The sequence below is a fragment of the Peromyscus eremicus genome, chromosome 8a (assembly GCF_949786415.1).
Source record: "Peromyscus eremicus chromosome 8a, PerEre_H2_v1, whole genome shotgun sequence".
Taxonomy (NCBI): Eukaryota; Metazoa; Chordata; class Mammalia; order Rodentia; family Cricetidae; genus Peromyscus; species Peromyscus eremicus.
The window spans coordinates 41,187,171-41,310,525 of NC_081423.1; the positions used below are offsets into that span (position 1 = coordinate 41,187,171).

The 123,355-nt window shown below is 46.7% G+C and overlaps 5 protein-coding genes and 1 pseudogene across 10 annotated transcripts; 4 read left to right on the top strand and 2 right to left on the bottom strand.

Moving 5' to 3' along the window:
* Positions 1-2,074: 2,074 nt before the first annotated feature.
* Gemin5 (gem nuclear organelle associated protein 5) lies at positions 2,075-51,544 on the bottom strand. Of its 4 annotated transcripts, none has more exons than XM_059270616.1 (28): positions 51,161-51,544; positions 50,343-50,503; positions 48,488-48,669; positions 46,152-46,303; positions 45,833-45,949; positions 42,923-43,055; positions 39,972-40,137; positions 38,687-38,899; positions 37,729-37,814; positions 34,230-34,312; positions 33,256-33,392; positions 31,383-31,456; positions 30,743-30,924; positions 28,704-28,843; positions 27,695-27,866; positions 24,029-24,250; positions 21,610-21,723; positions 21,132-21,254; positions 19,604-19,699; positions 18,504-18,641; positions 16,525-16,672; positions 12,278-12,397; positions 11,659-11,869; positions 9,953-10,207; positions 8,064-8,226; positions 6,476-6,968; positions 3,989-4,082; positions 2,075-3,403 (listed from the first exon to the last, which is right to left on the bottom strand). In XM_059270616.1, exons 1-28 carry the CDS (start codon positions 51,324-51,326, stop codon positions 3,236-3,238), a joined length of 4,509 nt encoding a protein of 1,502 aa, XP_059126599.1. In that variant the 5' UTR covers positions 51,327-51,544; the 3' UTR covers positions 2,075-3,235. The 4 variants fall into 4 exon arrangements, with proteins under 4 accessions (XP_059126599.1, XP_059126600.1, XP_059126598.1 ...); XM_059270617.1 differs by having other exon boundaries at positions 3,989-4,085; positions 51,161-51,543; XM_059270615.1 differs by having other exon boundaries at positions 45,833-45,952; positions 51,161-51,543.
* A 2,490-nt stretch (positions 51,545-54,034) lies between these two features.
* Positions 54,035-68,184, top strand: Mrpl22 (mitochondrial ribosomal protein L22). Of its 3 annotated transcripts, XM_059270619.1 has the most exons (7): positions 54,464-54,838; positions 58,554-58,671; positions 60,788-60,853; positions 61,557-61,634; positions 62,661-62,730; positions 63,134-63,204; positions 67,890-67,974. In XM_059270619.1, exons 1-7 carry the CDS (start codon positions 54,834-54,836, stop codon positions 67,920-67,922), a joined length of 441 nt encoding a protein of 146 aa, XP_059126602.1. In that variant the 5' UTR covers positions 54,464-54,833; the 3' UTR covers positions 67,923-67,974. The 3 variants fall into 3 exon arrangements, with proteins under 3 accessions (XP_059126603.1, XP_059126602.1, XP_059126601.1); XM_059270620.1 differs by lacking the exons at positions 54,464-54,838; positions 63,134-63,204 and adding an exon at positions 54,035-54,157 and having other exon boundaries at positions 67,890-68,184; XM_059270618.1 differs by lacking the exon at positions 63,134-63,204 and having other exon boundaries at positions 54,479-54,838; positions 67,890-68,184.
* Positions 68,185-76,262: 8,078 nt separating this feature from the next.
* LOC131916042 (interferon-gamma-inducible GTPase 10-like) lies at positions 76,263-81,861 on the top strand. Its single transcript, XM_059269345.1, has 2 exons — positions 76,263-76,385; positions 80,574-81,861. Exon 2 carries the CDS (start codon positions 80,595-80,597, stop codon positions 81,846-81,848), a length of 1,254 nt encoding a protein of 417 aa, XP_059125328.1. The 5' UTR covers positions 76,263-76,385; positions 80,574-80,594; the 3' UTR covers positions 81,849-81,861.
* Positions 81,862-99,317: 17,456 nt separating this feature from the next.
* Positions 99,318-99,697, bottom strand: LOC131916044 (small ribosomal subunit protein uS8-like; annotated as a pseudogene).
* A 421-nt stretch (positions 99,698-100,118) lies between these two features.
* Positions 100,119-104,426, top strand: LOC131916043 (immunity-related GTPase family M protein 3-like). Its single transcript, XM_059269346.1, has 2 exons — positions 100,119-100,210; positions 102,992-104,426. The coding sequence occupies exons 1-2, from the start codon at positions 100,130-100,132 to the stop codon at positions 104,198-104,200; spliced, it is 1,290 nt and encodes a 429-aa protein (XP_059125329.1). The 5' UTR covers positions 100,119-100,129; the 3' UTR covers positions 104,201-104,426.
* Positions 104,427-109,849: 5,423 nt separating this feature from the next.
* Positions 109,850-117,368, top strand: LOC131916045 (immunity-related GTPase family M protein 2-like). The gene is made up of 3 exons (XM_059269348.1): positions 109,850-110,022; positions 111,663-111,702; positions 115,802-117,368. The coding sequence occupies exons 2-3, from the start codon at positions 111,682-111,684 to the stop codon at positions 117,020-117,022; spliced, it is 1,242 nt and encodes a 413-aa protein (XP_059125331.1). The 5' UTR covers positions 109,850-110,022; positions 111,663-111,681; the 3' UTR covers positions 117,023-117,368.
* The last annotated feature ends 5,987 nt before the right edge of the window (positions 117,369-123,355 follow it).

Below are 123,355 nucleotides of genomic sequence, written 5' to 3' on the forward strand. Positions count from 1 at the left end.
AAGGGAGCACAGTGGCTCTCAGGAAGGTGCCCTGGAACATTTAAAGAATTGAGCTTTTCTCAGAGGACAGGCCAAAAGTGCCGAGATGAGAACTGGGACTGTCCACGCATTACATAGAGGAAGGGCACAGTCTGTGAGAGCTGACAAGCGCGGTCACGTGAGCACACAGGGCTGTGCAAAGGGTGGGTGTCCTCTGATGGGAATGGTGCTAGGGAGGGATGAAGAGAACAGCTTTTGGTGACCAGAGTTCAGCCCTATGTGCTGCTGACCTTGGATTCCACTGTTCCGTTTGCAAGGTTGAGCAACCTTAAGCCTCTTGTCAGCCAATGCTGGCATGTGAGTCCTGTGTTTCCAAATTACCAATGAGTATCTTAGTTTACTAGTTTATTCAGCCAATGAGCTTTCATTAAGTACCCTTATCCACTCACTCTAGTAGATGTTGGGGTGAACAATAGAGGACACTGTCCCCCTCACTACAGGTAGAGAAGCCTACCTGTTACCAGACAGTAAATGATTTACACAAATACAACCTCAACTGTATAAGGTCAGGTTATACAGTTTAGGGAAAGGGAATTTTAGGAAATTTTTTTTTAAAGCTGAGGTTAAGGGGTGAGTAACTCAGGCAAGATGGCAGCAGCTGGGCCAGATTTGATGCAGGGTGAGATGCTGAGAGGTAGGAGGTGAAGGTGCAGAAAGGGAGGGGATGGGCATAGGGAACAGTGAAAGCAGATCCAGAGCACGAGGGAGCCAGTAAGAGGTGGAAGAGGGCCCAGTGGTGGCAGACACATTTAGGGTGGGAGGCACGTAGGAGGCAGAGGCAGGCGGACCTCAGAGTATGAGACCAGCCTGATCTACAGAGTAAGTTCCAGGACAAACCAGGGCTACACAGAGAACCCTGTCTTGAAATAACAAAATCCAACCTCCACCCCCTTAAAAGAAAAAAAGTGGGAGAAGGTGCTGAGGAATATTATTTGAAGATGTGTTACATCTGTTTATGCTGTGGAACATTTGTTTGAATGATACAAAGATGTGTTATATTCTTTTATGTTGGATTTGTTTCATTCTGTGAAGCTGTTACTTTGCTTGTCTAAAACACCTGATTGGTCTGATAAAGAGCTGAATGGCCAATAGCTAGGCAGGAGAAAGGACAGACAAGGCTGGCAGGAAGAGAGAATAAACAGGAGAAATCTGGGGAGATGGAGGCACAAGAAAGAGAGGAAGACTCCAGGGGCCAGCCATGCAGCTATATAGACAGACATGGAATAAGAATGGAAGAAAAGATATACAGGATAATTTAAGAGAAGCTGGCAAGAAATAAGCCAAGCTAAGGCCGGGCATTTATAAGAAAGAATAAGCCTCTGTGTGTGATTATTTGGGAGCTGGGTGGCGGGCCCCCAAAGAGCCAAAAGAGAAAAGGAGTTAAAAAAAAAAAAACAAAAAAAAAACCCAACAACTACAGAAGGTAACTGGATGAGTCTAGACCAAATTACTTTAGATAAACACTGCCCCCCCCCCAAAAAAAAGGTTGCTTAGTAATACATGTTTTCTGCTAGAACCTTGAGTGAACACCTTTGCTTCTCTGGCTCTGTGGTTCTCATAACTAGGGATACAGAAATAATATTCAAGTGATAGCAAGTTGACAACATCATACATTATTTAAAAGAGCAGTTTAAGAGGAAAACAGCTGTTTTTAAATTTTCTATTGGGTAGTTCTATTTTAGGTTTCTTTTTGAGTGTGTACATCTATGTACTATGTGTATGCCTGGTGACTGTGGAGGCCAGAAGAGTGTTGGATCCCCTGGAATGAAAGTTATAGATGTTTGTAAGCCACCATTTGGGGCTGAAATTGAACCCAGGTCCTGTGGAAAAGCAGCCAGTGCTCTTAAGCCATCGCTCTAGCCCACTGGATTATCATTACTATTTTTGAGACAAGGTCTTGCTTCATAGCCCAGGCTAGCCTTGAATTCAAATTCCTCCTGCCTCTGGTCTTTCCCAGTAGTAAGTGGCATGCACAGTGTGCAGGGTTGCTCCCAACAAGCACTGATTTCAGCGAATCACAAAGGTGAGACTGTAATTTACCAGCTACTCTTTATTCAAGTGGAGGGAACCAACTTTTCCCATTCTGTAGATGAAGTCCTCTATGTAGTCAAGCCCACTCACATTTGTCAAGACTCTTGTCTTTAAGACCAATGCATCTTCCTAGAGTTCACACAATGGTACAGTAGTTCCCTTTTTTGGGTTTAGCATTTAGATTCCAAAGCTAAGCACACATAAATACCTCAAGATGCACGTCCCATGGAGTTCCACTGGGGAATATTTCTTGCTGCCCACAGATGAAGCTTTCACATTGGACCTCAAGAGAAGCAAGAAGGAGGTCTGCTTGGCCCACCCAACCTGAGCATGTCTGCTTTTTCTGTTCTAGAAACCAGTGGCTGTGGAGGCATCATCAGTCTCTGAGCTGCCTGGCTGTGTGGTAACTAGCAGCAGGCCCAGAGCTGGGGAATAAATAGTACTGTGGGTTCCAGCGTGTCAGTGAAGCCTAATGACCCGAGAGGCACATGTAAAATGAGGAAATACGACGCATTGTTCTCCAGGCTGGGTTTTAGTCGCTCCTCTGACCCCAAAGGGTTAAAGACCCACTAGGAGTGATTTTCCCTGAGCTGTCACGTTACACAGCCTGGAGGACACCATCAGCTCTGTTCTCAGATAGCCTTAGCCACCTGTCCACGGAGGCAACTCCACACAAATAAAATCACCGTTGACCCGATGTTCCGAGTCACACGGTGGGCGAGGCTAACTCCTTTACTCTTTGAGAGGCGGGAAAGCCCAGCTAACAAACCAATTAAGAAGCCCCGACCCAACAGTGATAAGCGTGTCAAGTGCCCCTCCCACAGAAGGAGACACTTCCGATGGTGGGGATTTATAAAGGCAGCTGCACCTAGGACAGACAGACTTGGGGTGAATAAAAGGCTTCTCTTTGGGGAAACCACGTAAGGCTTGAGACAACAGTCTTGGTGAGGGCTAGTTCTGAGGGACCCTGCTGGCTTTTGGCTCCATTACAGGAAACCACTTGGGAGGCACCAGGCAGGCTCCATTGTGAGTGGATCAAGCTTCACCCTCAGCTGTCGGTTGGACCACAGCATCTTCCAGTGGAGATGGGGTGGAGGCCTGGTGAGCTGTGACTGAGAAGAAAGTTGTCACAGCCGTGTGACACAGCTTTATGGCCTCTGGAAGTTCATGTGCGCAGGCTCTGGCAGTGTCTTCTGTAAGTTCTAGTGTGGCCATACTTCTGAAGGAGCTTCTGGGCCTGTTGCTGCATCTCAGGGTTCACGGCGCCAGGACACTGGGACCCGATGTGAAGCAAGACAAGGCAGCATTCCAGCACATCTGGAAAGGGCCAGGCCTAAAACAACAAAAAGACAAGGCAGTGTCTGCAAGGGCGTGTAGGACAGACGGATGAAACTGGTACGTCTGCTGGCATGTCCTCGTGGGTGAGTCTCCTAGTGTCCCCAAATCAACTCACACAGCTGCTCCTAGTACCAGTCACAGCCCAACACACTGCTCCTTCATGAGTGCTGGCACCTGCTACCATCTCCCATCTGACTTGAATGGTTTCCCTCTCAACCATACCTAACTCTTGTTTGGTTTTCCCTAAGACCGAGCGGGAAACCTATGGTGTGGTCAGTCCTGCCACTGTCACAAATTACTACAGCTAGGCAGAGACAACTGCATCCCAAGTGCTTTCTTCTTCCTTTTTTTTTTTTTTTTTTTTTTTGGTCTCTGTATACCACTAGCTGTCCTGGAACTCGCTCTATGGACCAGGCAGCCCTAAAACTCAGAGATCCACCCGCTTCTGCCTCCCACGTGCTGGGATTAAAGGCATGCGCCACCACCTAACTCTTGTATCCTGAAACTTTAAGCACACACAATGACAGTGGATGCAGATGACCTTCAGGGGTTGGTGTGAAGCATCTTCAAACACTCTTACCTTTATACTCTCCGGAAACTCAGCTATTCTCTCATTGGCCTCCGTGAGTCTTCGGGTTAATTCAGGGAGAGAGACTGGTGCATTCCCTTCTTCTCTGCTAGAAAGAGTAACAATACACTGAAGTCACATATGGCCACCTAACTTCTACCCCAAATGTTTCAGTTAAAGAAAACCTTTTGTCTATTGTACATAGATGTGTGCAATCATGGCTGCACTTGCATCCACAGTGTGTACACGTGGAGGTCAGAAGACGTTTGGGAGTTGATTCCCTCCTTCCATATGTAGGTTTCAGGAATGAAACCCATATCATCAGGCTTGGTGGCAAGTGCCTTTACCCACTAAGCAACCTGCCAACCCCCACTGTTTTCATTGTGGTAAAATAATAGTTAAAACCATTTCAACCACCTACAAACATACTTCCGCTCATCATGCTGTGCAATCATCACTACCATCCAGGACCACAGCTCTCTTTTTTTTGAGACAGTGTCTCACTGTGTGACCCTGGCTGGCCTGGAACACTTGCTTTGTAAACCAGGCTAGTCTCTTGGTTCTGGAATTAAAGGCATTCACTCCCACACCCGCTCAGGACCAGAGCTCTTGTGAAACGGGAACTTACCTTGCCTATCTCTGCTGGTTGGCAGCCCACACTTCCTGTCTCATGGCACCATTATGCCATCTACCTTGTAGTAAATGTAGTACAGGCCACAGTTTCCTTTGTTTTCAACATGGAAACACTGAGTAGTATTTCACTGAATGAATATACCATTTCTGCTAATCTACCCACCTGTCCTTGGATATTGGGCTGCTTCCCATTTTCAATGCTATCATGCACAGTGCTGCAGATGCTTACACAAACAGCAGGATTTCAATTATTTAATCATCCCTGCATTAATTTATTTAGATTTTGCTGTGTAGCCCAGACTGGCTAACTTGGGGTGCTACGTGCTGGGATTAGAGGCATGCAAAACCATGCCAGGCTGCCCTGCTTTCAGTCCTCTTAGCTGAGGAGTAGAACACCTGGATCTCAGAGTGAAGCTCATTTTCTAATTCCTGAGGAACTTCCATAGTGTTCTCACCTAGGACAAAGATTCAAGCTGTGCTGCACCAATCTTGGCAGCAGCCACAGCACATTGGGTATGAAATAGTATTTCACTGTAGATTCATTTTATTTTTAAAGGCAGGGTCTCACATAGGCTGGCCTTGAACTAGACAATGTAATTGAGGATGACCTTGAACTCTTGATCCTCCTGCATCTACCCGACCAGTGCTGGGATTATAGGCATGCACTACCATGCCCATGATGGTGGTGGAATCCAGGGTTTCCTCTTGTTGGGGACAGACTCTCTTTACTCAGTCCTATACCTAGCCCTTCACTGTGTCATGGTTTGCGTGTCTCCAGGGATGAGTGACTGGTCATTTATCACATCCTTCGTACTTTCTTGAAGCCAGCCACTTGTTATGCCTAAGTAACTTCAACTCAGAGATTGAGAAGGCAACAAAATGGGATGAGACGCACACCTATGAAGATGTGGTGGTCACTTTTCTAATACCTGAGACAGGAGATAGGGGCTATAGAGGAAAGACTGCAGACAAGTGTAACAGCCTGGGGTCTCCAAGGAGTGGAGAGGCAGCCAGGATCAGTGTCTTAAGGTCCTCACAGGAATCTTGTGAGCCAAAGTAAAGAGCTGATCTGAGGGCTTTACAGCATTTTTTTTCTAAAAGCAAACCTGGCTGGGCACATCTATAATCCCAGCATTTGGAAGGCTCAGGTAGAAGGGTTGCCACAGGGAAAGATCATGTCTTACACAAATAAAAAACAAACCTGAACTGCCTACAGCAGTGGCTGGGATTTCTTCTAATTCCTTTGGTGACAGTCCCACATTTCCTAGGTAGCCATACATTCAATGTGACCTTGAACTACCTCTGAGCCTCCTGCTTCCAGCTCTGGAGTGTTAGGATTACAGGCATATAGTTTTTAATTTTTTCAGATTACTTATGTGTATGAATGTGTTTATATGAGTGGGTATGCACTTGAGTGCAGGCACCCATGAAAGTCAAAAGAGGGTGTTGGATCTTCTAGATCTAAGGTTAGAGGTAGTTGTGAGCCCCTGGGTAGGTGTTGGGAAAGGAACTTAGATCTTCAAAAAAAGCAGGTGCCTTTAATTATAATCTGTCTCTCCAGCCCCATAATTTTTTAAAGTTAATACAACCTCTATAGATTTCTGAGCTAACTGGTATTTCTTAGATTCTAGCCTGGGGAATGTAATCAAGATGAGAGGTCCTAGAAGCATAGGTAGTAGCACACACCTGTAATCTCAGTCTGAGCACTATTGTAGGTGTATATGGAGCACTGAGTGGCTTCAGAAGGAATTAGCTGTCTGACCTAGGTCTGCTGCTTCCCAGCGGCCTAGTCAATGGTATCACATACCTATACTGGACACAGTTATAGGACAACAAGGCCATCCATGGTTCCAGACCTGAACTTACCTTGGGCTCTGAGGTTGCGAAGGGGCCTGCTCTGCTTCCTGGCCAGGGTCATCTCTGTTGGGGCCGTTGGCCGTGGCCTTGCAGAGCTGACTCTTTTGGTGCTGGCGGATCATTTCTGCCAGTGTCTCTTGGACTTCAGCAACAGTCCTCTGGGAGGTCTGGAGGCTGGCGTGCCTTTCTGAGAAGAGCTCTCTGCAGGCACTAAGTAAACGCTCACTCTCTCCACTGAGCCTGAGGCCTGGGCCTGGAGGCTGACTTGACTGTGGCTGAGCAGTAGCCCCAGGCTCTGTGTCTTTATCACTGGCACTGTCATCTGGCTCCCTCTGCTCCGCAGAGACTGTGCTTTTCACCCAGATGCTGGACTCAGGGCCAGGCCCACAGAGTGACCACCAGACTTCATATAGTTGCCCGTAAATAAAAAAGGCCTCTAAGCTTTTGAAAGCTGCAGTGGCAAGAGAGAGGTCTCCCAGTTTGTCTCGTAGGTGGTCACAGCCTAGAAGAAAAGGATCCTGGGATGTGTTATACATTTCTCTATCTGTGAGAAACCTGGCTTCTCACCCATGTGTGGTCACCCCAGGAGAAGGGACAGCAATGTAACTCTTGGGATTATATCCTCTGCCCAAAGCCAACGGAACCCATCATTTCCTTTCCCGCCTTGGGACAATGCAATCATTGCCACAGGTGACATCATTCACAGCATGACAGAAGACTACTGTTTCATTAAGAGCTCCAGGGCCACACTAATGTGGTGGGGGTAGGGTATGAAGCACATTGTGCTCTGAAAACTGAGATGACTTGTAGAGACTAATCACATAGTCAATGCCTAGCCGGGTATGGTGGCGCAGGCCTTTAATCCCAGCACTCAGGAGGCAGAGGCAGGAGGATTCTGTGAGTTCGAGGCCAGCCTGGTCTACAGAGAGAGATCCAGGACAGCCAGAGCTATTTCACAGAGATAAAAGAAATGCCTAGCTTTCCTCATCTTTCCAGCTTGGAAACCCACATTTATTTATTTATTCACTCATTATTTATTTATTTATTTTCAGTTTTTTGAGGCAGTGTTTCTGTGTGGTCTTAGCTGTCTTGGAACTTGCTCTGTAGACCAGGCTGGGCTTAAATTCACAGAGATCCACCTGCCTCTGCCTCCTGAGTGCTGGGATGAAAGGCGTGCACCACCACTCTGCTGGAAAGTCACCCCCCCCCCTTTTGTGGGTGATGGTTCGACAGGGTCTGTGTAGCCCAGGCTGGCCATAAACTCACCACATAGCCAAGATTACCCTGAACTGCTGCTCTGACCACCCCTCCCCCATGTTGGGATGGCAGGTGCATGCACCCCACACCAGCTCTTTTTCTTTCCCTCTCCAACTGTGCTTTAAGGCGAGAGCAGGCAGGTAAAGACACCGGTGCAGGAGCTTTGGTTTGGTCTGGCTCTCTCTGTAACCTATGCAGCTCAGAGTTTGTGGTGATCCTCCTGCCACAGCCCCATCCCCTTTTAATGACGCTGCCACTCCCAGTACAGTACCATCGGAGGTGGTTATACTGTGCTGTAACGGGAGGACCCAGGCAGCGATGTGTGTGCGGGGTCACTTACCGCCTGGGAGAAAGGCTGAGTAGATTTCCTGCATGAGGGTGAAGTTCCCTGAGGTGTAGCTCCGAAGCACGGCCTGCAGCAGAGCTGGCACGGCCTCCTCCCAGGAGGCAGCCTGTTGGCTCAGCATTGCCAGGGTCAGGTCATGGCAGACATGAAGCAGCAGCTAGAAAGAGGCCAGAGTCTCACTCACCTGCTAACACCCTCCTGTGGCAGAGACTTGACAAGCCTGGTCCCATAGCTAGGAACTGTACCGGAAACCAGTCACACAGAACAGCTACTCTGGAAAGTCTTTACCTCCCACCCATCAATCACCCTCTGTCTGATGGTAAAGTCTGAGCTTTCTGAGGAGATGCACTGACCACTGCGCTAACAGTGAAGGCAGCTGGCATGCCCAGGGAGCTAAGGAAGGAGGGTCATGAGATCAAAGGCAGACTGGGTTATACAACATCCTGTCTTTAGATTGCAAACAAAAACAAGTAAGTTAAGTTTCTGGATCTAAAAAGCCATAATTAGAAAATCAAAATGGGGGGTGGGTGTTATGCTTAATTGGCTGAGTGCCTGCTTAGCACGCACAAGGCCTTGGGTTCAGTCCTCAGCATCACATAAACTTGGTGTGGTAATACACACCTGTAATCTTAGCACTGGAGAAGTAGAGGCAGGAGACCAGGACTTCAGGGTCATCCTCAGCTATCTAAGAAGTTTGGGGCCAGCCTGGGCTATATGAGACCAATCTCAAAACAAAACAAAAAGAAGGAAATCAACGGAAATAACGGGAATAGTTTGTACCAATCCATTTTAGCGTGTGGAGGTCTGAGGTACAATGTCAGTTGTCTTTCCCCATCATTCTCCATTTTATCTTTTTTTCTTCTTGAGACAAGGTTTCACTATGTAGCCCCGACTGTCCTGGATCCCGCTCTGTAGACCAGGCTGGCCTCAAACTCCAGACCTTCCCAGCCACCCCCCTCACGTCACACTCTCAGAGCTCCTTGTTATGCTGCATGGTTTTTTCTAGAATCCATGTAAATGGAGTCACAGTTTCAGTGTTCGGGGTCTTGGGACTGTCAGCCTGTTGCTGGGGCTCACTGATCTGTGCAGAGGTCTATTCTCCCCTTGTGTGGCTGTTTGTTTGGGGCTCTTGTGGGCTAAATGTCTCCAAATACTTGTATGCAGGTCTTTGAGTGGCCTCCTGATTTCATTTCTTGTTGTGAACCACCCAGTCACTTGGCTGGCTGGGCAGGAGCATGCTATCTTTGTAAGAAACTGCAAACCTGCTTTCCATTTTGTATACCATTTGAGGAAGTCTCCTTACTCAAAAGTCAAATCTTTTCATTTAAAAATTTAAAAAGCAGACCAACTGAGGCATGTTCCCAAGATGAACACAGTAGTTACCGTATGTCAGCCTGGCCCCTCGGCATCAGCATGGGTAACCTGGAGGCAGGGACTCTCTCAGGTGAGTGGGGTGGGGGAAATAGCAGCGGGGGAGGACAGGAGGACCTCAGCTTTGCTGTATGTAGTATTTTGCCTACATGTATGTCTGTGCATGATGTGTATGCCTGGTGCCCATGAAGGCCAGAAGAGGGTGCTGGACCCCTGGAACTGGAGTTAAGATGTGTGTGGGTGCTGGTAACCCACACTGAACCTTCTCCAAGATCAGCCGGTGCTCTTAGCCATGAGCCATCACTCCAGCCTCAAACTTTCTTGTATTTTAAAATTAAACAAATGAGAGTCTTGAATGAATACACAGCTCAAGGCTTTCATCTGAGGGGTCTTCCCAAGACTGCCTGGACTTCCCAAGACTTCCCTGGACTGCCTTGTCTTTTTCAGATACAAACTGTTTTACTTATTTTCCGAGCGATGAAGAACACGGTTAGGGCTGGGCCATGGCGCACCTGTCTGAAGGGGGTGTTACTTGTTGCAGACGGGTACTTGACATCCTGCAGCTTCTGCAAGGCGGCCCGACACTGCTCCGGGGTGTCCACACTGAAGGCACTGCGCCACACACTGGTCACTCTCTGCACCAAGGTTCCTTCAGAGCCCGTGGCCCACGGGTGGTAAACGGAAGAGGGGCTTCTGACCTCTGGGGGCTGCTTTTCCTCCAAGTGCCGGCACAGAAGCTCAAGGAGGGAGAAGACCAGTCTCTGGCCCTGGGTTCCAACAACACAGAGGTATGACACAGGGGAACGAAGATGACATGCACACCCATTTGAGCCTGCTGCCCCACTGGAGTCACATGAAGGGGAATGTGCAGCAGCTATGAGGGGCCTCTGTAGTCCAGGAAACGGTTGTAACAAGGATCCTGACTGACATCCAATCTCTATCCGGGAGCCACACCTAGGTCCACCCTTCAGCCCTATAGCATCAGGCCCTCTCCTGCCGACAGCGCAGTGGTGTTGGAACAGACAAGCTTGGCACTCAGGAGCTGGGCAGGCAGAGGCCGTGTCTAAGCAGGTCTGACAGGGAATCCACCAACAACAAAAGTATCAAAAAAGCTCTAGAAAAATCTTTATTTGTTGGATTTCTCATTGCTACAAGACACCTGGCACACCCTGGGAAGTCCTCAGTTAAGCCTAGAGGGCATCTGCACACCCAGTCAAAATGACCCTCACCAGAGTGTGGACAGACCAAAAGGCTACAGCGCTATTGTATTTTTTGCTTTGTTGAGGATGTTGCACCAGGGAGAAAATGAAGTGCTCAAGAACTACTTTTCTTAGCTGTAGATAATGACTCTGCCCAGACTTGGTCATTTTATAACTAACACACCCTGTGGCTCCATCTTCCAGTTCTCAGGAAGCTAACCACCTATGTATCTTCCTTGGGCTCTGAACACTCAGCTGGGCACTGTTTTTCGGCCTTATTCCTGTGCTAGGGAAAGAGGAGCTTACACAGTCCAGAAATGTCAGAACCGGCAAGGCGGCTCACACCCGGAATGCCAACTCCAGGGAGACTGAGACAGTAGGATTTTGAGTTTGAGGCCAGCCTGGGCTGCATAGTACATTTATTAAGCGTGGACTACAGAGTGCACCTCAGTTCTCATGTGTCAGAAAAACAGTGATGGCAGTGGGAGTCTGAGTATGGCACAGCACTTAACACGCAAACACGAACATGTCAGTGAAATTTGCTGTTTGCACAACTTGTATGGTTTGTTCCTCTTTAACTGCCGTCATCACCACCTGAAGTGCTGGGAATGGAACCTGGGACCTGCCAGGGAAATGAGCTACCACTGAGCAAAGCTTTCCAGAAACCAGACATGCCTGTTACTTACACTATCTTTCTGTCAGAGGCTAACCATCTCCCCGGAGGGAGACAGTGCTGATGTAGGAACCCTGGGCACCGCCCAGGCGCTGGCATACCGGCGGCTGTTCAGATGGTTCGCACAAACTTGTAAGCAGTAGAAATCACCGAACAGTGGTGTATCTCTTACCCCAAACATAGCAAGGAGCAAGCTGTAGTATTTCAGTGAGATAGGGTAGCCACCACGGCTTTTGGATCCTTCCAAAGGACACTGACTGAACTGGAAATTTGTCTACTGGGGGTTAGTTTGACCAGAGAGGGACCCCACCCTCCGCCCCCCCAGCCTCAGGCTCCCGAGACTAACCTGCAAGCTTTCATGCAGCCCCAAGGCTTCCTGGGCGCCCACCCAGTTCTTCACCAGAAGCAGCTCTTGGGCACATCTGAGAGCCAGGGAAGCAGCCAGCTCACTTTCTCCTGCTATGGAAGCCAGCTCTGCAGCGGTCCTGAGCGAGGCTGCGTCTCCTTTTCTGGCCAGAACTTTGGCTGCATCATAGGCGGAAGTGGCTCCTAAGTAGCTGTGGCAAGAATGAAACCCGGTCACCAGCCGTGCGGCCCTCACACCCCTCTCCTGTCTCTGTGACTGCACGTGCGTCCTGGTGGCCCTGCTCTGGCTGTCTCTGTGGAGGCCGAGGTCGGGATGGCCACATGCTGTTGAGTTGTACACCGTGCTGAACCTCCACACGTGCTGACTGACCCACACAGAGGACCCCCTCCCACATTCTGCTTATCTCATCAATGGAGACAGGTGTAACCTTCAAGTCTGCCCGAGATCGACTGCCTGTGCCAGTTCAGGTAACTGGGGAGCGTGCGGCTGGGCTGCATCTCCCCTTCGTTTTCCATTTCCGGCCGCTGTACCCACTTCTACACGGAGCTCTTCCTCCCGTCATGCTCCAAGCACACACTAAATTGGCCTCTCTGCTTACCACTTGGCTGCGATCGCGTAGTGGCCATCTCTCTCCAGGACGGACCCCCAGCTGAGGTACAGGTCTTTCAGGACAGGGTCTTCAGGGCGTAGCCGAGCCTTGGCAACTGCAATAGCTTCTCTAAAGGCAAAAGCAGGTACTTCAGTCAATCTGCAAAGGTTCCTCCATGGGAGGCTACCAATGAAAACAGTGAGTGCCCTGGGGAGGCAGCCAAATGATTAATTTCCCTAATTCCTTCCACCAGCATTTTCAACCTTCACCATCACAAAATGGCAAGAATGCTTTGTTTCTGACATTATTCCAAACCATGTCAGTCATCTCTGGGGAAATATGCATGAGTACACTACAGGCTGACTAGCTGCCTTTACTTTCAATATTTGTGTATGTGTGTTGCATGTGAGTGTCTGTGCCTGTGTACACTGTACACACACTTCTTTAAAAAAATATTTATTTGGGCTGGAGAGATGGCTCAGAGGTTAAGAGCACTGGCTGCTCTTCCAGAGGTCCTGAGTTCAATTCCCAGCAACCACATGGTGGCTCACAACCATCTGTAATGAGATCTAGTGCCCTCTTCTGGTCATACATGCTGTATACAAAATAAATAAATAAATCTTAAAAAATAAAAAAATATTTATTTATTATGTATGCATACAGTGTTCTGCCTGCATGTATGCCTGCATGCCAGAAGAGGGCACCAGATCTCATTATAGACAGTTGTAACCCACCATGTGGGTGCTGGGAGTTGAACCCAGATCCTCTGGAAGAGCAGCCAGTGCTCTTAACCTCTGAGCCATCTCTCCAGCCCCACACACTTTTTAATCACGCTTCACTTTCCCTTTTAGACTCTGTGTGGCTGTGCGCGCGCGCGCGTGCGCACTTTGGGTCCATGGGCTGGGCAGTAAGAGGCCTTAACTGCTGAGCTACCCCATTTCTTTCAAGATAGGTTAGGCTGGTTGGTCAATGAGCTCCTGGGATCCTTCTACTCCCACCTGCTGACACTGGGGTCCCAGGCATAGGCAGCCATGCCCAGCTTTTCACTGCATCTCCTGCTTGCAGGGCAAACACTCTTACTCACCGTGCCCACACAGTCATTTCTCCAGCCCCAGCTAGCTGCTCTCTTCAAGAAAACTCACTTATTTCTTACAAAGCACCGGCAGGCTCAGCACCCACATGGTGGATTACAACTGTCTATAATGAGATCTGGTGCCCTCTTCTGGCGTGCAGGCATACATGCAGGCAGAACACTGTATGCATACATAATAAATATTCCCAGCACACAGAAGAAGCAGCGGCCAGATCTCTGTGAATTTGAGGTTAGCCTGGCCTACACAGTGAGTTCCAGAAGAGCTCGAGCTAAAGTGAGACCCTGTCTCAAGACACAAATAAAACTAACAGATAAGCTATTTAGCTTTGAGTATTTTACAGATATTTTCTCAAAAATGGACAAAGTAAAGCATGTCACTTTATGTTTCCAATGATAAAGTTTACACTTTCCTGAAAAATGGGATTTTCAGAAAAGTGTACCTGCCACTGGGGACTCAGAGCTTGAAAACCCGAAGTTGAAACCGTTCCAGTGAAGGTGACCCGAGACTAAAGAGTGTGACTCTTGTGGGACTTCTAACAAAGCGACTCAGTATGTGTCACTTGGCAAATATCTTCCAAGTGCAGCTCAGCATGAGCTGCAGCCACTGTACAGCTGTAGGAGGATGAAAATGATCGAAAGAGCAATGCCTTTAATTCCAGCACAGGGAGGCAGAGGCAGGCAGATCTCTGTGAATTCGAGGCCAGCCTGGTCTGAGAAACGAGTTCCAGGACAGCCTGGACTGCACAGGAAACCCTATCTCGAAAGAAAATAAATAAATCAAAGAAAAAAGAAATACTTGGGGCTTTTACTTCTAGGCATAGTCCTTTAAAGCAAAGGAGGAGAAAGCAGTTCACACACAGAGAGGTGGCCAGGGTGAATCCTGCTGGGTCTCTGGCCATGCTGGAAACTCTGAGAGGCTGAACAAAGAACAATCAGGGAGCTTGGAGCTGAATGATGCTCAGAGCTTGTTGTGACTTGCTCACTAAGCAAAGCCTGCAGCAGGGATATCAGAAGGTAGGAGGCCCTCACCAGTCCACAGTGTGGACTTCTCTGAATCTGCCCTCCTGAAGTAAGGAGAAGGCTTACAATCCCAGCATTCCAGAGGCTGACAACACGGCCACAGATATGAGGCTAGCACCATTAGACTTTGTTCCGTTTCCACAAAGATCAAGGTGAGCCACAACGAAGCTTAGCACCCTTGAAGGAGGACAACAAAACCCAGACATGGTAAACAAAAGGCCAACCTCACCACAGTACATCATCACATCACTGAAAATCAGTGATAGTGGAAGGCGGCCTGGACAGAGAGAACTCCACTGTTCTCAGGCAGCACACATGAAAATACAACCAGTGTGGGGAGCACACCTGTAACTGAAGTCCCGGAAAACTAAACGTGGAGAGCACACCTGTAACTGAAGTCCCAGAAAACTAAGTGTGGAGAGCACACCTGTAACTGAAGTCCTGGAAAACTAAGTGTGGAGAGCACACCTGTAACTGAAGTCCTGGAAAACTAAGTGTGGAGAGCACACCTGTAACTGAAGTCCTGGAAAACTAAGTGTGGAGAGCACACCTGTAACTGAAGTCCCGGAAAACTAAACGTGGAGAGCACACCTGTAACTGAAGTCCCGGAAAACTAAGTGTGGAGAGCACACCTGTAACTGAAGTCCCGGAAAACTAAGTGTGGAGAGCACACCTGTAACTGAAGTCCCGGAAAACTAAGGCAGGAGTCTCAAGGCCAGCCTGGGCTACATAACCAAAAAGTATCGACATCAACCAAGATAGAAAGAAAAGATCTTTTCAGATGAGGGTGAAATTATAGGCTTTCACACACAAAACAAGTTTTGGGAATTATCACCAGTAGAACATACTATTAAACAAACAAAACAAAAACAGTCAGCAGCTGAGAGATGGCTCAGTGATTAAGAGCACTGGCTGTTTTTTTCCCCAGAGGATCTGGGTTCAATTCCCTGCATCCACACAGTGGCTCACAAACCATCTGTAACTCCAGCTCCAGGGGACACAATGTCCTCTTCTGGCCTCTTTAAGCACAAGGCACACACACTGTGCACAGACAAACATGTGGACAAAACATCCGTACACATTAAAATGAATAAACAAATAAATTTAAGAGGATATAGCTAGAAAGTCAGTAATGGAACCTGACAAAAATAGTCAATCCAAAATAAAACAAAAAAGATGTACTTGACAAACAAGAAAGAAACACCAAGGTGTGCAGATACAAGCCAAGGACAACAAATGAGTATTAAATGTCACTGATTCAAACATCCCACTAATGGCAGACATGGTGAGACAAGGAACCAAAGGTCTAGCGCATGCCGCCTAGAATGGTCTTCCTCCACTGTGGCTGACATACAGGGTTACACTGGAAAGAGACCTCACCAGTCACCCCAAACAGAACAGAGGACGGCCCTTCATCTACACTGAGAACTGTGTTGGCTGGTTTTTACCAACTTGACACAAACCTAGACAAATCGGGGAAGAGAGGGTCTTAATCGAGAAAATGCCTCCAGAAGACTGGCCTGAAGTAGGTCTGTGGGGTACTGTCTTGATTAATGACTGACATAGGATAGCCTAGCCCACTGCGCGTGGTGCCACCCTGGGCAGCTGGTCCTGGGCTATGTAAGAAAACAACATGGTTTCTGCTCCAGTTCCTCCCTCCCAGTTCCTGCCTTGAGTTCTGGCCCTGACTTCCCTCAGCAGTTACGACTACAGCTGGAAGCTGAAATCAACCCTTTCTTCCCCAAGTTGCTTTCGCCAATGGTGTTCACTATAGCAACAGAAACCCTAAGACAGGAATGTTGGGATTTTTCCTAAAAAAAAAAAAAAAAAAGTGGTGGTGGTGGGGGAGCCCCAGAGAAACCGCTCAGCAGTTAAGAGCACTCACTGCTCTCCTGTAGAAGACCCAAGTTTGGTGCCAGCATGTTGGGTAGCTCAAAACCTCCTGTAATTTCAGCTCTAGGGGGGGATCCACTGTTCCTGGCCCCCATGGACAACTGTGATCATGTGCACATACCCACAACACACACACAAGGACAATCTTTAGGGGAGTCATCAAGCCCCCAACTATTTTCTCTGTTCCCGCTGTGTCATCAACAAGTTTAGATCACAGTACGTGATGCTGGTTAAGGCCCACTGCACAGACCTGTAGAAATGGTTTGACTTGAGGAGTTCCACAGCTTCATACACTTTGTGGATGGACAGCAGGCAGGAGGCAGCCTTGACATACTGATCCTGGAAACACAGCTGCTTGGCAAAGGCTTCCACGGCCCACAGCCACACACTATAGCCAGCTTAAAAAAAAAAAAGGGAGGAGGAGGGTGCGTAAATGGAGGTACATTTGAGCTAAAATGCCGTTTTCATCCCTCCAGTAGGCAGAACCATCAGGCACTACTTCAGATGCGACCGTAGCCCTTCTGCTCCACTTCCCTCCCCACACCCATACCCTGAAACAGGATTTGTTCCTTTGACTTGCTCTATCACACAAAAGACGAAGTTCAGGGAACACTTCTGGGTAGGAATGGACAGTGACAGCGAGACTGTGTGGCCATGCGTGCCTTCCGCTGAGGGTGTGGTCCAAAGAGAGCTTCTGGCTGGGTTGATGAGACCCGCCACACGTTCTGATCTATGTGACCCACTTACATGTTCACCACAGCATCAAGGGCTCCACTTTGCAGCCAAAGAGATGTGTCAATCATGGCGCCCCTACTCTAAGCTATTCATTCATAAGAAGATTTTAATACATGGCTGCCTTTTTGCTGTCACTTCTCAGCAGCTATTTCTTCTGAGACAGGGTCTGACTACACAGCCCTGGCTGGCCTGGAACTCACAGAGATCCACCTGCCTCTGCCTCCCCAGAGCTGGGATTAGTGTGCACCATGTCCAGCTGGCACCATCTGTTTTGCGACATCTCCAATAGAGATGGCCATGTTTGTGGGGGAGGAATGGTGGTCTTTTAAGGACATTTATGGGGACTTTTTCTTCTTGCTTCTTCATTTCCTAATCACGGTGTACTTTATCTACCTTTACCATTTCAACAAACTTCAATTTCTCCTGGCCTAGCTTTGTCTTTCACCTCTCGTAGCACTTAGAAAATTCTGCAAACTGACTAGGATGTCTAGATTTTCCTTATGTACTTTTCTGCACATCTGCATAAGGAAGGCACAGACAGACATCTTGCCATCTGGTTTCTTAGGGTCACCTAGCCATCCGGACTGTATTGTTCACAGTACAGCACAAGGCACAGCCCGGACCAGTGTGCCCAGGCTTCTGTCAGCTGCCTCCATTGAGAGTCACCTTGACTCTTCTCCTATATTCGGGGCTCGCTCATGTTAAGAGTGTACAAGGCTGCCTCGGTCTCTGGGTATTTGTAAGGGTTTCCACTCTGTGTACATGACTTCACAGGTCTCTTACTTATAGACATGTAGGTAGGTCCTTACAGTCTTTTGTTATGTCCACGAATATGAGTGTAGTTTAATTTCTATCATTAGAACTGCTGGGCCAAAGGCTTTAAGCATTTCAAGTCACATAGTCCAACTGGCCTTCCAGATGTGCTTTGTCCATCAGTGGCTTACGTGCTAGAGGCATGGCCGAGCTGGGCCAGCGGTCCTGGACAGACTGACTACTGCTGACCTATGGAGTCGACTAATTCCCAGGAGCTGTTAGAAAAAGAGCAAGCTTGGCTCGGTCTGCCTTACCCACGAAGCCAGCCTGTCCTGTCTTCCCTACATTCTGACCTCTGTGCTGCCCCTGCCACCACTGAGCAATGCTGGCTCTGGCTCCCAAGCTCCAGAACTGTGAGCAGAATGAACCTGCTCCTTACAGAGCACAGGGCTGCAGCTACTCTGCCCTGACAAGACACAATGGTGATGTGTCCCCAGCCTTTGCCACTGCTGCAGCGCCAGCTTCTGTAAAACCGTCTACTTGTAAGTGACTTTAAGCCCAAGGCAAGTACTGCCACGTCATCTTTTCTCCTTTGTGCCCTGAACTAGTGAGTCCTCTGCCCTGCCTCCCGGCTGCTGGCTCTGCACCACCACACCAGTGCCCCAGCCACCACCACACCAGTGCTGGGCATCTTTAATGGCACATTCTGGAAGGCCACACACTTTTTCAGGAAGCACATACCTACTGGTGCCACAGCCACGAGGCTGTCTGTAAGCTCTCCTCTCTCGGCTGCCACCTGGAGAACACCTTTCAGATCTCCTTTCCAGAGCATGAGCTGGTGAAAAAGCTCAGGGTGGCCACTTTCCAAGTGACCTTTTCCTGTTTAGAAGAGACAGTGTAGGAAAGCTGTTTTGACCTTTACAAAACAAGAGTCAAAGTAGAAGAGAATATATAGGCACCTACTAAAATGATTTTAAGATTTTTTTTTTTTTGAGCTGAGGGTCGAACCCAGGGCCTAGCAAGCGCTCTACCACTCAGCTAAATCCCCAACGCTAAGATTTTTTTTTTTTAATTAAAAAAAATTTTATTTTATGTTCATTGGTGTTTTGCCTGCATGTATGTCTGTGTCAGATCCCCTGGAACTGGAGTTACAGACAGTTGTCAGCTGCCATGTGGGTGCTGGGAATTGAACCCGGGTCCTCTGGAAGAGCAGTCAGTGCTCTTAATTGCTGAGCCACCTCCCTGGGCCCAATTTTAAAATTTGAAATATTTCCTTTCACTCTACTTCAGAGACAAGGTTTCTGTCTGTGCACTATGACACCTGCTCCAGCTCATCCTCTTGTCTGTTTCCATTTTGTAGCTGGGTTAGGACTGCAGTGTGAGCTGTGTGTTCTGAGGATTGAACTCAGGTCAGGACTGCACTTCCACCTGCTGAGCCAGCCCTCTGCTCCCTGGCGTTTTTTTAAAAGACTAAGTTTCCTCATAGCTCAGGCTGCCCTAGAACTCGCTGGATGGACATACAGGATGGCCTCAATCTTGTGATACTCCTGCTTCAGCCTCTAGAGTGCTGCGATTGTAGATGTGAACCACAGACCAAACCCAACATGTATGAATGGGTCTGGAGCCCAGCTGACCACTGCCACCAGAGGCCTTCAAGTGCATTCCACCAGTTAGTGGCTGCTGTTTGGAGTCTGACAACCACATAAAGGACATGTGGCAGTAGCCAAGATGGCAACACATCTGTAAGCAGAAAAGCTGCACGGAATGGCAATGTACAGGCTGGCAGCCACCCAGAGTGAGGAGAGACAGGGCTATGTAGATGACGACGGAGCAGGCCTCACCTTCTGTTTCCATCATCCTGTACAGAGTAGCCCTGTCTGTGAAAAGGCCCAAGTGGAACCGTTCCTCAAGGTCGGCAGACACATCTTCATTTAGCTCTGTGAATTGAAAAGGTCAACAGGGAAATGACAGCTATTGCTTTCTGTCCAGTCATTTCGGGATACATGCCCCAACACCTACTCCAGAGACAAAAAAACACTCCAGGTCCTCACTGACTCTACCTCCTGTTAGTTACAGACACAGTTGGAATCTTTAAAACTCAGCTTGGAGCCGGGCGGTGGTGGCGCACGCCTTTAATCCCAGCACTCGGGAGGCAGAGCCAGGTGGATCTCTGTGAGTTCGAGGCCAGCCTGGTCTCCAAAGCGAGTTCCAGGAAAGGCGCAAAGCTACACAGAGAAACCCTGTCTCGAAAAACCAAAAAAAAAAAAACAAAAAAAAAAAAACTCAGCTTGGGCAAAATCCAACGAGACAATACCGTTTTGTACTTTGTGCTGACAAAGGCTTGACGGAAAAATATTATAAGAGGATTCCAAATTCAACATGTCTTTTAAATTTACTGCTAAAAAATTAACCAAAATTAACCAGAATGGCCTAAGAATTCCCTAGGAGCAGGCATGGAGCTGAACACCTTTAATTCCAGCACTCAGGAGGCAGAGGCAGGAGGATCTCTGTGAGTTCGAGGCCAGCCTGGTCTACACAAAGGGTTCCAGGACAGCCAGGACTGTTACAGAGAAACCCTATCTCGAAAAACCAATCAACCAACCAAACCAAATCAAAACAAAAACAAACAAAACTAAAACAGTCAATGGTGTTTGTGTACGGCTCAATGGTAGAGGACTTGCCTAGCACGCGCAAGGCTCTGGGTTCCATCCAGAGTACACACCCCACCTGAGAATGTAAAAAATCCCAATTTCCAGTAAGTTTAACTGTTGTTAACCAAGGAGGCTCTAGGCCATCTCAAAATTCCAAAAACAAGCCATACCTATAAAAAGAACAGGAGAAAACAGTGGTAGCCAGTAGAGCGGGCAGGGGATTCACTCTCTTAGATTCTTTGAACTGTGCTTTACTGTGCTATTCTTTTTAACACATCAAATTCATAATTAAAAACAACAAGTTGCTCAAATACCAAAATACTGGGCTGTGACAAACAAAACCAAAATCATTTAAAAAATAAAACCTCCATCAAATACATCAAAATAACTGCCACACGTTATAGGGCATCTCTAGTGAGGATTTTTTGTTTTAACCTAAAGACACTGGTAGGGAAGAGTGGAAAGCAGATTTACACGGAGATGTGTAGAAGCCCTGCCTGATGTGGCACAAAGATGGCTGGCTGGGTAGCAGAGTGACAGATTGGATCCTGGGAGCAGGGACTGCAGGACAGGGGCATGGCAGTGGGGCAGGGGGCCAAGGATGAGGGAAGCTGGGAGAAAAGCACAGGCAGTAGTAATCTGAACGTTTGCTCATTCACTTAACACACAGCACCATTATCAACTGCAAACGCACGGTGCAAGGCGCAGCGCTCGGTACCTTTGGCGTGAGTTGCAGTTGCCAGTACCAAACAGTCTCGATGGAGCTCCTCTTTGGACCTGTGGTCCAAGCTTGTGCTCAGGGGAAGCATGGAGCGAGCCTTCCTCTTCTTGAGCAAGGCTTCTGAAATGCAACAACAGCAGCACATGGTTTCAGAAAAACAGATCAGAGAGGGAGCCGAAGGAATGCCAATGTGGGCAGTGTGGGTGTGGCCCGCAGGAGGGCAGCACTGAGCAAGCCACTCTCAGACGGCGGCAGCTCTCACGCCACGTTGGTCCACGCTCTTGCTGACACTCACAAGTGGTATCAACAACTATAAGACATTGCATGTGCTGAGCAATACGTGAGAACAAAACAAAAACCCAAACAAACCTCAAACAGCCTAATCAGATCATCCCACACCCGGGCAAAAGGCTCTCTCTTGGGCACAGAGGGTCTCAGGAATATTTGGTAAAACGTGCTCATGGAAGATACTGACCTGGCTTCTCTTTGGGTGGCTCCTTTTTCAGTGAGGTGGTTTTGCTACTAACTGTGACTTTTGACTTTTCAAAACCTAAGGAAACGGCAGTGCAGGAAACAGCTTCACCAGAAACTACATCAAGGAAAAAAAACAGACAAGGTTTGAGACAAGAACTATATAGAAAGGCAGTAAGTAGGCAAGGGAACTCAGGCCTGTAACCTCAGCATTCTGGATACTGAGGCAGGATCACTACAGGTTGAGGCCAGCCTGAGCTACACTGTGAGTCCCAGGACAACCAGCTGTGGTTACAGAGTGAGACCCTGTTTCAAAACCACTGTAGAGTCTAGCTGCTGTTTTAAGAGCATCAACAGGCCCAGCAATGCAGTTCTAGCAACCGTGCCCTGGAGGAGCCGAACAGGTGCTCTGACCCCACCCCCTTCACAGACTGGGCTTCTCATCCAGCTTATCCTCCAGCTTATCATCCAGAACTCAAGACATTTGATTTGGAAACTCTGCTCACATGGCAAGTCACTTGTCAGATAACTTACACTTCACTGTACAAAGAAGAAAGGGCTTCACTAACAAAAAACAACAGGTACACAGGACAGTCACAATGCTAGGTGCACAAACTTTTTTCTGACCTACAGAGGCAAAGGATATTTTGTGTAGCCCTTATTGATACAAAGGCATTTACAATTATTATCATTACTGCATGTGTTCTGTCGTGTTATGTGGAGGTCAGGACAATTCTCTAGAGTCAGAGTTCTTCTTCCACCTTTCCATGGGTTCCAGAATCGAACCCAGGTGTAGACGAATTTCTAAACAGTCTTATTAAATAAGAACCACAGAGCCAAGGACACAGGAAAACTTCAGCTACATTCAGGACTCTGTGGCAAGCGCTTGACCCACTCAGCCATCTCATCATCCCCCAAGATAAGAGCATTTTGATAAACCTAAAGAATAAGCCGGGGGGGGGGGGTGGGGGGTGGGGTGGTGGTGGTGGTGGTGGTGCACGCCTTTAATCCCAGCACTGGGAGGCAGAGCCAGATGGATCTCTGTGAGTTCAAGGCCAGCCTGGTCTACCAAGTAAGTTCCAGGAAAGGCGCAAAGCTACACAGAGAAACCCTGTCTTGAAAAACCAAAAAAAAAAAAAATAAATAAATAAAAAATAAAATAAAATAAAAGAATAAACATGGTAAGCTTTTACTAATTTATCTACCCAAATCAATCATGGGTCCACCGGACAGTCTAGGATGGAGGGTCAAGGGTACCTCTGCTTTGGCTATTTCAGTCACGCCACATCGAAATCCCGGAGTTCAGCATAAATCAGTTTCTCCCCTCACTTTAACAGGTATAAATACAAGATACTTAAGGTATAAGAGAATAAAAGTGCTATTCTGATCTATAAACAACCAATTCTCTTCAAATATGCACAAGACTATAACATGAGAGCTAGTGACACACGCAGTCCATGAGAATCTGAGATAGGATATAGCAGAACTGAGAGAAAGAACTGACCCTTTGTGGTGTTGTGAATAAGAATGGCCCCCACAGGCTCATATAAGTGTGGCTTTGTTGGAGGAAGTGTGTTACTGGGGGGCTTTGAGGTTTCAAAAGCCCATGCCAGGCCCAGTCTCCCTTTCTCTCAGCCTTTGGATCAGGGTGAAGCTCTCAGCCATTGCTCCAGAACCATGAGTGCTGCCATGACGACAATGGACTAAGCCTCTGAACCTGTAAGCAAGCTCCCAATTACATGTTTTGTTTTGTTTTGTTTTTAATAAGACTTGCTTTGGTCACGGTGTCCCTTCACAGCAACACAACAGTGATGAAGACACCAGGCTGGACAGGGGAAACTTGCTTGTTCCCATGTAAGTCGGGGCAGTTAAGGCCAGCTGTTCAAGGGACGTGCTTTCCTTCCCAGATGTGTCTTCCTCTCCACCCCTGCCTCTGCTCACACACTGCCCTGCTGTCTCACTGTGCCCCATGGTCCTACCCTGAACAGCTGAATCTTTCCTGTGTATTACTGACTCCACTCCAATCACGCACTACATCTCTTCTAACACTTCAAAGTGGCATTTAGACCTTCTAAAGATGGAGAGACAGATGACCCAAAGGTTGAGAGCACTGGCTCTTCTTGTAAAGGACCTCGGTTCAGTTCCCAACACCCATATGGCAGCTCACAACTGTGTCTAATGCCAGTTTTAGGGGACCCAGTGCTCTCTTCTGGCCTCCATGGGCACTGTACTCTTTGTGGTACATAGTTGCAGGCAAAATACTCATCCACATGAAACAAAAATAAATATTAGAAATGGCACCAAACAAACCCCTTTCAACGATGGTAACACGGTCTGCAGTCTCGATGGACACAGAAGTTACACACGGAGGAAGGACCTGCGACATCAAGACACCAGAGAGACGGGGTTTTCGAAGCACCTACCCACTGGGGACGGTGGCAGCTCCGGCTCCTGGGCTTCCTCCTCAGCATCCTGGTCCGACACACCATTCTCAACAGGTCCCGAGTTCTCCCTCACACTCTCCTCTTCGTTGCCAATGGAGGAATCTTGCTTTGCAGGCAGTCGCAAGGTGGGCTTTTTCTTCTTTTTAAGCTTTGCCTTCGGTTGAGAGAGCCGTTTTTTCTCTAGTTCAATACATTTTTTCCCTACAAAGACCACAAGAAAAACAAGAATAGACTAAAGTACACTCTGTGGGTCAGAAGCGCCCTGGTGAAATCCTCCCAAATCACACACTACTCTTCTGACAGTCTTTACACACCCTCCTGCCTTCTCCACGGTCCACAGCTACACCTCCATCAGCAGTCAACCCCCTGGAATTTCACTAACTCCACTCACGTCTGCCCACACTTTTCAAGGGATGCAACTGGTCAGACACTGCTCCTCCGGGGTACCTGGGAGATGTGATCAGAGGGTGTCCTGACAGTGTCTGCTGCTGTCCATTACCACACTTTTGGACTCCCTAGTTCCAGCACCAGACTCCTGACCGGAACAGTCACTATGCCACCAAGTGGGCACTTGTGACTTCCCTGGCTGGAATGCACTGCTGGATAGAACTGGTTCTCAGAAGAGGCCCATGTGATTCTGGCACCTCAAGAGTACACTTCCCATGCACCTGGCACTTACTAGTTTGCAGCATCTAGCACTACCCTCTTCCTTTCTTAAAGCGTTTATCCTTTGCTTACAGTCATTTTTATTGTCTTCACACTTGAACTGCTTTTGACAGAGTCACAGTACTGGAACCCAGACACTCGCAGCACAGGTCAGATGTGAAGCGTCTTCTTGACCTGAGACCCCCACCTTGTAGATGCCCTGGATCTGTGGCTCCAAGTCCCCTGGGCCTGGCTGCATCTGCTCAGTGTGACCTGTCAGAAACGCACCCATTTTGCTGCATTCATAATAGCTGCTCTTTGTTTCTGTTCTGGGGGCTGAAGCAGTTCTGTATACATGGGCAGCCTACAACTTCCTTCTGATGCCTATGAACATTTCCTCTGTAAGGATACACTCAGGTCCATTAGCATTTGAGCAGTTTCTGACCACAGACAAAGCTAATTTGAGCATTCCTTTACAATACGGTAGGAGGATGGGGAATGTCATAGGTGGGGATATATTTCTTTATCTCCTGTTTCTAGTTGTTTATGGTAGGGAGACACAATGCTAGGCACCAGTTAATCTTTGGTAGCTGCAAATACAATTCCCTTGATTTTCTTTAAATAAAAAATATTTAAGATGGGTGGTGATGGCACACGCCTTTAATCCCAGCACTAGGGAGGCAGAGACAGGCAGATCTTTGTGAGTTCGAGGCCAGCCTGGTCTACAGAGCGAGATCCAGGAAAGGCACAAAGCTACACAGAGAAACCCTGTCTTTAAAAAAAAAAAAATTAAATTTATAAAATTTACATTTATTTTTATAAATTTATGAAATTCACATGTAAATGATAAAAATTATTTATATGAATGTGTGTCTGAGGGAGAGATAGGTAGATAGATAAATAGATAGATGGGGGAAGGAGGAGAGAGATTAGAGGATAGCTTGTAAGAGTTGGTTTTCTCCTTCCATTACGTGAATCTTAGTGATCAAATTCAGGTTGTCAGGCTTACCAGCAAGCACTTTATACCTAATGTTGTATAGCAGTTTCCTCTAAGATTGATACATTCCATTCTGCAGGGAAGCTCTTTAAACAGGAAGGTAAAGAACTCAAAAAAGCTTTAGGAAGTCCCTGAAACCTGCAGGATTCACTAGGTTCCTCCCTGTCAGAGTAAACAATAAAGCTGAGAGTCCCCCTCAGAGCAGGAGAAGCTGTATTGCCAAGACTCTGGGATTAGCCCAGCTGCCTGGAACAAGCAGAAACTAGCCAAGCTGCCGGAAAGAGGTTCAGAAGAGTCACCTGGGAAAGACACCCTTCAACCTGTTGAGCTGCCTGCAGCCATACAGTGTGCTGCAGGTTCCAGCTTCTGTGAGCCATCACCCATGCTGGGGTGGACCTTGGTGATGCAGCTGTTGTTGGGTCATTTCTGCTCCTGTTAGTAACCCCTCACCCATATTCCTGTAAGTAACCCCAGTAAAACTCATGGTTCACCAAGTTGGATTTTGGTGGTATCCATACATTAGTCTGTTGTGGGCTCTATATACATATTACTAATTAGTGTGTACGCACATATATTACTATTATTATTGTTGTTATTATTATTATTTGTTTGTTTTTTTCAAGACAAAGTTTCTGTCTAGTTTTGGTACCTGCCCTGGATCTCGCTCTGGATCTCACTCTGTAGAGCGTAAAGGCATAAGCCACCACTGCCTGGTGCACATATATATTATTAATTACTGTGAGTTTGAGAACTCATGACCTCCACACATGCTGTCAAAGGACAGCTCTGAAGTCAGTCCCCCCTTCCCACTTGGATGTGGGTTCCAGAAACTGACCTCAGGTTGACCCAGTACTACCCAGACTACACTTGTTGGCAAGTCCCTTTACCCCTGTGACAACCAATCTTTTTTTCCCCCCCCTTTTTTTTTTGAAACAGGGTTTCTCTGGGTAGTTTTGGTACCTGCCCTGGATCTTGCTCTGTAGACCAGGCTGGCCTTGAACTCAGGGATCCACAGGCTCTGCGCCACCACAGCTTGGCTGTGACAACCAATCTTGATTGCTAATTTGACCAGTCCATGAAGTGGAGGCACACCTGTGAGCAATGTTCTCTTTCTATTTTCTTTTAATTTGTCTGAGACAGTCTCTCTATATAGTCCTGACTGTCCTGGAGCTTGCTATGTAGATCAGGCTGCCTCTGAAGTCACAAAGATCCTCATGCCTCTGCTTCCCAAGTGCTGAGATTAAAGGCTTACACCTCCTCTAGGCTTTTTAAAGGGATTTTCTTGACTGGATCTGAGGTCAGAAGATCTATTAAAATCCAGGCCACACTTTCTAGTGGCACCCTATATAAAAGGACATGGAAAAAGGAGGCCTTTGCCTTTTGCCTGCCTGCCCTCACTCTTGTCAGTATTAGAACCTACTTCTTCAGGATTCCAACACAGACCGAAGACCAGCAATTCTCTAGGAATCTTTCCAGACTCCAGCACCAGATTTGGAACTGCTGAGACATCCAGTCTCGTGGACTGAGTAACTACTGGATTTTTGTCCTTTCCATCTGGAGACAACCATTGCTGGACTACTCAGACCACGGCTTGTAAGCCACTCTAGTAAGGCCTGTGTGTGTGTGTGTGTGTGTGTGTGTGTGTTCCATTCTGTCAGTTCTGTTCCTTTAGAGAATCCTGACTAATCCCCCCATCTTAGACATCTTGCTGAGCCCTCCTGTCAACAGCCCCCCTTTTGTTTGGCAGGGGCCCTTCAAGCTGCTCTTTGTACTTGGATTTGAGCACACCTTTCTTTCTGGCCTAAGATGTTGCAGGTGCCTTCATTCCCAATGTCCTCCTAGTGAGTCATGAGGTCTAACAGCCCTGATAAGAGCACAGCCACGCTTGCTACAATTTGGAAGTGATGGGTGATGCTGGGTGGAGTCAGAGCAACAATTACTAAGGCAGAGAGAAAGGGATTCAGAAAAAACAGTGTGGGTTTCATAACCTCAACCTGACCAACCTTGAGGAGGCCGGGAATGGTCCTGCATGGAGGTCAGCCATCTGTATACACAGAAGTCATCTGCACCCGAGTAGATGCATTCTGGGTCCACTGGGGACCACGCCACACATAACAGCCGGCCTCGATGTCCTCGGAAATTGAACAAAGGCTCTTCCCGGAGGGCGTCCCACACCTAGAACCAACAATAGTATGACAGAACAACTGATATATTGTTCTGCAGCCTAAGTTGCTCAATTAAAAATAAACTCATGACAGGCTTTTAATTTTCACATGATTTGCATTTATCTAAAGCAGTCATGTGACAACACTATCTCACGTGGCCCACACCTACAGTTCCAGCATGGAAGGGTGAAGCAAGAGGATTAAAGCTTTGAGGACAGGACGACAGTGAGATGGCTCAGCGGTTTTAAAAGGCACTTGCTGCCAAGTCTGATGACCTGAGTTCAATCCCTAGGACCTACATGATGGGAGGAGAGCAACAACTCCTGTAAGTTTTCCTGGAGACAGACACACAGACACACACACACAGACACAGACACACAGACACACACGGACACACACACACTGTTAACTTAAAAAAACAAACCAAATCAAAATACAAAGAGTTTGAGGACAGCCTGCCTTGCATAGCAAGACCCTGCAGCAAAAGCCCAAACAAGAAGAAAAAGAATGCCTACAATTAGCTAAAATCTTTGTGTTCATTTGGTAGAAAGATATTTTTGGGGCCACTTGGGTCCACCACACTGAGAGTAATCAGAATTCCCCAAACTGACAATAAGTCACAAGTGACCTGCTAAGGGCTATGAGGAAACTACAGTGTCTTCTAGCTCAGACAGCCCTTCTGTAGATGACAGAAGAGGAATGAGACAACCCAAAACAGAGGGAAGAGGAGAAAGTGTAGGTTACAGTAAGTTGTTCCAGGACAGCTACAGCTGTTACAGAGAAACCCTGTCTAGAAGCCCTCCCCCACAAAATAAGTCAAGACCTCAGGCTCAAGGACATACAGTACCTGAGCTGTGCCATCATAGCAAGCAGACACCAGCCTTCCATCATGATGAGGGCTCCACGCCAGACTGGTAACCTTGGCTGTGTGCCCGGAGAGGGTCCGGAAGGGCTCTGTGATGGTCACTGGGGACTCAGGATTGCTCTCTAAAAGGCAAGGGGAAGAAGTCACAAATAGCCACAGAAAGAATGCACAGATGACAGGACATCCCAAGAAGCAAGGAAGGCTCTGTGAGATCTCAGTGATTAAGAATGTAGTTTAGCCCGGGGCTCAGAGGTTAAGAGCACTGGCTGCTCTTCCAGAGGTCCTGAGTTCAGTTCTCTGCAACCACATGGTGGCTCACAACCATCTGTAATGAAATCTAGTGCCCTCTTCTGGCCTGCAGGCATACTGCAGGCATAATACTGTATACATAATAAATAAACAAATCTTAAAAAAAAAAAAAAAAAAAAAAAAAGAATGTAGTTTAGCCGGACAGTGACAGTGGTGGTGCATGCCTTTAATCCCAGCAGAGGCAGGCAGATCTCTGAGTTCAAGGCCAGCTTGGTCTACAGAGTGAGTTCCAGGACAGCCAGGGCTACACAGAGAAACCCTATCTCAAAACAAAATCAAAAACAAACAAAAAACCAAACAAAGAAATGTAGCTTACAGCTGGGCAGTGGTGGCGCATGCCTTTAGTCCTAGAACTCCGCAGGTAGAGGCAAGCAGATCTCTGAGAGTTCGAGGCCAGCTTGATCTACAAAGAGAGTTCCAGGATGCCAGAGCTGTTAAACAAAGAAACCCTGTTTTGAAAAACAAAACAAACAAACAAAAAAGGGTGGGGTGGGGTGGAGAGATGGCTTAGTGGATAAGAGCATTGACTGAGTCTTCCAGAGGACCTAGGTTCAATTCCTAGTACCCACATGGCAGCTCAAGCTGTCTGTAACTCCAGTTCCAGGGAATTTGATTCCTTCATGCACATAAAATAAAGTTAAATAAATGACTAAATAAGTAAATAAATAAATACTTTGGGGGGGAGAAGAAAAGAAAAGAATGTAGCTTACTAGATTATAAGAGCCAGAGGATTGGGGAATCTGCTGTGAGGTTGGGTCTCCTTGAAAAGACCATAAAGTCTCATCAATATGGCTACCTAAACATGACTGAACAAATACGACACCAATAACTAAAGGAGAAAGGAGAAAACTTATGAGGCCTCAACACTAAACAACCACAGGCAACTAAGAACTACTGAGAAAGGGAGAAACAGTCTTCCCCAGGGAAGAATCCATTGATTGGTTATCTAACACTAAGTCGTCAGTTCTAAAAACACAGGCACATAAATAACATTAAACGGACTGGGAAGAGTGAAATTATGTATTTAGGAATGTATATATAACAGTAAAGAAAGACAAGTCTATGAATCTGAAAGAGTGAGGGGGTACACGGAAGGGTTTGGAGGGAGAAAACAGGAGAAAATGATATAAGCTGAGAACAAAAGACTTCAAACAACAACAACAGGAATGTAGCTCACTAACAGGGCAGGAGGTGTGTCACTAAAGGCCAACACGAGAGCACCTCCTTCTGGACATGCCTGCACTCACACAGTAGTAACAGTAGGTAGGGAACAGATCTGAAGCTACTCATGAGAAAATACCAGATAAAACCAAACTGCAGAACAGTGACCCAACAACTGTTCTGTGTTTGAATCTCTACAGCTCAATGACAGTGTCCGACTACACTGTGCTGGCTGCTGGAGTCTCGCTGGGTTTGTCCATTGTTCACTGCAGTCACAGCCCTTTTTCTTCAGACATTAGTTCATCATTCTATCAATTCCTTTACCTGAAGAAATCCAACATAAATTCCCTCCTCTTTAAAAAAAAAAAATCTATTTGTGACGTCTATAATTCACCTTCACTTTAAAGGATCTCCCCCTAGGCACAGAATCCAGATTACTGTTGGACAAGGAACGCAAGGCTGCAACCCTGTGCTCAGCAGGCACAGGCAGGAGGGCAGGAGGGCAGGCTCATCTCCAAGCCTGCAGCACCCCGGCCGGAAGTCAGTGTTACCTAGGACAGTTCTCAGGTTGTGCACGTAGATGACTGCGTTGTTGGAGCCCGAAGCTAGGAGGTAGCTCAGCTCTGGACGGCTGCCATGCTCATGGTGCCAGACTATGGCGTTCACCAGCTTGTGGTGCTGCTGGATGGTGCAGAGCAGCTTCAAGTTGGGAACCTGGAATATTTCTATTGACCTGGAACAAGACGCAGCAGGGTGAGAACGATGGCTAATCAAGTCACAAGCCACACTGTCCCCCACCCCCTTCTCAGTCCAGGGAAGGAGACAGAAAGCATGGCACTCTACCCCTGGCAGAGGCCCTTCTCTCACAGCACCAGGAACCAGCTGAGGCTGGAGGAGGGGGGGTGAGAATGATGAACTAATGTCTGAAGAAAAAGGGCTGTGACTGCAGTGAACAATGGACAAAACCCAGCGAGACTCCAGCAGCCAGCACAGTGTAGTCGGACACTGTCATTGAGCTGTAGAGATTCAAATAATTCTGTCTTCACAAAGACGGAGAGTCCAGATCAGCTGAAGCTATCCACAGTGAATCCTAACACAGAACACAATGGGACTGCCACTGGACACTGCAGAAAGCCTTGGCCAGCCAGGGAATGCTACAACAGTAGAACTTTTTGTAAAGGACACACTCACCCATCTTCATTGCCAAGAGCCATGACTTTGCCATCTCCTTTCCAGCTGATCTCTGTGTGCACAGGCAGCTTGTACTAGAAAGCAAAACAAGCCAGGCACGGGTATAAACATTTTCTTTCCACTCTTCATCTTATAAGTCGATGACATCATGAGGGGAAAAAAATCCCTGGGGTTAAAACATGTTCTAATTCTGAAGGGCAGTTTTCTAGACTAACACCACATTCAGCCAAAGAGTTACTGAGAACAAGTACTCTGACTAGAGTTTCTCCTTCTACCCTGACAGTCCCCTTAGCAAAAGGCATACTCCCCAGCATTTCCCCACAAGTCTACTGCTCAAAATCAGATCAGCTGTTCCTCTGGGGCCTGTCAGGACCTTGTGCACATGCTTCTTTTTCTTAAAAAAAAAAATATATATATATATTTGTGTGTGTGTGTGTGTGTGTGTGTGTGTGTGTGTGTGTGTGGTTCACGAGCACAGGGGTGTGTACGTAGAAGTCTAAAGACAACTTTAGGATTAGAGTCTCTCCTTCCACTTTTATGTAGGTTTCTGCACAAAACTCAGGTTTGGTGGCAACCACTTTCATCTGTTGAGCCATTTCATTGGCCCCATGACCCTGTTTTTCTTACTTGTTTCTTATGTCTACTGCATATATGCCCACAGCTTTTTCAAAGTCATCTATGTGAAGGGATTTCAAATTTCTATTTCCTGTGCAGAATCCTCTGAACTCTAATACAGAAACTCAGCTGTCACTCAACTAAAATCTTGTCAGGACAGGAATTTTGTTCATTACTACATGTTAACACACAAACAACATTGAAGAAAATGAAAAAATACAATCAAATATGATTTACGATTATGTTACCTTGTGGTAAGCATACAAAAATGAGAAGCAACAATTAAAACTGCTTATTTGCAAGGGTAAAGAAACCTCAACCTTCCTGATTTGACTTAAGGACAATCGGGGAAGCCAGGCATTGTGGTGCACACCTGTAACCCTAGCACCTGGGGGGTGGAGGCAGGAACCAAGCTTGAGGCCAGCCTGGGTTATGTTTGATCCTGTCTCAAAAATGAAAGAAAGAAAAATAGCTGAGTCATACAAATACAGTGACACAAAGTTAAAGCAAATGTGATTAAATGTGAGATCCAGGCAAAGGACCCGAGAGACATTTTGTATTGTTGTGCATGTGTGACTCTGCGTGCGTAATCCAGCACTTGGGAGGCTGAGGGAGGAAGGTCAGGAAGTTAGCCTGGACTAACAGGAAGTCATCCTATCAAAAGAGAAGACCAAATGAGGCCTGAGCACAACCACAGGAAGTCATTGTCAACAGGGTTAGCTTCCAAAAGATGCACACCTTTACTCCCAGCACTTGGGAAGCAAAGGCAGGTGGCTCTCTGTAACTCTGAGGACAGCTTGGTCTACACACGGAGTTCCAGGCCAGTCAGGACTACATACAGTTCACCCTGTCTCAAAACAAAAACCCCCAAACAAAAAAGGATGCTTTACAGAGAAGATATGGAAGATTTATTTTTTATTTTTTATTTTTTTTTGGTTTTTCGAGACAGGGTCTCTCTGTAGCTTTGGAGCCTGTCCTGGACTAGCTCTGTAGACCAGGCTGGCCTCAAACTCACAGAGATCCACCTGCCTCTAGATTTTTTTATCATTACCACTGCATTTAAGTCCCCGCATCCTCCACACAGTTCTTTGCTTTACTCAATGATAAGTATCTCCAAGGTATAACAGGCAAGCCACAAATTCACTAATAGCTTTATCAACTATCTGAGAAGTCTGGCTAAGCATGATGGCATCTTTACAGATGGCCTGAATAAGGAGAAAAACCAAAGGAAGTGGAATGGACTCCAACTGGAACTTACTCTGATGGAGTTGGTGTCCCTCACGAGCTTGTTGATGTCGAAGGCCTCTCCACTGAGCTTCCAGGGGTTATGCTGCAGCACAATGCCTTCCCCTCCACAGCTGTACAGGGTCAGGGAAGGCCTGTCTCCTTCCCCTCCTGGGAAAGAAAAACTCTTGAGTGTCTCACTTCACCAGGGTAGCTGCTTCCATAGCAACATCATTAGCACACACACCATACTGTTAACATCCGTCTTCATGTCCCACCCAAAGGTGGGAAATGACCTAACATGTTGAGAAAAAGCCACTCACCCTCCTACCAACCTGGAAACTGTGGGCAGAAAAAGGTATTGTTAACTTCTGAGATACTGTGTTCACTGCAAAGGCTCTTCTGACATTCAAGAGCAGTGACATGTGATCAGAGAAAATGTTAAGGTCTCCAAAAAAAGCATGTGGTTTTTCTTCCAGAAACGAGAATCTTACTGTTGGTGCAAACACAGAGTTCAGGACCCCCTGACCAAGGAGGGTCCCAGGGCACAGCAATTGCTGTAAAGCTAGCCTCCTATCTGTCACACAACGCTCTACTCTGGACACAAGGCTAGTGCTAGGGAATCCACACACAACGAGTGTGGAAAACTTGTGACTCATTTGAAAAGACAGTAAGAAAGACACATTACTTTAGGGAAAGCAGCAGCAGCCAGGGTAGGAAAGTGAGGAGAGGCAGGGCTACAGGAGACACAGACCTTAGCAACCCAAGGCCAGCACCCAGTCTGCGGTTACTCTGTGCAATGGAAAATGAGCAATATTTCAGAGCTGGGGGAGGCGAGAGTCAAGGTTTTCCTTTATCCGTCATGATCACCCACCTCTGCTGCTCTCACAGACTCCTGGAGGCATGGTGCACACATGCACACAAACAGACATACACCAGCTTTCAGACTCTAATTAGAATTAAAGGGGAAGAATATACTCATGTGTGTTAAGAATGACTCACACTTACCAAGTGACATTGGGGGGACTGGTGGCCCCCAAGCCAACCTATACACAGTCTTCTTATGATATGTGCTTGAAATCTGTGGAGGTCTGTGGATGGGGAAAACAGGATGACTTGAATAAAGAGGCCCATTAGAAAACAGACCATCTTTCTCTGAAAAGTGTTTCCTGTACATGTGGTTGTTGGTATTAGAGAAAAACAATTTAACTTTGCCTCAAATAGTTGGTTGTTAAAAAGCAAACACTTAACTTACTATGTAATAATGTCCACCACCAAAACAAGTCCTGAGTGCACTGCCCACCCACCTGGCCAACTAGAATCATTTTTCTCTTCTGTTTCTCTAAAGAGCCCATAGTAAAGCAACGCCTAGCATTTGGCATTTCTGAAGCTACGAAGGAGTACAAAGGCTGTGATAACCATAATCACTCAACCTGAGGGATGACAGGCCACCCTGCTTCCCCCCTCTACCATTAGCCACCCCTCCCCCCTGTCCCCCCATAAGACAGGGCCTCACTACACGGCTCTGGCTGCCCAAGAACTTAGAGAGATCCATCTGCCTCTATCTCCTGAATGCTGGGATTAGAGGTATGCAACACCAAGCCAATTCCAGCCAGCACCACATTCTTAAACTGCAATAAAACCTGAAAGAAGACATATCCCTAAAGCTTTTTACTGTATTCCAGGGGGCTCTTGCTCTTAGGGGCATCCAGGCTTGACTTCTTGGGAAAAAACATCACTATTAGGACTTTTAGAGTCAATCATAGTCTAGGTATGGATTTAGAACTCCAGAACCTGCGTGGAAAGAGGTATGGTACTGAAGTATCAGACACACTTACAGCACCCACAGTACAAATCCCTTTGGCTCAAAGCAACAAAATAAACCATCCTGACGCCTATCAGTGACACCTTCAGTCTTCCCTCACAGCTTAACTTCTGGTAGGCTGACCACTCAGCTTATGGGATCATCGTTTTGTTTGGTTGTATACTCCTTTGAAACAGTATTTCAGCAAAAATGCAGAACTAGTCAAGCAGACACAGGTTCTATATAAATACTTAAAGCGTTGCACATAGACTGGGGAATTGACTTGGATGATTTGGCATTCATGAGGCCTATGGTGGTCTGGATGAGAGTGGTCCCAATGGGTTCCTATGTTTGAATTCTTGGTCCTGTTTGGGAAGGTGTGTCCCTGATGAAGGTGTGTCTCTGGAGATGGGCTTTGAGGTTTCAAAAGCCAGCACCATTCCCAGGTTAGTTCTCCCTGCCTCAGCTACTGCTCCAGCGCCATGCCTGCCTGCTGCCATGCTGGTCATGAACTCACCCCCTGGAACTGTGAACCCCAAATTAAACTCTTTCTTTTGTAAGTGACCTTGGTCATGGTGTCTTATCACAGCAGTAGAAAAGTAACTAGGACAGATCCCTAGCACAGCAAAGAAAAGAAAGAGACAGAGAGGTAAGGCAGAGGGAGGAAGGACACGCAGAGAGGGTAGCCCTGTAGTAGAAATGGCTCTTGTATCCTTTCCCATAGAGACACTGGCAGGTCAGGCGTGGCAGCCATGTGGGTGCTGCAGTGTGGAAGCAGTCAGCAGGATGTAATCAGTGAACACGGATGAGTTCCTGCAGAATTTTATTTACACACATTGAGACCACCATCCAGCTTTTTCCTATGCCATGGAACACTGACTCTATCCCATTCCCACATTTAGAAAGGAACACCCTGGGCCATATGCTACTCTTGTGATTTGAAATGCGGCCAGTGTAAATGAAGATTACAGCTGGGCAGTGGTGGCACAGGCCCGTAATCCCAGCACTCAGGAGTTTGAGGTCAGCCTGATCTACAAATCCGGTTCCAGGACAGCTGTGGCTATTAAACAGAGAAACCCTGTCTCCAAAAACCAAAAAGTTACTCATAAGCTACTTTATATTCTTTTTTTAAAAGTTATTTTTGACTTTAAGAACATGGGCATTTTGTATCCATTTGTGTACCAAATATGTGCCTGGTTGCCCATGGAGGTCAGAAGAGAGCATCAAATCCCCTGGAACTGGAGTTACAGACAGCTGTGAGCCACCATATGGGTGCAGGGAACAGAACCTGGGTCCTCTGGAAGAGCAGCCAGTGCTCTCAACCCCTAAGCCCTTTCTCCAGCCCTATTTTACACTCCTTAGAAATGCTAAGACCATATATGACACATGCAGCCCTATCACACTTGGACTCATGGCTCTTCCAGAATCCGGACACCATGCTAAGGATTACTCAGAAAAACTGGCATCAGGAGATGAATTCCAGCCAAAAAGAAACAGCCAGACAAGTACAAGATGAAGAGGTTAGAAAATGCGCTAAGATTTGGAAATGCACCCATACTATGGAAAGAAGTGGGTATTCCAGAGAAAAGGACAGCTAAGAGACAACCAAAACCCAACAGAAATGATCTCAGAAAACAGAAAATATCCAGAATATGTCTAATTCCAGATGTCAGCGTATCACAAAAGTCTGAAACTTTCTTAGTCATAACAGGACTTTACAACTATACAGAATACCACCTTCACACTGTGTTTGCTTTTGGTTGTTTTTGTTTTGAGAAAAGTGTCTCCTTATACATACCAGGCTGGCCTCCAACTCAAGAGTTATATACACCTGCCTCAGCCTCCCAAGTGCTGGGATTAAAGGCGGGCACCACCATGCCCAGCCTCATCTTTGTTTTGTATTTTTTGGTGCTGGGCAGATGCTCTACAAGTCAACTATATCCCTATCTCTGAGACTGATCACAGGAGACATCAAGAACCACAGATAAAACAGAAAAGGCACATGTCCACTAGTCTTGCAGCTTTGTATGTATCTGGAAACTTTTGTACAAAAAGCCACTGGTTTATCTTGGTGTCTTTTTAAAAAAAATTATTTAATGGTTTTTGTTTACTTATTTTACTGGTGTTTTGCTTGCACATATGTCTGTGTGAGTATCGGATCACCTGGAAGTGGAGTTACAGACAGGTATGAGCTGCCATGTGGGTGCTGGGAACTGAACCCAGGTCCTCTGAAGAGCAGCCAGTGCTCTTACCCGCTGAGCCATCTCTCCAGCCCATGTTGATAGTTCTTAAATACCAGTCAGGCTACACTGTCATCACCTGGAAAGCTAATTTCTTCTCATTCTTTTTCTTCCTTTTTGAGACGGGGTTTCTTGTGTATATCACGCTGGTTTGTAACCCTTGATCTTTCTGCCTTTACCTCCCAAATGCTGGAAGTAATGATGTGCACCCCATCTCTCAGTTTATGAGTCTTAGATATTAAATCCAGGACACTGTGCATGCTAGTCAAGGTCTCTCCCACTAAGCTACATCCTCAGCCTCTCAAAAAAGTTTTTAAAGAAAATTCCGAGTTCTGAACCTCAGTATCAGAGCCAAAAGATTCTACTCTATAACAGCTTTATTGGGTGCCAGGTTTCTGGACTCCAAGTTCAATCTGACATCACAGGTGCCCTGCTCATTGAGCTGAGGGAGAGTCAAACTTACTTGTTGGAACAGGTGTCATACAATCCCACTTTCCCGTCATCAGTGCCGAACGCCAAGCAGCCCTCCTTGTTTGGGTGCCAGCATAGCTACAAGAGAAGTTTCCAGATGAGAGAGGAGTACCCGGAAAGGAGTCAGTCTGCAGTCCTGACCAGTGCATGGAAAACTTTCTTGCTCTTCATTTAATTCTCATTGTTTAGTAAGAAAAAGGATTAAAACAAGAAGGGCCAATAAGGACTCAGCAGGTAAAAGCACTTGCCTCCAAGCTTCACCACCTGAGTTCAACCTCCTAAGACCCACATGAAGAAGGAAGAACTGACCCCCAAAACACAAACTGTGGGAGCCCACAGAGGCTTCCTAGTGATTCTCAGGGTCAGAGAATCTGAGCTTGCTTTACCCAGCAGGGTTATATAATGGATGATTTGGCCACGGGCGTGGTTACCAGGTGTTTGGAAGGGTCTACACTTGGCTGTGTGGTGTGCTTGCAAGGGGGAGGAGGTCTTTTGCCTCTCCCCTGGGCATATTATAAAAAGCCCTTTTCAATAAAGGACGAGGCTGGTGGGTATTGATCCAGGCCCTCCCGAAGCTATCCTTTGTTTCTGTCTTTCCCCACATCAGCTAGGTCTCCCTTTCTATCATTTCCTAATTCCTTTCTTCTCTACCTAAGAACTCTTCAAAAGGTGGGAGCTAGACTCCCACAACAAACAAACAAATGCAGTAAGAAAAACAGCAACAGTTAAAATCACTGCATTCTGACTGTTCAACACAACCCAGGGCCAATCCCACACACCTCAAACATTTAAGCCATCTCACGGCACTCTGAGCTGACGAAAGAGTCTAGACCATTCAGAGCTTAGACAGTGAGAAGTTCTTGCTTCATGACAGATACCTTTAAACATCCTTTCATTTCCAGCAGTATCTAAAAAGAATCTGAAAAAAAATCTCCAAGAAGTCTCCTTACCGCTGTAACCTTGGACTTGACTCCTTGCCAGAAGTTTTTCACATCGTAGTTGTTCTTTATGGAGAGTGTATTCCACACCCGGATCATGCCGTCCCCAACACCTATGGCCAGGCAGCCCATGTCCACAGGAGAAAAGGCCAGGCTGTAGGCGAAACCTCCAAGAGAAGGCAATGTCCAGCAGCACTCCAGGGTGGCCATGTCCCAACATTTTACCTAAAAAAGAGTAAACGTTCAAAAAAGCAAAGAAATGGGGGTTAAGAATTAAATATTTCGGGCTGGAGAGATGGGTCAGTGTTTAAGAGCACTGGCTGCTCTTCCAGAGGATCTGAGTTCAATTCCCAGCAACCACATGGTGGCTCACAGCCATCTGTAATGAGATCTGGTGCCCTCTTCTGGCCCACAGGGACACATGCAGGCAGAACACTGTATATATAATAAATAAATAAATCTTTAAAAAAAAAAAAGAATTAAATATTTCAAATGGGATTTAATTCTTCCAGAGGGAACTGGAAGAAGCTTCTCTTATGAGCAAACAAATCTGCAATTTATCACAAAGCTCAAATCTCTCTAGGAGTACATCCACTCCCAGGCATGCTCAGTGAATCGGCACCCTGCAGCCCAGTCAGTAATGGAGAACCCAGGCTTGCCATCTCCCCAGGTCATGGCACTGATAACCCCCTCTCTCACGACTCTGGAAGAACGTGCATGGCCTCCATCAAGAGCTGCTGTCTGACAAGTCATACACTTCACACCTGGGGGCGTGCAGGAGAAAAATGATGCCTAAATCCAGGGCTAGAGCCGCAGCTCAGCTGGTAGAGCATCTGCTTACCATGAAGCGGTGGCTCCAATCCCCAGTACAACCAGGTGTGGTTACAGCACTTGGAAGGTGGAGGCCAAAGGATCAGAGGTTCAAATTAATGGGGAATTCAAAGCCAGACTAGGCTAGAGACCTGTCTCCAAAAAGCGTCTCTAGCTGGGTGGTGGTGGCGCATGCCTTTAATCCCAGCACTGAGGCAGAGCCAGGCAGATCTCAAGAGTTCAAGGCCAGCCTACAGAGCAAGTTCTAGGACAGGCACCAAAGCTACATACACAGAGAAACCCTGTCTCAAAAAACCACACCAGTGCCTCTGGCCGCTCTTCACAGCCTCTGCTGTTGCCATATGCAGTGCACTTGATAGTAGGGGCTCTGAACTGGAAGGCGGAGATGTGGATGAGGACAGACACCTTCCAACCCCGGCCCTGTGACACACCACTTCTCTGAACAAAGGCAGAAACGACTTCTTACATCTCTGTCCATGGACGTGGACAGTAGCAGCTGCTTGCCATCCTCAGTCTTCAGAGGACACAAATTGAACACGATTCTGGAGTGATTCTGCCCTTCTGCTGAGGTGCTGAAGAGCGTGTACTTCCGTCTCCATGACTGGGTGAGGTCCCACAGCAGCAGCTCGCCTCTGAAAGAACAAGAGCACACCTCTCACCAGCTGTCACACTGTGGTTGTCTAGCCAGCTCTGGAACCTCAGTGGTAGAAGAATGTGATAAGTGCTCCCTTGGTCGCTTGAGAGTCCAAAAGGTTGGTATGGTCGAGGAGAGAGACTAAGTCCTTTTCTCAGCTCGAGAGGCTCCCTGACAGGAAGCTCTCACAAGGAGAATGGAGTCTGCCACAGGGAATACTCTTCCAGAATCTACAAATGGGCTGAGGAGTTTCTGACAGAGCTTACAACCAGCTTAAATTGTTGGACCAACTGCTGGGCCTGCTGCATTACCCCCTCCCTTGGTGGCCACACTTGCTGTTTTACAAATTCAGTGTGTGCCCAAACAGATCTGTGGTGGCAGTGGTGCATGCCTTGAATCTCAGCACTCAGGAGACGGACGTGGAGCCTTGTGAGTTCCTGGTCTACAGAGCAAGTTCCACGACAGCCACAGCTACACAGAACTTGCCTATCCCCACCCCTGAAAAACAAAACCACCAAACCAAAACCAAACTTTTTTGTGTTAGGTATGGTGGTGTGCACCTTTTTGAACTCAGTTATTGGGACAGCTGAGGCAGGAGGATCACAAGTTCAAGGACAGCTCTACTACAAGATGAGAACCTTCAAACATTAAACAAGGGCCAGGTGTGGTGGTGCACACTCTTGATGCCAGCACTTGGGAGGCAGAGGCGGCAGAGCCCTGAGTTTGAGACCCTCCTGATCTATAGAGAGTTCCAGGCTAGCCACAACTACATAGTGATACCCTCTCCCAACAAACAAGTATCAACAACAATATAAACAAAGGGCTGGTGATGTGGTTCCATGGGTAAAGCACTTTCCAAGTCTGACCTGAGTCCTATCTCTGGAATCCACATGATGGAAAGAACGAACCAAGTCCTCAAAGTTGTCCCCTCAACTCCACACACATGCCACGGCATACATGTGCAAACACACACAATAAATAAGGAATTCTTTGAAATATTTAAACCGAAGCAGAGATACTGCAACACGCACTCTTTTTTTTTTTTTTGGTTTTTCGAGACAGGGTTTCTCTGTGTAGCTTTGCGCCTTTCCTGGAACTCACTCTGTAGTCCAGGCTGGCCTCGAACTCACAGAGATCCGCCTGCCTCTGCCTCTCAAGTGCTGGGATTAAAGGCGTGCGCCACCACCGCCCGGCTAGCACGCACTCTTTACTCTTCTCTACAGGAGGGAAAAAGAAGCCTCTGGAAGGTAGTGGAGGGAAGGACACACGTGCTTTTACTCTTGAAATTTCAATGTATAGGACTACTTTTTTGAAAAATTTTTTGAGGGGCTAGAGAGATGGCTCAGTGGTTAAGAGCACTGGCTGCTCTTCCAGAGGACCCAGGTTCAATTCCCAGCACCCACATGGCAGCTTACAACTGTCTGTAACTCCAGTTCCAGGGAACCTGGCACCCTCACACAGACATACAGGCAATGCAGACAAAATACCAATCACATAAAAATAAATCTTTTTTTTTTGAGAGAGAGTCTTGCTATATATCTTAGGTTAGCCTGAAGATGGTTCTGCCTCAGCCTCCGGAGGACTGATTATTTTAGGCATGGGCTACCATGTCCATGTACTATCTTTTAAAGACATTTCTCGTCATATTTAGCTTTAATTTACAAAAGTCAACCAAAACTTGCAAACTTCAAGATTTATCATTTTTGAGGTGGTAGATGTAAGGAGGGGATGTGGCTAACATTCTGGGTAGTTTGCAAGTTTTTCTATATGTCTTATTTAAAACAAAAGAATTAGCCTGTGGAATTCTCTCAGTGTCTTTGGCACTGTGAAATACATAGTTAGTCTTTGCTCTTTTCTGGCCTGCATCTCTGAAGCAGTATCTTTTGCACATGAAGCTGATAGCTGCAGCCTCAATGTGGCTAAAAGATGTAGGCTGGTCACTCAGCAAACCCAGGCAGGATAAAGGAGTGACTTGCAGTCCCAGCCCAAGGTTAAGAAAGGGGAGGGATCAAGATAAGCTGGTCACTAATGGCTTCATCAATTACGTGTGTGTAACAATGATTCCATAAAAGTCAAAGAAGGACTGGAGAGGCCTCTTCTCTCCCACATACTGCCCTGCGAATCTCAACTGTATCCTCTTGAATATCCATATAAATAGGTGAGTTTTATCAGTGGCTTACGGCAATGAACTGAACCAGGGAACCCTGGTTTACAGAGCAGCTCAAGTCAAAGCACCTAGGGTTTTCAACTAGCATGTACGTGGGAGGGGGGAGGGGAGGGCGGGCGGTGGGCAAGGCAAAGAGATGGCTCAGCCTGTAAAGACACCCCAGGGAGCCATGATTCTGTTAGTAAACAGCACAGGCCTCACAAATTTTCCCATCTATTATTTCATTTATTATGCCAAGATGGCTGGGCAAAGTGAGGCACTTGAGAAGCTGAGGCAGGAGGATCCTGAGTTCTAGGACAATCTGTGCCATAAGTGAGACCCTGTCTTTAAAAAAAAGATAAATTATAATGATAACATAAACCCTGGTTATTTCTCCATTTTCTTTTCTTTTTTCCAAGACAGAGTCTCTCTGTGTAACCCTGGCTGTCCTGGAACGCACTCTGTAGACCAGGCTGGCCTCGAACTTGAGATCTGCTTGCCTCTGCCTCCCCAAGCACTGGGATTAAAGGTGTGGGCCACCTATTTCTCCATTTTCTGAATATACAATAAGCCTGGGGAATTTCCAAATCTGAACAGGAAAATAGTATTTACTAGAAAGCACAACCCCAAGACTTACCCAAAACAACTGGATACCAGCTGTGTTGGCTGGTTCTTAGGCCAATGAAGTGTCAACCAAAGACGTTCTTTAACTGTTGGGTCCACACCCCCTCCTCTTCTCTTCAGAAAGGGCAATTTCAAAACCATTATACCTGTAGATTAGAAGAGAGTCAATGCTCTCTCCAAACAGTGAAAGAGGAATCTCACTCTCCCAGAAATCCTTAGTTCTATGGTCTACAAGCTGTTTGGTTAAGTTATAGTAAAACCCAGGGGCTAGGTGACTCAGTGAAGAGCTTGCCATGCAAGCTTGAGGACCTTAACTCAGGCCCCCAGCACCCACTAAAAAGAAATCTGCTGCAGTGTGGGCGCAGACCCAGGCAGATCCCGGGAGCTTGCTGGCCAGCTGCTAGTCTAGCCTCATCACTGGGAGGTAGGTTCAGTGAGATCCTGTCTCAAAAAACAAGGCCAAGAGAAACAACAACAACCAAACATGAAGTACTGAGGAAGACACCCAACATCACCTCCAAACATGTGCGCACACAAGAAGGAACACCTCCTTTTGTTATGGAGACACACTAGATAGAGGTTAATTCCAATCTAGCTATTTAGGCCAAATGAGCTTTTACAGGCTATCTGGAAACATGAAAAATTAAGAGTATCTTTGTCTGGGACAGCCTGGGGAGACAGCCCACTTCACAAAGTGATTGCCTTGCAAGCATTGAAACTTGACTTTGATTTCCAGGACCCATATCAAAACCAGGCATAGTAGCATATGCCTATCCACGTGCTAGGGAGGCAGAAGCCGAGCTCTCTGGCTAACCATCCAGCCTAGCCAACTTGTCAAGTTCCAAGTCAGTGGGAAATCGTGTTTTTAAATGGCACCTGAGAAATAACACTGAAAGTTATCATTTGGCCTGCAGATGCATGTGCATACACATGAACATACACACATAGGAATATTTTTGTGTGGAAAAATGAGTTCCTAATTAGAATGAGAACCTAACTGAGATTTTTAACAATTACAGGACAGTGGAATTCTCCTAGAGCAGTGGTTCTCAACCTTCCTAATGCTGTGACCCTTTAATACAGTTCCTCATGTTGTGATGACCTCCAACCATAAAATTATTTTCATTGCTACTTCATAACTGTAATTTTGCTACTGCTATGAATTGTAATGTAAATATCTGATATGCAGGGTATCTGATATGCAACCCCTCTGAAAAGGTCATTTGCCCTTCAAAGGGGTTTGACCCCCAGGTTGAGAACCACAGTCCTAGTTGGCTATAACTCTAACAGGGGCAAATTTGGCAGTCGACACACGGTGTCAGGGAAACCTCCACCAGTACTGACCCACAGAGCTGTACTGTTCATCAGAACAAGCACAGTATTACAAACAGAGATCCAATTCAGGAGATCCCAAGTGGAGTCCAGAAAACTGAACTTCTCAGTACTCTCCAGCAGGTCTGCTGTACAAGGGGAATCCAGGACCACTGTGCACAGCCATCATGTTCAGGGATCCTCAGACAGGTGTCCTGGGAGGTCCAGTCGGGGAGGTGTGTTTAGGTTCATTTGAACAAACTGGTGATGCTGGCAGGATACCTCAGAGTGCTCGCCACACAAATCTGATGACCTGAGTCTGATCCCCTGAACCCACATAAAGGTATGAGGAGAGAACCGACTTCAGAGCTGCCTGACCCTCAAACGCACATACCCTCTACCCAACAGCAATAAATAAAAATGTGAATGCAGCAAGCTTGTTCATGTGCACAGTGGGCATTCTGGGTCTGTACCACCTGCCCTGCATCTGTCTCTGGGAGTTACAACTCAGGTTTTTTCCATTCTTAAGAGTCAAGGAAAGCCCATTAGTCCTGTTCTTACAGTAAAGATCTTGCTCTCCGGTGGATCTCTGTGAGTCTGAGGTCACTCTGGTCTACATAGCAAGTTCTAGGACAGCCTTGCTTTGCATGGCAGGCATGACTCCTTCAGCAAAGCAGGGGTCCTTGCCTTCTGGACGACATCAGAATACAGAAGAAACGAAGGCCAGATGTCCAGCTCTAACCAGGACACAAGAGACAACAAACTTCTGGTAACAGATCTTGGACAGATGATGTTCTTGGAATACGATGAACAAGCAGCTAACTCGACTGCAGCAGGACAGGCTTTGCCACCGAAGGAAAAGACACCGAGACAGAACACAGAAGACCTGGGAGAGAGTCTCGACGAGGTATTATCTAGGTTAGTTTGGCCTCTGAGCATGTCTGTGGGGGACTGTCTAGATCGACAACAGATACAGGAGGGCCCAGCTGACTATGGGATGTATCCTTCGGTAGATAGTTCCAGGCTGTACAAGAAAGCCAGCTAAGCATAAGCCAGGAGTGAGCCACCATGTGGCATTCCTCCACTGAATGGTTTCTGCCCCAAGTTCCTGCCTTGACTTCCCTCAATGACAGACTGCCACCTATAAGCTGAAATAAAATCACCCCTTTCTTCTATCAGAGCAACAGAAAGGGAGCTAGAACACAGCCTCCGATGGGTGGCACCGTCCTTGGTTTAGGTCCTGAACTGCCTAAGAGCAGAGAAAGCTGAGCAGTAGGTGTGCAGGCATCTCCTCCCACCCCCCACCTGTGGATGTAATGCTTCAAGTTCATTCTGACTCTCTAAAACAACAGATGGTAGGTAAGGGAGCTGGAGAAAAATGGCTCATCAGTTAAGAGGACTTGTTGCTTTTCTAGAAACGCCAGGTTGTTTCCAGCACCCACATGGTGAGGAGTTTATAACTCCAGTTCCCAGAGGATCCAATGCCTTCTTCTGGTCTTCATGAGCACATACATAGTACACAGACATGTATATGCAAAACACCCATATACATAAAATAAAAGCCAATCAATCTTTAAAATGAATGCAGGACAACACTGAGTATCAACCTTACCCCGTCCTCGGGAGCAGCTCCAGATTCGAATGGTCTGATCCTTGCTTCCTGTGGCTAAGTAGCAGCCTTTTGTAATGGGGGTTTCTGTTATCAGTTTCCCATTGGGAATGCTGGGTTCTTCTAGGAAAGAGATGGCAATTTTATTTTTAATTTACAGTGAACACACACTTGTGACAGAAAAAAGTTACTTCCCAAAACTCAGCTCTCCCCTTCCTACTCTGGTCTGTGAGGCTCGGGTTTTACATATAATTTAGAAGTTGCAATGCTACACTTAGTTGTTTAGGTCCAAAGAGAACAGAAGCTCCTTCGATCGTCTTACCCGAGTTTTCCTCTTGGTGTATGGATAAGCAGTCTTCACCAGACAGAGGACACCAGGCTATGGAGTGGATTTCATCATCATGACCTCGAAGCCTGTGAATGACTTCTCCTTTCTTACTGATGTCAATGATAACCACTATACCATCCTTGTAGCTGAAAAGTAAGGTAGAAATATTACAGGGCTGCAGATTCACACTGCTAAGCCGCTCACCTTTCTAAGCTCTAACCCGAGCAGCAGAATCTTCCCTTTTCCTCCTTTCTGTCTCTTCAGATACCAGCTCAAATCCCACGCATGCTTGACCTGGGTCTAGATTCCGCTCTCTTCTCTGAAGACTCCTTCCCACCATGCCCTGCCTCCTTGTACAGCCATTTGCAGACCTCCAGGGCTGAGGCTAACTCAAAAGACATGACTTTCCCCCTCTTCTCCACCCCTCCTCCCAGTACCCACTGGATTTACAGCTTGTATGTATTGCTGCTGCCCTGAAAGGTGAAACAAATTCTTTAGAAATGTTACTAAAAAATAAAGACAGCTCACCAATCAACTTTTTTTCTTCTTTTTTTGAGATAGCCTCATACATCCCAGACTGGCCATAATCCCACGATGTGCCAAGGAACTTCTGATTTTCCTGTATCCACCTCCCAAGTGCTGAGATCACAGGCATGAGCCAACATATTTGCTTAATGCAGTACTGGGGATTGAACCCAGGACTTTGTACATGCTAGACAAGCACTCTACCAGAGGAGCTCCATCTTTAGCTCTACAATTGATAATACTTTCCACTTACAAACCTAACAAGAACTGTTATACTGTGTGGTGGTTTGAACAGAAATGGCCCCCATTGACTCAAGTGTTTGAATGCTTGGCCCACAGGGAATGGCACTATTAGGAGCTGTGGTCTTGTTGGAATAGATGTGGCCTTGGTGGAAGAAGTATGTCATTGGGGGTGGGCTTTGAGGTCTCAGATGCTCAAGCCACACCCAGTGTGGCAGTCTGTTCCTGCTGCCTCCAGATCAAGATGTAGAGCCCTCACCTCCTTCTCCAGCACCATGTCTGCCTGCACATTACCATGCTTCCTGCCATGAGGATAATGGACTAAACCTCTGAACTGTAAACCAGCCCGATTAAATGTTTTCTAAGAGGTGCTGTGGTCATGGTGTTTCTTCACACCAACAGAAGCCCTAAGACGTACTGTACCCTAGAGCTGTATTTGTCCTACACATTAATCTATGAATTGATAAGAAAATGAGAAATTCTAATAGCTTTTTAAAAAATGAATTTTTCTGAACACATTAAAAAGTATCCACTGGGGGTTGGAGTGATAGCTCAGCAGTTGAGAACACTGGCTGTTCTTCCGGAGGACCTGAAGTCCCAGCAACACAAGGGGACTCACAATCGTGTCTCTCATCCTAAAGGATCTGATGCCCTCTTCCGGTCTCCTAGGGCACTGCAAGCACATGGTGCACAAACATGCAGGTAAAATATCTATCCATTTTAAAAACAAACAAACAAAAACCAACCAACCAGCAAACCTTACACCAGCAGTTCTCAATCTGAATCAAGACCCTTTCACAGGGTTGCCTAAAACTTTCAGATATTTACATTACGATTCATTAACAGTAGCAAAATTAGTTACAAAGTAGCAATGAAAACAATTTTTGGTTGGGGGTCACCACAATACGAAGAAGTGTATTAAAGGGTAGCAGTATTAGAAAGGGTGAGAATCAATGCCTTAAAGTATCTACTACCTAGCTTAAGGAAAAAAAAAATTAACCACCCAAACAGCTTATACCTCCTCCTACCAAATTTCTGCTCTGCTTTCTGAGAGGTAGCCAATGTTTCTGATTTGTAATCTATCATCCCTAGACTTTCTTTATCAATGTTTTCAACTAAGAGACAATTTTATTTTGTACATCCAAAAGCTTCATAAATGGTATCATAAAGCTGGCTTTCTTTGTCTGTTCTGTTTGTGAAGTGCATGTTAGGATACATGTATCCCTAGTTCAGGTTTGTGGTGCCAGACCCAGCGCAGAGTCACATGACACTCTGGAGTTAATGTCACATCCAAGGATAGTATATGTTAGCCAAGAGAGAAAGAACACGCTAACATTGGGAGGGTGACTAGAAAAATTAGATGGAAAGAGGGGAGAAAACCTAGTATCATGGTAAGAGGGGCAGTGGAGAAAAGCATGGATCTGGAGATCACATGACACCAGGACAGCAGGCTGCCTCTGAGGACTGAGGCATACAGGGCAAGGAGAATGAAAAGCAGGACCATAAATTAAACCAAACCATCAACAGATAAACCATCAACAGACAGCACAGTACTTGGTACTCACCCAATGGCTACTAAATCTTCATGATGAGGCGAACACGTAAGACAAAAAATGGTCCTGGGCTCCGTGAAGAGGTGCTGGCTGTCATTTCTGTTAAGCCAGTAACAGAAAACAACTCCTTTTTCATCCCCAGAGACTATTAAGTCCTTAACCGTTGGAGACCAATGCAGTGCCGATATTGTATGCTTCAAACAAAGCAAAGTCAGATGAGTCTCACCTGTCAATGTAGTCCTATAAACTAGCCCAATGTTAGGCACATTACAGGCACTTAGGAACTGTGCTAGAACTACCTGTAGAGTGATATATTGAATCCAAAGTGAGAACTTTTCGTGTGTTTTTGAGACACAGCCTCATTCTGTAGTCCAGGGTGGCCTGGAACTCAGAGTGATCCTCCTGCCTCAGTCTCCTGAGTACTAGGATTGCCATGCCTGGCTTTCTGGACACACACACACACACACACACACACACACACACACACACACTTTTATTTACGTGTGTTTGTGCAAACTCATGCGCCATGCATTTGTATGTAGAGGAGGCTGCTGGAGGGCACTGAGTTCCCTGGAGCTAGTTGTGAGTGATGGAAATCCAACTTGGGTCCTTTGGGAGAGCAGGAAGCTCTCACCCACCCACGAGTCCCAAAGTTTCTGGGCTTTTTTTTTTGTTTTGTTTCGTTTGTTTTGTTTTGTTTTTTATTGGGCTGTGGAGAGCGTGTGCCACAGCTGAGCACATGTCGGTACACACTCATGGAGCTAGTAGTCTCTTTCTACTTTTATGTGGGTCCCAGAGATTAAACTACCTAGGGAGCTGGAGAGATGGCTCAGTGGCTAAGGGCACTTGTTGGTCCCAGCACCCAGATGGCGGCCAACAACCTTCAGTAACTTCAGTTCTCACCTCTTCTCATCACCACAGACACCAGGCACACAGGCAAAATACTCACACACATACAAAATAAAATGAAAGAAAACAAAATATCAAAACTCAGGTCATCAGGCTTATATGACAAGCATTTTGACCTGGAAAGCCATCTTATCTGCCCAGGTGTTTATTTTATATAAAACTATTGACTCTGTCAGACTTTGTAGGTCATGCTATTGTAGGACTGTCACTGTTGAACTCTGTTGTTATATCATGAAAGCAGCCACAGATAAGAATTAATGACTAGGGGCTAGAGAGATGGCTCAGTGGTTAAAGGCATTGGATGCTCTTTCAGAGGCCCTGGGTTTGAATTCCAGAACTCACAAGGTAGCTCACACCTGTCTATAATGGGATCTGAATGCCCTCTTCTGGTTTGCAGATCTATACATAGAAAAACTACCCATGCCAGGCAGTGGTCGTGCATGCCTTTAATCCCAGCACTCAGGAGGCAGAGGCCAGCCTGGTCTACAGAGTGAGCTCCAGGACCGGCTCCAAAGGCTACACAGAGAAACCCTGTCTCGAAAAACAAACAAACAAACAAAAAAAGAAAAGAAAAAGAAAAACTACCCATATACATAAAAGATGCAGTGACTACATGTAGCCATACTTAGTATTAGCTTTATAAATAGGCAGCATAGTTAACTTGTGGTCTGTCTGCCCCCCTCACCCCCAGAAAGGATCTCTCCTGTAGACCGGACAGGCCTTGAAATCCTCATCTTTCTGCCTCCATTTCCCAAGTGCTAGGATTACAGGTGTGCACCATCATGCCCACTTATGCAGTTCTTGGGGTTGAACCCAGGGCTGGAAAAAAAAAAAAAGCATCTTTAAAAGGTTTTGGAAGACCTTCCAACATATCTAACTAATGAACACAAATTATTAACATTTCTTCACATGGATGAGACGTATTAAAACACTCTGAGGACTCAGGATGGACCGTTACCTGATGGAGTGAGTGCTCTGTCACCACTGCCTTAGTCTCTACATCCCAGATTTTCACTGTCCCATCATCTGAGCTGGTGGCGCAGAGGTTGTACTGTCCAGGGTGATGAGAAAAAGTGAGGCCGGATACTCTCTCGGTGTGTCCCACCAACTCTCCTACAACTGGAAGTAAAACCAGACTTGTTTAACTAAACCACTATCCAGACAATCGGACAGCATGCTGCTGGATGAACAACATGCGGATGAATAGTTGGGCCAAGTTCGCAGGCTGAGGACTAGTCTTAGTCCACAGGTGAACGTGAAAGCTGTTTTTACTTAATCTTGCCATAGGTCATCAGGAATAGAACAAGCTGATATTTCATAACACAAGGCATCATCAAACCCTGGTTTGTGTTTGCTTCATTTTCTTTTGCGTCAGGGTCTTGCTACGGTTGGCCTGGAACTCACTTATGTAGCCTAGGCTGGCTTTGAACGCGCGGCAATCCTCCAGCCTCAGCCTCCCATGTTGCTGGGAATCACAGGCAAGCATCACCGTATCTGGCGCAAATTCAGACTCACCCCATTCATCCTACAGAAATCAGCACCCTGTAATCACCCAGCGGGAGCAGGGAACCGAGAACAGCCCCCAGCCCAAGGGGCGTCCTAGGGGCCGGCGGGGCCTTGGCAAGGGAGGAAGGCCAGGAGCGCAGTAAACCGGGTCTAGCCCGGGCCAGCCCCTCCGAGCGTAAGGGTCCCACGTGCGCCCGTGGTACGAGCCGGCGACCTACAAACCCCGGAGAGCAAGGCGGAAAAGACGGCGCCGACCCGTCGGGGGCTCACCTCGAAACGGGGGTGCCCCTGGGCTCGCGCCCGCACCCGGACCCACGCGGACGAGGAATACGGAGGTCCGGGCAGCGAAGCCAAAGATGCCTCCGGGCGCCGCGTCGCTGCAGCGCGCGCAGTACCAGTTGGGGGAGGGCGGTAGCGTCCGCGGCTCTGGTTTCATCTCCGCGGCCGTCGAGGCTCAGCGCGCAGCTCCGGTGGGGTGGTTCGCAACCGCGGCGTGTAGCGGGAGGAGGCGGGACCAAATTGAACCCCGCCCCCGAAGGTGGGCGCTACGGAGCGCGCCGAGGTCCAAGCTACGCTCGCGCTCCGGTGCGCTGCCTGGGACTGAATTCAGGGCCCTGAGGTTAAGCATTTCCTTAATTAAGGGATTAGACCGGTGGAACCCGCCAACCAGCCACGGAGGTTTAGCCTTCAGGGCAGTTCAGTATCCCAATCCAGTATTTTTTTTTTTTTTTTAAAGATACGTAGCGGCGTACTTTACCAGTTTTAGGAGTTGGGTTTTTTGTTGTTTTGTTTTCTTAATTCCAAGACATTGTTTCTTAGACAGTTGCAAGAATGTATTTAACTAAACACTAAAAGAATGAATCGGACTCTGGTGTAAATCCCAGCACTCGAGAAGCTGAGGCAGGAGGATTGCCGCGAGCTTCAGGCCAGGCAGCCTAGGTTATAGTGTGAGAGCCTGTCAAAAGAAATAAAATGAATTAGGAATCAGAAAGAGCAGGAAGAGTTTTGCAGTTGGGTGGAAATTCTGACTCTGGGTTCTTGGTATTCAAAGACTAAAGAACCGGGGTTCCAAGGGCCTCCTCCTGCTTGCTGGAGTGCCAATGCTGTGAAGAGAACTGAGTGTGGCTCGTGGTGTGGAAGTAAAAAAGAATGGGAGTCTCCTTACCACCCAAACAAGAGCAGCGTACTCAGATTCTGCCATACTTCTGTATGGCTATTTGCCCTGCCTGAATTCGGCATATGAGAACTTGAAATGCCTATCGTTAATAGAGAGCTCTTACATATGCTAGCATGGCCTAAGGGCACTGAATTTGGAGGCACCCAGCCGCACATTGATCACTAGTTTTGCCAGTAGCTCAGATCAAATCTGTCTCAGATGTTTCTCACTTAATATTTGCCTTGCTGGATTGCTGGACAAATAAGGAGATGTAGTAAAATGCAGGAATATATGGCGGCAAGTGCACACAAACATATTGGCTCATCTCTTAGTCAGTCAACCTCTAGACGGGGTATTGTAAATCATGTTTGAACGACTGGTATTTATTGTGTGTGTGTCTGTGTGTGCATGCACACGCACTCACATGCCACAGTGTGTATGTATGGAGGTCAGAGGACAACTTGCAGGCGTTGGTTCTCTCCTTTTCACAATATGGGGCCTGCAGACTGAATTCAGAGTCAGGCTTCGCAGAAAGTTCCTTAACCAGCTGAGCCATCTCGCTGCCCCCATTTGTTCTTTTAGTTTTGTTTTGAGACAGGGTCTCACTATGCAGCTCTGTTTAGCCTAGAACTTGTTCTATGGACCAGACTGGCATTGAACTCATAGAGATCCTCCTGCCTCTGCCCTCCTGAGTGCTGGGATTAAAGGTATGGGCCACCATGCCGGGCAGTTTTGGTTTTTGAGTTTTCTCAGTAATGTTCACAAACTTTGTGTAAGGAGAGTGATGTTTCTTTCTTCCCTTTCTCTGCTTTCTTTTTTTCTTTCATTCTTTCTTGATAAGGTCTCATTATGTAGTTCTGAATGGTCTGGAATTTGAAGTCTAGGGTGACCTTGAACTTGATCTTCCTTATTCAGCCTCTCATATGCTGAGATTACAAACACATGCCACCATGCCAGGCTTGAGCCTGGCTTGAGTATCACAGTGTGTCCTTGCACCCACAACTCTTTAACACCAGTCTCCTACGTGCTGTTGTTACAGTCATTTCTAGCAAGAACAGCGAGGCTCACTGGGGGCAGAAGTTTGATGAACCAATCTGCCTCCATCTTGGGCTTGAAAGCCATTTTATAAGTAAAGACAAACTAGGTTCATTCCTATTTATGATTAAACCTCTGTTTCTCAAGGGTTGGGCTATGCCCCACCTCTAACCTTAACTACAAATGGTTCTGTACTGCCTGTCCCAGGAAAGGGCAACCATGTCTTTGTTTCAAAACCATCTTGCACCCCTACCTTTGTTGAGAAAAAAGGTTGTTATGGCTACCTGTTGTTATGACTACCTTGTTATGACCACCTTGCAATCAGGTCTTTGTTTCAGGAGTTTGTTATAACTAACGTATGCTTGTGTTCTGCTCCTGTAACCCCACCTATTTTGCCCACCAAATCACCCATTTGGAAACCCTCTACCTGAGCTATATCAACCTTGTCTTCCTCACATCGGAAGATGACCTCTCGAACCTTGCCTTAGGGGGAGGCAGCTCGTGCACACAAATAATAATAATAATAATAATAAAAAAGCTTGCTTTAATTAATTGCTTGCTTTAATTAATTTGGCCATGATGATTTGGATAGGTGGTCTTTCTCCTTGTATCTTTGGCCTCGAATCTTTGGGATTAACAGGTTCCCCTGCTCTTTCAGGCTGTTTATGGGTGAGAACACAATTTTTCTGAATCCAGGTGAATTTCCGAAAACCCACTGATTTTCAGTCTTTATGAGGTCATTTACTTACTCTAAAGCGAGACTTGTCTGACTAGACTTTAAGCCCGAACCACGCATTCTAGGTCTCCATGGCAACGCATTCAGACTTTCCGGGTGTGTGGGGGAGGGGAGCTGGCCTCGGACTGCGCATGCGTGCAGTCAGCCCGGCGTTTGAACTCCGGGGCTTCCGTACGGCCAGACATGGCGGCCGCAGTGCTGCGGCAGTTGGGTAAGGCTTAAGGCTTTCCTAGAATTTGGGGACGGGGAGACAGTGAGAATCAGAGTTGACAGCTCGTATTCATGTTGCAGGTGCGCTGTGGGTACCTAACCTGAGGATCCGGGCATCGCAGACGCCGCGGTAAGTCTCCTGCCGTGGAGATTCTCACGGCCCAGGCTGCGCCGCGTCTGCATCCATGACAGGGCGCTTGTGTGCCAGGCTGTGCTTTGGGGCTCGGTGGAAGGGCCGCTCGGCCAGAGACTGAGCTTTGTAACCCTGTGGGGACTGTTGCCCCCGAGGGCACCTCTCAGTGCTTTCTGAACAGCCTCTTCCTATTTTCTGCCACGATTCGACTCTTTATGTCGTGTGGTATACCAGCAAACGTCCTAGCTACTTCTGTGGTTACTTACGTGGGCAAGGACAGTTTGGAGGTTTGCCTGACATTGTGCTGAACATACTCTCAGCGCCTCAGGCAACTGGAGTTTTGACCCCTTTGCTCTGGAGCCTCTTGAGAAAAGCTTTTCATTTTTTTGTTTGTTTGTGAGTCTCTCTACATAGGTCAGGCTGGCCTCCACCTCCCAGTCTTAGGTTGGGATCCCAGGCCGTGCAACATCATGCTAGGAGGCAAACGTTCTTGTGTAGAAATTAAGGAATGCAATTGAGTTAGCACTGGTGTGGAGCCATAGGGTACTGAGGAAGTTTTGATTGCGTGTATAGTACTTGTAAATTAATTACTTTGTTTAGAGTAATATTTCCACTTAATTATGGTGGTTTGGTACTTGCTTGATTCAGCTGAAGACCCATTTGAGCCTTGAGAATGTTGTAAGTATTCGTAAAACTTTGCCATTATTAATTCATGGCACATTTCACTTACCAAGCATTATATTTAATTTGCCAAATTTGTATAGAGGACTTGAGAAATGGAAGGCACTGCTGCATGAAGGGATGTCAGAGGGTGTGTACCTCACTCTGAAGAAATTTTTTTTTTTTTTTTGGTTTTTTTTGAGACAGGGTTTCTCTGGGTAGTTTTGTGCCTTTCCTGGATCTCGCTCTGTAGACCAGGCTGGCCTCAAACGCACAAAGATCCGCCTGCCTCTGCCTCCCGAGTGCTGGGATTAAAGGCGTGCGCCACCACCGCCCGGCGAAATCTTGTTCAATAGTTTATCATAGTGGCTTCTTAGAAGACGGATTAAAGTCAGAGCCGAGCAGTTCATGGTTCTGTCAACCTGTTGTGAGTGATGATATTAAAAGAAATGTTAGCGGCCTTAGAGACATGGTCACATTCTTCTTTCTGACACATAAGAAAACCGAGGCCCAAAGAAGTTAACCGATGTTAACGATGCAGAAATGTAAACACTCACGATTCAAACTGGATAAGGAAGTTTGAAGCTGGGTACTGTAAGGTCTAGAGATCTCAGGACAGATAACTGTTCAGCGGGCCTCATTTTCAAAACTCCTGGCCATCAGTACTATGCTGTGCGGGATACTGCCCGCTGTGATGCATTAATTAGTCATCCAGCAACAACAGAACAAAGTTCATTTTACGCTCCTATGACATAAAATTATATCTAAATTTACTGAGAGTCCTAAGTGCCAGGTTAACCATTTTACTGTGGTATCTCATTTACACTGTTTCATTTTGGCTTTAAATATATTTGACGGTTTCAACTCCCTAAAGATACTACCTTCACGAATGCCAGGGTTGTCCCATGTTGGCCTGTGGGGTTGTCTGTAAGTGGCTCCCAGGCTCCTTTCATGTGCTTCTGTGGTCTGTGCTAGCTTGCTTGGCTTGTGATCTGGCAAACTATTTCTTACTTGTTTTACATACTTTCTGCTTTAGGATCTTGTGACCAGCCACTTCCTCCAGAAGTTTGTTTCTTTTCAGTAGGAAATGATGTTTCAAGAACGTAGTCTGGGGTCTAGGGTACTCATGGCTTCCAGGTGGGTCATTTACTGTAGGAAATTTCAATCCTCTTCTTACATAGGGATCTGCTGGCTTGCACACCAGGACTCTCAGTTTTCAGTGACACTGGGGAAGACATAGAATAGAAAGATATAATCATGGGGGCTGGGTGGATGGCTCAGTGGTTACAGCACTGGCTGCTCTTCCAGAGGACCTGGTTCCAATTCCCAGTACCACATGTTAGCTAACAACGTTTGTAATTCCAGAAGATCTGATGCCCTCTTTTGGCCTCCAAGAGTAATACATATTGTGATGAGGACTTACATACAGGCAAAATACTCATACCCATACAATAATAGTGTTTATAATGTATAAATACTAAACTGGGATGAGTGTGGTAGTGCAGGCCTTTAATCCCAGCACTTGGGAGGCAGAGGAATGTGGATCTCTGTGAGTTTGAGGCCAGCCTGGTCTCTATTTAACAGCCAGGACAGCCAGGGCTGTTATATAGAGAAACCCTGTCACAAAACAAAACAAAACAAAACAAAACAAACAAAAAAACAAAAAACCCAAAAACAGCCAAACAAACAAAAACCTGGGCTTGGTGGTGAACACCTTTAATCCTAGTACTCAGAAGGCAGAGGCAAGTGGATGTCTGTGAGTTCAAGGCCAACCTAGTCTATAGAGAGCTCCAGGATAGCCAAGACTACATAGAGAGATCCTGACTCAAAAAAAGCCATACATACAAAATTAAAATATATAAATAATAAAATAGTTACTCATTTTTCTTACTTCAACAAAGAATTTTAAACTGAAGGAGGACATGAGCATTCTTGTTTCAGAAGGGGTTCCTTGTGGTGCTCAGGCATAGAAAGAGGGGTTGGAGCCAGGTGGTGGTGGTGGAGCCAGGTGGTGGTGGTGGAGCCAGGTGGTGGTGGTGCACGCCTTTAATCACATGGCTGGGGAGGCAGAGGCAGGCAGATCTCTGAGTTTGAGGCCAGCCTGGTCTACATAGTGAGTTCCAGGACAGCCAGGGCTACACAGAGAAACCCTGTCTTGGGAAAAAAAGAGGGTTAGAAACTTGGTGAGGTGGTGGAAGAGCAGTGATCAAGAGGCCACGGTTGTAGCTGTGGATGGCAGTCCTGAGCTAGGGTGGTTGCAGCGTCTCCATCTATAGCAAACTGTGGGGTAGAGTTAGGCATTTTAGAAAAGATTCCTGATTACTAATTGTTTTCACTTTCTTATTATTGCATTGGGAGGTGGCTGCACCTTTCAGATGGGTCCTAGTGGGAAGAAGTTAGGTCACTGGGGGCCATGGCTTTGAAGATACCTTTCCTTCCTCTGTTTTCCCACTACCCTGAAGTGGGAAGATCCTCTGCATTCTTGCAGTGCATTCTTGTCATGCGTCCTTGCCATGCATTTTTGCCGTGCATTCTTGCTGCAACAGAGTAGGCCACCTTAGGTCTAGAGCAACAGGGCCAAGTACCATGGATAAGAACCTTTATCTGGGAGCCAATAAACGAATACACCAAGCATCTGAGAGACAGTTCTTGGTAGTATCAATAAGACTTGGTGGCTGGCCCTGGCAGGGAAGTTGAAGATGTACTCCAGGACACTGCTTTCCAAGAAGGGTTTATTGAGTGATACAGAGTGACTGCTACTGGGGAAGACAGGAGGAAGAATGGACATTTGGGGTGTGCAGACCATGGAATAGTGAATTTAAAGTTTTCATTACCAAGTCCCAATCTGCTAATCAGCATTAACAGAAATCTTTTGCCTCTCTGATGATTTTTTTCTCTCCCCCTTCCCCAGAGTTTCTGGACCTCGCTTTGTAAACCAGGCAGATCTCGAACTCACAGAGATCCACCTGCCTCTGCTTCCCAAGTGCTGGGATTAAAGGAGTGTGCAACCACCACCTGGTTCAATACCTAACATTCACATCAGACCTCTCCTGTTCTCAGGTCTGTCCCTTTGCACAGGTGATAAAGGCCTTTGCCATTGGTGACAGTCTGTGTCTTCTTCTCTGCTAGGTGAATCTTATTTAAGAGTTATCTTTCTGAGTGTGGTGGCATGCACCTTTAATCCTAGCACTTGGGAAGTAGAGTTAGGCAGATCTCTGTGAGTTTGAGGCCAGCCTGGTCCACAGAGTGAGTTCCAGGATAGCCAAGGCTACATAGTGAGACCCTGTCTCAAATAACCCCCACCAAAAAAAAAGTTGCCTGAAGCCACTCTGAAGTTCTTTGCTGTCTTCCCTGTGCTTTAGTTTTATATTGTCTAGTTGTTTCATTTATTTGTCTTGCATATTCAACAGAATATGGGGAACTCTACCGGTCAGATAAGGAATAAGTCCATTGTATCTTCTTCCAGTCTTTATTAGGACTAAGTTGTTAGTATTCACCTATTGGGCCAAGAGTGGGTTAATACCTGCTCATCATTTGGCTTACACAAACTGCAAGCTCTCATCTTAGCCTCCAGCTAAACGAGTTCTGAGGTGTCTGGATAAAGCCTTCTTTTAGATGAACTGGATGAACTTCCAGTTGTGAGCCTGAAATTGCCCAAATGGTGGTGATGTGTCTTCCAAAACTGCAGAAAAGTTCCAAGTTTTGATCGTCTTACAGATTTCTTTCCTTTCAGAGTTCTACCCCAATCATGTATCCACACAAGTGCTTCTCTTGACATTTCTCGAAGATGGGAGAAGAAGAATAAGATTGTTTACCCACCACAACTGCCTGATGAACCTCGGAGACCAGCAGTAAGTTTATGCGTAGAAGTAATCTATTTTTTTTTCCTTTTGAGTCAGGTCTTATACCGTATAGACTGGTATTGAATTCAGCATTTAGCCCAGGATGGCTTTGAACTTACAGAAATCTGCCTGTCTCTGCCTCCCAAGTGCTGTGATTGAAGGTGTGCACCACTGTGTCCTGCCTGACAGTCCTTGTGTTCTTATGTGTCCAGCAGTGAGTTTTTTGTTCCATGTTAAAGGGATATCGTGCAGTAATTTATATGTTCTAATGAACTGACTTAAGCATACCAGATTGCGTCTGTATCTTAGGTTGCCAGTTGAAATGGGCCAGGTCAAATTGATTAGGGAAATGAAATCAGTAAGATACACTCATGACATGGAACAAAGAAGACCTGCTGCTGATCCAGCTGTCCTTGTCCTGCCGTTCTGCCCAAGGGCAATGGGAACCAGCTGCAAGCCAAGCTTCCTTTTTGTTGCTCCTGCTCTGACCACCCGAGAGCACGTGCGACCCCTCCTGGTCTGAGATGTAAAGCAGCCTCCAGCTCTAAATGAGTTTGTGGTGGCATGCATACACAGCTGCTAAAAAGTTTAGGAATTACACGAGAGCACTACCACATCCAGTGTGAGCACCTCCAGGGCTCAAGTCCAGCACTAGGCAAACATTCTCACAACTGAGCCACAACTCCAGCCATCTAATTAAAAAAAATTTAGTTAAAAATATATTTTTTAAAATTTTTTTAAGTGGTAATAGGGCTAACAGTTGGAAGAAGGTTGACTTTAGAGTCTTCAGGGAAGTTAGGGAGTGCTTTGGTGTTTCTCTTGCTGTGAAAAGACACGATGGCCACAGCGACCTTTTTTTTTTTTTTTTTTTTTTTTTTTCTTCTCCCAAGACAGGGTTTCTCTGTGTAACAGTGCTAGCTGTCCTGGGACTCACTCTGTAGACCAGGCTGGCCTCAGACTCACAGAGATCCACTTGCCTCTGCCTCTGAAGTGCTGGGATTAAAGGTGTGCACCACCACTGCCCAGCATCAGCAACTCCTATAAAGGAAAACATTTAATTGGCGCTGGCTATAGGTTCAGAGATTTAGTCCATTATTGTCTTGGTGGTAGCATGGTGGTATGCAGGCAGATGTGGTGCTGGAGAGGTAGCTGAGAGTTCTACATGCAGATGGGCAGGCAGCAGAAAGAGAGAGAAAGCCACTGGGCCTGGCTTGAGCTTCTGGAACCTCAAAGCCCACCCCCAGTGACACACTTCTTCCAACAAGGCCATACCTGCTCTAACAAGCTTACATATCCTAATCCTTTCAAATAATGACACTCCCTATGAGTCTTTGGGGGCCATTTCCGTCCAGACCACCACAGGAGGCACCCATGCTAGACTTGGATTCCTCCATGCCTGGCTTTTCCCTGTGCTTGCTGGCTTTCAGGTCTCATGTAAACCACTTGGTTGTCGGTTTCAGTTTATAAAAGGATTATAAGACTCCGGGCGGTGGTGGCGCACGCCTTTAATCCCAGCACTCGGGAGGCAGAGCCAGGCGGATCTCTGTGAGTTCGAGGCCAGCCTGGGCTACCAAGTGAGTTCCAGGAAAGGCGCAAAGCTACACAGAGAAACCTTGTCTCGAAAAACCAAAAAAAAAAAAAAAGGATTATAAGATGATTCCTCTCCCTACTCAACTTACTAAAAACTGTGACTTGTTCAGTAGTTGCTTGGTTAAAGAATTACAGTTTCTGTATCTGCCTTACTAATCTTTGAACATAATGAGACTTTGAAAAAAGCAAACTTTGCCAGGCAGTGGTGGTGCACGCCTTTAATCTCAGGAGGCAGAGCCAGGCGGATCTCTGTGAGTTCGAGGCCAGCCTGGGCTACCAAGTGAGTTCCAGGAAAGGCGCAAAGCTACACAGAGAAACCCTGTCTCGAAAAACCAAAAAAAAAAAAAAAAAGAAAAAAAAAAAAAGAAAAAAGCAAACTTTGTATAAAAAGGAGAATCTCTGGGGTCTTTGTAGTGTTTTATTTCCTGTGACAACAGTGTTGTCATTGGGCATAGAGTATGGAAACTAATAGTTATGTCACTGTCACTTTGATAAACCTGCTACAACATGTTTTTCTTTTCTTCCCACTTGCAAGGAAATTTACCATTGTAGGAGACAAATAAAATACAGCAAGGACAAGATGTGGTATCTGGCAAAATTGGTAAGCTAACATGACTACTCCCATGTAATACCCAGAAAAAGAAGCTGTGTTTTCCCTCTGAAGACTTGATGATTATTACCTCAACTTTCCCAAAGGATAGGGAATGTCATTTTGTGTTCAGTGATGAGCAGGTCATCAACAGAGACACTAACTCACAGTGGAAATAGACACTCAAACAAGGGTGGCAGAGTTTCTGACAACCGGAGGACCCAGGGCACCTGCTTGCTTGTCTGTAGTAGTTTTAATGCTGTGACTCTAGTTCTTAAGTGTTTATCTTGGAGAAGGAGAGAGACACCCCAGGACATTTGCTTGCTTACCTGTACAAACAGGTTTAACCTCATGATACTGTTGGTTCTTGCATATTCTCCTTGGTGAGGAGCAAAGAGAAACGCAGCAATTGATTTATAAATGCAGAACCATTCATCCCGTGTGTGGAGGATGAGTGTGGTTGACATCAGCCTGTCTCAGTTGTGCCTGCCTTAATAGATCTGAAACTGTTGTACATAAAACTGCTTTGTGCTTACAGCATGTAAGTGTAATCTTTAACTAAAAGATAGGATCCCTTTCAAACCTTTTTTTCTATTTTGCTTGGTTTCAACTCATAGTTTCTAGAATTCTAACTGATTGTTTAAGGTTCTTGCTGTCATTGAAAGGAAACATTGCCTTTTAGAAGAAGTTTGTTCATTCATCTGTCCCCCTTTAGATACGAGGCATGTCTATTGATCAGGCTTTGGCTCAGTTGGAATTCAATGATAAAAAGGGGGCTCAAATAATTAAAGAGGTAAGACTTGGTGGTTGGGAGGGATGGGTATGCAGCTGTCTTTAAGCCTAAATCTTGGATTCTTAAGATTTGTAGTGTAAATGTATTTTTTTTATGAGATGCAGATTCAGGGCTCCCAGTTTTCTTAAGTCCCTTAAGTCCCTTATTCCTGAGAAATGGATGCTTTACATGCATTTTTCCTCAGATGCCTTTATATGCACCAGACACTTTTTTTTATTGTTGATGAAATGATTGGAAGCCTTTTTAACAAATAACTGGCCCTTATTTTGGAGTGATGCTAAAGATGAAACTCAGGGCCTAGCATATGCTAGGGACATACTCTGCCACCAAACTGCACTTCCAGCCGGAACTCAGTGTGGTTTTTGTTTCTCACAAGAGTCTTTTTTGAGGGTTGGGGAGCCAACTTCCACAATGAGAACTTACAGTTTTGTATAAGCAGTTGGACGGAAGAAGCCCTGGCGTGGCACTCAGGACACTTGGAAGCTTGTTGTCTCTGATGCTTCTCCTGTGGTCATCGGTTTGTATTTGTACATAGGTGGTCCCTAGGGTCTCTAATGCCTCATTGGACACAGTCCTAATGTACTAGGCACATGGCTCTTCCCTTTAGAATGCTGGAGTCCCTGACTCAGATTTGGTGTTCCTTCCAATGGCATGACTTGGGGTATGGGCTCTCCTCCCTTCCCTTACAGAGCCTCAGCAGGGCCATGGGCCCTATGCTAGTTCTGAGAAAGGGATGTTTTCTGGTCCCTTTTCCTTGGTACAACCAGCATTTGATGCCTTAAAAAAGTTGACTGTGGCTAGGAATTGGAGACAGAGACAGGCCAATCTCTGTGAGTTCCAGGGCAGCCAGAGCTGCAAAGTGAGCCCTTGTCTCAAAAAACAAAACAAAAAACTCCACCAATAAATAAAAGTTCACTGTGAAGTGAAGGTTTGACTAGGCACGTTTTAGACATAGCAAAAGATGAGATATTTAATCCCACTTTAGTTCAAAATCAGTATATGAGCAGGTCTTTCTTGTTGTTTAAGGTACTCTTAGAAGCACAAGACATGGCAGTGAGAGACCATAATGTGGAATTCAGATCCAACTTATATATAGGTAAGACTTTTTCTATCTTCAGCACTAGGGATGTCTTTCACTTGATGCCAAGTTTGGTGAAAATGGTCTTTGGTATCTGAATACTTAGGCCAATTGCCTGTTCTGGTAAGTGTAGAGACCCACAGAGATTTACTTACTCAGGGTCTGAGAATCTGAGCTTGCTTTACCCAGCAGGGCTGCATAAGGAGATGATTTGACCACAGGTGTGGTTACCAGGTGTTTGGAAGGGTCTGTACTTGTCTGTGCAGTGTGCTTTGATCTAGCAAGGGGGAGATCTTTTGCCTTGCCCCTTGGCATTCTTATAAAAAGCCCTTTTGAAGAGGCAGAAGGGACCATTGGGTTTTGATCCAGGTCCTCCTACAGCTATCCTGTGAAGTTTCTTATCCCTCTTTCCTCCTCATAGGAACTCTTTTAAAAGGTGGGAGCTGGCTTCCCACAGATGATGCCAGAACTAGGGACTTGGGTGCAGAGGAAGTAAGTGGGTGAGGAGCACTGTGGAAGCAGTTGGACATGTCTGGTTTTGTATTAAGATTAAGGTGGTGGTATTTTATTCTTCGGGAGCAAAAACTGTATATAGAAAAGTTAGGCTGCAGCAAATCTCTCTCTCTCTCTCTAGGTTTCTTTCTTTCTTTCTTTCTTTCTTTCTTTCTTTCTTTCTCAATTTCTATCTATTAAATTAGGAAAAAATATAGGGTTTAGGTATAGGAATATTGTATAGGAAGAAACTTAGGGTAAGGGTAGAATTTCCCTAGTACCTGACCTGAAAACTGTGTCAAGGAACAAGCAGCCACTGCGGACTTAGCGTTCTGAGAAAGAAAAGCCGCTATTGGGCAGGGAAATAGTTCACAGATTTATGTATATTCACTTGTAGAAAGTTTGAAAACTAGGGAAGTTAATGTAGTGCAGAGGTTCTTGGAGTTTGTAGAGGAACTGTGTCCTTGGTTTTCTGACTATAGGACTCTGGACACAGATTCCTGGGGGAGAATTGGAGTCAAACTGCAACAATATTATGAGAAACATGGGCTAGAAAAGATTCCCATGGAAGCTTTTGGCCTGTGGGCATTAATTTGGTACAGCTTAGATCTAAGTCTTGAGTAGCAGGGATAATTTTCCCTGACAGATATGAGTGGAATAAGACCCTCCATTCCACTGGAGCTGCCGCTAGATGAGAACACTTTTACATCGTTCAATCAGAGTCAGTTCCCTCTTGGCCATGAAGCCAAGTTTAAGGAACGGAAGTGTTGGGATGAGACAAGGGAGGAACTGAAGGACTTGAAAGAGTTAGTAATTTCTCTTTCCCCAAAACTGGAGGCTCTTCAGGTCTTTCCTTCTCAGAAGAGTACTCATTTTCCTTCTGTAAGGGCAGAATTAGACTCACCTGGGGGGGGGGTCATCTATCAGAATGGAAAATTCACCCGTAATTGCTTGCCCTGGCACAAAGATCTCCTGGAACATGGCAAACCTTTGCTGCTAGTTCTGCATCTCCCCTTTAAGCTATTATTACAGAAGCAGCTAGCAGAGGGAAGGAGGTGCAAAGCTTTCAAGTGTTCCCTGTAATTGAGGAGCCAGGGGTACAGCAGCTGCAACTGGCTGTGGTTAGGTTTCCTCCTGGACCCAGAAGGGCTGCTCAAGAACTGTAGCTTGTAGCACAGGGGCGGCATTCAGCCATGCAGCACAAGGCACAAGAGCGCCCTCTGGACCTCAGGATCCTGGGGTCTCTAGGTGGGCAGGCTCAGAGACAGGAGGTGCAGACAGACTGGGACAGTAAAAAAGCTGAATGGAGTTAGCAGCTAAAGTCACACAGTTTCTGTTTGGTGGCTGAGCAGAAAGCTTTCTGAAAGAAGCTCTGTAGCAGCTCAGTTATTATGGTAGCCACCTTCGCCCTGAGGCAAGGTTCCTCTGGAAAGACTGCCATAAAAAGTTGTTGTAACTGAGAGTGGAGTTTCAGCAATGCTTGTTTGAATTGAACTGAGTTGTTGCATGCAGGGGAGCAGCAACAAATTTGGGACTTCTCATATTTGGAACCGTTTGCCTAAAAGTCATTATGACTTGGACTGCTAAAAGGGACTTCAGAGCGGCTAACAAGCCAGGCCCTGATCTTGGGCTGTCAGTGGAACTTTAAGACTGTTTTTAGAACTGAGTTTTTTGAACTTTTGCAGACCTCAGAAATGAAACAGTTTTGAGTTCTCCTACAAGTTTAACTATGGTGACTCACGATTCATATACCCTCTATCTTGTTGGAAGAAAATGTAAATAGCTCTGTTAAGAGAGCTCTCTTAGATGTTTGCTAAAGTTGCAAAGTAGTCCTATAGAGAGTTTGCTTTTGAATGTAAGTTTGTAAGAATTCTAAATATGTACAGTAATATTCATGCTAGTTGTAAATATGTATAGTAATATTTAAACTAGAATTATGTTAATTTGTTGATTTTAATCAACTATGGTTTAGTGAAGCTAAGAGAGTCTTTTAAGTTTGATGTGGTTGCATCAGGAGTTTTTTGATTTACAAAAGGGCTTGGCACAGCTAAGGCTGTTATAGACATCTTAGACCCATTACAAAAGGACATTCCATCTTGGTCATCCTCTACTCCTTTACTGGGGGTGTGGCTGCCATAGGGATTGCTGTGGTTGTTCCAGCTACTTGCAAGCTCTTGGTAGGGACCTGAGTCAGAGCCAAGTTAAGCTCTGTAATTCTCCCTGCCAGGTGCTGGTAGTCAGGGACAGGTAAAGTTCTTCTTCCTAGCTGCCAACCTAAGACAGAATATGCTTGATGGAAAATGCTTGATGGAAAGTGTATCTCCAGGACAGGTAAGGCTGATTAGGGAAGAAGGACGACCTATGACAGGCACAGTCTATCTGAGAGGTCTAAGGGGCCCTTTATTATATTAAGAAGGGGGAGATGTAGAGACCCACATAGATTTCCTCGTGAGTGTTGAGGAATTTAGGGTCAAAGAATCTGAGCTTGCTTTACCCAGCAGGGCTGCATAAGGAGATGATTTGACCATGGGTGTGTTTACCAGGTGTTTGGAAGGGTCTACACTTGGCTGTGTGGTGGTTTTTGATCTAGCTAGGGGGAGGTCTTTTGCCCCACCCCTTGGCATTGTTATAAAAAGCCCTTTTGAAGAGGCAGAAGGGGCCATTGGGTTTTGATTCAGGTCTTCCTGAAGTTATCCTGTGTTTCTTTCTCCTCTTTGCCACTATCTTTCTATCTGAAAGTTTCTTATCCCTCTCTCCTCCTCATAGGAACCCTTTTAAAAGGTGGGAGCTGGCCTCCCACAGGTAAGGACTTTCTTTAGCCCTTAGGACCTCAGTGTTAATCTCTCATGAGTGATAGATGTGCTAACTTCTAGCTGCCTGTTCTGAATGGGATTCAGGGTGTGGATTCTCTTACTAGTGCTTATTACACAAGGATTTTAGGACTGGCTCATGCTGCCACCCTTTAGCCACAATAAAACTGAGAACAACCACAAATTATCTAAAAGATGGATTAATTGCTGGTGGTGGTGCACACACCTTTAGTACCAACACCCAGGAGGCAGAGGCAGGTGGCTCTTTGAGTTCAAGGCCAGCCTGGTCTACATGATGATTTGCAAGACAGCTAGACCTACACAGAGAAACTATCTCAGAGTAGAGGTTGTTGTGGGGGAGAAAAGATACATGAATTGCTAGGTGGAAGGAGGTCAATAAAGGATTGCATGTAAACTTTAAATGTCTTTTTATATTGTGCCTCTGCCATGAGAGTGACTGAAATGGAGCCTTCTAGTCATCAGAGTGAAAAACCTGCTGATCTATGAAAGAGAGAGAGAGAGAGAAAAAAAAAAAAAAAAACACAGACCAAAACCACTGAATCATCTAATCAATGAGCAGGCAAATGAATTACACAGTTCTTAAGAGAAAAATGTAAAATACATGAACAAAGGTTCAACATCCTCAGCCAGAGTGGGCAGTGGGAGCCTTAGACACCTCTGTGGGAATATGAACTAGTGTAGCCACTATGGAAATCACTATGAAGAGCTCTCTAAAACTGAAAACAGACCAACCACATGATGCAGCCACAGCACTCCTAAACACACATCCAAATGACTTTGAGTCAGCATACCATAGACACTGCACACCATGTTTAGTGGGGCACTGTTCGGAATATCCAAGATAGTATATATGCACATGCCACAGTGTGCACCATAGCCTGCTTGTGGAGGTCAGAAGACAATTTTGTGGAATCATGTCTCTGCACCTCTATGTGGATTCCAAGGGCAAACTCAGGTTGTCAGGCCTGCATGGCAAGTGCCTTACATAGAGTCATTTACCAGCCCTGTTCCTGCCTTGTTCACCTGAGTGCTGGGGATGGAATTTCCCTTCGCTTGCAGGACCATATACAGTCTGTCCCCATGCGCGTCTCTTATTTCCTTTTGTTTGTGTGCTTCTTACACATGGTTGGTGTCAGTGTGCCCTGTTGTCTTCCTAAACAAGCTGGGTGTGCTTGCATCAGACAGGATGTGTTTACTGCCCTCTGACAGGAACAGGGATGGAGGATGATTCTGGTCTCAGGTCAGGTTTCTCCTCAGGGATGCCTCTTTTATTTAAGACTGCCTTAATAGCCTGGCATGGTGGTGCATGCTTTTAATCCCAGCTCTCTGGAGGTAGAGGCAAGCAGATCTCTGTGAGTTCGAAGCCAGCCTGGTCTACAGAGTGAGTTCCAGGACAGCCAGGGCTACACAGAGAAACCCTGTCTCGAAAAACAAACAAAACAAAAGACTGGCCTTGAATTTGCTGTGTAGCTAAGGATGGCCTTGAAATCCTGATCTTCCTGCCGTTGCTTCCTGGATTACAGGCACCAGCACCATGCCACTAGTGTATGTCCCGTTAGTCAGATTTGTTTAATTCATGAAACTTGCATTAATTGAAAGTGTTACCATATTTTCTGTTTTCCTCCAGCATAAACTGTGTGGCGGCAGGGTCCATGCTTCATCTCCTAGAGCATTGCATGGTTCCTAGGTAGTGCTCCAGAGACTTGTGGTTGAGATGAGTGTGTTCTAGCCCACCAGCAACCTCTTGTAGTCTTAGGATCTAGTGAAAGATGGGTCAGGGCTTGCTTAGCTGGTCCGGATGCCGTCCTATGGATAGCAGACATGTCCCATCATTCTTCTTTCTTTCCTCCATAGCTGAGTCTACCTCAGGTCGAGGCCAGTGCCTGAAGCGCATCCGTTACCATGGCCGAGGTCGCTTTGGCATCATGGAGAAGGTCTATTGCCACTATTTTGTGAAGCTGGTGGAAGGACCCCCACCCCTACCCGAAGCACCCAAGACAACAGTCGACCATGCCAAGGAGTATATTCAGCAACTTCGAAACCGGACCATCATCCACACTCTGTGATGGTCATTCTGGCTCCACAGTGTATATATTTTACATTTGTTTTAAAAAGTAAAAACAAATAGTTTTTATGCTTTGTCATTGAATTGATGTGCAGTGTATGATTGCAGGTTTTTTTGTGTGTGTGTGTGTGTGTGTGTATGGGGGGGGAGAGGAAGGGTGGAAGGAGGGGGGGTTCCTATGCAGGTGTGTGGGTGTGCATATCCCTGTGTGCATGTGCAGAGCCAGAGGATGATTTTGTTTCATTTTTCAAGATGAAGAGGACTTGAACCAACCATTACATTCTAAAACCAAACAGTAGGTGGCGCTCTCATAGCGGGAATTAATATCAAAGTAGTACTGCTTGGCTCTCATAGATCCCTCCCTCCTCCTCCCTCTGTCCTTCCATCTCTTCCTCCCTTCCTCTGTCTGTCTGTCTGTCTGTCTGTGAAGAATGACATTAGTATTTTGATGTGATTGCTTGATCTGTATGTTATTGCTTATAGTAGGAACACTTGGAACACTTTAACCAAAATCCTCAATTCCAGGCACTTTTTTTTTTTTTTTAACTTCTTCAGCTTCTCTTCAGTGTAACTACTAGCACAGAGCTTGGTAAATGACAAGATCCTCTTAAGTACTAAGTTTGGGGCCAGGCTAGACAACATGGTACAGATAGCCACAGTAACAAAACCAGTATGCTATTGATATGTAAGAAACCTCAGACACACAGAGCAATTGGACAAGACAGACACCCCAGGATAAACTCACTTATCCACAGCACTGGGTCTCAGGCATGGTGGGCAAATGCTCTACCACTCAGCTACATCCCAGACACTGCTTAAAACTATTAAAACAGTGCATTATGAGCAGTTGTTAGGAGTGCTTGCTGCTCTTGGAGGTGACCTGAGTCTGGTTCCCAGCATTCACATGAGTAGCTCACAACTGCTTGTAACTCCAGCTGTAGGGGTATCAGCACCCTGAAGGCCTCTGAAGGTACTTACACTCGTGCACATACACATACTTAAAAATAAAATTCATCCTTAAAAAAAATACAATACTCGGGCTGGAGGGCTGGCTCAGCGGTTAAGAACACTGACTGCTCTTCCAGAGGTCCTGAGTTCAATTCCCAGCAGCCACATGATGGCATGCAGGCATACATGCAGGCAGAATACTGTACAAATAATAAATAAATCTATTTAAAAAATACAATATTTTATAAATTTCTCAGTTTTAAACTATCTTTTCTAGCCAACATATTCTCTTTAGAACTTTTTTTTTTAATTATGTGTAGAGATGCTTTTCCAGTGTGCATTATCTGTGCACCGTGTATGTTCAGGGCCTGCAGAGGTGAGAAGAGGGCTTCGGATGGAGTTACAGACAGTTGGGAGCCGCCATGTGGTTGCTGGGAATTGAACCTGGGTCCTCCTCAAGAGCAGCCAGTGCTGCGCTATCTCTCCAGCCTGCCCACATATTCTCAACAAAGGTGCCAGAAACAAGGAGAAATGACAGGTAAGGTATGGTGCTAGGGAAACGGGGTGTACGTGCAGGATGATAAAATGTCCATCTCTCAGCCTGAGCAAAAAGCAACTCGGAATGGGTTAAAGACCCAAGTGCAGCTAGAAATGGAGTCAGAAACAGAAAAAGACACTGGGAAGGTGATGCCGGAAAGCGGGTCCCCACATGGCTCCTGTCAGACTAACAGCTTCCTGACAGCAGAGAGCCACCAGGTGAGCAGTCTGCAGTGAGAACAGGCTGGGAGCCACATCCACAGAGAGCTGAACGGAATCCACTTTCAGCCCACGGAGCTGTCCTACGCCTTTAATCCCTGCACTCAGGAAGCAGGGGAAGGGTGGATCTCTGAGTTTGAGGTCAGCCCGGTCTACATATTGAATTCTAGGCTAGCCAAGGCTACACAGTGAGACTCTGTCTTAAAAAAAAAAATCCCATGTTTAAAATAGGCAAATGATCTGAATATCCCTTTGGGAAAAATAAAAAAATACCAGCAGCACAAAGGTAGATGAGAACCAGTGAGGTTAGAACTGCCCTCAGGTCCAGCCTTGTCACTCCTGGGGATACACAAAAGGGGTGTCTGCACACGATTAACACATACTCTTCATACCTGCAGACAAGAGATAGCTTTTCACATAGGAAGCCAAAGATATACCCTGTTTACAGCCAAATGTGTGAAAGCCGCAGGGCCTGTGTTTAGTCACGAGAGACTGACAACCGCACATCGCAGGGCCTGTGTTTAGTCACGAAAGACCGACAACCGCACTTTCTCGTGTGGAAACTGAGGAACTGAAAGTGATTACTGGGGTTCTGGGACCGGCAGGCAGGGTGCACTGGCCAGCACATCCTGTCAATAAACATGGAAACCGAACTCTGCGCAAATGAAGACCAAGGGGCAGAAGGGCTAAATATAATCCAAGTATATCACATGCATGCAGACAATGTCTCAAAACCACTCATATAATTAGAGTGGCAATTTACAGGAAAATGTGCAAGTGATATGTGTCAATAAAGTGAAAAGAGCCAAGTTCTTTCTACAACTCTTCAGTGGTGCTCCATGATGACATGCAGGGCTATGGGGGCTGCAGAGTACCAGACAGCTAGATGCTGAGCCAGGGATGGGAAGCAGGGCTGCACTACGGGGTGCTGGGCTGCAGCGCGCTCGGAGCCCTGAGTCCCTCCTAGTCTTTGTTCAAAGACTGTCATTCCCCATATCTGTTTTAAAATGCGTTCCCTGGATCAGCAGGGAGGTTGGTCAGGAAAGCTGGACTACCAGGAATTTCCCAAAGGATTGTTATGTTGGGAATGAAATAAATAAGGAAGTGAAACAGAATGGGAAGACATCTACAAATTAGAGTCAGGAATCCACTGCCACTTCTTAGGTTAAGATAAGAAAAGAAAAAACTGCCAGAGCTGAGGGCTTGTGGCTTCCTGCCAAAAGCTAGAGCCAGGAAGAGTCCTGTTGCGCTGGGGCTCTCAGATACAATCTCAGGGTGGGCTGGCCATTCTTTTTTTTTTTTTTTTTTTTTCCCGAGACAGGGTTTCTCTGTGTAGCTTTGTGCCTTTCCTGGAACTCACTTGGTAGCCCAGGCTGGCCTTGAACTCACAGAGATCCGCCTGGCTCTGCCTCCCGAGTGCTGGGATTAAAGGCGTGCGCCAACACCGCCCGGCTTGGGCTGGCCATTCTTGACAGCACTCAGTGAAACCAGTGGCCTTGTGTGAAGTCTGCTGCTTCCTTGGTAAAAAGGGTTTTTATGGTTTCAACATTATTTCTGTTGAAGAGTTTGTCCATTCTGCCTCCAAGTTTGCCAGCACACATCTATGCAAGCTATTTCCTGCTGTGTTTGCAATAGTCAAAATAATGCAACACGCCTTATCCCCAAACATACCTATATCCTCATCCCAGAACACCGAATGTGCTAGGAATATGCTAGGTTACAAAGGGGATGTAAAGCGACCGGTGGAGTTAAAGCGAACCATGTGTGCACGTTAGGAGGGCTGTCCTGGTGTTTTAGTGATGACAGAAGTTTTGAAACTGGAAGAGGGAGGCAGACGTGTAGCATGAATCTTAAAAGGTCTTATTAATAAAAAACAAATCCAGGGCCAGGTATTGGGGTGAACGCTGAAAGATCAGAGAGACAGAACAAGCCACAGCTAACCTCACCTTGCTAATTCCTCAGCTGATCCTGTTTCCAGTGTGGCTTTGAACTCACAGAGATCCGGATGGATCTCTGCCTCCAGAATGCTAGGATTAAAGGTGTGTGTGCCACCATTTTCTGGCCTCTGTAGCATGAATCTTCAAAGTTCTTATTAATAAAATCAAACCTAGGCCAGTTATTGGGGTGAATGCTGGAAGATCAGAGAATCAGAACAAGCCACAGCTACCTCACCTCACCAGTTCCTCAGATGCTCCTGTTTCCTCAGACTGGAAGCCCCTGAGTCCTCATATCCAAATAGATCTCAAATGAACTGCTGCTAGAAGCCTAAAAGCTTAACCAGCCAATTGTTTCTAGTTCCTGGTTTTCACGCCATATATACCTTTCTGCTATCTTCCATCCCTCCCTGGGATTAAAGGCTCACTTCTTGGGATTAAAGGCGTGAGTCACCATGCCTGGCTATTTCCAGTGTGGCCTTGAACTCACAGAGATCCATGCCTCCAGAATGCTAGGATTAAAGGTATGAGTGCCACCATTTTCTAGCCTCTGTATCTAGTGGCTGTTCTGTTCTCTGACCCCAGATAATTTTATTAGGGTGTGTAATATTTTGGGGAACAATACCACCACATTTCCCCTTTTTTTTGTCTAAAAAAAAGCTTATAACTAATACAAGAAAAACTATCCAATAAGTATATACAATATATACAATCAAGAGTTACATTAACAATATCTAGTCCATTAACATTTGACAGATTCAGATTAAAAACTCCATAATATATATTAACAATGTCCAGTCCAGTAATATTTGATAAACTCAGACAAAAAAATTCATTACTTATCCTATTTAAAACAAGAAGTTCCTTTTTAAAAATATATTCAATAATCTCCTTTTTTATCTTATATTCATATTCTTTCTTTTTTCTTTTCATAATAGATTCAATAATCTACCTTCTGTCATTTTTATATCTTCCCCTTTTTCTTTTTAGAGTAGATTCGATGATCTACCCTTTTATCCTATTATTCTTTATCTTTTTTCTCAGAATAGATTCAGTGATCTACCTAATATCTATATTCTTTTTCTTTTTTTTAAACAAAACGTCTGAATCTAATCTCCATGTTCAGCTTTTTTCCCTGACCATTAACAATTAACAGCTTGTAACCAACCATCATAAACAATGACAATTTAAAAAAAAAAAACAAAAAAAACAAGAACCTTAAATCTAATCTCCTTTGCTTAGTCTTTTTCCTAACCCTTAAACAACTGGTAACCAACCCTCCTAAACAATGAAAATTATCCCAGACCCAAAAACCATTAAAAGACCAAAAAACCACCCGCCCACACCACCTCTTTGGGAATGTGGGCGTCATATTCTTAAAATTGCTTCCTGCTGGGTATGGGCGAAGGTATCTTTATTCTGTAAAGAAAATTTTTAGGTTAATTGTCAAATTCTAGGAAAGGTAACTATATCCTTCATTGTCCAGTTTTAGCATAATGCCTAAGTTCAGAATTTATCTCAAGTTCTTGTTCAAGTAGTCTGTCAGGCTGAATCATATCAGCTAGCCATCTCAAATGGTCCTGAGTAGTTTGTAGTCCAAAGTCAATCTTTCCGTGGTGTTAATCAGTTTAATGGCTTTACCATAGTTCATGTGGAATCATTATGTGGGATCCTGTTATCCTTTTGAAGATTCCAAAGTCTCTGTTAGGCTTGGTCATGGTTCCCTTTAGAATTTTTTTTGTGTGTGTGCCTCCTCTGATAAATGTCTGTCTCTTGGAACCATGAACATTCTTCCCTAGAGGAGAAAATCTTCACAGCAATTTCTCCCCTCCATTTGTCTTGCCAAACTTTTCCAAACTGACCTTTGCCGATGCTTTCTTGTAACACGATGGTCCTGGCAATTATTCTCTGAACAAGCAGCAGTAAGCTCTTCATCCCAGGTAGCAGCGTCACCACAGTCACCAACACGATGAGAAGAAGCCAGCAACTCGGAGCAGCAGCCGCTGCCTCCATGGTCCCCACCAAAAACGTTTGTGGCTCGGCCCTGGCCGAAGCTTCTCCTTAGCAAGCCTTCTAGGCTGGCCTCAAACTCGGGATCCTCCTGCCTCTGCTTCCTTCAGTAAATCCTACCAGCGTAAATCCTATGTGTAGCTTGGGTTGAGCAGGGGCCCAGAAGGCCACAGGCAAGTGTCTTTTTTGAGAATTCGTACCACAGACGTTGGGCGCCAGATGTAGCATGAATCTTCAAAGTTCTTATTAATAAAATCAAACCTAGGCCAGTTATTGGGGTGAATGCTGAAAGATCAGAGAAGCAGAACAAGCCACAGCCACCTCACCTTACCAGTTCCTCAGCTGCTCCTGTTTCCTCAGACTGGAAGCCTCTGAGTCCTCATATCCAAATAGATCTCAAATGAACTGCTGCTAGAAGCCTAAAAGCTTAACCAGCCAATTGTTTCTAGTTCCTGGTTTTCATGCCTTGTATACCTTTCTGCTATCTTCCATCCCTCCCTGGGATTAAAGGCTCACTTCTTGGGATTAAAGGCGTGAGTCACCATGCCTGGCTATTTCCAGTGTGGCCTTGAACTCACAGAGATCCATGCCTCCAGAATGCTAGGATTAAAGGTGTGAGTGCCACCATTTTCTAGCCTCTGTATCTAGTGGCTGTTCTGTTCTCTGACCCCAGATAAGTTTATTAGGGTGTGTAATATTTTGGGGAACACAATACCACCACAGGCCCCTATGTCCATCTAGTGGCTGTTCTGTTCTCTGACCCCAGATAAGTTTATTAAGGTGCACAATATATTGAGGGACAAAATATCACCACATTTGTGATGCTCTGGGGAAGCAATGGCGGCGAGGTGGTAAGATTAAGGTAGTTGTGGTTCTTTGCTAGTTCTCTGATCTCTTTGGCTGTTACCTCTGTATTTGGCTCTGTGTTTCTTATTTAATAAGACTGTTTAGAAATTTGTCTACATAGAAGGGAAAAGCAGAGTGAGCCATGGTCACTGGGTTGGGGGGGGTGTAAAATGGTCAGAGAAATGCAGCTTTACTGGCTTTGAAAAGGGCCAAAGAATCTGAGTAGTTTCTAGAACTAGCAAAACAGAAACATTCTCCTTCAGCCTTTCAGATGTCTGTCTGTCTGTCTTTTTTTTTTCCTTCCTTCCTCCCTTCCTCACTTCCTTTCTTTCTTGAGATGGTCTCAAGTACCACACAGTAGCTTTGAACTGCTTGACCTTGAATTTCTGATCATCCTGCCTCCACCTCCCAAATACTGGAATCACAGGTGTGTGCCACCAAACCCAGTTTATGCAGTGCTGGGGATGAAACAATGGCCCCATGAATGCCAAGCACTCTGCCTACTGGGCTACATTCTCAGCCCAGCCCTGTAGAAGGCTTGATTGTAGCCTGGTGGGACTCTTGCTGGATTTAATTGCAGCACCATAATGGTTTTGCACTGCCTAGATTGTTACAGCATCAATAGGGACTCATTATGCTGTTTAATGTTTATATCTGTAGTGAAATTGTTTTTATTTCAATATTGGCTATTTCTGTTTTTCTGGATTAATGTAACTCAACTGGGGCTAATTCCCTCTCCCATTCAGAGGACTCAGATGTCACTGGTATGTAGGTGCAGATGCCAGGGATGCTTTTAGTCGCCCTGACAGTTCCTCTCCCAGTGTTACCTGTGTAGGGGAAGGGACCTAGAGGCAGATAGCACAGTCCCTGGATTATAAAGCTCAGTGGCCTCAAGAATGATGACTGCACCAATATGCCTGGAGGAGGATATACCCTGATTCCCGGGGAGGAGGGAAGCATGCTCTGTGCTCCCTCCTAGAACGGCCCAATGTGTTCTCTTTGCAATAAAACAAAAGTTGTAAATCTAACGCTCTCCCGGGTCTTGAGAGCTATTTTAGCAAATGGCTGAGCCTGAGCAAACTTTCATTTTTTTCTTCCTATGTGGAACCTCAAGATTTGCTGAGAGTCCAGAGTGAGTTAAGGAGGAAACTCAGAGAGTTTTGGAAAGTCTGCCCCCAGGACAGGGCCTTAAAGTAAACACATTATTTTATCATCCCACAGAGACTGGTTGTGCACGGGGTGGAGCAAGGCCATGGGTGGTTTGTGGGCTCTGAGTTCTGGTTCAGCTCTTGGACAGCATAAATACAGCCTGGGGTCTAGATGACATGACCCCTCCTCGGTCACGGCACCCTCCTGTCCGGATTCCTGCCCCTTGCCCTCCTCACCATGCCCAGAGCAGGCTGAGCCAACTCTATGGCCCTGATGGCTTTCGGTTTCTATGCCTAGAAATTGTCACGTTATGGGAAGTTTACTTTCATTTTCATGTTCCTCGAAGTTCCTGCTCTGCATTGTTGGTGGAGTCCTTAGTTGACTGGAGTCCTGTGAGGGCAGGGCAGCAGCTAGGGGTAAACCTCAGAGCTCTTCATGCACAGTTCCGCCCCCTCTGCAGCAGTCACATAAATGCAGCACACTTGGATTTCCGAGTGAAGTCCGATCTGTGCAGGTCTGGGTGCACTTGGTGTGCCTGACGCTGTGGGACGCCCTTCCCTGGACCCACTCTCCTCGGCTCTGCCAGTGAGAAGGTTCGGAGCTCAACTCTGCCACCAGAAAGCTCTTTTTCTCAAGGAGCTGGTGAGTGAGAAGGATATATTTTTAATTAATGCAGGTCTACAAATAGGATTGTGGGCTGTAGGTCTGAGAGTAGAACAGCCTGCATGCCTGATGTGGTTGAGGTGCCACAGAGTTAGGCCAAGGGGCAGGATGGGTGGAAGACAGCTGAAAGTCATTCAGAGAACTAAACATCTGTAATATTTTCAGAGAGCATTCCTATCCAGGCTATGGAAAAGACAGAGGTATTGAAGGATAGGAACTATATACTGGAGAACATCTGGCACCAGATATCTCCTGATGTCCTATCCAATATCTAAACACTGTTGACCTGGAAGACAAGGAACATTAGCTAACCACAAACTCAAGATTTCATGTGTCTTCCTGAACTCTGATTTCTCCACCAAACTGTGGGCTTGGCCTTGGCCTCTGCAAAGAACTCTGTCTTCAGAACTTCCACCTTGAAACCCATCTCTGATCTTCAGGAACAGTAGGACTCCCCTCCTTCATGTCTCTCAATGCCTGTTTCTTTGATGGTTAATCTTAAGGTGGAGGGGGCTGGGGATGCAGCTCAGTGGTAGGATACCTGCCTAACATGCACAAGGCCATGGTTTCAATCCTTAGAACCCTCCAAAAAAGTGCTTACTTTTAAAGTAGAAGTCATTACACTGTTTACAGGATTGTTAGAACATAGTGCAAGAATGTGTACAGAGGCACACAAGCTTCATAGGACATGCTCCTTACATTTCCTCTCATTTTGCTCTGATTTGTTAGATGCACTCCCAACACTTAGAAGATAAGGTTCTGAGGGTTCACCTCTTTGGTCCTCAGACTTGTTCATCCTAACACTTAGTACATATTCTCAGAGATGCTGCTGAGTGGGACAGTTGTTGCTGTCTACACATGTTGGATGCTTAAGAATTCCCCATCTGGTGTGTGTGTGTGTGTGTGTGTGTGTGTGTGTGTGTGTGTGTGTGTCCGTGTGTCCGTGTGTCCCTGTGTCCCTGTGTCCACACAGGAGTATGTGTGTGGATATTCACGCTGGACAGTCACACATACTCATAGTGGCTGATAGCTCCCTTACCTACCAGTGACAAGCCAGATGTCTCTAGTTCTGTCAAGGAGATTTCTTGCTATCTCTGGTCAGACACATACCAAGCCAGAACTTGTATACCTGCTCAGATGAATTCTTTCCCAAACTCCACCCGCCCTTTCTAGCCCTCCTGTAACAAGCAGTCGCCAGGGAGGCCCCAGTGGCAGGGCCTACGCCCTCACTGTAGCCAGAGACCTCTCTTCAGCCTGCCTCCTGCCCCAACACCTGTCCTGAGTGGTGGTGGCTTGCTTTCCTGATCTAGCAATTTTACCCCTTCTCTTTGAGGTTCAGGGTAGAGGGTTTGCATCCCATTCATTAGGTTTAGTCCTGGACATTTGGTTTCTTCTTGTGTCCTGGGTCAAAAGTCCTCTGTGATCTGAGAGGTCATGGCAGTTCCAAAGTGACAGAGGGATCTTCTTGGTGAGACTGACAATGGCCTCTTCAACCCCTATTCTTGTGTCATCCACACTGTCTCTGCTTCCTGTGACACACATTCTTCAGGAGTCAGTCCCCCAGGTGACTATCTTCCTGGGATGTTTGGATTCTTTCTACACAAGGTGGAGATGGGTGAGGAGTGGGCTCAGCTCAGTGGACGGCCTCTTAGAAAATCCCACTGAGGGGTGAGATGACGCAGTAGGTAAAGGCACTAGACACCAAGCCCGATGACCTGAACTCTATCTCCAGGCCCTGCGTGGTGGAGAGAGAGAACTGACTCTCACAAGTTACTTTACAAGTAACAACCTCTGCTTGTGCACCCCATCCACACGTAAAGGAGTGGCATTGAATACACCAGAGGGTTTTGCTTTTTTTTTTAATTAAGATTTTACTTCTTTCTTTCTTTCTTTCTTTCTTTCTTTCTTTCTTTCTTTCTTTCTTTCTTTCTTTCTTTCTTTCTTTCTTTCTTTCTTTCTTTCTTTCGTCCAGAGCTGAGGACCGAATCCAGGGTCTTGGGCTTGCTAGGCAAGAGCTCTACCACTGAGCTAAATCCCCAACCCCAAGATTTTACTTTTTAAGAGAAGTTTTAGCTCCACAGAGAAATCAAGAGGTAGGTAGTGACTTCTCACAGACTGCTGTCCCTACACATGCATGGGCTCCCCCATCACCAGCATCCCCACCAGAATGGTGAACTGTCACTGATAGGCTGTGGTCAGACAAGGTCCAGAGACTCTGTGAGAGTTGCCTCCAGGTTGTATTCATCCAAGATGCATCTCAGCACACACCCAGGTATGGTGTCACACTGAGTATTTTCACTGCCCACAACCCTTTGTGTTGACTTTTCACTCAGGCTCCTACAACAAGTGGCAACCACTGACTTGATTTTCCCATAACTTTGCCTTATCTGGAAGGTCACCAGGCAGGCATGTGTGATGTGCTGCAGAGTCATGTAGCCTTTAGAGGTGGCTTTTTCCACTTAGTCTTTTCATGGTTTCAGAGTTCAGCTCTTGAACTTCTGCATAGTACATAGTCGTCTTGGGGATTCCACGTCTTATTAGTTCATTCACCTGCCAAAGGGCATCCTAGATATTTCCAAGGTTTGTAATTATGAATAAACTCTCTAGAAACATCCATGTGCATGTTTTTGTGGGAACAAACATGAAAATGTACAGGAACACACATGTTGACTGTGCTTAGTGCTAAAGAAACTACCAGGCTGTCTTCCAAAGTGAGTGTTCCATTTTACTTTTTACTTTTTATTTTACTTTTGGTGTTTTGAAACAGGGACTCTACTTTGGAACTCATTATGTAGGCCAGGCTGGCCTTGAACTTAAAGATCCTGCTTCTGTCTCTGAGTGCTGAGATTTAAAGGTGGGTGCCACCAGGTCTAGCTTTTTTGGTGCATTTTTAAAAAAAGATTTATTTATTTATTATGTATACAGTGTTCTGCATGCATGTCAGAAGAAGGTGCCAGATCTCATTACAGATGGTTGTGAACCATGTGGTTGCTGGGAATTGAACTCAGGACCTCTGGAAGAACAGCCAGTGCTCTTAACCACTGAGCCATCTCTCCAACCCTTTGGTGCATTCTTTAATGATGCTATTTGTTCTTGTTGCTCAGTTTCAAGAGTTATGTATACATTTTTGGGTCACAATCTTTTATTGACTGTGACTTTGTAAGTATTTTCTCTTATCTGTGATTATTTTGTCAGTCTCCTGATAATATTTGTCTTTTTTTTTTTTTTTTTGGTTTTTCGAGACAGGGTTTCTCTGTGCAGCTTTGCACCTTTTCCTGGAACTCACTTGGTAGCCCAGGCTGGCCTCGAACTCACAGAGATCCACCTGGCTCTGCCTCCCGAGTGCTGGGATTAAAGGCGTGAGCCACCACCGCCCGGCAATATTTGTCTTTTATAGAGAAGTAGTGGGGTTTATTGCTAGGATTTATTTTATTTTTATTTATGTATATGTGTGTTTGTCTTCATGTGGGTATGTATGTGCAGGTGCCCTCAGACTCCAGAAGAGGGTGCCTGACCTCCTGGTTATATGTGGTTCTGAGCCCCCTGATCTGGGTACCGGGAATTGAACTTGGTTCCATGTAAGAGCAGCAAGTGCCCTTAAGTGCTGTCATCTCTCCAGCTGGACTCTATTTTACGTGGTTCTGTTTGTTTACTCTCAGCAACCTCATACTGTCTTACTGTCTTATAACTTTATGCTAAGTCTTGATTTTTGTGTGTACGGGGTAGAGGGGATTGAACCTAGGACCAGGAGCAAGCTAGGCAAACACTGTGCCTCTGTGTTACACTCTCGCTCTCCAGGGTGTCTCAAAGTCAGGAAGTGTCACACCACAAATGGTCTGCAGGGTGGGGGCCCTTTCTCCTTTTGCTTTTTAGATGGTGTTGTGCCCAAACCTTTTTTTTTTTCAAAATAATAAAAATGAAACAAGATGAAAAATAACATAGGCTAAAAAGTTTGGATTGAGAAATCAGATCTTGAAATTAATGAACAATCTCTTGGGGAAGCAAAGCAGCCAAGTCCTAGAAACATCAAAGAACAGAGCAGGGCAATGCTCCTCCCAGTCCTAGTGTGAGTTTGGAGAGCAGCTTCTTCTGCCTGAAAGGCAGAGTTGAGTCCTTCCGTGCTGTGCAGACCTTTGACCTTCTTTCCCATTTCTGCCTTCCCTCCAGTGTCTTTCGCTGCCCACAGCCATGGGTCAGTCTTCTTCCACACCTGATGCAAAGGACCACAGTATGGCCTCCAGCTTTAACACATTTTTCAAAACTTTCAAGATGGAAAGTAAGATCATTTCTGAGGAGACCATCAATTCAATTCAGTTGTTTGTGCAGGAAGGGGACATACAGAAGACAATTTCCACCATCAACAATGCTTTGGCAGAAATGGAGAAAGCTCCTCTGAGCATTGCAGTGACAGGGGAGACCGGGGCAGGAAAGTCCACTTTCATCAATGCCCTGCGGGGCATAGGACACGAAGAGCTCGAATCAGCTAGGAATGGAGTAGTGGAGACCACAATGAATAGACAGCCTTATACCCACCCTAAGTTCCCTAATGTGACCATCTGGGATCTCCCTGGGGTGGGGACAACCACCTTTAAGCCAGAAAAATACCTGAAGGAAATGAAGTTCCAGGAGTATGACTTTTTTGTTATTGTCTCAGCCACTCGCTTTAGAGAGAATGATGCCCAGCTGGCCAAAGCAATTGCAAGAATGAAGAAGAATTTCTATTTTGTTCGAACAAAAATTGATAATGATTTGTGGAATGCGGAAAAATGTAGACCCAAGACCTATAATAAGGAAAAAATCCTGGAGGATATCCGCAAAGACTGTGTGGAGAAGCTCCAGAAGGCCAATATAGCCTCCCCTCAAGTCTTCTTAGTCTCCAGCATTGAGGTAGCCCAGTTTGATTTTCCTCACTTGGAGTCCACCCTTTTGAAAGAGCTGCCGGCACACAAGCGTCACATCTTCATGCAGTGCCTGCCTAACGTAACCGAACCTGCTATTGATCGCAGGAAAGATGTCCTGAAGCAGAAGATCTGGCTGGAGGCTCTGAAGTCTGGAGCATTGGCCACCATCCCTATGATGTCTTTCTTCAAGGAGGACATCGAGGAGCTGGAGAAGACCCTGATCTACTACAGGTCTTGCTTTGGGCTGGATGACAAGTCACTGGAAAACATGGCCAGCGAGTTGTCCCTGCCTGTGGAGAAGCTTGTGTCCAACATTCAGTCACCGCATCTGCTGTCAAGTGAGACGAACGAGCCTGTGGGGGAAAAACTGGTGAAATACCTGGAGAAAATTTTTGCTGTCACCGGTGGAGTCATAGCCACTGGCCTTTACTTTAGAAAGAGTTACTACCTCCAAAATTATTTCCTTGACATAGTGACTGATGATGCTAAAACTCTACTTAATAAAAAAGATTTGCTGGGCCGTGGTGGCACACGCCTTTAATCCCAGCACTCGGGAAGCAGAGCCAGGGGGAATCTCTGTGAGTTCGAGGCCAGCCTGGTCTACAGAGCGAGATTCAGGAAAGGTGCAAAGCTACACAGAGAAACCTTGTCTCAAAAAAAAAAAAAAAAAAAAAGAAAGAAAAAAAAGAAAAAAGAAAAAGAAAAAGAGTTTTTTGGAGGACTGTGGGGATTCTCAGGAAGGCCATAAAGACGGGGGAAATGAGACAGCTGGCTTGTGACTTGGGTGATGTTAGTGTTTTCAGGACACTGGGGACTGGAAAGATGGCTTAGGGTGTTCCTGAAGTACCCTGGCCAGGCTGTGATGACTTTTAGACTTTGTGACCCTTGGGAAAACAGAGGCATCTGGAGTTTTATGCTGAGTGGCAGTTATGTCACAGCCAGCAAGTCTTACTGATGATATGCTGGTACAAACTTTCGGGGTACAAAGTTTCAGAAATGAGTTGTTTTTTTTGGGGGGGGGGAGGGGGTGTTTTGCTATGTAGCCATGGCTGTCCTGGAACTCTGTAAACCAGTCTGGCCTTGAATTCAGACAGAAATCCTCCTGCCTCCCCCTCTTGAGTGCTAGGATTAAAGGTGTGCATTACCACGCCTGGAAGAAATGATTTTTTTAAAAAATTATGTATGCCGTGTTCTTCCTGCATACATAAGAAATAAGAGGAAAGACACTAACGATCAAAGTGGCAGTCCCCCCAAAATACAGAAGTTCCTTAACCACGTGAGAAGATCCGTAGGCACTCACCCCATGGGAGGAAGGTAAGCTAGAAAGCATCATGCCACCTCTCAGCTCTTGGGTCCAGAAGAATTCCGAGGCTGAATTTACAAGTGAGACTGTAGATAGACAATTTCTGTGATGAAGTGTTGGTGTCAACACCAACATCACGAGACATGATGTGGGCAGTGATGTAACTGCTGAGGAACTTACACACGCACAGCTACTCTTTGACACTCTTTAGACATTGCAAAACAGCGCAAACACGTATATTATGTTTGGGGTTACTAGCTGTGGGATTTTAAGATGGATTGAGTCTAGGGGCTGGAGACACGGCTCAGAGGTTTCAGAGCATGTGCTATCCTTGTCCAGGACTTGAGTTTGGTTCCCAGAACCCATGTCAGGCAGCTCGCAAACCCCAATAACTTCAGCTCTAGGGGATCTGACACCTCTTCTGGCCTCCAAGGGCACCTGCCCTCACAAACACATACCCACACACAGACACATAGACACATAGTGAAACAGGAAAACAAATCTTCAGCAAAGTGGGCAAGCCTATAAACAGTTCAAGTGTTCCTTTAGTGGGGGTGGGGCAGCCAGACGGTTGCCTGGCAACCAGACAGAAGATAAGGAATAGCACCCATGTCTCTCTAGTCAGTCGCCTTCCTAGATGCAGATCACTAGATGTAGCCACAGTGTGCACAGTGAGTCACTGTTGAGCTGTGTAAATTCAAGACAAGGGTGTATTTTCACACCTACCCTAAAGAATTCAGTTCATTTAGTTTAAGTAGAGGTATGACGCTGTGTAGAGGAGCAGGATAAGTGCTCGACTGAGTATAAAATATGGTCATCTAGCTGGGCGGGAGATGGTGGCACCCGTCTTTAATCCCACGAGAATCTATGAGTTCGAGGCCAGCCTGGTCTACACAGTGAGTTCCAGGACAGCCAGAACTACACAGAGAAACCCTGTCTTGAAGAACCAAGGGAAAAGGGGGGGGGGAAGGTCATCTAATAGCTGCTTAGTTAAAACTTCAAGATAACATTTCTAGGAGTAGAGTAAGAAATGAAATGAACTGTGCTTGTTGGCATGAGCAAAGATTATATTTTAAATTTGAAAAATACATTCCTATGAAAGTAAACATCTAGAGGAACATATCCCAAGGGCACAAATAAAACTAAGAAATCTTTAGCTTTTTATTAGCAATACTGATCATAACAATAGCAGTCATAAAGCTGTTGCTTTACTGGGTGTGTGGTATACTATAACATGGCAAGGCAAATAAACCCATGTTAACGTCACAGAATAACAAGAATTCGGTACAATAGATGAGGCACAGAGTGGGGCCATAGAGATGGCTCAGCAGTTAAGAGCAATTGCTGCTTTTTGCAGAGGATCCAAGTTCATTTTGAGCACTTAGGCTAGATGGCCCACAACGGCCTGCAACTGCAGCTCCAGGGAGAACACCCTGTGACCTCCACAGGTACTCACATGCACCCAGCCATACACAATTAAAAATACATTCATAACACAGTTAAAAAAACAAAAACAAGAAAGAAAGCCGTGTTCTAACTTTGTGTACTAAACAGGCCCGTTAGCAGTTCCTGTTCTCTCCAGGAGCAATGGACATTCCTAGCACAATTCTTGGGCTTAGAGTTCTGCTCTGCAGCGATTAGTGGGGCAGCAAGTTGAGGCAGAGCTTTAGTGCAGCAGAGGAAAAGGAGACGCTACACCCTTTGGTTATTGTGGTGGTTTGACAGAAAATGACCCCCAAAGAAAGTGGCACTATTGGGAGGTGTGGTCTTGTTGGAAGAAGTGTGTCACTGTGGACCCAGGCTTTGAGGTCTCATATATGCTCAAGCCATGCCCAGTGTCTCAGACCACTTCCTGTTGCCTGTGGGTCAAGATGTAAGAATTCTCAGCACCTTCTCCAGCACCATGTCTGCCTTGCTTCCCGCCATGACAATAATGGACTAAACCTCTGAAGTGTAAGCAAGCCACCTCAATTAAATGTGTTTTTTTGTTTTGTTTTGTTTTTTATAAGAGTTGCCATGGTCGAGGTGTCTCTTCACAGCCATAGAAACCCTAACTAAGATGGTTATGGACCCAAAGAACTGCCAAAGCTAAGGCTATGTCAAAGGAAGTGAAACATAGCTTTCTGTTGAACAAACAAACAAGGGTCTGTTTCGAGATCCATGTGTGTGACATGTGAGGGAAACTGAGACATCAGATAAAACCAACAATGTCATAGTAAAACTAAGATTCGGCGATCAACTCTGAAATGCACTAAGGAAACTGTATAAACTGCATGTTGCTTATTATCATCAAAGTGTTTGGCTTGCCTTACCTGTACAGATTGTACACTAAATAAAAGTTGAAGCGAGGGCTTTCTTTCTTTTCTTTCTTTTTTGTTTGTCTTTGAGACAGAGTCTCACTATGGACCCCTGGCTGTCCTAGAACTCACTATGTAGACCAGGCTGGCCTCAAACTCACAGGCCTACTTCTGCCTCCTGAGTGCTGGGATTAAAGGTGTGCGCCACTACCCTGGCAAAGGGAGTTTTTTCTTTGTATGAAATTTCCATCAATAATTTAGATTATTCTGATACTTAAACAGCTCCCTGAATGAAAAAAAAAAAAACAAAAACCAAAAAACAAAGGAGACATGACTGCTCCTAGGTATGGTGGAAGAGAAGGTTTGTTGTAGATAGAAGGGAGAGCACAGCCCGAGGCAGAGACATCTGGGAGAGTCCAAAGTGAACATAACCCTGAGCTAGGCCATGTGAGGAGATGGGGGAGGGGAGAGCCAGGAGACCAAGGGCCAGGAGGGTAAAGGATAGACAAAAGGGCTGGGTAACCAAATGGCTGGACTATATAAGGAAGGGCAGCTGGGGGAAGGGCAGCCCAGCCCCTGGGCTGGAGAAGTTTAGGGTGGTGTTGGGGTGTGCCAGCCATACCATGTAAAAGGTAAGGGCTATGGGATGATGGGGGAGCCTGGCAGCCGGGCCTGATTTAGTGTGTTAAATAGGCACCTCAGCCGTTTGTCCCAGCTTTGAGACCTAATACCCTGCCATGGAGAGCTATGCACTGTTCACTGTAAGTCAACTGGGTTCATGACTGTTTTCTATAACTAATCACAAAGCAAATACTGTTTCTTGAGATCTAGATGACCCCACCCTACAGAACTCCCACCCCTGCTGAACCCTAGTCCTGAGGACCCCACCCTTGATGAACCCTGGCCCAGAGGATTTCATCAAAAATCAGTTTTGCAGAAGGAAAGACACAATTAAAATACTAGCATTTTGCAAAGCTTAAAGAAAAAACTTACTTAGGTGGGTATCCACCAAACCGTGTATTTTTGTCTGTCAACTATGCCTCCATAAAGTCAGAGAAAAAGGAAATGGATCTAGACTGTGATTCTTATCCTGTGTGTTAGCTAGCATCCTGTGCTTTGACAGGGTGGGGGCCTCAAGATGGGGTCCTCGGTAGCAAGGAGTACCAGAGGGTGGAGGTTGCCAGGGGTGGGTTCACCAAAAGTGGAGTTCCTCAGGAGTGTGGGGCATTTACCCACCAACTCCACAGTTCCCCGGAGTTTTCTTGAGTGGGAGCAGCATGAAATATTAGATAGGAGGATTTAGGTTGGGAGATAAACAGATAGAAAATAAAGGATAGCCTCGAGAGGGCCTGGAACCTTTTCCAATGGACCCCGACTGCCTCTGCCCCAGGGTATTTATAGAGACGCCAAGGGGTGGAGCAAAAGACCTCCTCCCCCAGCACAGCCAAGTGCAGACCATCTCAGACACCTGCACTCAGGCCCGTGGTCCTAATCATCCTCTATGCGGACCTGCTGGGTAAAGCCACAAGGAACTTGAAAACGGGCTCCCACACAGGAGTAAGGCTACCAGGGATGGGATCACCAGGCATGGGGGTACTCAAGGATAGAGATCACCAGGGGTGAAATTCTCAGGGTTGGAGGTTCTCAGGGATGGGGTACTCAGGAGTATGGTCCTTGTCATCACAAAAACTTCTGGCACCCAAGTGGGGGACCTGACCCAGCCCCTCAGGAGCTGTAGCACTTGGGAGAACAGGCCCAATAGGGCCTGCCCTGAGGTCCTGAAAGTAGGAGAGCTGACCCGCCCTCCATGTGGTGGTGAGGGCAAGGGAAAGATGCCCTCCCCTCTTGCCCTTTGCCACCTGCATCAGGTGGGACAGCTGGCCCAGCCCCTCACCAGCTGTAGCACTTGGGAAAGCAGGCTCTGTACCTCACCTGGGCAGCACAGTAGAGCTGCCCTGTTGATAGGGACTTGGAGGCATGGGCATCAGCCCGAGAATGTGAGCATGGGAGATCTGACCCTGTCCCTCATCTGCCCTAAGGTGGTGTGGGTGAGGGAGAGATCCATCATCCCCTTCCCCTACTCTGCCTGTGGCAGATGGGAGAGCTGGCCTTGGGGTCCTGAGAGTGGGAGAGCTGTCCCTGCCCCTTACCAGCTGCAGCACTGAGCAGAGTGGTCCCTATGCCTCACCTGGGCAATACAATCGAGCTAGCCCTGGTGGTGTGTAGGTGTGGGTGAGCTGGCCCTGAGGGTGTGAAAACAGGAGAACCTGCCCAGCCCCTTGCTCAATGCTGCAGAGAGTGAACTTGCCAGGGCAATGCTGGAGAGCTCACCCTGGTGGTGAGGACAAGCGAGAGCTAGCTAGTGGGCTGACCAACCCTGCAACCCCCAGGCCCAGAACAGGGGCTATGTGTTGGTTCACCCCAATATCCACCCCATCTATGAAGGGGCTGGTCCTACAGATCCAAAGCTGCAGAATCTCCACGACACAGGACAACAACAGGATATCCAAGAGGAGTCCCAGTGAGGGCCTCGTATAGATAGTGTAGCAGAAACCAGAGGGCTCGAACCAGACCAATGACTCTTTACAGTGAACACTTGCAAGTAAAGATGAATGAGCTAAAGGGTACGCTGTGTGACTCACTGTGTCACACTACAGCTTCAACAGCCAGATTTTTCCTTTTCTTTTTCCCCTCTTTTTTCTTTTCTCTTAAGTCAGTCTTATTTTGTGGGGGGAGGTTCCAAGGGCAGAGGGTGGATACTAAGGGACAGGGAGATGAATGGGATCAAGTTGCATGTGTAAGCCACGAAGAACAAATAAAAAGTAAAAAACAACAACAACAAACCCCAGAACTTCTGGCACCAACCAGAGCCACAATTTTTCCTGCAAGAGTGGAAAATGAGCCCCTTGAAGTGGCCGCCGCAGCACAGGGTTCCTCCACCACAAACACCCCACAGACATGTCCTCCCCAGAAAAGCACACACTCCTGCCCGGTGGTGGTGGTGGCGGCGGCGGCGGCGGCGGCGGCGGCGGCGGCGGCGGCGGCGGCGGCGCATGCCTTTAGTCCCCGCACTTAGGAGGCAGAGGCAGGCGGATCTCTGTGAGTTCGAGGACAGCCTGGTCTACAAAGCGAGTTCCAGGAAAGGAACAAAGCTACAGAGAAACCTTGTCTCCGGGGAGGGGGGTGGATGGGGTGGGGTGGGGGGAAGCACACACTCCTGGGTCAACACTTGAAAGCAGGGGGGAGGGGAGGAGAGGAAATGAGGTTCCTGGAGTGAGGCTGGAAGAAAGGCCTGGAACAGCTTCTGGCTTGTGTCCCTCTGTCAGGAGGGAGCTGGCTGGTTGCTGAGACTCACGTTCACAAACATCAAAAGTGAAACCAAGCAGGCCAGCTTAAGTCTCTTGCTGGGCAGCACAAGCATTTCCAGGAAAAGAAAACTGTTCCCGTGATTTTGGAACCCTGAGACTTAGACCTGAACTTGGGACTGAACTAAAATGCGATAGCAGGACATCAGAGGACAAAGGTTGCAGATGAATTGTTGCTTACTTCCCGAGGGGCTACAAAGCCCCGCTTGACCTCTGGGTTGAGAGTAATTATAAGAAGCCTGTGGACAAATAGCACCTGTGTAGCAGGTGTGCCAAGGGGATGCACCTGCTGGTAGCTAGGCGCCTGCGCATCAGCCCTGTGCTCACCCTTCCTGACCCACAGTGTGTGTGGATGGTCCAGGCTTCACTGTGGATTAGGGAGACATGAAGAAAGAATAGGTAGCTGTCGTAACTGCAGACTAGTTTGGGAGATACAGTTTTTATTTTCCTGTGAGATATACACACAGGGGCAGCCTGAGGTCAGTTGGCACAGCCATATCTGATGGGAACGACAAAAGTCATAAAGCCAGCACAGCTGCTTGACAAAGACCCAGCAAAGCTGAGCTTCATGATGGCCGCCATGCCACCTTTGGTTTTGATCTCTGAGTGTTGGGTACTTGGGAGGGCTTTTAATATTTGTACAACTTGGGGATACTGGATTGATGGAAAATTTCTTATGAATCATTTATGCCCTCTCCCAGGAGTATTGCCTCTAAGCTTCCCCAGGAAAGTCCTGAACATACTACCCCTCACACTTTTATGGAGATATCCTTATTTACTTGAAGGTCTTCCTTATGCCTTGGAGGTTGTGACACACATAAAGAAGCCATAGGTTGTTGTGCCCTGGGTGAGAGACCCCCAAAGAGACCACCAGAAACACAAACTCACTGAAATGTTGTTGAAGCAGTTCAAGCCGTGTGGCAGGGACCTCATCAAGCCATCCAACACAGCAGAGGCTGGAGGAGGTGCCCGCCCCTCTGCAAGCTCAGTTTTTAAAGGCAAAAACCATAAGGTCACATCATTTAGGGGTGCTAGTACAGGTACAATTCTGATTGGCTCAAGTTTCAGGAGCTTTTTAGAATTTCTGTGTTATCTTACTTTGTAGTTTTAACCAGTTGTTTGTCGAACTTTATAGACTACATCCGGCTTTGGGGCATTCTGTGGTTAGTCAATTGTTACCAGATGGCTCTTCAAACATCCTGACTTTGTACTTTTGACCATCTCTGGCACTGGGGCATTCTATGGCTAATCAGTTGTTACCAGATGGCTCTTCAAACATCCTGACTTTGTCCTGGGACCTATGTCAGCAGCTCTGAGAATTTTGAAACTCAGGCCTGTTTCAAGCTGGGGTGAGGGGCTTGCTTGAAATGGGGGTGCTTTGGCTCTTCAGAGATCTCTCTTTTTTTTTTTTTTTGGTTTTCGAGACAGGGTTTCTCTGTGTAGCCTTGCGCCTTTCCTGGAACTCACTTGGTAGCCCAGGCTGGCCTCGAACTCACAGAGATCCGCCTGGCTCTGCCTCCCGAGTGCTGGGATTAAAGGCGTGCGCCACCACCGCCCGGCAGAGATCTCTTTATGATGTAAGCCTCTTCCCACTCTGCACTCAGGTGATTGATTATGTGGCATATACAGCAACAAAATTAGATTAGCTGAAGTTACCTCTGCCCTACACAGGGACTTACATTGATGGGTAAAGAATGGTGTGGAAAGATGATAAAAGAATGAGGTGTCAGGGCTCCCCTTTCTTAGAGACGTTAACTCATACAGAGCCACTGTGATGTCTTATGACCAAGGAACAACAGAATGCCAGGATTTGACATATAAGCAATTCTATAAAGACACATAAATTCTATAAAGATTTAAAATCTAAAACATTGTATTATGCCAGAATTTGAATAATAACTGTAGCAGCTTTGGCCTGAGGATTTTTCTTGGGCACTCTGACCATTAAGAGTTAATAATACATTGCTGGGGACATGGCACTCTGCCTGGGCTGGCTTGGAGATTTTCTTTGTATCCGGCATCCTTGAAGACACAAGAGCTGTCAGCCTGAGAACGGTCTGTCATATGTCTCTAGATTCTTAAAAATTAGGTTATGGAGTTGAAGAGTAGAAATGATTGGAAAAGATAACTCTGTTCTGTCATGGCTTATCAATGATGACTAAAAGATACGCAAGAAAAAATTAAACATGTGTACGGAAGCAAAAATAATATTATCTATGTTTTGGAACAACATGAACCTGTCCCTGCTTACTGAATTCTGTATAAATAAAGAAGTATTCTGACTGCTAGTCAGTCAGGTTTCCAGATTCTCCGACAACCCATGGTCTGACTCAATCCTCCCTAGCTGACTCTTCTCCTCCTCTCTGGGACCCCGGCCTATGCTGGGGCTGCCAACCCCAACCCCCACCAGTCAGTGTTACACAATAAGCCTTTCTTTCTTGTGAGAAAGAGAAAGTGGTTGCCTCTTCACCTGGAAAACATGGCTCTATTTGTGTAGCAGGGACAAAGAGCCTGAGTCACAATGAGATTTCCACACACGTCGGCGGCATAGGCTTGCAGAGGCAAATGTGTATGCATCAGATAGCAGAGCACACCCAAAAGACCTTGTTTGTAGGTTGGTCTGTTGTTTTTTGTTTGACTTTCTTGTTTAGAAGCTTACATTGACTTTTAATGGGGACATTGTTTTATCTTGAATATTTTTATTAGCGAGTTGAATTATCTACCTTCTCACTCAAATTATTTTATTTTAAAGGCTTTATTTTATTTTGAATTATGTGTATATGTGTGTGGTGGGGGTGGGGATTGTACCTGTGAATACATATGCCTATGGAGGCCAGAACCATTGGATCCCTGGTTGTATGTGGTTGTAAACTGCCTGGTGTGGGTGCTGGGAACCAAACTCCAGTCCTGCTCAGGAGCCATATTAACAGCTGAGCCATCTATCTATCCATGATCCAATTATTTTAGAAGGTTTAAAAATACAGTGTGTCTAAATGACTTTTGGCGTGTGTAAGGCAAAACTGGAATGGAATGGATGGCAGCAAGAGCAGCTGACACACAAGTGAGCAAACTAGATTTTGGAAGCCGACACTGTTTATCAGCAAAGGTAACACGGTCTGTTGACGTCTAAGAACTTTTTGTGTGGAAATTTAAAGTTTGCTTGTATACCATAAAAAGCCCCCACCCCAGCTGTGAATCTTCAAGACACGCAGATCCACTCAGCAACAACTAATACTCAGTAGAGACACAGGACGCAAACACAGTGTGGCTCTCACATGGCATCTAAGGAGAGAGACCCGATTCACTTGCTGGCAAACATCTCCCCTGCCCTTGCACAGAGCTCCACGCTTGAGATCCAGCTGGTTCCCTTTCTTTTTCTGGCCTAGTGTCCCCTGCACTCAGGACACTTGCAGGATGTTCAGAGTGTGACCTCACACTGTCAGTCAGACCTACTGCATCCAATCCTCCTGAATCGCAAGGAGTGTTCTCAAGCCACGTGTGTGTAGGGGAAGTGTGGTGGTGGTGGTGGGGGGGTGCAGATTTGAGATTATCACCAAAAAGGGCCAACTAAGAAGATGCACTCCCTGGAAAACGAGCACAGCCCCTGCTTCTTCAGGTGAAATCCTACCGAACGGAACTCTACAGGGGCACTGTCCCCCAGCACAGAGCAGCCATCTAGGATAGGATCTAGACAGAGTAGAGCTGAGTGTAAAAATGGGCAGACTGGATGAGGAGCACACTTGGCAAACTTTTTTTTTTTTTTGAAATCGGGTTTTGCTCTTTAGACAAATCTAACTCTTAGAGTCTGGGAAACGGTTTGAAGCTCAAAAAAAAAAACAAAAAACAAAAAAAAACCAAACCAAAACAAAACGAAAAACCCAACAAGGCCCAGCCAATGGCTCAATTTCTCTTTGGAGTGTGTGGCCTTGATCCCTTCCCCAACTTCTGGAAGAGCCTCTCACCTCAGGTGATGTGAGTCGATCATCTCTTTGTTACCTGAGCCCTGGCAGTCCTGGAGGGCCTGACCAGGAGAGTGAGGACCAGACTACCTCTGAGTGACTATCTGGAAGGGCTGGAAATCAAGGTCAGTCATCCAGGACAGGAGGGAGGAGACGAGACACAGGCAAGGAATGGTCTGGAGTTCTCAGGTTGAACTGTAGACACCTGGCTTCTGGCCCAACTTGTGTAGAAAACCCTTCTAAGTAGTTACCTTATTGGGGTAACCTTGCTAAGATGTTGGGTGGGTATATTATATGCGTTGGGTAATAGCCTCAGGTCATGAAGAACTGAGTCAAGCTGTACTGGGCAATAGCCCCTACCCATAAAAATTGCCTTAAAATAAAATATAGTCCCAGCCTGACCATTCTGCTTCATCTGCAGAAACAAAATGCCTGGGTCTCAAAAACAACCCACCCTGCTGTCAATCAAATCACACACACACAAAAAGCTGTAACTTCCTGGTAGCTACCTATATATACATGTCTATATATACACATCATCTATATATACACATCTACATATACATGTCTCCCAGCCCCTCTAAGTATGGTGGACGTTCATTCCCCAGAAAGGTTGGGGCCCCTCACTGTTCACTAAGACAGCCTCAACCTGGTGAGGTCGACTGTCTGGTTTCTGCCTATTTTCATTTTTCTTACAAATATGGCCATCTGGACAAACCTCTGAAAATGCAAATTCCCTTTCAGCAAGCATGCCAGCACTCCTGAAGATCATGCAGGTCAGCAGAGAATCCCTGGGTTTTAAGGGAAGGGAGGGCTCAGAAGGAAGTTGAATCTGTGTCCTCTAGCCCAATCCATGTCACTTCTAGCTTCTGGCAAGCCACCCGATCAGCACCACTTAGATCAATGGAGGGAGACCTAGTATTTTCAACAACAAGAACAACACATTTCTTTTTGGCTGAATCACACCCCAAGTTATTGGGAACAGGACTGACTCCTCCAAGGAGCTGTCAGGACACAGACGCTCTCTCCAGTTGCAGTAGACTTCTGCGGCCGTTAGCTGATCCGAGGGTAGAGCTAGGAGGCGAGCTTATCTCTGGACCCCACCATGAACTCCTCAGTTATTTTGAACTGGGGAGCAGCTGGCTTTATGATAACTGGGGCCCTGACTCAGGTTCTTTGTGAGGTGAGGTGGGACAGAGAGGACAACAGCCACCTTTGCCCCAGGACAGCAGGAGACCAGGAAGTCAGTTCCCTCAGAGCCACAGAGAGCCTCCATGCCACAGTGAGACAAGCGTGGTATGACTTGGTGTCACCCGTGGGAACCATGTCAACGAGACACCAAATCTGCTCGATCTGGAGCTAGGGCTCCCCTCCCCCACCGCCTCTGAGAGGGACGCCGGGGTCCTTTATTTAGCTTCAAAGTAAATGAAAAGTGACTTCATCAGCCTGGGCCACCAGAAGGGGAGGGCTCTGTGTCTGCCTGCCTCTAGGCACATGTGTTCGTGTATACATGTGTTGAACGTTTTCATGTGCGACACATGCCCCAGAGCATGTAGCTCCAGGCAAACACCCCCATTTAACGCCTGCGAGTGGGTACGGCTCCCACATCCCTGAGAAGTGTCGGCGATGTTCCCGCACAGTGCAGAAGAGCACACAGCAGGTCTGACCAGCCAGACTTCTCAGTGTAAGACAGGAATTCACGCCCGAGCCTTTTCACAGCTTGCTGAGTGAAGGGAGCAAGAAGGAGGTGATGGTTTCGAGGTGACTAGCTCCCCTACTCATTCCACGGGGCGATGATCTACAGACACAGCTTCTATGTGGGTAGCCATGTGAGGGGTTGCAAAGCCCTGGTCCCAGGATGCAGCCCTAACTCCAGACTGCCCCAGCTGGAAGGAGATTCTGGACAAACAGCTTCAAGAGCAGGGCTTCCTGTGCTCTGCATATCCTGTGTCCACACACTGCATCTAACCGCCAAGTCACTTTCCTGAACTTCTGTCTGGTGCCCAGTCTATAAACAGACCCAGCCAGGGTCCCTCCCAGAGAACACCAGCTGTACTCACTCTTGGGAGGAATGCTTGACTGACCAAAGCTCCTGAGCTGGAATGCGGGGATCATTAAAATGGAAGAATCTAAAGCATTCTTCCAAACTTCTTGGGGACCCACTTTATTTGGATCATGCAGACAGGACGTTGAGAACGGGACATGGAAACTGCTGGTGTCAGGATGAGTGTATAACTGTTTACAGCAGCCACGCCTCCTTAGGCTTCCTGGGAGAGCTGGCTCCCCAGGCAGAGGAGGGAGCGCCTCTAGCTGTTACTGAAAAAAAAAAAAATCACTTATATCCCCGCAGTGAGAGCAGGGGATGTCTCTGACCCTGCTGCCTGATTTTGGGGCCCATTCCTCCTGCTGAATTGTGTCACCCGACCTTGGAGGAAGAGTGGGTGCCTGGTCTCAGTGCAGCTTGATACACCGTGGCTGGCTGATATCCATGGGATGGATGTCTGCCTACATCTGAGAAGAAACGGTGGAGGAGTGAGTGGGGCAGGGGAGGGGGAGCTGGGAGGAGGGGAGATGAAGGGGCTGGGAAGATGGGAAGGGGAAGCTTTTGTTAGAATGCAAAAACAAGAAAAAAAATCCATATATACAAGAATTGGGATGTGAAAGCAGGACACAGCTCTTCTTCTTTTTATTTTTTTGTTTGCTTGGTTTTTTGTTTTTGTTTTGTTTGTTTATTTATTTATTTATTCAAGACAGGGTTCCTCTGTGTAGTCCTGGCTGCCCTGGAACTCATTCTGTAGACCAGGCTGGCCTCAAACTACCAGAGATCCACCTGCCTTTGCCTCCTGAGTGCTGGGATGAAAGGCGTGTGCCACCACCACCTGGCACCTTCAGCTTCTTATGAAATGGAAATCACCTGTGGCCCAGCAGAGACAGGAGTCTGCTTCTTGTTCTTGCTCCTATGGCAGTGGGGAGGCAGAGGTCAGCTATAAGGGCAAAGAGCAGAGAAGAACACAAGTGGACAGTGGCAGTCCTGCTGATGTCCCCTGGTGTAGCGAATGCTCCTCACACAGGAGAGAGCATGGGGAAGTTCCCATGCACAGCATCTCCTTTGGGTCTCAGGGCTAGAGACAGCCTGGACCTAGGGGCCTTTTATACTTTCATTATAAGTCAGTGTGTGTGTGTGTGTGTGTGTGTGTGTGTGTGTGTGTGTGTGTGCGCGTGCGCGCGCACACACGTGCACCAATGTGGAGGCTAACGGGCAACTTGGGCCATGTTCCTCAGATATTCTCCACCTTGTTTCTTGAGGCACGGTCCCTCCCTGTAACTGGGCTTACAACATGGGCCATCAGCCTGTCTCCATCTCGCTGGCACTGAAATCACTCGCACATATCACCATGCCTAGCTTTTGAGACCTGGGTTCTGGAAGACTGAGCTCAGGGCCCTGAGGCTTACACAGTCAGCATCTCACTGACTTCATCTCCCTGGCCTGTCAATCATCTAGTGACTGAGCTCATCAGTCAGGAATACTCCAGCTCAAGGGGGCCGGCCTGCCTGCTGTCCTTTTTTGAGTGACAGAAGGCAAGGGTGACAAAGACACTTAAAAAAACTCTTTTAGTCACCTCTCCCTCCGTCACTGCATGGCAAAGCCCTTGCCCCCAGGGGCCTCCTTTTCTTGACTCCGGGGAGGTTTCCCTACAGATTCCCACAGTAGAGCAAGGCTTTGACAGGCTGGAGAGAAGACTCAGTGGTGAGAGCACAAGTTCTTTCAGAGGACCCGGATTTAATTCACAGCAACCATATTGTGGCTCACAAACCACTCATCACTCCAGCTCTGGGGGATCCAACACCCTCTTCTGATCTCTGTGGGCACTAGGTACACACATGATACACAGACATATGTGCAAGCAAAACAGTCATACACATAAAATAAGAAAATCTTTAAAAAGTGTTTTGCTGTGGGATGTTCTGTATGGCAAATGTGTTGCTGATTAGTCAATAAATAAAACACTGATTGGCCATTGGCTAGGCAGGAAGTGTAGGCGGGACAAGGAGGAGAATAAAGCTGGGAAGTGGAAGGCTGAGTCAGAGAGACACTGCCAGCCGCCACGATGACAAACAGCATGTGAAGATGCCAGTAAGCTACGAGCCATGTGGCAAGGTATAGATTAATGGAAATGGATTAATTTAAGCTGTAAGAACAGTTAGCAAGAAGCCTGCCACGGCCATACAGTGTGTAACCAATATAAGTCTCTGTGTTTACTTGGTCGGGTCTGAGCGGCTGTGGGACTGGCAGGTGAGAGAGATTTGTCCTGACTGTGGGCCAGGCAGGAAAACTCAAGCTACAGTGTTTTATTATTATAAAAAAGAATGGGGCTGTGACATACCTGGACAGGTAGCCAGTGGTGCCCACTTTGGGGACTCAAGCACTCCTTTGCTCCTAGAGTCAGGTGGCCTAGTCAGCACAGTGCAGCTCTTAGCCCCAGGACAGAGGTAAGCACTGGGCCCTGCAGAGATTTCTGAGGTTGCAACTTGCATCACAGACACTGAGAAAGCTACTGAAGTGAGAGTGTGGGCGGCTAGAAACCTGTTCCGTGAAGGGGACAGGAAGGACAGAGAATCAACAAGCGGCTGGGGCACGGGGACTTCGCCTCGCCGTGCTCCATTGGGCCTGTGGGAAGGGGTAGCCTGGAGGACCATTGCTCTTCCTGCAGTGGAACTGGTGTGCCTAACAAGAGTTGTGATTCAGAAACAAGGAGGAGGGGCTGAGGCTTTTGCTCTTACTGAGGCCTCAAGGTCGGTTCCCAGCATCCACATGGCCTGGCCTCCCCTCCACATATCACAACTGCCTATAACTCTAGTTCCAGGGCCTCCAGCTGACCTCTGAGGCTCACGCATGCATGTGGTTCACACACATGCACTTCGGTACACATACTGAAAGAAGGGATGGGGGACAAGGGAAGTCAAGAGACAGTGAGTGACATTGAGAGCTGGGGCCAATAGGAGACATCAGGACACTCCAGGGCGCATGAACTGTGCTGACAGTTGCGAAGTCCTCCTCAGACACTATGTCTTGTCCTGCTAACCAGCCCATTCCCCTCAGCCTGGGCATATCAGCGGTCCAGTGCGTGGCCCCAAACAAAGATGTTGCCCAGGAAGGGGTAACTGAGCATACAGAGGAGAGTGATGCTTTTTGTGAAACTTTCTTTCTTTCTTTTTTTTTTTTTTTTTGGTTTTTCGAGACAGGGTTTCTCTGTGTAGCTTTGCGCCTTTCCTGGATCTCGCTCTGTAGCCCAGGCTGGCCTCGAACTCACAAAGATCCGCCTGGCTCTGCCTCCCGAGTGCTGGGATTAAAGGCGTGCGCCACCACCGCCCGGCGTGAAACTTTCTTGAACTCAGAGAGATGCATGGACAGAAGATCAGTTAAAGGTGACATATTCTCTTGGGACCACATGCCTTGATCCTGGCTAGATGACAAGACCAGGGCGGGACAGAGAAGTTTCCTGTTAGGTGGAATTTTCTGGCACTGAGCTGAGTGGGGTGGGAGGGAGCCATTGAACTACCGAGCAGGCACAGCAGCTGTGAGGGGCAGTCTTATGAAGGGTCTGCAGCTCTCTAAGCACTAGGGCTCACAGGGTCTGAAGGGGTGAGGTGCCATCATCTGAGCAAGAAGGGGGCTCCAGGAAGGGAGGCAGCAGGGTCACACCAGAAGGCTCTGACTGTAATTGGATGTCACTGTTCCTGGGCAGACTTCCCACCCTCAAGCCTGGCCCTCTGACAGAACCCTGCCCCCACTCTCTGAAGGAGAGTGTGGAACTTGTGCAGCTGAATCCTGAAAACGAACCATTTCCAGGAACAGAAACTGAAAGCTAGTCTGGCTGCAGGCCCCTCCCTCGGGGGAGGCAGGCAGGGCTCCTGCCTACAAGTGAGGAGTGGAGCAGGGTCCAGAGTGGAGCAGAGTCTGAGAAGAGCTATGTCCGGAGCGGAGCAGGGTCCAGAGTGGAGCAGAGTACAGCGTGGAGCAGAGTACAGCGTGGAGCAGAGTACAGCGTGGAGCAGAGTCTGAGAGGAGCCCTGTCCACAGTGGAGCAGGGTCTGAGAGGAGCAGGGTCCAGAGTGGAGCAGGGTCTGAGAGGAAGCCCAGGAGCTCAGGCTTCCCTTCAGCTGCTCTCCCCCTCTATCGTTCCTCCCAGGAGGACCCCAGCCCTCCACTGCTCCACTGTCTCCTCCTGAACATCCTGGGCCTGGATTCCAGTTTTACAAGGCTTCTGAGCAGGTAGGTGAGAGGCTCCTAAGTGCAGCTTGGCCTATCAACTGCTCAGGGCAGGAGAGTCTGGAGTCTGGTGTTCCTCTCAGGGATTGTGTGCAGCAGGCACCTGCCCTGATCTTCTTCAGGACCACACAGTCCCTTGTGTTTGGGCTGAAAAGAGTCTTTCCAACCCACCAGTAGAGAGGCAATGTGCCCCTTTCTTACCTCATATCCTGGATTGTGGGTCTTCTGAGGAGGCCTAGTTCAGAAAAAGCAGATGGGGTTTCACTCATATTACCTTAACCACTCTATTGATGTTCCCTTTGGGACCAGAGTCCAGCATCAGAACTTCCCACTGGCAATACTGGGATGTCCCAGGATTATGTAAAGTGCATGTGTACTGCATGTGGAACACCCAGGGACTAGGGCTCCTGGCTTGGAGGCTAGCTTCTTAAGTGAACTTTTTGTCTAAGTCAGTTGAGTGTTTTTATCTGCATTGGAGAAGCTGGCTCTTCACCGGGGTGCTAGCGTTCATCTTTAATCTTTGAGAGAACACAACGAAACCCAGCTTGACAGAACGCAGTGATGTAGAGCAGACCAAAGTGCAGCCACATAAACTGTGTATATGACCTTCTCCTGAGGTGTGAGAGTGTGAGGCTTGTGTGTGTGCACACATGTGAGTGTGCACACACATGAGTGTGAGTGTGCACACATGTGAGTGTGCTTGCTAGTGTCTTTTTCTTTTTTTTCTTTCTTCCCTCCCTCTCTCCTTCCCTCCCTCACTTTCTTCCTTCTTTAGAACAGTTCACAGAGGCTTTTTATTTATGTATTTTACACTTCTAGAAAAAGAATCCCAGTATTTTCCCTCCTGTGTGTTTTTGTCTTGCTTCTTTGTGGTCTGTGAAGGCTGAGGTTGTCAGCACAAGGAAGCCAAGCTGACTGATGAGAGCAGACAGTTCTGCCATTTTTTTCTAAGCCTTTGAGTTGTACATCAAATCTAGGGTTGATCACCCCACACTTGGTCAACCTGCCTGTAAGGTTCACAATTTTCCCAGCTCTGTGATTATCAGTGATTTAAAATTTACCAGTGTGTCCACGCTTCATCCTCACAGTAGGAACCGAATGATGACTTGTAGCATGGCCTGATGAGGTCCTGGCATTTGCCTCTTCCCTCAGCACTATTGATGCTCTTGAGAATCTCTGCCGGGACATCCATGAGCATGATGTTGTCGGCATGGAAACATGGCACAAAGACCTCTGTACTTATTTCTAACAATATATCTCTCCATCTGTACTCAGGTGTTGTAATATCATTTTTCTAATAGGTTCTGAAGAAGATTAATGATCATAAGGCTTGTGAGAGCCCCGTGAAGTTCAGGCCCACGGACGTAGACCTTCCTACTGCATAAAGTTGAAGGGAGAAGGAAGAACCAGAGGAACACCAGCCCAGAGAGCTGAGTTGAGACTAAGGAGCCTTCACCCAGACAGCAGAGAGCTGTGTAGAGAGCATCCCATGCATTCAGTCATCATGTGTGTACACAAGGTCTGGAAGGTGGGTAGCATGGCTTTCCCAGACAGCAGAGAGCTGTGTAGAAAGCATCCCATGCATTCAGTCATCACATGTGTACACAAGGTCTGGAAGGTGGGTAGCATGGCTTTCCCAGACAGCAGAGAGCTGTGTAGAGAGCATCCCATGCATTCAGTCATCATGTGTGTACACAAGGTCTGGAAGGTGGGTAGCATCGCTTACCCAGTGTTGGGTCAGAAAACGGAGACTTTAGAAACTTGTCTGCATTTCAAGGAGCAGAGTGAGTCTTCAAACACTGGTGTGGACTCTTGGCTTATTCCTTCCATGTAGAGGTCATGCCCAGGCCCAAGGACTGTGTAAGGAGCAGCAGGAAGTGTTTGGGGAGCAGAAGTGGACCCACCCCAGGAGGGGAACAAGGGGAGGAAGCATCCCAGGAAAGGACTGAGAGGACATTCCAGGAGAGGACTTAGGGGAGAGGCCACCCCAGTGGAGAAAGAGGAAAAGCCACCCCTGGGGTTGGGGAAGGCCACCCCAGGAGAGATCTGGATGGGGCCATCACAGGAAACTACCACCTCTCAGAAGTTGAACCCTGGAAGTGGTCCCACAGATGGAATAGTAGGCCTTATGGGGCAGACACCCGACACTTCAGTGTGAGGACAGGACAAGAGTTCAGTTGCTTCATGGGATCCAGAGGTGGGATCCAGGGGTGGGTCTGGCTGGGAGCTCTTCATGGAACTGATATACACTGTGTGGATTAAAGAGATGGTCTTGAGTTTTGAGTTTTTGTTTGTTTGTTTGCTTGCTTGCTTGCTTGTTTAATTTTGAGACAGAGTTTCTCTGTGCAGCCCTGGCTGTCCAGGAACTCACTCTGTAGACCAGGCTGGCCTGGAACTCAAGATATCTGCCTGCCTCTGCTGGGATGAAGGGCATTTACCACTACATCTTACTGAGATTTGGAGTTGTTGTTTTCCTTGTGTTTTTTTTTTTTTTTTTTTTTTTTTTTGAAACAGGGTTTCTCTTTGTAGCTTTGGCAACTTTTCCTAGAACTCACATTGTAGCCCAGGCTTGCATCGGATCCGCCTGTCTCTGCCTCCAGAGTGCTGGGATTAAAGGCAGGTGCCACCACTGCCCAGGGGGATTTGAAAATTTTTAAAGAGGTTGATGGTGATACACACAGAAAGTGTTAGATTTTCTTTCTTTTCTTTCTTTCTTTTTTTTTCTTTGAGTCAGGGTCTCATGTAGTCCAGACTAGCTTCAAACTTACTGTGTAGTTGAGGATACCCTTAATTTTCTTATCCTCCTGCCTCCAACTCCCAAATGCTGGGAATCTGAGTATATGGCATCATGCCCAGTTTACTGTGGCCTTAGGGATTGACCCCAGGGCTGCATGAGTGCTAGGCAAGCACTCTATCAATTGAGTTCCAGACCCCAGCCTCTTGGGTTTAATTTTTTTAAACATTGGTAGTGATGTACAAATAAGAACTTTGATTTCCAAGCAATCTCTCTCTCTCTCTTCTTTTTTCTTTTTTTAAAAAGGAAATAAGAGGTAGTTTATTCTGGAGCCATTTTGAGTTACCATGGTGCAGGAATAGAGATGTAGGTTACCCCACATTCATGTTCTAACATGGAAGCTTCATGAAGTTTTTATAGTTTTACAGAATAAAAAAAAGCCATAAATCAAGATAAATTTAAAACACATTGGTGGGTCCGTCAGAGAGGCAGTCATAGCAAGATGGGTAAGTTTTCTACTGGCCCAACTGCCATCTGATCATCTTAATAGATAGAGGTTTTCTTCTGTTAAGGACATCAGAGATAGTTTGTTCTGGAGCCATTTTGGTCCTGACCCTGGAACACAGATTTATGTTTCCCCCAAATCCATGTTCCAACAATCCCTGTTGATAGTGTCATTGTGAAGAAGGCCCATCACCTAGGAACAATGTGGGGAGTTGAGATCTTGAATACAACCCACTAGGTCACCAAAAGCAATTCTCATTACAACCTTGGCTCACAAATGTTTCAATCTTACTGTAAGGATTTGGCCAAGCCCTGTTTGCAGAATAGTCTGAATCCTTGTATTAGTTCCAATGCCAACACACAGGGACACACAAATCTTACTGCTTATTAATAATTAGTAGGTTAGGAGAGGTGGTTCAGCAGTTAAGCACACTGGCTGTTCTTGTAGAAGACTTGAGTTCTGATCCCAGCACCCACATTGTGGCTCACAACTGTAACTCCCCTCTTAGGGGATCTGACACTCTCTTCCACTTTCTGAGGAGAGGAGGAACACACATGGTATACAGACATACATCCAGGCAAAACATGCATACCTACAAATAAATCTAAAAATCAAATGAGCAAAAAACCTCAGGCTCATTAGACTATTTGGGAAGTTGGTTTGAGCTGTCTGCTGAAGTTGATGGGTTAGAGGTGCTTCTGTGCAGGTAGTTACTGGTGAATAGTATCCCAGTTTTCATAGTGCAGACACATAGAAACGGAAATTTAATCTTTTCTTCTGGAGACAGGGTCTCTCTACGTAGTCCTGGTTGACCTGGAACTGGCTGTGTAGACCAGACTTTCCTGGAACTCACAGAGATCCACCTGCCTCTGCCTCCTGAGAGCTGGGCTCAAAGGCATGGGCCACCACACCTGGCTGATTATTTGACTCTTAAGGAGAAGCACAGTGAAAGTCTGGGTGTGGAGAGCTGGCTTTTGCAGTGGTCAGACCTGCCCACCCTTTTTCCCGCTGAAGGACCCAGCTGACGTTCTGCAGCTCGGGTTCAAACCTCACCAGTGCGGCTGTGAAGTGTGCACTGTGAAGGGCCGTGTATCTGCAGAGCAGCCCCATCGCAGAAGAGGTGGCACACTGTTCAAGTGAGGTGCCCTGGCTGTCCCTGGTGGCAGATCTGAACCCATGGCTGGGGTATGTGACTTCTGTGGATTCCTGTGTCATCCTGTGTCTGACTCTCTGTCTCGTCTCTTCTGCAGGCTTTTATACATTTAGTAAACATGGCAAAATCTCTCATCAGTGGATGGTTTATTCTCAAGAGTGATAGTGAGCCGTCCTATTCCAGCCAGATCATTTTCTCTCAAGAAGTCAGTGAGAAAATTGATAAAGCTGTGAAAGAGGGGAACCTGTTGAATGTGATCCATGTGGTCAGTGATATAATGCAGAGAATGTGTGGATACCAAGTAAGGATTGCTGTGACTGGGGACTCTGGCAATGGCATGTCATCCTTCATCAATGCCCTTAGGCTCATTGGACATGAGGAGGAGGATTCAGCTCCCACTGGGGTGGTGAGGACCACCCAGAAACCAGCCTGTTACTCCTCCTCCAGCTTATCCAATGTGGACCTGTGGGACCTGCCTGGCACAGGGGTCACAGCCCAGAGCATGGAGAACTACCTGGAGGAGATGGAGTTTGACAAATATGACCTTATCATCATCATCGCTTCTGAGCAGTTCAGTTCAAACCATGTGAAGCTGGCCAAAGCCATGCAGAGGATGAGAAAGAGGTTCTATGTCGTCTGGACAAAGCTGGACAGGGACCTCGGTACAAGTGCCCACTCAGAACCCCAGCTTATGCAGAGTATCCAAGAGAGTATCAGGGAGAACCTCCAGAAGGAGGGGATGAAGGTGCCCCCCATATTCCTGGTATCCAGCTTTGAGCCTTCATCACACGACTTCCCGAAGCTTAGAGACACACTGAAAAAAGACCTCTCCAGCATCAGGTACGCAGATTCCTTAGAGATCCTCTCTGAAATCTGCGACAAGAGCATCGACAGGAAGGCGTTCTCTCTGAAAGAAGGTGTGCCCACAAATCACCTGGAGACACCCGTGAGCCGCATGTGTGACGCTGCTGACCTTGAGGAGAGTCTGGCGACCTACCAGAAGTCCTTTGGTGTGGATGATTGGTCACTTCAGCAGGTGGCTCAGAGGACAGGGACACTGGAGATGGGCTACAGGGCCATGCAGTTCCAGGACTTGCACAAGATGGACTGGAGACTGAGACTCATGATGTGTTTTCCTGTTATCATGTTCCTCAAGGGTCTAGCATTCCCATTGTGGTATGGCTTGTGGAACTCTGTCGTCCGTGGCTTCAGACACCGGAGACTTCGGATTGTCATTGAACTAGTTGCTCGGGACACCAAGATCTTCTTGAGGAGAGTCCTGAAGGACAGGACCCTCTCTCCTTAAGTCCACTGGGGAGGGTCTGGCTTACCATCAAGTCAAATTCAGGCTGCCTCAGGGTCTTCTTTTGGCTTAAGAACCTAGCTATCTACTAGAAATCAAAAACTACAGCCACACATTGTCATAAGGCTTAATATTGCTAGAGGAGTTAAGAAAATCTGCACACCTTCCCACACTCAACTCTATTATCACCTTCCTTCAAAGAACAAGTATCCACCAAGATAATCAGCCTCGCTTTCCTGGTTCAGCACATAGCTTTTATGCATTCAGTTTTCATTGTCATGCACGTTTAAATCAAACAGTCTCCCTCCTAAGCCATTAAAGTTGCCTTCATTACTAGTTTTCTTCTTATTTTCTCTTTCCCTAGATACCCCTGGTGGTGACTTAGCTGGCTAAGAATGGCACTTACAGATCTGGAGGGTGCAGAGGGAGGTGGAAACTTTCCCTTAGAATCTGGGTGTTGGGGCTGTGTGTGTACCCGTGTGACCACATGTGTGTGTTTGAACGCTTACAGCAGCACGTGGAGTCCATTTTCTCCTTCTCCCTTGTAGGTTCTAGGGACTGAAGTCAGGTCATCAGGTTGGTGGCAAGCACCTTTTCCTGCTGAGCCATATCGATGGCCTGCTGAAGATGTCTTTGTGTCTAGTTAAACATGTGACCAGTTTTCAAGACCACCAAGGGTGTTGAGCCCTGTGCCAGCACAGGGAAGAGTGGTTTCCTCAAGCCCAGACATCAAAGTCTTCGTATATTTTCTGGAGCTACAACAAAGTACCTGAGTTTAAGCAATATAAAAGGAAATAAGGTTTATTAACTCATAGTCCTGAAGTCTGGGAGTTCCCAGTGGGTGACCCATCAAGTTGGCCTCTGGTGAGGTCATCACAATGGCAGGAGCTCCTGTGGGAGAGGCCAGAGCACAAGAGATCTAGGGTCCGGGCTCCTTTTTTTCTGTCAAAGGCCCATTCTTAAGGGAAACAGCTGAATCCAGAACATGATTTATGTCTTCCTAGAGCAATGACACTATTACCTATGACCTGATTATCTCCCACTAGGCCACACCTCTGTGTGTGTGTGTGTGTGTGTGTGTGTGTGTGTGTGTGTGTGTGTGAGAGAGAGAGAGAGAGAGAGAGAGAGAGAGAGAGAGAGAGAGAGAGAGAAACAGAAAGAGAGAGAGAGAGTTGTATGTGGGGTGAAGGCTGTAATAGGCCCCCAGGCCTTAGCAGAACTGATTCCATGATGGAAGTAAAAACTTAGCACACAGCACCATCTCATCTGCCAAAACAAACAGAGACCTCATCCATCAAAGTCCTAATTCTGGGAAAGTCTCTAAATTACTTCTCCTCTATGTTTGGCTTCCATAGTTCCACTTCTGGCTATTTTTTATTTTTTATTTTTTTTCCCCAGAGACAGGATTTCTCTGTGTAACAGCCCTGGCTGTCCTGAAGCTTGCTTTGTAGACCAGGCTAGCCTCGAACTCAGAGATCTGCCTGCCTCTGCCTCCCGAGTATTGGTATTAAAGGCATATGCCACCATGCCCTGCCTGGCTTTCTATTCTTATTACCCTAAGTATGTCAACCAAGTATTTTGTGCTTAAAAATTTACCTTGAGAAGGGTTCCTGGCTACTCTGGAATGGATCCCAGCACTCAGTATACTCAGCATCTGGCTATTTGAGTATGGAAGACACAGAGGAAGAGGATGGATCTAGGTTTCAGCTCTGCTTCCATGTGTCCTCAGATAGGCCATGCTAGATAGGTTCTTCAGTAAGAAGAATTCAGAAGTTACTCTGCTTCTTGCTGCTGCTGTTGCTGTTTTGAGGCAGGGTCTTATGTATCCTAGGATATATCAGAGGATGACCTTGAATCTCCGATCCTCCTGCCTCCACTTCTCAAATGTAGGATTATAAGTCTGTGCCATCATGGTCAGTTTTTTGCAGTACCAAGAATGGAATCCTGGGCTTTGTGCGTGCCAGGGAGAGCACATTGCCAATTGGACCAGACCCTCATCTTCCCAAGGCTCTTTACAGGACACATTGTTTATCTGCAAAGTAGATGTCTTGGGTAATTACATTCTTTTTTGTTTGTTTGTCATTTGAGACAGGGTCTTACTCTGTAGCCCTAGCTGTCCTGGAAGTCACTCTGTAGACCAGGTGGGTCTTGAACTAAACAAGAGCTACCTGCTTCTGCCTTCCAAGTGCTGAGATTAAAGGTGTGTACTACCACATCCAGCCAGTAATTACATTCTTAACACCCCTACTTGAGAACAAGTGCGGTGCTCTTGGAGGAGGTTCCAGTCTGTCCAGGTTGATAGGAGACACCTCTGCCCCTCAGCCCATGTCCATACCTGCATCCTGTCAACCAGACACTCTTCTCCTGTTGCTGATGGGTGCCTGGAGCTGACTCTGATGAAAGGAAACTCACTCAGAGAGCATGCGCATTCCCCTGTCACCAAGGTCCTGAGAGTCTCTGCTAGTGTTTAATTCTGGTACTGGTGCTTGGTATGGGTTAGATCTGCTCTTTTAGACAGTAACTTAAAAACTCCCTCTCTTGCCAGGTGGTGGTGGTGCACGCCTGTAATCCCAGCACTTGAGAGGCAGAGGCAGGTGGATCTCTGTGAGTTTGAGGCCAGCCTGGTCTACAGAGATAGTCTAGGAAAGGCTCCAAAGATACAGAGAAACTCTGTCTCAAAAAACCAAAAAAAAAAAAAAAAAAAAAAGAAAAGAAAAAAGCCCCAAAGAAAACAAAATCTCTCCCTCTCTCCCTCTCTCTCTCTCTCTCTCTCTCTCTCTCTCTCTCTCTCTCTCTCTCTTCTGTGTGTGTGTGTGTGTGTGTGTGTGTGTGTGTGTGTGTGTGTGTGCAGGTACCCACAGAGGCCAGAAGAAGGTGCTGAACCCCCTAGAGCTGGAGATCAGACAGTTGTGAGCGGCCGCTGTGGGTGCTGGGAACTGAACACTAGTCTTCTGGAAGAGCAGCAAACGACATTAACCCTGCGCCATCCCTCCAGTTCTGTGGACATCGTTTTCTGATTTTCTCAATTTTTCCTGAAGAGAGTGCCATTGAGTCACAGACTATTGTGGCTTGAGTCAGTGAGAGTACTGGGAAATCTGAGTCCAGTGTGTCCCAGGACAAGGCAGGGGACCCTTAACCCACCCTGTGATCCCAGCCCTCACTGCATGTCCATGCTCACACAGAGGAGCAAGGATGGGTCCTCCAGATGTACCCTGAGGTTCAGGGACAGGCACAGCCCTACTTGCAGGTCTAGGCTGCCTGGCTGCCTGGCAAGAGAGCTGCAGCACTCCCTGGACTGAGGTGACTTCCCTGGGAGGATCTCTGGCCATCCCGCACTGTTGCCCAATATCAACACACAAAGCACACTTTGTCCCTTTCTACCTCTGTCCCTCTGGTCACACAGGGTTTCCTAACTCCATATTGGCATCTGCAGCGTCTCTGCGAAGCAGCAGAAAATAAACGGCTGCGTCACTCTGTGTCCTTCTGTTTGCTTTCTGTGTGTCACCCTCCTGTCACTACTGTCCTGCCCCTTTTCCGGGCTGCAAATGCCCTACATAGATTTTTAAAAGGAGATGTATTTTATTTATGCGCATATGTCTGTGGAAGCCACGTGTGTATGGGTGACTTCAGAGGCCATCTGGAGTTACAGGCAGTTGTCAGCTGCCTGACGTGGTTGCTGAGAACTGAACTCATGTTCTCTGGAAGAGCAAATAAGTGTCCTCACTGCTGAGCCATTTCTCCAGGTACCTCAACCCCCAAGCAGAGAAGTGTGTGTGTGTGTGTGTGTGTGTGTGTGTGTGTGTGTGTGTGTACACTAGGGTCTCTTGTATCCCAAGCTGGCTTCCAACTATGTAGTCATAGATGGCCTTGAACTTCTGATCCTTTTACCTCTACCTCCTTCTGTGTGCTGAGATGAGAGACATGCAGCCCCCTCTCCAGTGGATTTTATTGTTGTTGTTGTTGTTTTGAGATAAGGCCTTCTATGTAGCCCTGTCTATGTAGACCAGGCTGTCCTGGAACTCACAGAGACTTGCCTGCCTCAGCCTCCAGAGTGCTAGGACTAAAGGCATACACTACCATGGCCGGTTCATACCCAGTTTTATGTGGTGCTGGGGATGGAACCTGTGACCTGTGCATGCTAGCTAAGTTCATTGCCACCTAAGGCAAATCGCTGCCCTATTTATTGACACATATTAGTTGTATAAATTAATGAGACTTCTATGAAGTATCCCCAGGGGTATGGTCATGCCCCTCTCTGCTCTCAGATTAGAATGAAGACATGAGATCTGTGGAGAGGATAAAGGGCTCTTCAGGACCTCACAGGCAGTAGTAATCATGGCAGAGCCTGGAGCCTCTGCTTTTAATATTTCCTGGAGACTCAGTTGACCTCCTCTGGGTCCAAGACACGTACACAAGGTGAACTATTCATGTTGGTGTGAAGTAGGAGTTGCTGACCTGCAGTAGCATGAGATCACAGGCTCTAAAATTCTGGGCTGGGTGCTCCAGGGGCTGTGCTATTCTGGGAAGGAGAATCAGACATCTGGGGAGTTGCTAACAGGGTCCTGGACAGCCAGGCTGTCTCGTGGAGGCCATCCCAGGCTGAGGCCTGGAGGGGAGGATGAGGTTGGGTGACTGTGGGAAGCACTTCTCCATCTGTTGGAACAGCAAGACAGGGGCTTGGAAGAGCTCAGAACAGCCCAGAGACTGAGAGGGAACTAGAAGCCAGGGACTGTGAGAAGGTAGCCACACGACCCATGGTCCACAGGATAACCTCTGGATCTGGCATTTATCTGTTCACACTGCCTTGCCCTGAAATCTCCAAACTTGTTCTGGCCATGGTGTAAAATACGGACGGAGGCTCAAGAGTTCCATTCCTCTACTCCCAGGGTCATCAAGAACCCAGGGTATAGTTTCTGAAGAAAGACATTGCCCATTATCATGTGATCAGAGCAAGTGTGAACCAGGTTCTGTGTCTCCTGAACTCTGGTACAGCAATGGAGGCACGAGATTCTGGTTTAGGGTAGACTGACTTAGGGTGGGTTAGAGGGGCCTCCCTGGTGGAGGAAGTCCTGTATCTGAGCTGAGTGGGGTGGGAGGGAGCCATTGAACTACCGAGCAGGCACAGCAGCTGTGAGGGGCAGTCTTATGAAGGGTCTGCAGCTCTCTAAGCACTAGGGCTCACAGGGTCTGAAGGGGTGAGGTGCCATCATCTGAGCAAGAAGGGGGCTCCAGGAAGGGAGGCAGCAGGGTCACACCAGAAGGCTCTGACTGCAATTGGATGTCACTGTTCCTGGGCAGACTTCCCACCCTCAAGCCTGGCCCTCTGACAGAACCCTGCCCCCACTCTCTGAAGGAGAGTGTGGAACTTGTGCAGCTGAATCCTGAAAACGAACCATTTCCAGGAACAGAAACTGAAAGCTAGTCTGGCTGCAGGCCCCTCCCTCGGGGGAGGCAGGCAGGGCTCCTGCCTACAAGTGAGGAGTGGAGCAGGGTCCAGAGTGGAGCAGAGTCTGAGAAGAGCTATGTCCGGAGCGGAGCAGGGTCCAGAGTGGAGCAGAGTACAGCGTGGAGCAGAGTACAGCGTGGAGCAGAGTACAGCGTGGAGCAGAGTCTGAGAGGAGCCCTGTCCACAGTGGAGCAGGGTCTGAGAGGAGCAGGGTCCAGAGTGGAGCAGGGTCTGAGAGGAAGCCCAGGAGCTCAGGCTTCCCTTCAGCTGCTCTCCCCCTCTATCGTTCATCCCAGGAGGACCCCAGCCCTCCACTGCTCCACTGTCTCCTCCTGAACATCCTGGGCCTGGATTCCAGTTTTACAAGGCTTCTGAGCAGGTAGGTGAGAGGCTCCTAAGTGCAGCTTGGCCTATCAACTGCTCAGGGCAGGAGAGTCTGGAGTCTGGTGTTCCTCTCAGGGATTGTGTGCAGCAGGCACCTGCCCTGATCTTCTTCAGGACCACACAGTCCCTTGTGTTTGGGCTGAAAAGAGTCTTTCCAACCCACCAGTAGAGAGGCAATGTGCCCCTTTCTTACCTCATATCCCTGGATTGGGTGTCTTCTTAGGAGGCCTAGTTCAGAAAAAGCAGATGGGGTTTCACTCATATTACCTTAACCACTCTATTGATGTTCCCTTTGGGACCAGAGTCCAGCATCAGAACTTCCCACTGACAATATTGGGATGTCCCAGGATTATGTAAACACATTGGTTCTTTTTCCAGAGCTCACAGAGACTGGAACTTGAAAGACTGAGGTCCTAAGCAAATCTTCTATTCATATTATAATATATACATCTATATATTTAATAATTCCGTTCAGTTATTTTAAAAATTATTTATTCAGTGTGTGTCTTTGTGTGTCTGTGTCTGTGTGCATGTGGATGTCAGGGGATAACCTGTGGGGCTGATTCTTTCTGCAACTGAACTCATGTTGTCAGACTTGCTGGCAAGTACGTTTACTTGCTAAGCCATCTCACTGGCCCCTTTAAAACAAACAGCCGAAAAATCGAAACAAGGCAAAAACCAGTTCAAGTATTTCATCTGCATTAGAGAAACTGGCGCACCACAGGCACTAGCTCAGTCCTTCATGGAGCATGAGAGTGTGTATTCGTGTTGCACACTTTAAATACATCCCAGAGCATGCTCGCAGGGTCCAAGGCTGTTCCCAAGGACCCTGGGGTGGATCCCATGGGGTGGGCCTAATGGTGAAGAGAGTAGGAACAAAGGAGAGGTTGAGGGGGGGCGATAGGATCTATGTTCACAAAAGCCCCTGACAGCTCAGAACTGTGACTAGTCTAGGCTGGTTCCCCCGTCTCTGCAGCACCTTTGATGGAGGCTCAGCTGGGTGAGGTGGCTCACATTTGTCAGCATAGCACTGGGGAAGTGTGGCAGAAGATTCAGGTCAAGGTTACACAGGGAGTTCTAGACTAGCACAGCGGATGTGAGACTGTGTTTTGCATTTTAAAATGTACACTCTTTATTAGTCTATAATAATTGCATAAAATAATGGGTTGTGGGCCAGTGAGCTGGCTTAGTGGGTAGAAGTGATTGCTCCCAAGCCTGATGACCTGAGATTGATCCCAAGGACCCACATGGGAGAAGGAGAGAACTGACTCCCACAGGTTGTCCTGACTTCTACGTGTGCATTTGCCATGCTCAACACACCTTCCACACATATAAATAAATAAATGCAAAAACGGAAACATTTTTTAAAGTATCAGGTTTCATGATGGCATTTTCACATATGGATAAGGTCAGTCTTCATTAGGATTCTCGGCTCTGACAACACAGCTGACAGGAAGCATCTTAAGGGAGGAAGGCTTATGTGGCTCCTGTTAGAGAGGATGCAGCCCAGCAGGGTGGGAAAGGTGTGGCCACAGGGGCTCGAGTCAGCTGATCTCAGGTATCCACAGTCTGGACATACAGAGAGGTGCATGCTGGGGCTCAGCTTCATTTCATTCCTTTGTTTTTTTTTTCCAGTTCCGGACCCCAATCCGTGATGGCAATGTCTACATCCAAGGTGAGTCTTGCTCCCTCAGGTAACCCTTTCTGGAAACTGTCTCAGGGATATACATAAAGGTGGGCCTCACTAATGCCTCAGGTGTTTTCAATCCAATCAAGCAGGCAACTGAAATTGACCCTCACAGGGGCTTTGAGCATCTTGCACCCCCTATTACCCATAGTTTTTGTTTTACTTAAGTCATGACATATTGGTGGGTCATCAGGAACTTTTTAGTAAAGTTGTGCAGTTGGAATAAGTATAATAAAACACAAGTCTCTGGATATTATTGCACATGTCTTTAGTTCCAGTCTCAGGAGGCAGAGGTAGATGGATCCCTGTGAGTTCGAGCCCCGCCTGGTCTACATAATGTGTTCGGGAAAGCCAGGGCTCTGTAGAGAGACTCTATCTAATAAATAAATAAATAAAATAAAATACAAATCAACTGATTCCAGTAGAATCACATGTAGCCTATGTGAACCACACGGCACAACCCCTCATTCAGTTGTGTGTGTGTGTGTGTGTGTGTGTGCGCGCGTGTGTGTGCGTGTGTGTGTGTGTGTGTGTGTGTGTACCTGTGCATTCATGCATGCATGCATGTGTGTGAGAGCATGCTCTGGCTTCTATGAAGTGCACCTCTTCCTGTGAGTATGTTAGGAGATCCCTGAGTCATGTCTCACAGGTCTCCTCCCAGGCCTGGCTGTCTCTCTCTAGTGAATTTGCTTGTCGGGCTCCCTTCAGAGGCCAGGAGGGCCTGTTCCTCATCCTCCACATGGATCTCTGACCCATGTGCCCAGGGGTGAATCAGAGACACCAGAGGTATAAATTGAACAGGGCCCTCAGATAGGGAAGTGTGGGCCCCTTGAACTCCAGACTGACCTCTTGAGGGTTCGCTCTTGGCCAAGCCTGGTCAGTGGCTGAGCCGTGGTTCCTGTAGCTGTCCACATGAGCAGCTCTACAGGACTCCTCCTGGTGTTTTGTCACAGGAGTGAAAAAGGCAGCTACTCCAGTAATCTGCAGACAACTAGGAATTTAGGAATTTGCCCACAATTCACCAAACCAGCAGCTTTGGGGACTCAGGATGGGGTATCAGCCTACTCTTTCCATGTGGAGACTAAAGCCAGCCCCTCAGGCTGATGAACAGAAGTTTGTGGGGAGCAGTGGTGTGCTGCAGGCAGGAGAGCCCATCCCAGAAGATGAGCAAGAGAGACAGAGGATGCTCCCACTGGGAGTATGGAGAACAAACCAGTACCAAAAACTTAAGGGTGCCTGAGAAGCACCTTCCACAGACAAGAGCCCTGGATTTTGAGGGAAAACACCTGCGCACATTCTGGTTATTTCATGGGACTCAGGAGTAATTCTGGCAGAGAGATTTTTTCTTTCTTTTCTTTTCTCTTCTCTTCTCTCCTTCCTTTCTTTCTCCCTTCCTTCCTTCCTTCCTTCCTTCCTTCCTTCCTTCCTTCCTTCCTCCCATCCTTCCTTCCTTCCTTTCTTTCTTTCAACAGGGTTTCTCTGTGTAGTCCTGGCTATACTGGAACTCACTCTGTAGCCCACGCTGGCTTAGAACTCACAGAGATTTGCCTGCCTCTGCCTCCCTTGCTCAGTGCTGGCATTAAAGGCATGCTCTGCCACCACCTAGCTGGCAGGGAGCTTCTTAAAGGACAGAAAAGCTATGTGGGACTCACAGGAAATTTCCCAAATATATGGTGCTGAGTTTCAAATGCTTTTAGTCTTTTATACACACAAAACAGGAAAACAAAATTTCAAGAGGAAGAGTCCCATCAATCACTCCTAATTGTGGAACAGCACATGCCTGCCCCATGTAGGGCCTTTATCTAAGAACAGTGGTTAAGGTATATGCTGCTGTCTTGCATCTCAAGATTTGGTGTGATCCTGTGAAATGGTTGGAGTCCTGTCCTCACACTAATATGTCTCAGTGTCCACTCCAGAAGGCCAACACTCTAGTGCTTACCTGTGCTGGGTATGGGTTTATGCATCCCACATCTTCCATCTTTTAAAAATTAATTTCCTTTTTTTTTGGGGGGGGGGAGTGTCTCACTATGTAGCCCTCACTGTTTGGCCTAGAACTCACAGACACTCTCCTGCCTCTGCCTCCCAGTGCTGGGATTAAAGACATGCACCACCATGCCCAGCTTGGTATCATTTTTAATCATGTGCATATGTGTGTCTGTGTGGAGCATAGGCACATTTGTACAGTGCCTCAGGAACCCAGAAGAGGGCGTCAGATCCTCTGGAATTGGAGTTACAGGAGGATGTGGATCACCTGATATAGATGCTGGGAATGGAGCCTACATCCTATGGAAAGGCAATAAGTGCTCTTAACCCCTGAGCCATCTCTCCAACCCCCACACCTCCATCCTTGATGTTGGAAAATTATGTTTCCCAATCCTGCCCCACAAAATACTTCAGTGCCCTGGCAAGGATTTAGTCAAGAACAGAAACATGATTGAATGGCCCACCCTAAGGTCGTCTGTATCTCTGTATCAGTGTCCCCATGGCTCAAAGAATAGCTTAGAAGAGGACATGGGAAGTATGTAAAAACTGTAGAGAGCATGCTTGTGTGTGTGTGTGTGTGTGTGTGTGTGTGTGTGTGTGTGTGTAAAATGTTGACTTCTGGACTAGCTTAGCAGTGCCACTTTTGAACCCACTGCAGCTGTGGTTACTTGTACAAGATCACCACAGGACGGGGCCTGTTGACATCCTGTTATGGAAAGGGGAGGGTATGGTGAGTCCCCACCCCTCCCTGAGGATTTATACACAGTAAATAGATGATGAAGGAAGGAGGGACATTTTCTTCAGTCCCTAGCCACTGAGAAAATGCACATGCTGCTGTAAGCCAATTCTCACTCCTGCTTTTGTAAACACTCAAATGAGACTCACTGGGCCACAAAGAAGAAAAAAACCCCCATAAAACCGAAAAACAACCATGAACGTAGAAGGGGGACAGGCTGGGAAGAGGACAGACATCACTGGGAACAGGGGGAGGACTAGAAAAATGAACAGGTGGGTGTGAATACAATAAAAAACACATGATGTTCATGTGTGCAAATGTCATAATGAAACTCAGTATTATATCATTAATGTATACGAAAAATGCTGAGTGTGGTGGTGCATGCTTTAATCACAGCATTGAGGAGTTAGAGGCAGGCAGATCTGAGTGCAAGGCCAGCCTGGTCTACAGAGCAAGTTCCAGATCAGCCAGGGCTACACTGTCTCAAAACAAAAACAACCAAAAATTATATGTGCTAATCAAAACATTAAAAAGAAACCTGTTCACAGAACAATTTCAGTCTGTATGTTAATAAGAATAGCTGCAGTGATAATAGACAACTCACATGCTGTCTTAAAATTGATGGAATTTTTATTCTTTTTTAAAGATTTAGTTTTATGTGTATGTGTGCCTGAGTGTCTGTATATGCACATGTGCAGGCAGGTATTCTTGGAGTCCAGAAGAGGGTTTTGGAAACTCTGGAACTGTAGTCACAGGTGGTTATGAGCCACCCGGTGGGGTGGGAACCAAGCCCAGGTCCTCTGCAAGAGCAGCCAGTGCGCTTAACCACTGAGCGGTCTCTCCAGACCCAGATGAGATTATTTGGAAACCGGGAGGCTTTGCTGTTGAACCTGACATATAGCAGTGTGTTCATTCCGCCTCTACTACTGAAGCCATGGGGGAGAGGAAAGCACGAATTTTCAGAGTGCAACAGAGATGACCAGCCTCTGATGCACAAGGCTGAGTGAAGTGAAGACTTGTGGGTCCTCCAGACAGGGAGCTGGCACAGGCTGTTCCCTGCTCTGCATGCTCTTCCTCGGTGGTCCTGGCAACCAGGAAGGGGTGAGTATGGACATTTGTACCCAGTAAGAGAACTGCCTGACATTGCAGTGCTTAGCTTTGGGGTTCAGTGTTGCAGTAACAGCTACAGAACTATCCTTGCACTCCAAGAATGTGCTCATGCACAGGAGGGCTCAGCTAGTTCTGTCTGTAATCAGCAGGTCTTGATGTCGATTGGCTGTGGATCTGAAAGCCTGGACAAGGAACAGTGTTTTCCTGTGGGTGCCTGTGTTCACAGCCCTCCTAACTCCCTTCCTAATGTATCTACAGGTTGCTCCATTGCTCACCAACATGGAAGAGACAGTTGGGTCTGTCGGAGATAAACAATTTACACACTTCTCCAAATCTATACTCATTCACAAACACAGCAGTATTTTATCTGTGGAAGTTGTCAAGAATATTGAGACTGCTGTGAAAGATGGAAAGTTGGGAGAAGTGGTCTCCATAGTCAAAGATATCATTCAGGAAGTATCAAGGAGCACAGTGAAAATTGCCGTGACTGGGGACTCTGGCAATGGCATGTCATCCTTCATCAATGCCCTTAGGCTCATTGGACATGAGGAAGAGGATTCAGCTCCCACTGGGGTGCTGAGAGCCACCCAGAAACCAGCCTGTTACTTCTCCTCCATTTTTCCCAATGTGGACCTGTGGGACCTGCCTGGCACAAGGGTCACAGCTCAGAGCATGGAGAACTACCTGGAGGAGATGGAGTTTGACAAATATGACCTTATCATTATCATCGCTTCTGAGCAGTTCAGTTCAAACCATGTGAAGCTGGCTAAAGCCATGCAGAGGATGAGAAAGAGTTTCTATGTTGTCTGGACAAAGCTGGACAGGGACCTCAGTACAAGTGCCCACTCAGAACCCCAGCTACTGCGGAGTATCCAGGAGAGTATTCAGGAGAACCTCCAGAAGGAGGGGGTGAAGGTGCCCCCCATATTCCTGGTATCTAACGTTAAGCCTTCATCACATGACTTCCCGAAACTTAGAGACACACTGAAAAAAGACATCCCCAGCATCAAATTCGAGGGTCTCTTAGGAACCCTTTTCCAAATCTGTGAGAACACTATTAATGAGAAAGTAGAATCCTTTAATCAGAACATAGATAAGGATAATCTAAAAGGTTTTGGAATTAATAATCCAGGTAATCAGGGAGAGTGTCAGAAAGTCTTCCAAGAAATCTTTGGTGTGGATGAGAGATCTCTCCACCAGATGTCTCTGATTATGAACCAGCCTGATGCTTATTCCAGGGATGCCAAGCCATCCCAGAATACAAAGAGAGACCAACAAGATGGCTGGACTGTGTCTCAGCTGTGTCGTTCCAGAACCCAATATTTCTCTACAGGAGTTATCTTCATCCGTTACTGTTTTGACTCTCGCCATCGTAGATGCATTCAACTGAAACATGTGCTTAATGAAGTTGCAAAGAAAACCAAGAATATTCTGTGGGAAATCCTGAAAGAGTCCATTATCCCTCCTCAGAAGGGCTAGACAACTGAGGTCCTCTCCCCAGCTCTGTACCCTACATCTAACCCGAAGTTGAGCTTACTTGAGCTTTGGATTCCAAGTTCCTTGAGGTTAATGGTCCACCTTTCTTGATGGGTGTCCCCATCAGGAAACACCATAATGGATTTTGCTTTGTACCTTTTGTTTATTTATTAGCTGAACTATCTGGGATCCCAATATAGGAGAAATTTCCTTATTTTGACTGTACAGAATCTCACGTTTGACACACAGTTATCTTTGCACCTATGATAGATATTGTTTCTGTTAGTGGCCTCTTGGTTTTCCCATCTCTCTTTCCCCTCTCTTCTTCTTCCCTGTCTTGGGAAGCAGTGCATCCCTTCGGGAATGAGGAAGAGCTTGCTTTTGTCCAAGGTCTGAAAGCATGGCTGATAGAGGCCTGGTCTCTGACCTCTCCTCCGATGTGTAAAGAGAGGGGAATGAACTCTGCACCACTGGAAATGGGATTCACCAAGTGCTGAACAGAAGAATTCTAAGTACCCAACACTGTCTTCAATGGCGTCAATGGTGTCAAGTCTAGTCATGGCCCCTCACACTCTGTGCATTCACAGTCCCTATTGGATCTAAACTTCTTCAGCCACCCCTAACTCCACAGGCCAGACACTCAGACCCTCCTCTCTTCCACATGGAGCTTTCCCATTTCCCTCAGTTTGTGTGTGTGTGTGTGTGTGTGTGTGTGTGTTTATCTAAGACAGACGCTGCCCGGCATTCTGTCACCTCTCTTTCCGTCAGGCCATCCTTTAACTGTCTCAGCCCTCTGCCCTCCACTTCTTTCTGGACACTAACTACTCCCCCACTTCCCACCATTACAGTGTCACATCCCACCCCCCTGCTTTCATGTCACTTGTTCCAGGAAGGGTTTATGTTTGCCTCGTAGTTTGACAGTACAGCCCATCGTCGCTGAAAGTCATCACAACAGGAGCACAGGGCAGCTGGTCACATTGTGTCCACAGTCAGGAAGCAGAGAGAGAAAGATGGATACCGTTCCTTGGCACACTCTTCTTTTCTTTCAGCCCAAGACCCCAGCCAATAGAAGGATTCCATCCACATTCAGAGTGGATCTTCCAACCGCATTGAACCAAGTTGAGAAACTCCCTCATAAATGTGCCCAAAGGTCTGTTTGCATTCTAGATCCTGCCAAATTGACAATCAATATTAACCATACAGGTACTGTGATAGCAGAGGGGTGTATTGGAATTTATTGATTAATAGTGTGAAGAAGATTGAGTGTGGCTCGGTCGTCCAGGGCTTGCCTAGTACACATCAGGCTATGGTTTTGATACACAGAAAGAAACAAAACCTGTTTTGAGACAGGAAGACAATGCCAATTGTATTTGTTGAGAAAAATGCATTAATTGTATCATCTTGCCGGCACAACTTTGTGAAAAAGGCTCACATAAATGTAAAAGGTAGGTCTTCTTTATATGCTGGGTAAGGATGGGATGGACTAAGACCTGTCAGTGGTGGTGTGATTGGGGTTGAGGGGAATAAAGCTCTGGCTAGCCTCACATTCCACCTGCTCAAATCTGGTAGTGTAAATCAATAGACTCCCAGGAAAGGTCTGCAAAGAAGTCACAGAAGTTTTGTTTGTCATCCTCATGATGGTCAGAAATAATTTCTGACGCCGAGTTTATAGCGTGGATTTTGCTGCAGTGTGCTCACTGTTAAAGTGAGTGGGCTTGCTCTTTGAAAGTTGTGGGTGTTACTGCTGAGGTTGTGTGTGTTTGTCACGGGGAATCTGACCTGGCCCCAGCACTGAGGAAACTGACATGCTGACTGTGATTTCACTCTTAGCCCGCTGCAAAAGCAGGGTATAAATTCTCTCTATGTCTTAGAACATAAATGTAGATTTTCTTTTTGCTAGTTGTATATACATACTTATTTATGTACAGATACAGAAATATATGTACTCATTATATATTCATCACACACATGTATGATGTATGGCATGTAATATGCATGGTGTTAATCCCTATCATAAATAACTAATAAGAGTATACAATATAAATATATGTTGGTTTTTGTTCTTTTTTATTTTTGATAACTTCCCACGAGTACTATATCTATATCACTCCCACTCCTTCCTTCCTCCACGTACTCCTCCTGAGCTCCCCAAATGTATCTTTTGGAGGGTGACTGAGACAGAGTTTCTCTGTTTAACAGCCCTGGCTGTCCTGGAACAGGACACCTGATGTAGGTGCTGGGAACAGAACGTGGGTCCTCTGCAAGAGCAGTATACACTCTCAATCTCTGATATCTCTCTCCAGTCCCTTATGGTGGCTTTTTAAGAATAAAGTTTAGCCTTTTGGTGGTGGCACATGCCTTTAATTCCAGCACTCGGGAGGCAGAGCCAAACAGATCTCTGTGAATTGGAGGACAGCCTGGGCTACAGAGTGAGATCCGGGACAGGTACCAAAGACCTGTCTGGCCTCCTACTCACAGAGATCCTTCTGCCTCTGCTTCCTGAGTGCTGGGATTAAAGGTGTGCGCCACCACTGCCTGCCCACTCCCCAAATATTTTTAATAATAATTTTTTTTGGTTTTTCTTTTAAAAAATAATTTATTTTTATTTTATGTGCATTCTCATTTTGCCTGCATGTATTCTGTTTGAGGGCGTCAGATTTTGGAGTAATAGACAGTTGCTAGCTGCCATGTGGGTACTTGAAATTGAACCTGAAGTTGATGCTCTTAACCTTTGAGACATCTCTCCAGCTCCTGTTTTTGGTTTTCCAAGAGGTGATTTCTCTGTGTAGCCCTGGCTGTTCTGGAACTTGCTCTGTAGACCTGACTGGTCTTGAACTCACAGAAATCTGCCTGCCTCTTTCTCCCAAGTGGTGGGATTGAAGGAGTGTTCCATCACTGCCCAGCAATGATGGATTTTTAAAAAAGATATAATTGTGTGTGTGTGTGTGTGTGTGTGTGTGTGTGTGTGTGTGTGTGTTTGTTGTGTGTTTGTATAAGTAGGATGCCCAGAGAGGCCAAAGGCATTGGATACCCTTCAGCTAGAGTTGAGAGGTAGTTGTGATCCTGATGTAGGTGCTGGGAACAGAACGTGGGTCCTCTGCAAGAGCAGTATGCACTCTCAATCTCTGATATCTCTCTCCAGTCCCTTATGGTGGCTTTTTAAGAATAAAGTTTAGCCTTTTGGTGGTGGCACATGCCTTTAATTCCAGCACTCGGGAGGCAGAGCCAAACAGATCTCTGTGAATTGGAGGACAGCCTGGGCTACAGAGTGAGATCCGGGACAGGTACCAAAACTACACAGAGAAACCCTATCTCGGAAAAAAAAAGAATAAAGTTTCCGTACTTGGAAATGTCTCAAAGGACCAAATGCCATTGTACGAGCAGGAGGATCTGACTTTGAATATCTATCATCTATGTAAAAGAACAGGTGTGGTTGTGCATGCCTGTGAGGAGGTGGGTGGAGATAGGTGGATCCCAGGAGCCTGCTGGTCAGCTGGTCTAGTCAAAATGGCAACATCCAGGTTCTGTGAGAGACCTTGTCTCTGAAAATAAGGTGGAGAGTAATAGACCCATGACATTGATCACTGATCTCTTACACACACATACCGGCAAGTACTCTGGTGCACACATGTGCACACACATCCACCCACACACACCACACACACATTCTATTTTTCAAATTTCACTTGTAACATCAAAAGTGTCAAAACCTATTTCCACCACCATGGAGGGTCTCCCATACAACAGCCTTCTCTCCACACCTCATATCCCAAGGTCTTCTCTCTTTATTTACCAAGGAGGAACTGACACACAGAAGTAAACGCAGGAGGCTCAGCTAGTCTGACATGTAAATATTTGAGGCTACCCTCAGACATTATCTCCCTGGAAGAGTCTGCAACACTTTAGCATGAACACACAGCTGCTTTCAGTATAGTGCTCTAAACAGAGTAGAATGAGCTACAGAGAGACACTATGAAAGAGCTCTGATTGCCTGGGAGCTAGAAGGCTGCTAAGGGACAGACTTGCTTTCACTTGAGAGCTTGGGAAGGAGGTTCTGCTGTGAGGACAGTTACTGGTTGTAGAGTGGTTACTTCCACAGAACTGACATGTCCCTCCTGGGATGCTCACAGGCTCAAGAAGTAAACAACATTCACAGGGCCCCTCTCCACAACGTTATATAAGAAATAGCAATTCTGGGGAAGAAGGGTCTCTGAACAGTGGAGCTGCCAGGCAACTCCAGGGATACAGCTCTCGTGACCTCTGACCCACACTGGATTGGCTTTGCAGCGATGTAGGCTCTGAAACACTCTGTTTCTGAAGGTAGCCCTTTGCCTATTGCTGAAAGCCATAGGAAAATGTAATGAAATCCAGCTACTATCACAAAAGGTACTATTTCAAAAAGTCAAGGACTTTTCTGAAGGTCAAGCCAAGGCTTAAGAAGTCCTGGTGATATTTTAGCTTTTGTATATATATTAGCTGGTTCCTACAATGATTTTCTTTAAAAAAAATAACTTATTTATTTTATTTGTATGAGCGTTTTGTTTGCATGTTTATGTATGTGCATTACACATGTGCCTGGTACCCAAGGAAGTCAGAAGAGGGTGCCAGATGCTCTGGAACTGGAGTTACAGATGGTAGTTAGCTACTAGGCAAATGTTTGGACTTGAACCCAGGTCCTCAGATACAGCAACCAGTCCTCTTAACCTCTGAGTCATTACTCCAGGCCCCAATGTTTTTCTTGTAATGCTATATGTGCTTCCAAGAACTTCCAAAAGTGTATTTATCTAAATTACCTATCAAGCATCCAAGGCCAAACTGAAACAACACCTGTCTCCTAGGTCAGGCAGATAGCTTTATTTCTTGTGCAATTTATGGTGAGACCCACCTCTAACTTCTTACCTAACCACTTCTAGGAATGTAGACTCAGCACATAGATCCATTTTTGATATACTAACCGGGCATTAGCACTCAGTTGACCTTCTCTTTTACCACTCCCATTTGGGGTTGCAATAGAAAGCCTGACAGTCACTGCCTGAGGAAAATTCTTACCTACCCTTATGACCCCATAAGAATTCAAGCCTGGTGACCTTGTTCTGGCAGAGGACTGCTATTGCTTGGGTTATAACTGGATTCCTGAAAGACTTGGGGAGAACTGAGAGAATAAGGAGACGGAGAGGAGGAGAGAGAGAGAGAGGAAAAAAGAGAACGGAAGAACTAGATGGGAAGAACTAGATTGAAGGACTAAAGGAGAGTACTAGAGGAACAAGATGGAAGATGAGGAAGAGCCAGATGGGGAAGAACAAGATGAGGAAGAACAAGATTGGAGAGAACAGATGGGAGAGGAGCTGATATGGGAAAGAACTAGATGGATGAGAACCTAGATGGGGCAGAACTAGGACGAGAGAATTAAGCTAGAACTTAGAGGGGACAGCAGATAAATGTAGAGAGAAATCAGGCAAGAAAGGGGCTAGGCATGAGAGCAGAATAGAAGCTGTGTAGAGAGAGAACTGACTCAGAAGAATAAAGTGTATGGACTAAGGAGTTTCATGTATAAAGATTCATTTCTTATCATCAAAGATTAATTATCAGCTGGTTGTAGATTCTTCCTGAATGTTGGGAGGGGACTATTGAAGGGCTGGACCCCCATCGTCCCCAATAGCCTATGTTCCTGTAACCCTAAGAAACCCATTGGTTTAGCAAACTAGACTTGGGTGGAATCGCTTCTCTGGGAGCTCTTGGTGCCCTATCTAGGGTGACTAGATACTTGCTCAGCTCTCCCTGGGAACAGACACACAACGCCATTTCTCACTCACGTCCATGTAATGAGCATCGTGGTCACTATGGCAAAAAGCATAAGAGAGTTTGAAGCATAACTAACTGTAAGCATGTAATGTCAGAACCCAGCCGCCGCTGCTAGGCCACAGCACCTCCAGTCTGCTCTTCTCAGACACTGACAGGTACCCTACTGAGACACTGTCTCTAGCTAACAGACTTCCTGGTTGGTGCCTGAGTGTCTGCAGCTCTCTAAGTGCTGGGGTTCATAGGGTTTGAAGGGGTTAGGTGTTATTTTCTGAGCAAGAGGGGACTCCAGGAAGGGAGGCAAGCAGGGTTTCACCAGGAGGCTCTGACTGCAGTTTGGATATCACTGTTCCTGGGCAGACTTCCCACCCTCAAGCCTGGCCCTCTGACAGAACCCTGCCCCCACTCTCTGAAGGAGAGTGTGGAACTTGTGCAGCTGAATCCTGAAAACGAACCATTTCCAGGAACAGAAACTGAAAGCTAGTCTGGCTGCAGGCCCCTCCCTCGGGGGAGGCAGGCAGGGCTCCTGCCTACAAG

Bases quoted from the DNA above. Each gene is read 5' to 3' on its own strand.
- Gemin5 (XM_059270614.1), bottom strand. From the start codon at position 51,326: ATGAAACCAGAGCCGCGGACGCTACCGCCCTCCCCCAACTGGTACTGC. The intron at 30,925-31,382 runs GTGAGTGTGTCC...GTCTTGTTCCAG, and splicing joins GCTCTTGGCAATGAAGATGG to GTCAATAGAAATATTCCAGG. The intron at 28,844-30,742 runs GTAACACTGACT...CTTGCCTTTTAG, and splicing joins CAACCTGAGAACTGTCCTAG to AGAGCAATCCTGAGTCCCCA.
- Mrpl22 (XM_059270618.1), top strand. The intron at 58,672-60,787 runs GTAAGTTTATGC...CCCACTTGCAAG, and splicing joins ATGAACCTCGGAGACCAGCA to GAAATTTACCATTGTAGGAG. The intron at 61,635-62,660 runs GTAAGACTTGGT...TTGTTGTTTAAG, and splicing joins GGGCTCAAATAATTAAAGAG to GTACTCTTAGAAGCACAAGA.
- LOC131916042 (XM_059269345.1), top strand. From the start codon at position 80,595: ATGGGTCAGTCTTCTTCCACACCTGATGCAAAGGACCACAGTATGGCC.
- LOC131916043 (XM_059269346.1), top strand. From the start codon at position 100,130: ATGGCTTTCCCAGACAGCAGAGAGCTGTGTAGAGAGCATCCCATGCAT. The intron at 100,211-102,991 runs GTGGGTAGCATC...TCTCTTCTGCAG, and splicing joins GTGTACACAAGGTCTGGAAG to GCTTTTATACATTTAGTAAA.
- LOC131916045 (XM_059269348.1), top strand. From the start codon at position 111,682: ATGGCAATGTCTACATCCAAG. The intron at 111,703-115,801 runs GTGAGTCTTGCT...ATGTATCTACAG, and splicing joins TGGCAATGTCTACATCCAAG to GTTGCTCCATTGCTCACCAA.